This window comes from Panthera onca, chromosome F1 (genome assembly GCF_046562875.1).
Source record: "Panthera onca isolate mPanOnc1 chromosome F1, mPanOnc1 haplotype 2, whole genome shotgun sequence".
Lineage (NCBI taxonomy): Eukaryota > Metazoa > Chordata > Mammalia > Carnivora > Felidae > Panthera > Panthera onca.
The window spans coordinates 3602477-3722709 of record NC_138355.1 but is presented as its reverse complement, the minus strand read 5'-3'; the positions used below and the strand labels follow the sequence as shown (position 1 = coordinate 3722709).

The following is a 120233-nucleotide window of genomic DNA, read 5'->3' as shown; positions in this document are numbered from 1 at the left end:
GGGGGGTAGGCGCCACCACACCTCCTGGCTGGAATAAGTGCAGAGATGACATTAGCAGATGATTTGAGTTGGGAGAAAACTAGCAGGCAGCTCAGCCCCGCCCCCAATGCTGCTCTGTTAGCAACTAGCACAGAGGTGCGGTGCCAGCCTGGGGTTTACCCGCGTCCTGTTTTCTGGCCGGTTCACGCTGGTCCAGGCTGCACTTGCCACTCGAGGGAGGAAGGCTCATTTGCTTCTATGTTACAGAGCTTTGGGGATTTTATAAAATTTTGCAAGAAAAATAGTAACAGTAAAACCCCGGAGCCTGTTGCTGAATGAACAGATGCCTGCTTGCATTTTTCCTTTGCATTCATCTTAAATTAACTTATTCCCACACGCACCGCTCACAAAGCCCCCCCCCCCCCCCCCTCCGTTGCCGCTGCAATTCTGTGACGTGAGTGAGGTGGAAATCTGTGACGGAAGGGGCGTCTTTCGATGCCCTTTGGTGACTGATTTTGTTTATGAAGCAGAGCTGCTCATTAGCTCCCCCAGGCTGCCCAGGGAACGTGTCCCTTCATCCTCCACATAGCGTTCAGCTAAGGTGAGGGAGAAGCATGCTCGTTTTGGGAGCTGGTGGTGTTTCGTCCAGCCGTTTCTGGTCCACGTCCTTTCTTCGCCAGCGAACTCCACTGACGGCGTATTTATAACACAGTTTCAGAAATTAGGTAATTGCAGCTAGGATGTAACGGTTCATTATCAATCCCGACCAGACGGCGGTTTTATCCCCGGCATCCATCTGTTTTGCTCTCCTGGTCGCACCGTGCCTGGCCCGAGTGCACACGTTTATTTTCCACGTGCAGGGGACCCTCCCGGGGGGAGAGCCGCCGGCCTCACCCGTGGCATTTTGGGGCTGGCAGCCAGACCCGCGGGACCCTCTGGCAGGGAGGTGTTTTAGGGACAGCACTAAAGGGATGGTATGTGATTGGCAGGCGGCTCTGTGGAATTTAATACCCAGCGACACACGGCTGTCCTCAGCCCGGCGTCCCCCTGGCGGAACCTCCCGTTGTGCTGTTTGCAGTCTCTGACACTGCGTGCCTGTGGACAGCCCCGTGGGCTCTCACCCACCCCAGCTTAACATCCCCTTGCCACAGGGATCATAAAAAAATAACGTGTTTCTCGATTATGAATATTCATTGCAGAGAGCTTGGAAAATACAGATGTGTATAAAGAATAAAACGTCAACCCTCAATCCCAAGTAACACAGGTAACGTTTGGGCGTCTCTCCCTTTTTTTTCTACAAACGTGCATCCCTCTTGTGTATTAAAGACAAGGACCACGATGTGCACGCTGTTTTGTGTTTTGTCTTCTTAATCAACTGCATATGTGCAGAGTTGGCCCATAACCATTAACACTTAATGATTGGAAAATCTTCAAAGCCTGACTTTAATGGTTTTAGAGCGTTTTATCATAGGAATGGATCGCACTCGATCATCTTGGTTCAGGTGCCCCACGAACAGGTGCTCCTGAGAAAGTGCCGCGTGACCCACCGTCTGCAAGTAGGGGTCTCTGAGGTCGTGCATGAGGCCCCGGTAGGAGAGCGTCGGGGTGCACGCGCTTGCCACAGCTGCCGGCCGGAGCCGTGCTGTGTCTGCACGACAGTCCCAGTTTGCTGCCGCGCTCGGCCCTCCCGGCCTGGTCCGAGGCACCGGCCCGCGGGTCTCCGTGAAATAAAATGCGCAGCCTTTTTATGCCTACGCTGAGAACCTTCCTTCGTCCCTGCGCCCGAGACCACAGTGAGGCCGGCCTGTCGGTCCCGGCTCCCGAACGGACCGGTGCTGGCGCTCAGGAGACGCTGCGGATGTGAGTTCGTGAGCAACATAGTTGGTGCAGGGAAACCAGATGCCTGTGCTTCGTGGGCGCTAGAGTCCGTCATGGGAGAAGGCCGGTCCTTGGGCAGAGTGCGTCTCCTCCGTGGGGACGCCTCCCCCTGGGGCCTCATTCGCTCTGGAGTAGCGGCTCCCAGGGTCCCCCCTCCGTGCTCACGCCAGACCCACAGCAGGGACGAGGCTCCGCGCGGAGGAGACCTAGAGGCAGGAGGGGGCACATCCTGGATCCTTCTAAATTAAGTGTGATGTGCTTGGAGCCCTACCGGCCTGGCTGATGAGCAGTTCGGTCAGAAGTTCAGGAGTGTGTATGTGTCTGTCATGGGGGGGTGGGGCCGCTTCTTCTCCCGGTCCTTCCAGGGTCATCCGGTCCTGGGCGCCAGGCAGGGAGGGCGCTGGGTCATTAGGCCTTGGTGGCTGCCAGGCTGCCTCTCCAGCTGCCGGTTCTACGGCCAGCATCTGGAGCCCTGGTCCTCCGGGCGGCTCAGGGTCCCACCCCGCCCCCCCAGAGCACGCCAGGCCCGCCTCCCTGGCCCTGCAGCGGCCTCTGCCCCCCTGCTGCCCAGCGAGAAGCCCCAGGGACACAGGGAGCCGATGGCAAATAGATACACGGCGAGGAGCGCATGGCGGGGGAGGCCGGTGCACCCGCAGGCCGTGCCGTCATCTGTGAGGTGTCGGAGCACGTGTGCACCGTGCGTCCCCATGATTCTGATTCGCTTTGAAGCCCTGCTGGCCTGGCGCAGGAAGCTGCTCGGGGCCTCAGCCTGCCGGGCTCAGGTGGTTGGCAGAGGGCGTCGAGCATCAGGAGGAGGATGTTCCCACGTTTTATGGTCAGGAAAGAAGAGGAGAATGACAGGCTCTGCCCAAGTCGCTTGGAACAAATTGGTGTTGGCATCGTGACTTGGAGGAAACCCTCCATATTTAATGACCTGCCCGCCCTCCCCCCCCGGCCACGTGTTTCACTGGAGGTCAGCTTGGCAGCGGTCTGAGGCACAGGTGGGTCGGGTCAGGGTGCCCATCGTGGGGCACGTGGCATGGCCTCCCCGAACAGGCAGAGACCTGGGGGGGCGGTATCTGGGACCCCCTCATTCGGAGCTGTCCCAGTTTATGTAGTCGGTTAAACTTTTGGGTCTCACATTTCCCAGCTATTTTGGGTGACTTCTAAGATTCCTTCCAGCAGGAACCTTCTGTAATTTCTGCATGGCTGAGAAGTTGCAGCTGATACATACGTGTGTAGTATTTTATAGTTTTCAATGTATTTTTGTAAAGATCCGTTTGACTTAAATAAGCTTGTGAAGGAGATGTGCGACAGACGTGGCATGTAGCGCTCATTACTGCTACGTGCCCGGCCCTCTGTCGGACGAAGGGTCTGCTGACCTGGAGCCCAGCAGTGGGTCAGTGAGCAGCGTGGTGGCTTTGACCCACGAGACCGCTGACTCCCAGGGGACGGAGTGGAAACGTGGGCAGCTTTGCCGTGGAGACTCTGGTAGGCGGTGGCAGGCGAGACTTCCCTCCAGCTAATCGTCTTGAGCACAGAGAGATGAGCAAACTGAGACGGAGCCCCGAGCTCTTTGCTGCTTGACGAAGCGCGCGGTGGGGTTCACCTGCAGACCCGTCGGGGAGAACGTGGCCCCAAGTCAGCCAGCGCTGTGTTTCCGCCTTATTTCACAGTGTCTTGCCCTTCCTCGCTGTCCCCGAGCCCTGAAAAGTCTGGGCGGCCCTTGGGAATGTACACAGAGATTAGGAGCCTCACAGGTGACCCGGACCCCAGCTTGCCATGAGCCTTTGGCGGGGAAGGGGTGCCGACACGTGGTATTTCCAGAAGGACCGTGTGAGGCTAGGGCTGTTTATTAGCAGCTGGATTTTCATGAAGTGACTGTGACAGCCGATACCGCCAACTGTTGTATCAATCCCGCGGGGGGTGACGTGGATGAAACGAGGTCGTGTGTGCACTTTGGAAACTGAAGTCCTGAGCACGTGGAAAACGGCTTTAGTGTTGTCCTACAGCCATCGCTCACAGAAACGAAAGGACATTTGAAGTTTCAGAAACAAAAAGGGCCACAGGCACTTTGAGAATGTGTTCTAGAAATTTCTTGTTTTTCTAAACCTTGACTCGTCTCTTGGGCTTCCATCCGAGGGCTTGTGCTTCGGGGGGTCGTCACCAGTTTTTATGAGAAAGAGACTAGACATCCTGGAATTTACAAGTGGAGGGAGAGGCCGTCCGTGCACCTCACTTAGTGACAAGACCGAGCTGCCTGTCGGGGACACAGCTGGTCACACAGACAGCCTCCTTATGTTGGTCGGGACTCGCTTTAGAAAAGAGTCACGTTTGTAACTTACTGATCAGTTTCACAATGTTTCCACGTCTTTGTCAGACGTCGTCAGGTAATAATCCTGGGTTTACGGCAACTACAGCATTTCCGTGCCCCATCTCCTGTCGCAGAGAGAGACCCTCAGAGTCTTCTGGGGGTGGTTTTCTGTGTTGCTTTATTTCAAACGTTTAAAGGCTTATTCTGTTTTGCCATGTTGTAATATCGCAGCCTGGGATAATCGTGTCATGTTGTTGGGCGAGCATTTGTGGAGCGGTATTGAGACTGGGGTGGAAACCACATTATGAGTTAGTACCGTTATCCGTTTCATTGGAGCTGAAACCGAGAGAATGAGTTTAAGAATAATTGGGTAATCAAAGTGAATTAAATCAAGAGGGGGAAAATGTCAGTCTGGCATCAAACGGGGAAGCGCTACACTTCCACATCTGTGGCCTTTATGCATTTTAATCAAGTCTAAATTATGCTATTAAGACTTATTTTTGCTGCATTTCCTTGCTCAGACGCAGCAGACTTTGTATTCATCTCTGGATGATTCTGGAAACATTGACGCATTCCCACGATTTCCAGGGAAGAGCCACCTGACGTGGTGGCCACCCAGCTGCTCGGAGCTGCCGTTAGGTTCCCACCGGGTGTGGGGTGCAGGCCGTGGCCCCAATGTGGGTGGGTGCTGTGTGGACGTCATTGCGTGGCCCCAGGAAAGTCGGCGTCGGTGGGGTCTGCTTGATGTCACTCCGCTGTAACAATAGCGTGTGGGCCGTTGGGACGCAGACACCGGGCCACAGCAACGTGCCGGGTCTTGCTTTCTGGCATCTTCGCTGTGTTTCCTGGGGTGCGCTGGGGGTGGGCGGGGATCCTGCCTCTCCAGTGAGAAATCTGTTTAGCCTAATTAGTAATGGTTTTTTCCGGATACCTCTTAAATCTGTAAAGTGATAACATGCTGAATTATGGAGTGACACAGCCCCACATTCACAAACACAATTAACTTAGAAGCCTTTGGTTTGCTTTGTTGAATTGTTGGTTGTGTGTCGTGTCTGAAAATTTGTCTTAAACCTGTTCGTTTGCTCTGAGTGCTTTCTCCGTGTTTTCTGTGTGGTTTTGGTTGGACTCTCAGGTCCCCAGGAATGTGGCTGTCCTTGTGCCACAAGGGGGAGGGGACAGCGCTGGGCAGAGGGGACAGCACCGGACGGGCCTCCCCAGGAACCGGCTGCTGGCTCCAGAACAGAGGTCAGTGCGCAGAGCGCCGGCCACAGCTCTCCCCTCCAGGCTCGGCTCCTAATTTACAGAAGTCAGAGTCTGCCTGTTTAAGGCTCACCCGTTGGGCCAAGGGCAGGACTGTCGTGCTTATGCCCAACAGTCATTTGCAAAGACTCTTAATCCTAGAGCATCATAGGAAACAATCTTGAATATTTTTGGAAATTAAGGTGGTTCTAGGAAATCAGGAGGTTACCATTTTATGAAGCTCTATGTTTTTGTTCTTTAGGGAACTGGTTGAATATTAACGTAACAGCTTACCTTCACTTATTATGCACTTGCCGTGTGCTAGTCATTGCTTTATGTCTATGCCTCATCTAAATTACACAATAGCCCTAGAAGTAGGCACTTATAATAGCCACGTTACATATGAAGAAACACAGAGAGGTTAGGTAACTTGGCCAAGATCACACAGCTAGAAAATGGCAAAGTCAGGATTCAAAGCACACAGTCTCACCCCACGACCTGTGCCCTTAGGCATCAACTATGTCATTTGAAGCAACTGTATGTTTTCAATAGAATGACAGGGCAGGGTGTATTTAGAGCAGTGTTTTTTAAACCTGTTTGACTGTGAACCGCTGAAACAGATGTATTTTACATTGCAGACTAACAGCTAATGAAACCACATGAAACGGTCCTCCCGTTTACCCTGTGAGAGCCACTCTGACTTTTCCTTTCTATTTCATTTCCAAAAAGTGCCCGTTGTGACCCTTCAAATAGGTCTCGTCATACCGTAAGGCCACAACATGCAGCTCAACCGCTTCTGACAGTCCTGGATGTCAGCTCACTCTTCAGGGGGCCTGGGCTCGGTGGTTTGTGGAGTGAATTTCTCCCAGTGCCCAGCGCTGTGCGATGCTTCAGCATATAAATAGATTATAGCAATCCCCTTTTCTCCTTCTTCCCTTTTCTTTTTAAAAACAAAGAGCTGAAATGCCATCAAAACACGGAGATTGTTTCGACTGGAACAGAGAGGGTCAAGAACCACTTAATGACGATCTTGTGAGGGAAATGCGGGTCACGAATCAACTTTTATAAAGCGAATTACGTTTTCCCGTAGACTTTAATTGTAACTGTGACAGTGTTAGGTTGCCATTTCTACCGAGTTCTGACTCTGAGACCTCCTCTAAGTCCTGCGAGGGCCTTCCGTGGCCCACCCTGGCTTCTGCAGGGGAGGGCGGGCCTGGGACGGGCCGGCCTCCTCCCTCCCGGTGAGCGGAGGCATCCGTGGCCGCCGGGGGCCACCTTGCCTGGTCCTTCCAGCCTTTCCCGGCACGTGTCCGGCGGCCCCCGGACTGTCTGTCGTCGGGGCCGGGATCCTGTGCGTGTTCGAGCCCGACCTCGCCCAGGACAGGCCGCCAGGATGTGAAGACGACGTCCGGGTGGCTGTGCCAGGCGGCTCCGCGTCATCGACCTGGAGCGCTGTGTGCGCGGACGCTGGTGTCGGGGGTTGGTCCGTCTGCCGGCCGGTTTTGCTTCGTGTCGTCTCTTCTGTGTTGCTCTTCTGTTGCTGCACAGACACCACCAGTTCCTGTGCTTCCGGGATCCGACAGGCCGTCGGTCCGCGCGCTCGCTCAGGAGGTGAGCTAAGGGGCGCCCGGGGGGCGGCTCAGGTCGTGAGCTCACGGGTGTGAGGTGGAGCCGGGCGACAGGCTCGGCGCTGACAGCGCAGCCTTCCTGGGACTCCGTCTCCCTGTCTCTCTGCCGCTTCCCGCTCGCTCGCCCGCTCCCTCCCTCCCTCTCCCTCTCAAGTAAATAAAAATAAACTAAAAAGGTAAGCGAAGGTCACTCTGAGGGCAAAGGATCTCGGAGGCGGCAGAGCTCCAGGGGCGGAAGGCGCGGTGAGCAGGCGGTCAGACGGGCCTCGCCGCGGTCTCAGGGCCCGCCTGGCTTCTGGCTCCACGGGCCGGGCCACCCAACCTCCAGGGTCTTCAGAGGAGGACGGGGTGGAGGTTTTCCCTTCTGGTGAAGAGGCGTTCGTTCTCCTGTGAGATGCTCTCAGAGAAACCCTGTCCGCAGAGAAAGCGGATTCGGCCCAGGCGAAGCCGGGTCTGTTCAGACCGACGGAGGAACGTCCTCGTGGTGTGGAGAGGGACTCCCGGGGCCCGCGACCTTCCCGCCTTTACCCTCGTCTCTGAGGACAAGTGTCCCGTGCTGTCCAGGGCCAGTTCCGCCTCAGGAGCCGCTCGCCGGGCCCCGGCCGCGGCCTCCCCGGGAGAAGGCTTCGGCGCCCGAGTGCGCCACCCGCCACGCCGTGGTCAGTGGGAGCTCGGTGACCGGCTCGCCGGGGTCCGGGTGTTGTGGGTGACGCATCTCGCCCGCACCGTGCACCGGGACGTGTCAGTGCTGTGGGACCACGAGGGTTGTGTCCCACGGAGGCACTAACAGTTCACCACTGCTGTTTGCTCTGTCCTGTCCGGACAGCTGTGGAGACCCAAACACGTTCACGAACGTCCTTTCCCTCAAAGACTTTGCAGAGTCGTGAAGACGTGAGCCGGGAGAGGCCCCGTGGGCGGCCGTGGGGGTGGCTGGCGTGGAAGGGGGTGTGGGGGGGTGCATGGGGGCCGGGATCCCGAGCCCGGGTGTGGTTCCAGCCTCTGCCCCCAGCCCAGCATCCCCCCCCCCCCACCCCAGACACCAGGGCTCTGACCCCGACCCCTGGGGGGTCTCATGCCCACCAGTGACACTGACGGGGGTGCTGGGGGCTGGGCTCGGTGCCGCTCTGGATTCAACTGCAAACGTGCAGGCGCATCTGTTTAAACTTCGGCGGGGACGCCCTTTCCTCGCTGGCCCCAGATCCTCTCACTAAGCGAATGCATAAAAAATCAATTTTTGTGTCTGTGTTCTGTATCTTCCTGCAAAGACTCACACAGCAGTTTACAGAGGGATAGAGCCGGCCCCGGTTCTAAATTGATTTGGCTGCATTGGATACAGTCCTCCTTCCTCCAGCATGACTTTTCAGTTATGATAAAGCCCAAAGATTGCTTTTCACGCCTCTTTTGGTTTTAGGGTTCTTTCTGGACTTCTTAGGGTGCTCACGGCTAAACTGCCTGGTGTGTTGACTCCAAAGTAGCCGGACGGGAAGTCAGGACCCCCGTGAACCCGGGGTTTTGATGCATGTCTTTGTATGTGAAGGACCCTCGGGGCCTGCTGCTAACTTGCGGCTGGAAGAAAAGGGAAGGAGGAGATCTTTCCTCCTGTTCCCCCGAGGGCCAGGGCACCAAGTACAGAGCTTTCTGGACGTTTCCTGGGGCCACAGCGCTGGGCAGGGACATCAGTGCCAGTGGAGGGGACGCCGGACCGGGGGCTGTCACAGGCCGGGACTGCCCACCAGGCTGCTTCCTGGGACTCGGCTCTGGAGAGAAACAATGTCCCCTGGGACGAGGGGTCGACTGGCTCTCCTGTCATTCACGTCCTTAAAGTGTCCGAGTCCTTTAGGAAGATGGCACGAGCCTGGGACCCCGGGAGGGAACGGGGCCAGGAGGAGAGGGCTCTCCCTACTCCCCCCCTGCTCTCTCACACACGTGCGTGCACGCACACATGCGCACTCACGCACACATGCACACACTCTATAAGGAACTGGTTCACGCGGGTGTGCGGGCTGGGAGGTTCAAGATCTACCTGGCAACCTGGTCACCCAGTGGGGGCCGATGGCGTGAGCTCTGGTCTGAGGATGAGTCTGACGGCGGGAGGAGGTCAACGCGCCAGCCTGACGATGTCTGGCAGAGAGACTTCTCTCTTACTCAACCTTTTGTTCTATTCGGGCCGTCAGTAGATTAGATGAGGCCCACCCACGTCAGGGAGGGCCGTCCGCTGTACTCAGTCTACCCACTCACGTGGTGATCTCATCCAGAGGACCGTGTGACCAGATGTCTGGGTGCCGTGGCCCGGTCACGTTGACCCATAAGGTGGACCGTCACACGGACTGTCCCTTGTGCGTACACGCCGTGTTCTGAATTGGATTTAGGAGGAATGGCCAGGAGGTACTACCTCCCAGGGCTTGTTAAAAAGGAAAGTACCCTTTTCTGTCTTTCCCCCAAAAGAAACATATCAGAAATCACCCGGGAGCTCTCTCCTCCCGCCTAAGCTGTGGCCGCTCACTTGCAAAGCATCCGCAGGATTTGGAGTCCGGACGGCAGGCTGCCAGGACCCTCCGGGCAGGCCCCCCAGTCCCCAGTGGGTGTGCGTCCGGTGGGCTGACCCCCACGTTGCAGAGGACGGCTCTGTGGAGAAGCAGCCCTGGCTGGGGACCGACCCGCCGGGGGTACTTTGGAAAGTGGCGTCTCGAGCTCTGGCAGGCCGTGAGAGGCGACCGTCTGGCTCGGTGGGGTCAGTGGTCCGGATGAAGAATGGTCTCTTACGCCATCCCGTCCTCCGACCTCGGTCCCTTCACCTGTTCTCACTCCCTCCTCTGTGTCGGCGGCTGGGCCCGTCCAGCGGCGTCCTGATCCTCAGACCGTTGGAAACGGAGCGACACAGCGGCTGGTCCCTGGGAGGCAGCGGACAGGGCGGCGGTTTTTGAAGGGAAGGATTAGTAAGGAGAGCACAGAACCGGGCCCGTGAGGAAACTGCGTCCTCGCAGCATGGTTCTCTCGTTAATTACGAGAGCAGGAGTCCTTCTGACGGATCACGGATGCTCAGCTCTCCCCTGGGGGATCTGTCCTTTTCTCAGAGACAGCGGCTTCCTGGCTGGGGCAGGGAGGTGTGCCGGGCCGAGGGGTCAGTGCCTATGACGGGCAGTCGGTGTGGCTCCCTGGTTAGTGGGTGTGAGGGAAGCATGTGGCTCAGCCACATCCCCGCCCGCTCTGGCCCTACACTGCAGAGGCACGAAGGGGGAGGTGTGTGCAGGTGCAGGTGGGAGGAAGGTCATCAGGAAGTAAGGAACCCCGTCCACGCGGGTTGGGAGAAAGGAGGGGCCGGGAGGGTGTTAGGAGAGAAGGGGTCTGTGCTGGGGGAGAGCCCTTCACGCCCACCTCACCCGCGGAATACCTCTTCCAGCCATCCATCCATCATCCATCCATCCATCCATCATTCACCCGCCCATCACCCATCCATCTCCCCTCCCTCCCTCCCTCTCTCCCTCCTCCATTAGCAGCACCTGTGGAATGCCCCTTACTACACAACATGCCGGGGGCTGAGGAGGTGAAGAATAAGACACAGCCTCCCCTCCCCGCCCCCCCCACCGACCCAGAAGTTCACAGCGCAGCGGGGGAGGACGTGAGGTAGACCACAACGCTGCCAGGGTGAGGAGGACTCTAGGAGAGGTGGGCACAGGTTCCCTGATGGGAAGAGAGGCTCCTGGTCAGACTCTGAAGGCGGAGGGATGGTTCCCGGGGAGGCACCCCTGAAGCCAGTCCTGGAGGGTGGACACGTTTTGGGGACCATCCTTCCCTCAGTGGGTTTTCCGGGAGGCCCCCTTCCTGCCTCAGTGGAAGATGAGCCCCCCTCCCCCCCACAGGGCTGGACCCCCTCCCCTGCGCCTCCCCGTCCCTCATCTGTGGACTTTCTTTCTCCCTGCTGCGTGGAGACAGGCTCAGATCTCTTTGATTTTAAGATCTTCATACAATAATAGGAAAGCCCCTCCCGTGACCCTAATGCTTCAGCCGCGGGATGACCCGGGATGGCTTCAGCCGCGTTCTGCCGTGTACACTGAGTGCCTTGGAGGACAAGCCCGGGCTGTCTGCACCCTTCCAGCAGTCCCTTCCTTTCTGCAGTCCCTTCCAGCCTGGCCGCGCCCCCGTGCCCGGTGTGTCTCCTGCCCTTGCCCAGCCGCCTGCCTGCCTTCCTGTGTCCTCCTGGCCTTCGTGGGTGCCGCTGTCTCAGCCGTGTGCCACGTGGCTTCCTCTCACCGTCTGTTCCCAGGAGGCCACCCAGCTGTGCTTCCAGCTGCCGTCTGTGCGCAGACATGCGGCTCAGACTTGCTCCTCCGGCTGGTCACCCCCACCTTGCCTGGGTGTCTCCAGACCCAGACTCCCCGCACCCCCCTTTGGCCCCAGGTGGTTTTCACCGCGTCCCGTCCCCCTGCATGCAGGCTCAGCGCCAGAACCTGGGGCCATCCTAGATGCCTCCCTTAACTCGTTCCCCTCACCCCTGCTGCCATCCCTTCCGTCCCTGAATTTGCGCTTCTGCGTCCGTAGTATCTCCTGCGGCCTCTCTGCGCCACTCCTGCCTCTTCTGGCCTGTCATTTCTCGCCACGACTGCTGCAGTAGCTTGAGACTCCACATGCCTCAATTGCTGGCCCTCCCAGGAGCTGGACTGGCTGCCTCAGAGCCATTTGGAGAGCCTTCCAGAAGCACAGGCCTTTGCCCCCCACCCTGAGAGCACCGGGACCAATGAGTCTGCCTTTCACAAACTGTCCCTGGATCCTGACATAACCTGGTACCTGGGAGTTATTTCTGATGGTCTTCCTGCCTCCTGCCTAGTCTGTGCAAGTCTGTCCTCTGCCTGGGTGAGGAGAAGTCATTCGGAGACACGCGTCTGGTCCCCGTTATTCCTTTGTTCAAGCTCTCAGTCCCTGGGGTTAATATCCAAAGTATATGAGGAACTCACATAACACCAAAAAAAAAAAAAAAAAAAAAAAACAAAACAACAACAAAAACCCAAACAATCCAATTAAAAAATGAGCAGAGGACATGAACAGACATTTCTCCAAAGAAGACATCCAGATGACCAACAGATGGATGAAAAGATGCTCAACATCACTCATCCTCAGGGAAATGCAAGTCAAGCCTCGATGAGCTGCCGCCTCACACCTGTCAGAATGGCTCAAATCAACAACGCAAGAAACAACAGGTGTCGGCGAGGATGTGGAGAAAGGGGACCCCTTGTGCACTGGTGGTGGGAATGCAAACTGGTGCAGCCACTCTGGAGAGCAGTGTGGATGGAGGTGCCTCAAGAAATTAAAAATAGAAATGCCATGTAATCCAGTAACTCTACTACTAAGGATTCACCCATAGAAGATGAAAACACTAATGCAGAAGGACACTCGCACCCTCGTGTTTATTGCAGGGTTATTTACGATCGTCAAGCTACAAACAGCCCCAGTGTCCACTGACCGATGAATGGACAAAGAAGTGGTATACACACAACGGAATATTACGCAGCCACAAAAAGAATGAAATCTTGCCATTTGTGACAACATAAATGGACCTTGAGGGTGTTATGCTCAGTGAAATAAATCACAAAGAGAAACAAATATTCTAGGATTTCGTGGAATCTAAAACACAAATGGTCCAGAGCACACATGTGGTTGCCGGCGGAGAGGGGTGCAGGGAGCAGCGCGGGGAGAGCGGGTCCGGGGAGAACAGTCACAGCACTGTGAGTGCTGTCACAGTGATGTGTGGTGAAGATGTGTGGTGACGACGGCAGCTCCGCTCATGTGACCACAGCCTCACGTGCACACTGCGGGCTCACCGTGTTGTGCACCCAACACTAATGTGACCTCGTGTGCCAGCTGCAGCTAACAGCACAGGACTCCGTTCCTGCCGTGACACCCCGCTGCCCCCCGCCCCCCCCTCCCTCGGCAACCAAGCCCTGGGCTCCCTCAGCTGTCCTCTCTGCCTCCTGCCCCGCCCCTGGCTCCACCTCCCGCCCCGCCCCTTCTGGCTCCACGTCCCGCCACGCCCCCTGCTCCAGCTCCGCCTCCCACTCCGGCTCTGCCTTCTGGCTCCGCCTTCCCTTCCCTCCACCCCACCCCCTGCACCTCGGCTCTGGCTCCTCCCCCTTGGCCCGCCCCTGGCTCCGCCTCCCACTCCAGCTCTTCCTTCCAGCTCCGCCCCCTGCTCTGGCTCCTCCTCCTCCCGCCGCTCCCAGCTCCACCTCCCACCCCGCCCCACAACCCTGCCTCTCACCACCTGCCTGCCTTCCGGATTCAGCCTCCTGCTCCGCTCCTGACTCCGCCCCCAACTCCACCTCCCATTGTGGCTCCGCCTCCCGCCCCGCCCTTGGCTCCCGCTCTGCCTCCTGCTCTCTGCTTCCTTCTTGCGCCGAAGGTCCCCCTGGACAGGACACCCCCACCCCACAGCGACCCAGAGGCCCATCCCCCCTGGCTGGCGGGCAGCTGCTCACCAGGCCCTCGCCTGCCCCTTGCCACCCCTCCCTGGCCGCCTGGGGCTGTTGGACTGCAGGCAGTCGACCTGAGCAATACTTTGAGGCGACCGACTGTGTGCTTTCCTTCCAAGTGAAGACAGGACCCCATCATTTAAGGACACTGTGCTGCCCTCCCTGCGGGCACCTGCCAGGTTTCCCCTCTGCTCTGACACCTGCACAGGCTCTCCCTCCAGCTATAACGTCTGCAGACCCCCGGACACCCGCCCACTGCCTCCTCGCTTGAGCCGGCCCTCCAGGGTCACCTCAGTATGCTTCCCTTCCCCAACACGGTTCATTCATTCTTCAAACGTCTGGGTAGCTCTTTCTGTGCAGGACCGGGATGGACTGTGGGCCGCAAACATGAAGGGCTCACAGCTCAGCACGGACCGTGCTGTTCCCCACACTGTTCCCTGCAGGGCTGGTCTCATGGGTTAGGAAGCCACCAGGACCTCGGGGAGCCTCCAGGAGGCCTGGCACAAGGGAAGGAGCAAAGGGCAAGGGGCGGGGAGGGGAAGGGGCGTTCACTGCTCAGGCCAACCCTGCCAGGACGCCATCCCGGCCTCCCCGACAGCGTTGTTCTGTCCCTGGAGTGTCGTCAGTATGTCCTGCAGGGCCTGGCTCAGGTTCCACCACCTCCTTCCTGTCTTTGTTCTGTGGCTTCAGCTCCTCCAGCCTCCACAAAGGGTGGGGTCGGTCACGAGGACTCCCGCCAGCACCGTCCCGAGTCACAGAGAGGGCTTCTATTCTCGTCTCTCGTGCTGTGTAGCCGCGTGGCCACGGCGTGTGGAATGACAGTGTCTGTCCCTGACGTGGGCAGGCCCTCGGCGTCCGGGGGATGCATTCAGAGGCACCTTTTCTTCTCTCTGTCAATGTAGGGTTCGATGGCCTTCAGGCGTGCACGGACCCAGGCGTCCCCGAGAACGGCTTCAGGACGCCCAGCGGAGGGCTGTTCCCTGAGAGCTCTGTCACCCAGTTTCACTGTGAAGACGGGTTCAAGCTGAAGGGCTCCACAAAGAGACTGTGCGTGCGACACCCTAACGGCACCCTCGGCTGGATCCCCAGCGATAAGCCCATCTGTGCGCGAGAAGGTAAAGTGCGCACCCTGCCCGCCCCGTCCGGGCAGGCCGATACCCCGGGCCGCGCCATCCGGCCCAGCCTGCATGCGGATGGGAAGGCGGTGTGGCCAGGGCTGGGGCCCGGGATGAATTCGCCCCCGTGGCAGGAGGGACCGTGTTCCTCCTCTGCCCCAGTTCCAACCCCACTCGTCACCGTTTTCGTCCGTGTGAGCGAGCGGCTGGGAGAATGTTAGAGCCGCTCACTGTGCGCAGCGTCAGTCCATACGGAGACGCACGTTTTGGACATGAGCCACGTAAGGAGGGAGTACCGCAGGGCCAGCCGACCTGGCGGGCGTTTGTTTCTGGCAAGTATCCTGCTTGAGACGCGGCAGTCACTTACCGTTCGCGCCAGCCCACGCCTGCTGGTCGAAACGGCTTTGCTTGTAGGTGCGTAAGGTCCGGAAGGGAGCCCTGGGTGCAGCTGGTTGGGGAGGCGCGATGCAGTTTGTGTGTCTGAGGCCGGCAGAGCCTGGGTCTCTCGGTTCAGTGTCTGTCGTTGATTTTGGTTTAGCACGGAGCTGTCACCGCGGCATGCGGGCTGTTACTCTGAAGGAGCCGAGATCCTTCTTGTGAAGGTCTCTCCGTAGCTGACTTGGGGAGGCCTTGACGGGGCACCGGCTCAGCCCTCCTGGGGACTGCGGCCTGCCCCCAGAGTTCGCCCTGCCCTGGCTTTGAATTTCAAGGTTTTTTGTTTTTGTTTTTGTTTTTTTAAAGAGAAAAAATTAGCGCAAAGAATTAGGGTGAAATAAGTCAGAGAAAGACGAATACCGCGTGATTTCACCTTCGTGTGGATTCTAAAGAGCAAACCTGACGAATAAATGGAACAGAAGAGAAACAGACCCCCCGACAGAGAGAATCCCAAGCAGGCTCTGAACCCTGAGATCATGACCTGAGCCAAGACGAGGAGTTGGACGCCTCCTTGAGCCACCCAGGCACCCTGTACATTCAGATTTTCTACTCCCGTGCAGCCCGTGCAGGCTATGGTTTCCATAAGGTTCTACTGATTAAAAGTGTGTTTGGTTTGCAAATCCTGACTTTCCTGCCAAAATCTGTGCCCTACGGTCTCAGTGTTTAAAATCTGGACAAGCTCAGGAACATCTGAGGGCAAAGAGGACACGTGGGCTTCGTGGTTATTGCCCGGAGATGGGGAGATCTTTCTGTATTTCAGTCCTGGGGGAAAAAAAAAAGATGGCCCCTTTCCAGGCCTCCATAAGCACGTAGTCTGTAGTAATTCTAGAAAGGGAAGGAGCGTCTGCTGTGGACAGCCCCAGGTGTACGGGGAGGGCCGTGCTCCTGGGGTGCCCCGGGGACCGCCAGCCTTTCCTTCCACAGCCGAAAATAAGACCATCCTTTCCACAGAGGGTCCAGACATCGTGTTGTGCTCTCAGGATCGGTTCAGAGAGTTCGGAAGAACAGAAACCACCTTTCTAAGTAGCAGCCGTTTCTCAATAATAATGGTAACCTTGGGCTTTGGGAGACGTGTGGGAAGGGGTGTCCTGTGCTGCTGCGACGGCGGAGACGTGCGTCGCTGTTCGTGGACCGCGGGGGCGGGGGCACCGTGGGTGTCCCACAGAGGCGAGAACGCGGAACCGTTCTCCGCTGAGGTGTGCGTGGCCTCCCGCCCTGGCCAGGACTGTGCCGTGCGGATGCCGGGCTGCTGAATTCCTCGGTTCCCTCCGTCCGGGCGTCAAGGTGCTGAATTTCGGGCGGTAGTAGTAACAGGGGTCAGTCACTGCGTTCAGATAAGCCCTCAACGCTGGGAAGCACTTTCGAGGGGGCAGCCTCCCCGGTTAGGAAGGTGAGGCTCAGAGAGGTTCGCTGGCTTTGTCCCGGTCACATAGCAGACGTGCAGGCAGCAGGCTTGGAGCCGCGGGTTTTCCCCTGTGAGGTCGTGTCACGGAGGCCACTCCCAAGGACGCGTGGTTACTACAGGTGGCGGTGTTGGCGCTCAGGGCGGAGGGACTCAGAGGAACGTGGGGCCCAAACCCCGCTTCTGATCTGGTTTTTGTCGGACCCAAAGAGAAACCGAGAGCCTTCCCGGAGTTAAATGGCGATTTAGGGACAGACCTGGTCCAGCCCCTGGTCTTGTCGCTGTCACCTGGACCCCTCCCGGGCTGTCACGCTGGTGGCCAGTCCTGCCTGAGATGCGGATTTTTGAAAAGTAGGTTTAGATGCAGGAAAATGCGTTGTTATCCTGCTACAAGCGCCCTACAGAAGCGAGGTGGCACCTCCCTGGCTCGCCCGGATGCCCGCTGACTCTTCACCGCGCTCCACCTCAGCCCCGATTCCAGTCTTAATCGTTCCCTCCAAGAAAACGACCGAGTTTCAGGTTTGGACTCATGGGACTGATCACGTAGGCGGTGGAGTTTTACGGCACTGAGACCTTCCACCCTACAGATGCAGAGACGTCCTCTCCAGGCTGGTTCCGAGAGACCGGAGCCCCCACGGCCCGAAGCAGAGCTGAGGACGGTCACTGTTCAGGGAGCAGGGGAGGCGGCGGTGTGGTGGAGGGGACTGAAAACACACCCCACGGGTGCAGGGCGGTGATGTGGGAAGTCCAGAGCCCAGGGGACAGGGTGAGAGCCACCGTTGGGCCTCTGCTCAGGTCTGCTGGGGGACACCTGCCCGCGGGTAAACAGCCCTCGCCCAGTTCTCACTGGGGGTGAAGGCTGACTTTGCCTGAAGCCACCTGACGAACACTTACTGGACTCGTGTCAAACCAGGACGCGGAGAGGCCGTCCCTCCCCTGACAGGGGCAGGGTCAGTGTTGTGACTCAGACGACGGTTTGCACACGTAAGGAAGGGGTGTGTTTAGAAGATCAGTACCCAAATGAGACTACAATAAGAGTAATTCGAATCTACTTAGGTTATGAGAAAATAGCACATGGGGGCTGGGGGGGCGGGGGGGATCCACCTGTGTCTTGCCCAAGCGGACGTGCCACCGGTATTCGTGGAAACAACGGCCGGGCAGAGTCCTCTCAGCGCCCTGGCATTGTTACACCGGCTGTGCGGTTTTCAGATGGAGAATGGCCCACAGGTCCCGGCTGGGGGAGCCCAGGTTACCAGGCCGCGATCTACAGCCTTCTGCCCAGGCCCCCCCTCCCTTAGGACCCTCATCCGGGAGGGCGTTTGGGACGTTCACGAGAGTCAGACGGCAGCTTGTAGCTTCGGGTGGATGCAGCTCTTTGTTCAGACAAGCTGGTCCTCTTGCAAAACCACAACCTTCTCTTTTCTGCCTGCGGCTTCTCTGCTGGAGGCTTTGGAGGCAGACGGACCCGTGCGTGTTTACGCAGCGGGGTTTAGATGCTAAAGGAGCTGTGATCTGCGTGCGGCCAGACACGGTTCTCTTGTCCCCATAGCGGCTCCGTGGATGGTCACGGTCACGCCGATGTCGGTCTCAGGCAGACGCACAGCGAGCAAACCAGATGGGCGTCCGGCAAATGAGGCGTCACAGGTCTCAGACAGGTTCACACGGGGCTCGTCCCGAGCAGGCGCCCAGACCGCACCTCTGGGGCGCCTTCCTGACAAGGGTGCAGCCATCGGAGGCGCTGTGACCCGGACCGTGGGGGGGACCCTGCCTGTGGCCGGCCGGGTGGTTCCTTCTGCCCCAGGAGGAGCGGGGGTGCGTGGGGGACAAAGGGTTGTTCGAGCTGCACGTGCACGTGCCCCGAAAGTGCCGCCCCTGTCCGGAGACCCCCAGGGCCTTTCTGGCCATGAGTACGACTCCTGGAATGGCCAGGGGGGAGGGGAGCCTCATGGCCCTTGTAGGCGGGAGGCCGGGGCCCACGCTCTGCATACTGGCCGGGCTCCCGATGCGCTTTGTCTGCTCGTCTGCGGGGCCCCCGCAGCCTTAGGCCATCTGGGTAAGGTTTGCATCCCTCAGGTGGGCGTTTGCTGAGAGTACTCACGCTGAGCAGCTTCGGGTTTCTGGGTCTTTGTGTGGCTTTTCCTGACATTTCGGCTCTAGGTGCATTTGGCTGAAGCCATTCGGACTCATTCACCCCCTGGAAAGCACGTGTAAACCCTCCCGTTTTTCCTATTGGCTTGGTGCGCTTTTTATCAGCACCCGGAACCTGCCCCACGCCCGTCACTCAGGTGCACACACCCGGCCACCCCCAGTGCACACCTGGGCGTCTGCGTGTTACCTGTGCATCTGGGCGTCTGCCCCTCACCTGGGCATCTTCGTGTTACCTGGACGTCTGCTCGCTACCTGTTACCTGGGCGTCTGCACCTTACCTGGGTGCCTGCTCGTTACCTGGACGTCTGCGCGTTACCTGGGCGTCCCTTCCCCACCAAGAGCGCTGTGTTTTAAGGAGGGTCGACGTGTGCACTGGGGACCGTGCACTGCCTCCTGAGGTTCCCACCTAGCCCCACGAAGCAGGTGTTACGACCTTACTTTCCAGACGAGAAAGTGCAGGTGAGAGGGGCCTCCCAGGAAGCGAGTCCAAGAGCGGGATTCAGATCCAGGCGTTGCCCCCGAGATGATGACCTCCAGGGGAGGGGGGAGTGGGTGACATGTGTCCTCCTGACCCCAGACCCACGCCCCTTGGGGGAGGCGTCGTGTCTGTTCGTTCAGGCCCCTGGTTCCCAAAGTGTGTGCCGTGGGCTCCTCGTCTCAAGAACTTGCTGAGAATACATCTTCAGGCCTCCGGACTTGGAAGGTGAGGAGTGAGAGCAGCTCTCTGCATATTTTTTTAAGCTCCTGAAAACAGCTTGAGGCCCACACATGCCGGGACGTGCCAGAGTGTTTTCCCGGGGGGAGGACACGACGTTCTCTGGTGTGAGGCAGATCCTGGGAGATGAACTCGTACGGTCAGAGAGCGCCTGTGCCGGCACTGGGACTGGGACCAGCGTCCGGACTCCTCGTTCAGTGCTCTTCCTGCAGAGCCCCCAGGGAGCCTGAGAAAGAGCGGGGTCTGGAACGTCCTCCAGGAGGCTGTCAGTTGTTCTGGGTGGCGAAGATGGGAGCTCACGGGGCTGAATCCCACTTGCCACCAGCATTTTCCACCTCCACTGTCTTCATCTTCTGGTTGTGGCCGACGTGGCCTGGAGCACGGGTCTCCACGTGTCCCCTCCCCGCAGACCGAATGGGGGACAGGCCATCCCTGCAGCAAGCACTATGTGTAAGTTCTTGCTAAGGGGCTTTGACGCCTGGGGCCTGACCGGGGCTCCTGTAAAAGACAAAGGGTTTGGTACAAGGTTCTCCGAGCCTCCCAGGGGCAAGTGCAGAGTGCGTTTACGTAGTGTCGTCATGTTAGGAATTTTAAGTGAGCAGATGCGGCCTCACTCGTGGCCAGTGAGGGTGGTGGGTAAGCCCCGTGCCCTTGAACGCAGGGGCACAGCCGTTGTTCAACAGCAGCGCGTCCCGCTCCTTCTGGGTCACCTTCTGCGGTCACCCCTGGGTCAGGGCGAATGTCCCCCGGCTCCAGGGGCTCCACCAAGACAGAGACGCTCTAAGAATGCTTATTTACAGTCCTTTTCTCCACGTGTGTATCTTCCATCACCGGAAATGTCTCGTTGCTTTGGGCGTGGGCATCCGACAGCAGCTGTGTCCACAGGGACGGGCACCTGCTTGTCCCCGGGTTGCTGCGTCCTCACTGCCGTCTCCTCAGGCGGGAAAGCAGAGTGGTGCACGTCCCCGCCCCCGGGACCCCCATCCCCGTCCCCATCCCATCCCTGGACCCCCGTCCCCGCCCCCAGGACCCCCATCCCCAGGAGCACTGTCCCTTCTCATTTGTGCTGTCCCCATCCCCCCCCTCCCCTCCCCCGTCTCTTGTGGCTTCAGTGCGAGTTTGGTTTACTTTCTTAAAAAGATTTCAACTTAACGTGGTCACGACGTGAGAGCAAAAACAAATCCAGAGCAAGTAAGGTCACGGTGGGGAGACACAGAGGGGATGAGTGACCTAAATGACCGTTATCATCCCTACAGGGTGACGGCTGGACACCACAGACAGGTTCGCTCAGCGGCACAGCCCTACCAGCTGCCCGAAGTGTCCCCGTGTCCCGGGGGCGCCGGGGTCCCGCCCGGTCTGAGCAAGGGCCGTGGAGGTGGGCTTGTGGGAGTGTCAGTGTCCCTCTGCTCACGCAGAGGACCCCGGTCAGACCGAGTGCAAAGGGCGCATGATTGTCAGGAGCCCCCAGCACCAGGCAGATGGTGTGGATTCCCCAGAAAGCAGGTTTTCCCGGGCTCGAAGGTGAAACCACCCAGATTAGGTTGGCTGCTTGTGAAGAATGGAGTGCTTCCCACCCGCGTCCTTCCACACCCACCGCAGGGGGACTGATTCTCCTGGCGCCAGGGCTGGGCCACGCCCATAGTCCCACCCGAGCCCATGTGTGCTGGGGACCCACCTGGGCCTCCGGCGCGGAGCCCACGCGGGGAGGCTGTGCTGATGCCGCCTTCGCCGGGGTTCACGGCACTGCCCCGGGGGCGTGCGGGGAGCGCCTCTGCCCCGCGCGGTGCCCCAGGCGTCTGGACTCGGCAGGTTCTCAGGAGACACTCCAGGCGCAGCCGGTGGGTAGAGGGTATGGGGACCATCTGCTTTCACGTCCCTGCGAGCTCAGCTCTGGGAAACAGGTGTTTTCTGTCACCTCCTCGTCGCTGAGAGTGAAGGCGACATTCCAGAAGGTGGGAAGAGACGTCAAGTTCCTTCACCCGTGAAACGGTTGAGACCGTTGATCGAGAGAAAAGTAGGTCTGTGTTCTGGGCGGGGCAGCCTCTGCCTTCGGGAGATGGTGAGGGTTCATGGGTTTGGAAATCTAGGTGCCACCCTAGTCAGTCGTCCCCAAGTTCTGCCAGCACTCCCTGCTTGCCCGGCCGGAGGCCCCAGTTCAGCTGGGGGGACTCACTCCCAGTGAACTTCTCATTCTCTCTGGATTGCGTAGCTGTTTGTGTAAACTCATAGAACATAACCTCTACAGGAAAGCGCACGAAACCCCACAGCCCACAGAATTAGCACACAGTGGACAGCCCCCCGGCCCCCCCAGGCTGCCCCTCTCCTGGGTCAGGAGCTCGTGTCCTGGTTATCACTCCGCCCAGGCGTGCGCATTCCCAGACACGGCACCACTTCGATTTACCTTTGCCTTATTTTTGAATTCGTATACGTGGAATTCTACATTAGGTATTTTACGTTAGACTTTTCTACTTGGTTGTGAAGTTACGCTGTTTTCCGTGCAGCTGTGGTTGGTACATTTGCAGGGTGTTCTGTTACAAATAGACCAGAACTTGAACATTCTGATGTTGATGGGCCTTCAGGATTTTTCTCACTGGGTCTGTTACAAATAAGTGGCCCGCCCTTATCCGTGGAGGACGTGTTCCAAGACCCCAATGGACCCCTGAAACTGTGGATGGTACCAAACGCTGTGTCACTGTTTTTTCCTACACATACACACCTACGATGAAGTGTAACGTGTAAATTAGATACAGGTGGAGATAAACATAGTAATTAATTATAAAATGGAATAATTATGCGGGGTGCCTGGGTGGCTCAGTCGGTTGAGCGTCCGACTTTGGCTCAGGTCACGATCTCGCGGTCCGTGAGTTCGAGCCCCGTGTCGGGCTCTGTGCGGACGGCTCAGGGCCTGGGGCCTGCTTCCGATTCTGTGCCTCCCTCTCTCTCTGCCCCTCCCCTGCTCACCCTCTGTCTCTCTCTGTCTCAAAAATAAATAAACGTTTAAAAAAATAGAATAATTATAATACCACACCATAATAACAGTATGTGAACGTGGTCTCTGTCTCTAAACGTCTTGCTGTCCTGCCTTCACCTTCTTCTGTGAGGACAGTGACGATGAGATGCCCACGTGGGGAGACCACGTGACGTGAGCGACACGGGCAGGTGGCGCAGCGTGTGGTCAGTGGAGGACCATCTGCTTGCCGACGTGGACACCAAGGGGAGCGCCGCCGTGCTGCTGCGAATGCTCTTGACCTCACCTCTGGCGCCTGTTCCCCGGCTGTCCCGTGGCGGTGGTGTGGTGTGGACGGTGCCCGTTTCTCCCCACAGTGTCGTGTGACAACGTGCGTGAATGCTAACACCAGGGAAGCTCACCTGAGCCTCGGTGCCCAGTGTTGTCCCTGGGGCTCGGCCACGCAGGCTTGGTTGACCACTCACGGGGCTCGGCCTCCAGCTCCCCAGAGGCCGAGTGGATCCACAGGGACGCAGGCTCCCCAGCCTCAGTCACACCGTCAGCACAGAGCGTCTGCTGTGGCCTAGAGGCTCCCGGTGGACACGCTCGGCTCAGGGAGGGCACTAGGGAGGTCATGACCCAGGACCCGAGGGCAAAGACCGAGCCTCTCTTTGGGTCGGGTAATCCCTCGGTGTGCGGGCCACAGCCGTGCTTCAGAAGCTCTGGGAGCTGCACGTCGCACGAAGCCAACCCCAGATCCCCGCCCTGATCTGCAAGGTGCCGTGTGGTCTGGCCTGTCTGTGGTTCAGACACGCCGACACCCGGCTGGTCCCTGTGCCCAAAACCTCCGTCTCCCGGATCCGCACAACTGAGTCCTTCTTGCCGCTGGGCTGTACTTAACAGATGTCCTCTCCTCAGGGCGCCCGTCCTGTCTTCCCAAATCCGGGGGGCCCTTGGTCAGTGTCCGTGTGACCTTGGCACCTGCTCGTCAGAGCCACCATCGTGCCCGTCGCGCTCTAGCTCACACATCTGCTCGTTTGTTAGCGGTCGCTCTGCACACGGCTGCCACGAGGTGCTGTTCCCGACCGTCTCTCTGTGCCCAGCACCCGGAGCGGGACTCAGCAGCCCGCTGCTGAGTGCGTGAGCGAGCCAGCGAATGGGACAGATGGGCGAGTAAATAAACGGTACAGATGCCGGTGTAAACAAACCCAGAGCCCTGCACAGCAGGACTCCCAGAGGCTGTGCTGCGCGGCCGTGAACGGGGGATCTCGAGTGCGTGCTACCAACTCAGTTCCCGGAAGCACTTTTTGGCGAGCACTGGTGTCTGAAGTTGGCGTTTTAGGGAATCAAATCAGTTTTCACACGGAACCAACACTTAAAAAGGGAGTAAGTCTAGCGTGTGGTGCGCATTCTTAAGACTTTTTTCCTTTTCTGCTCCGTTCTTTAGGACCCCCGTGTGCTAACTTCTTTAGGACCAGTTAATCTGTTCTTCGGTATAAATGCAAAACACCGCCTGAATATCCCCTCCTTCATCTGCTGACGGTATTAAATCCTTTGCCCCAAAGCAGGACTCACTCTCGGTGATGGCAGGCGGGTGAAGTTGATTTCTGGGAGGGAAGCCTTTGATAATCTCTTGGTTACGTCCCCGAAGTGTCCATTTGAGCGCTGTCTACGGAGGGTTTGATCGTTGACCCCATTCTGCACGACGGAATCAATACTGATGGACCTGTGTTCACAGTCCTTGGCAGTGGTGTTTTTATAGCGGCTTTTAAAAATCCTTGCTGCCTGCTGGATGCATTTGTGCTATAGAAAACCTGTGCTTTTTCCATTTGAAACCAGCACTGATGAAGATTACATTATTTTCAGACACTAAAGATCCTGGCTCATCTGTTTCCACAGAAATACTGTCCGTAGCCATTTACAGGTACCGTTGGCTGGTTGGGGCACACGCACTTCTTCAGCGGGGACGCTGGGCACCAGACGCCGTGGGTAAAAATTCAGGATGGCTCTGTGTGCCATTCGCTCCTGTCGAGGTGTGGTTTAGGGTTTATTACAGCTTGTCTGTTTCACTTCTGTTCTTTGTCCCAGCACAGCCCTGCTTACGGGAGCTCAGATTGCAGCCTCCAGCCCTCCGGTCAGTGGGCGCCCCGTCCCCCAGCAGTCGGTCCTCCACCGCGCCCCGTGGTGACCCCTCTCTGAACAGAGGCTGGGAGGCTGTGGTTCCCTGTGACCTGTGTGTCACATGCCCTGTCTGTGCCCCGGCCCCTGCCTGTGGACACGGGCCTGTAGTTGGGAGTTCAGAGCCCTCTGTGTTACCGACCACCTCGCCGAGAAACCGTGAGGCTCCTTCCCTGGTCGGCCAGTGTCCCCATGCCCTCGGTGCCCGTGGACTTGACTCCCTGCAGCTGGCTGCCTGCTGAGCACAAATTCCAAGTCGGTCGTGGAAATGGCTGTTCCGTCACGTAGATTCCTGCCGCGGGGTCGATTTACGGCGAGGTTTTATAGGCGGGTGCCTTGATGAATGTGTTTGTATCTGCTGTGAATGATTCCTGCATCGTGATACTGAAGACTGATGCACGTTTTCCATTAAGAAGGCACCAGTGGTCTGACTGCGTGACGCCGGCCCGGGTTCTTCCGGCACTGATTCCGGGGGGACTCGGCTGTTCTGGTGGGAGACTGTTGGTTAAACGTGAGCAGCTGAAGCCCGTTGCCACCATCCAAAGTTCAAAGCCAAGAGGTCAGATTGGAGGCAGGACAGCGTTTCCAGCCAGATGGCCTCTGCTGAGATCCCCAGGCCCAGGGAAGGCCTGGTGGGCGGGACCCCGGGGGCTTCACGGTCCTGTTTCCCAGGGCGTTTCTTCTCTGCCAGACGTGTGGGGAGTCTAGAAGAGCAGAGTGGACGTGGGAGGAAGCCGGTGGCACAGTCCCTGCTCTCGAGAGGAGGGCAGAGCCGGCTGGCGAGCCTTGACTTTGGCGGCCGTCCCTCGGAACCCCGGGCCCTCGAACCCCCGTCTCTGGGAGCCCCCGGCCCTCGGAGCCTCTGGCCCTTCTCGGCCAAGGCTCTCCGGCGCTGACCTTCTGCGGTCAGATTCCCGGTGCTCCCTGTGCACCCAGCCCCACACCAAAGCTCTGGGCCGCCTTCCGCCGCCTCGGGCCTCAGAGCTGACAGTTCGGAGCTTCGCGGGCCCGGAAGGTCCGGGTTTCTGTTGACGCTGTTCCAGCCGTGTGGGGGTCCAATAAGAACCGTCATAACAAATTCCGAAGCTTGGAGCGCAACCCCCCGTAAGGCAGGGCCTCCTGACTCTTGACAGTGGGATAAACCTCTCGCTCGGGCGCGTGTGAGTCGGAGGCACGGCCGGCTGGCGGCTGTGCGCTGAGCTGGGAGGAGACGGCGCTGGAGGCCCAGGGTTAGACGTCACTCGCTTTATTTTATCTCTTGATCATCTGCTGTGTGCACTCCTTGTTCCTCGGGCCCTCGTTCGGGCGGCCCGTCCCCTCCCGACCTCCGCACCGCTCCAGCTGCCCCCTTGGGAGGCAGTGCTGGCGGCCGCACGTGCGGGGAAGGTCGGTGGGAAGTCCTGGCAGGTGCAGTCCTGCCTCGGCCCCTCTTTTCCACCAGGCGTATCTTCTGTGCCCCACAGGCCGAGGCTGCGGGCCGTGGGGGGGGACCACCACGTGGGCGGCGGCGTGAACCCCCAACTCTTGTGTTTCTTCACTCATTTCCACAATCACCGAGAGCTCACTGTGTGGTATCGGGTGTCACAGGCAGGAGATGAAGTTGCTTTCGTGGCCGGATCCCCCTTCCTATGTCCCTCCCCGTGTCCCTCTCGTGTCCCTCCCCCTGCCCCTCCCGTGTCCCTCCCGTGCCCCTCCCTGCGTCCCTCCCTGTGTCCTCCCTGTGTCCCACCCTGTGTCCCTCTCATGCCCTCCCGTGTCCCTCCCTGTGTCCTCTCCCGTGTCCCTCCTGTGTCTCTGAGAAGCAGGCTGTGCCGCTCGCGGGCACACCTGAGCCCCGAGTGGAGCCTGAGGCCGGGTCTGGGAAGAGGAGTGAAGCTGGGAGCCACGAGCGGTGTGAGTCGGGTTGATAACATGTCCTGTTCACGCAATTGCAGATTGCCGCGTCCCTCAGGTGGAAGATGCTGAGATCCGTAACAAGACCTACAGACAGGGAGATAAGCTGATCGTCACCTGTCACGACGGGTTCAAGATCCGTTACCCCGACCTTCACAACATGGTTTCGCTGTGTCGCGATGATGGGACTTGGGACAATCTGCCCCTCTGTCAAGGTGGGTGCAGAACACGTGTCCCTAACAGGTCGCGGGGACTGCGCTCGGCCCGCGCCCCCTGCACTGGGATCGGAGTCCCCGCACCCTCCCTGCAAAAGCATTCGCGGAAATACCTCATTGTTCAGGAGATAAGAGGCTGGCGGCCGGGCATGAGCTCAGTGACGAATTACTGCATATTCAATGAAAACAGTATTTACACTCATTTCAGTGGTGGTGAGAACACACTTATGGCTAATCTCACAGAGGCCTCTGTAAGATTACAGAGGATCTTCATAATGCGATCCCTTTTTATAATGCACAAGGATCAGAAAAATAATCAAATTCAGATTTATCCAAACCGCACAGTGAGTATTCCTTGCACTTTTAAAATTGGGCCGACGTCGACCCTGTTTGTGAAAATAAGTCCCCCCATTCACATCAGTTCTGATTTTATTTTTTGACATGTGACCTGGACCGAGGGCCCAAGAGGCCCACGCATAATTCATCATTTGAGGGGAGGGCGGGCCGGGTCCGGTGACGGCCAACGTGGGCCCCACGCGTGGGAGTCCGGCTGGCAGGCTCTGACGCTCTGCGAGCCGTGGTTGCAGATAAGTGGTTTCCTTCCGTGGGGGCTGGAGTCGGGGCCCCTCAGGAGAACGTGGGCGCAGGACTGGAGGACGGGGGACACGCACCCCACCACACGGCAGGGCTCTCCGCGGAAACTCCCCTCACCCCGCGGCTGCTCCCCCGCTTTCTAGAGGTTCCCTTTCACACCACGTGAGGACCACGTGCCCCTTCACCAGCTCTTTCGGTCGCGGTTACTTTTTTTAAATGCCCAATGGCAGGGCCCTTGTCAGGGGCTCAGGTGCGGCTCTCCCCGTGCTCGCCCAGCCCCTCCGTCCACCGCCCCACACTCAGGTCTCAGCGCGGCAGGAGGGAGCAGGCCCACCGGGCTGGAGACTGCTGCTTCATCAGTCAGCCCTGCAGGCCAGCCTCATTCCTCCAGTGGCCTGGTCTGCACCCACCGGCCCTCCACTGGAGCCCCCGCCTGTGCCTCCCCCTCAGCGGGACCCCTCCTCTCCCCTCCCCTCCACTGGAGCCCCCGCCTGTGCCCCCCCCCCCCATGGGACCCCTGCCCGCCCCTCTCCTCCACTGGAGCCCCCGCCTGTGCCCCCCCCCAATGGGACCCCTGCCCTCCCCTCTCCTCCACTGGAGCCCCTGCCTGTGCCTCCCCCCAATGGGACCCCTGCCCTCCCCTCTCCTCCACTGGAGCCCCCGCCTGTGCCCCCCCATGGGACCCCTCCTCTCCCCTCCCCTCCACTGGAGCCCCCGCCTGTGCCCCCCCATGGGACCCCTGCCCTCCCCTCCCCTCCACTGGAGCCCCCGCCTGTGCCCCGCCCATGGGACCCCTGCCCTCCCCTCCCCTCCACTGGAGCCCCCGCCTGTGCCCCCCCCCCAATGGGACCCCTGCCCTCCCCTCTCCTCCACTGGAGCCCCCGCCTGTGCCCCCCCGCAATAGGACCCCTGCCCTCTCCTCCCCTCCACTGGAGCCCCCGCCTGTGCCTCCCCATGGGACCCCTCCTCTCCCCTCCCCTCCACTGGAGCCCCTGCCTGTGCCCCCCCATGGGACCCCTGCCCTCCCCTCCCCTCCACTGGAGCCCCTGCCTGTGCCTCCCCCCAATGGGACCCCTTCTCTCCCCTCCCCTCCACTGGAGCCCCCGCCTGTGCCCCCCCGCAATAGGACCCCTGCCCTCTCCTCCCCTCCACTGGAGCCCCCGCCTGTGCCTCCCCATGGGACCCCTCCTCTCCCCTCCCCTCCACTGGAGCCCCTGCCTGTGCCCCCCCATGGGACCCCTGCCCTCCCCTCTCCTCCACTGGAGCCCCCACCTGTGCCCCCCCCATGGGACCCCTGCCCTCCCCTCCCCTCCACTGGAGCCCCTGCCTGTGCCTCCCCCCAATGGGACCCCTTCTCTCCCCTCCCCTCCACTGGAGCCCCCGCCTGTGCCCCCCCCATGGGACCCCTGCCCTCCCCTCTCCTCCACTGGAGCCCCCGCCTGTGCCCCCCCCAATGGGACCCCTGCCCTCCCCTCCCCTCCACTGGAGCCCCCGCCTGTGCCTCCCCCCCAATGGGACCCCTTCTCTCCCCTCCCCTCCACTGGAGCCCCCGCCTGTGCCCCCCCCAATGGGACCCCTGCCCTCCCCTCCCCTCCCCTCCACTGGGGCCCTATCTGTGCCCTGCCTGAGGCAGCCTGACTCCTCAGAGCCCTGGGGGGAATATAATTGGCCCTTAGAATGACATAACCCTGAGGCTTTCACTGTAGAACCGGGGGCCTGAAGCCCAAGGAGGAGCCACTCTATTATCTAGAGGTGCAGGTAGGAATCACATTACTGACTCAAAGTCTGGTTTCTACTGCTGTGTTTAGGACGGGACGGCCTGTCCCTAGGCACACAGCGTCTCTTTTTTTCTTTGATTTACTGCTTGAGTCATAACCCCTTCTGTCTGCTTTTGGGCAGTCAGGGAGCCCTGTCCCAAGGCCCCTTTTCCGGGGGAACTTTGGGTATTGGAGAGCAGCACATGATGCCCGCTGTGGGCCGTGGGCCACCTGGTTGCTCCTTGGGGGAAGCCAGCTTACCTGTGTGGGCGGCTCAGAACTGCACTCTTCCCCGGCAGGAGGCGAGGGTCCCCTGTGTCAGCGCCTCTGAACTTGCTCGGTTCTGATGCATCACGTGTTCGTGCCAATACCCGTGTTCTGTTTTCTCAGTTACTGATTCCGTTCGTTCCTGACCCCCAGCCCCACCCTGCCCCCGATATTTCACTTTCGTTACGAACACCGTCCACGTTCAGCTCCGTCGTTAAATCATCGAAGGCCGTGGAGAGGCGATGTGGCTGCGTCTCAGATACGGTCCACCCCGAGTGTTGGCTGGTGCGGGGGGTGGTCTCTTGGGTCCGCAGATCTCTGTGGCTCCGGCACACGGCCGTGTGGGGTCTGCCCAGAGTCCGCGTCTCCCGAAGTTCTGCACGCTGGGGGGCCTCTCTGGCCGCACCCTGGTCTCACCCTCGTACACGGACGTCGCCTGCCGGTTTGCTGACCAGACAGTTTTCCGAAGACAAAGCCCTCTGATGCTTCCGATACGTAACACAGCCGCCTAAAAGGAAGGCCCGGTCACCTGCTGCGGGGGGTGTGATGTAATTTGTACTCGGTGATTGGAAGGGAAAGGAGGGATTTCCATTATACGTTATTTATTTCACACACAGTTAGTTCTCCCCAGGAAGAGCACGGCTCGGCAGGGCCATTATTCCCGCCAGTGGAACCACTGAAGGCAGTAAGAGACCCCATGGTTGCAGTGGATGCCACACCGGGTGGGTCTGTGTGCTGGGAATGCCCCACTGGGCTGCACAGATCCCACTGGAAGCGTCCCCTGGGCTGCACGGGCTCCTGTGTCAGTGCTGGACCCAGCCCCGCTTGCACTCGGAAAGCACACGGAACTGGGCCTCCGAGAGGGCCCCACAGCTGCACCAGCACCCGGAGCCTTAGTGTCCGTCCTCGGGCTCCACACAGGCCCGAACCAGAGGGCTCAGGGGAGGACCCAGCAGTCTGCTCTGCGACGCCCTCTGTCCAGGTCACTCTCAAGGCTGAGAGCCACGGGGTCCCTTACCCGCTGCACATAAAACACAGCTGGGTCTTTGGGCGGAACCACACCGGGTCAGGCGGGCATCCACTCTGTAATCCGCACGGCAGCAGGGGGTTTGCGTGATAGCCTTCTCGAACGCCCCAGACCACCCCCAACCCCACCCCCCGACCGTTGAAACAGTCAGGGTGTTGGTCCCTCCGCGGTGGTTCTCAGCCCGGCGGCACATTCAACTTACTTGGAGAGTGTCCAGGCTGCCTGTGGACCCGGGGCACGGGACCGGGCGTTGGTGTTTAGCAAAAGTTCCTCGGGTGATTCTCAGGTGCAGTCAGGGCTACGACCACCGGCCAGGGCCCCGCAGCTGTGCACCCGCCGTGTGCAGCTGTAAAACCTAACATCCGAGTCACGAATGGGATAGTGGAGCAGATGAAGGGGTGTGGCCAAGGCGCTCAGTCCCCAGAGGCCGGGTCACGCTTCCAGCGAGTGAATCCACCGGGGCGGGGGCGGATCTGAAGGTGCACAGAGGCGATCGAGCCAGACTGTCCCCTTCTGTCCCCTCGCAGGCTGCCTGAGACCTCTCTCCTCCTCTAACGGCTACATGAACATCTCCGAGTTCCAGACCTCCTTCCCCGTGGGGACCGTCATCTCCTATCACTGCTTTCCTGGCTTTAAGCTGGAGGGGTCGGAGTATCTCGAATGCTTGCACAACCTCATCTGGTCGTCCAGCCCGCCCCGGTGCCTCGCTCTGGAAGGTAACGTGCCTCCCTGTTTCCCTGGATCTTGGGTCATTGAAGCGGACGTGTCGCTAGGAGAGCTGAGCGTTACGGTCACAGTATTCTGTTTCCTGAGCACACGGGGCCCGAGCTGAGGCAGCGAGCCTGGCCATCGGCCAAGAAGCAGGACTTAGAACCGTCGTAAAACCGGCTCCCCTCCCCTGCCCGTCCTAGGCTTAAAGGGAATAAAAGAGAAAAGTTTCAAGCATCAAAGGTTAAACTGCAAAATATTGCAGAATTAAATGAAATGTCTTCAAAAATTAATTTTCTCTGCACTAAATGAAAACAGATTGTATTACGGCATCGTTAATCTCACCCCTCATTTTATCGTTGTGTCAATGTTTCTTCCTATTTCCGAGCAGTTTATGGCTTAGCTGTAAATGCTTTGCTGGGAGCACACACGCTTGGAAGCCTGAAACCAAGAGCTCCTTCCTCCGTGGTCTCCCTAAACGTCTGTGATGATTCTGGAGTGTGGTTCACGAAGAGGCACTGATCAGTGAGGGGACGGGGCGCCCAGTGACAGGATCAGGCCCGTGTCTGGCGGGTAGAGCCGTACAGACTTCCGCCAGGAAAGGTGGGCATGCTGGCTCGGCCCTGGCTTTAATGCGGGTCTTGAAATTATGATCAAACAAACACCAGTTTTCTTCTGGGCGTCTGAGCCCGGTGGGGAGAAGAAAACGAGAGCTGTCCACAGCTCGTGTGGCCTCTCGTGGGAAGCAAGACACGACAACATGGTGTTCTCTCCAGGCTGTGCGTGCGGTGCGGGAAGAGGCTGTGGGTTCCGGAAAGCGCCTCCCCCGGGGATTTGGACTTGGAGTAGGGGGGGGGATGGAGCGTCGGCAGGGAGGGGGGAAGAGGGGCTGCCGGACCACCAGCGGCAGCGGTGTCCTCAGAGCCCAACCCCCACTGCCCACCCATCCCAAATCCCCCGGGGTCAGCCTCCAGGGGACATGTCAGAAGAGATGTGGGTGCACAGTTAAATCTGAGTTTTGGATAAACAGCAAATGATTTCTTAAAAAAATGTTTTTAATGTGTATTTATTTTTGAGAAAGAGAGAGAAAGACAGAGCAGAGCAGGGGAGTAGCAGAGAGAGAGGGAGACAAGAATCCAAAGCAGCCTCCAGGCTCTGAGCTGTCAGCACAGAGCCCAACCTGGGGCTCCAACCCATGAACCGTGAGATCCTGACTGAGCTGAAGTCGGACGCTCCACTGACTGAGCCCCCCAGGCGCCCCAACAGCAAACTATTTCTTACTGTGAACGTGCCCTGAACGTTGCATGGGACTTAACTCATGGTGGAAAATTACTTTGTTAAATTTGAAGTTGATATAACCGAGTGTGCGGTGTTCTCACTCGTTAAACCGGCGACCCTAACCTCAGGGTGGGGCGTCCTGTGTCCCTCCCCCCCATCTGGACCGCAGGCTGAGGTGAGCCTGGGTCCAGGAGAGGGGACTCTGAGGTCCGGAAGCGTCTCCCTGCGCAGACAACCAGAAACAGAGACTCGGTGGAGGGAGTCGTTGGCGGGATCCCGTCAGTTCAAAATGCCGGTTTTCACACCTCTTCAAGTCGGTCGCGTTCTGATCAGCTCCGTTTTGAGACTTTGAACGCTTGTTTTTGTGGAGCCTGGAGAACACGGTGTGAACAGGTACGGCAAACTTGGAGGTCTGAACGGGGAGGTGGGCCGCGGCCCCCGCCAGCGAGGGCCGTAGCCCAGGGGGCCGCCTGCGTCGCAAATGCCGAGTCCTTCCTAGAGTTTTGTTGTGTGCGTTTAGGTCACCTTTATTCCCCCGCACGGTGCCGTAAAACACCTGCCAGACCCAGGTGCGGGACCTTGCACTGCTAACCAGCTGGAGACCCCAAAGCCACGATCCTGGACCCAGAGCCACGGTGCAGCCTGAAGGCTTTTTGTCTCAAGACTTGATAGAAACGGGGCTGAATTAAACGATGGGTCAAAGTAACAAGTGCGACTTTACGACAGGTTATCCAGCGGGGCCCTGGCGTCGGTGTTTCTTCAGCTCCGCCGGGATCGTGTGCCATGTTGGTGGGGGGCAGGACCCTATTTGTACAACATAGTCACTGGGCGTGCGTGGTCGGTGAACCGTCCTGAAGGGCTCTGCCCCTTGCACGTGCCACTGTTTCCCCCTCAGTGTCCATCTTTCCGAGCTCACAATCTGATTTTTCTTGATGGCCCAGTGGAGATCTGTGCACGGTGCTGGGGAAGCAGGAAGCTCTCAGGGGCTTCTAAAAATGGGGCAATCTGGCCCCCGAGTGCCCGGGTCTGGACGGCTGTGCCGTGGTGCTTTCCGGGCTCACCGTGACCGCCAGCCCATTGGCTGTCCGTGTGCCTGTCCTGTAGCTCCCCCAGCCCCGGCTTTTCCAAACCTGCTAAGGGCCAGGAGAAGGGGTCACACAGAGGGCCAGGAGGCAGGTGGCACACTGAGCAAGGGAGGGCACCGCCATCAGACCCGCCGGGCGGGCTCCCGTCCTGGGTCTCCCCCTTCATCGCTTTGCCCCAGGGTGGGTCACTTGGCTTGTCCGTCCCCATTTCCGCACCTGCCAAATGGGGCAGATGGTTATGTTCCTCCCGAGACCGCGAGGCTCCACGTGGTAACGGGTTCGGAGTCGGTGAGTGGTCCTCCAAGTGGCCGCCGTTATCACTGTGCTCAGAATTTAGATACGTAGGCCGGTCTGGACATGGCTGTGCGAACAGAGTACCGAGCTTTTCTGCTCGTACATTGTGACTGTTCTCGCTGCTCTGGTGTTTGCAGATAAGACGAATCCCAGATGACAGAAACCCTGAACCACAGCAATTTGCATTAATTTTGAGAGCTTACTGTGTTGGACACAGTAACACAGTGTTGGACACAGTAACTCAGTCTTCCTAGTGAGACAGGTGCTGTTTTAACCCACTTCACTGATGGGCAGACCCAGGCTTGTAAAGTTCCAGAAACTCACCAGTTCATACCACCAGTAAGTGGGCGAGCTGGGACTCAGACATGGGTCTCTGTCACCTCAGAGCTCCTGTTCCTAATCACCAGGGCACTTTATCCAATTAAATTGATTGCTTTACGTCCAACAGGGAAACAACGGGATGTTTTTATAGCCATTTTGTAAAGAGTGAAAAAATTTTGAAAAAACACATAGGAAGGGACTCCTATGTTATTGTTCGTCCTGTGGGAATCCTAGCTGCAGGGCACGTGAGGCCAGATGGAGGCCGCTCGCTGTTGTCCCCAGGGCCCGCCGTCTCCCCGTCACGGTGGAGAGCCCACCAGGGTAGTGTCTCCTGTCACAGACCAGGTATGACACCTTGAAGGACAACCTGACCTGTCCAGACCCTCCACCGCTGGGTCCTGGTTCTTCTGCCACATGGTGCCTCTTGGCCTCACTCAGCTGGAGGGCACCTGGTGAGGTCAGGCTTCTCCAGCTCCGATGGCCGCCCCAAGGTGTCCGTGACCCCAGGATGGATGCCTGGCCTCATGAGGGGCTCACATTTTGGAAGGAGAAGCTCCGGCAGCTTCGCTGAAGGCCCAGGTCATGTGTCCAAGGTCAGGACACTTGCCACACTGAGAGCGGAAGGTCCTGGAGCACGCGTTCCCTGTAGCTGCGCCGGGGGCGGGGGACAAAGCACCTGAAATCATAGTCTTGAACCACAACGTCGCTCCATCGTTGAAAAATAGACGCGAGGCTTTAAAACGAAGGTTATAATAAAGGACAATGAACGACACTATATGATGATACAGGTGTCAATCCACCAAGAAGGTACAGCATTTATAAATACATATGTACCCAACGTAGGAGCCCCTGAATAGTTAAAGCAAATATAAGCAGACCTACAAGAAGAAATTTATAGCAATACAATGATACCAGGGGACTTTAACACCCGCTTACATCAATGGACAGATCATCACGCAGAAAATCAATCAGGAAACATCAACCTCAAATGACACATTATACCAGATGGGCTTAACAGACGTATACACAGTACTCCACCCCAAACCAGCAGAATACACATTCTTCTCAAGTACACGTGGAACTCTGTGTCCGGGACACATCACGTGTTAAGCCACAAAGCAAGTCGTAATAAACGCAAGAAGACTGACATCCTATCAGGTATCTTTTCTGACCACAATGGTATAAAACTAGAAATCAATTACAAGAAGAAAAACTGGGAAAACAAATACGTGGAGATTAAATAACATGTTACTGAACGAGTGCTGGGTCATAGAAGAAATCAAAGGAGAAGTAAAAAAAAAATACGTAGACACAAATGAAAAAAAGAAATGTGACATAATGAAATCTACAGGATACAGCAACAATGGTTCTAAGGGAAAAGTTCATAACCATACAAGCCTACCTCAAGACACCAGAGAAATCTCAAATAAACAATTTACACCTAAAGGAACTGGAAGAAGAACCAGCAAAGCCCAAAGTTAACAGAAAGAAGGATATAATAAAGATCAGGAAGGAAATAAGTGAAATAGAGACTCAAATGATAATAGAAAGATCAATGAAACTAAGAGCTAGTTTTTCGAAAAAATAAACAAAATTGACAAACTTTTAGCCGGATTCACCAGTAAAAAGGAGAAAGGCCTCAAATAAAATCAGAAATGAAAGAGGAGAAGTTACAGCCAACAACACACAAATACAGAGGATAAAAGGGACTACTAGAACAATTCTATACCAACAAAAGTGGACAACATAGAAAAAAATGGATAAATTCCTAGAAACTTATGATCTTCCCAGACTGAATCATGAAGAAAATCTGAATAGACTGATTACTAGTAAGAAGATTGAGTCAGTGATCAAAAACCTCCCAAGAAACCAAAGTCCAGTACCAGTTAGTTTCAGTGGTGAATTCTACCAAACATCCAAAGATTTAATGGCAATCCTTCTCAAACTCTTCCAAAACACTGAAGAGGAGAAAATGCTTCCAAAGTCATTTTACAAGGCCAGCATTACCCTGATACTAAAACCAGATAATGACAACACAAGAAAATTATAAGCCAGTATCCCCGATGAACAGTCATGTAAAAATCATCAACAAGGTATTAGCAAAATGAATTGAACAATGTATTTAGAAGATCACATACAGTGATCAAGTGGGGTTTATTCCAGGGATGCAAGAGTGGTCAACATTTGTAAGTCAGTCATCGTGATACGCCACATTAACAAAACAGAAGGTAAAAATCACGCGGTCATGTCAATAGATGCAGGAAAAGCATTTGTCAATATTCAACATCCTTTTATGATAAAAACTCTCCACAAAGTATGTGTAGAAGGAATGTACCTCAAGGTAATGAAAGTCATAATATGACAAACTCAAAGCTAATATACTCAACAATGAAAAGCTGAAAACTTTTCCTCTAACGTCAGGGACAAGACAAGGATGCCCCTTCTCCCTCTTTTATTCAACATAGTACTGGAAGTGCTAGTCAGAGCAATTAGGCAAGGAAAAAAAATAAAGGCACATAAAGAAAAAGTAAAACTGCTACTATGTGTAGATGACATGATACTATATATAGAAAACTCGGAAGACTCCACCAAAAAACTGTTAGAATAAATGAACTTAGTAGAAGTTGCTGGACACAACATTAATATACAAATATCTGCTGCATTTCTATACACGAATAGCAAACCGTCAGAGAAATCAAGAAAACAGTGTCATTTACAATCACATCAGAAAGAATCAAATAGGATGAGAGGGTGATCTGGCTATGACATTTGTCACCCGTTGATCACCAAGGTTGATTTGGCTGGCTGGGCAGGTGTCCCCTTCCTCCCTCAGCTCTCCACACACGTCCCTCCCGAAGCTGCACACTTAGTAGAAGCGGACGACCTTCCCTAATAGAGGAGGACGGTCAAAGGCATACAAGTGGCTGTGTTCACCTCCTAGGACCTCCAAACAAGCTCTCAAAGTCCATTTGTGGGAGAGTGTAGGGCAGTCAAGCTTCCAAGACTCAACACATTCAAGTGAGGCGCTGCATGCGGCGGTCTGCCTTTCTGTAAAATTAAGAAATGAAAGAAGAGTAAAATACTAACCAAGGAGGTGAAAAATCTAACCAAGGAGGTGAAAGACTGGTACACTGAAAACTGTAAGACTTTGATGAAAGAAACTGAAGGTGACACGAACAAATGGAAAGACATTCCACACTCATGGGTTAGAAGAACAGATTTGTTACAGTGTCCGTGCTAGCCAAGGCGATCTACGGATTCAAAGCTGTCAAAATTCCAATGGTGTTTCTTCACAGAAATAGAACAAATCATCCTAAAATTTGTGTGGAACCACAAAGGACCCTAGAGAGCCAAAACAGTCTTGAGAAAGAAGAGTAAAGCCAAAGGTATCACACTCCCTGATTTCAAACACTATTACAAAGCTATAGCAGTTAGAGCAGTGTGGTCCTGGCACAAAAATAGACATGTAGATGGATAGAACAGAATAGAGATCCCAGAAATAAACCCACAATTCTATGGTCAATTACCTTACGACAAAGAAGGCAAGAAGACACGATGGGGAAAAGAAAATCTCTTCAACAAATGGCGCTGGGAGAACCTGACAGCTACATGCAAAAGAATGAAACTGGACCACTTTCTTACATCATATACAAAAATAAACTCAACGTAGATTAAAGACCTGAGTGTGAGGTCTGAAACCATAAAAATCCTAGAAGAAAACATAGGTGGTAAGCTCCTTGACATCTGCCTCAGTGAGGTTTTCTTGGCCCTGACTCCAAAGATAAAGGAAGCCAAAGCAAAACTAAGCAGGCGGGATTACATCAAAATAAAATGCTGCCATGAAGGAAACCACTGAGAAAATGAAGAGGTAGCCTACTGAATGGGAGAAGATGTTTGCTAATCATATGACCGATGAGAGGTTAATATCCAAAATATATAAAGAACTCATGCAACTCAATAACAACAAACACCCCCAAACCATTGAGTTAAAAATGGGTAAAAGATCTGAACAGATATTTTCCCAAAGAAGACATCCAGATGGCAAACAGACCCATGAGAAGATGCTCAACGTCACTTCTCATCAGGGAAATACAAATCAAAACCATGATGAGATGTCGCCTCACACCTGTCAGGATGGCCAGAATCAACAACACAAGAAACAACAGGTGTCGGCGAGGATGCGGAGAGAGGGGAACCCTCGTGGCACTGTTGGTGGGAATGCAAACTGGTGCAGCCACCATGGAGAACAGTACGGAGTTTCCTCAAAAAAATTAGAAATAGATCTACCCTATGACCCAGCAATTCCACTTCTGGGTATTTACCCAAGGAACACAAGAACACTAATTCAGAGGGATACATGCACCCGTGTTTACTGGAACATTATTTACAGTAGCCAAGAAACAGAAACAACCTAATTGTCCATCAGTAGATGAATGGGTAAGAAAGATGTGGTTTTTATACACAATGGAATATTACTCAGCCATAAAATCAGCAATCAGACCTTGCCATTTGCAATGGCAGGGACGAGTTTTATGTTAAAATGTCAGACAAATACTGCATGGTTTCACTTTCGTGTGGTGGAATCTGAAAAACAAAACAAAACCCAGACTCCTAGATTGAGAGAACATATTTGGTGGTTGGTAGGGGTGGGGTGGGTGCAATGGGGGGAGGGGTCAGGAAATACAAACTCCCAGTTATAAACAGCGTGGGGAATATACCCAGCGATGTTGTATTAACGGTGTGTGGTGACACGGGTCACCAGACTTGCTGCGGTGGCCATTTCGCTGTGTTTACAAATGTCAAATCAGTGTGTTGCACAGGTAATGTAATACTGTGTGTCACTGGGACCTCGGTGAGGAAGAAGAAGGCGGTGGGGAGCAGGGGCATCCAGAAAGGTGGGGAGCCTGGCCCCGGGGGTCGTGCCTGTGTTTGTTTTTCCCAAACAGGGACTAAATCACCCCAGGATCCGTGGGCACGAAGGTGCCATTTGCGGTGACTCGGGCCGTGGCTTCGCCAGTGCAGAGCTTTTCAACAGGTGCCGGGCTGGCATTTCCCCCGCGGAACAAGCAAAGCCGACCCCATTAGCAGCTGAACGTGGGAAAGTTTGTTTCTAAATCCGACCAGTCTCACCACTCAAATTGCCCAAAGTAATTTTTTCCCTTCTGCTCACTTGAGAGCGCACAGGCTCAGGGATGCAGGCTTAACCCACGGTTTCAGCCTCAAATTACAGGAACGCAGCACTCGATTTCCTGAGAACCTGCCAGCGCCCAGGGGTCCGCTCAGGTCCACGTCCTTCTGCAAGAGAAAGAGCAAAAAATAAGAACCTGAAAAACCCTGTTTGGCCAAATGTGAAATAACTGGAAAGGTTCCAGTTTAGGAGCAAAACCGAGAGCCAGTGTGGATGTGAAGGTCTGGCTGCGGTGGAGCGGAGTCAGGACCTGGGGGGGTCCCAGAGCCCCCAGTGCGATTTCCCTGCAGGAACCTGGGCCTCCCGCAGCGGCACCGCCGAGGCTACCCAGTGCCGGGAACAGCAGACACGCAGCAGGGAGTGTGGGCTCCTCCATGCGACCCGCCGGAGCCCCTCGGGGTCCAGGATGCACCCAAGGGCGCCTACCCCGTGCCAGCGCCGTCCGTCTTAAAGAAGGAGCACTGGAGCACCCCAGGAGTCGTTGTGAAGAAGGGTGCCGTGCGCTCTCTGGGCTGTGAGGTCATGTGTCGCTGGGTCCGCCCCAAACCAGGCGGGACCCTCCGTGTCACCAGACCAGCCAGCCAGGGGAGGGGCGTCTCCACGGCCTTCCTGCCCTGGGTCCCCGGAAAGACACTGAAGAATCGGATCCCTGGGTTAACCGGAAACTCTCCTGCACTGGATTCTAAGTAACTTGGCGGGACCGAGCCCCCAGTGGGATTTCCTGGAGCTGAGTTTGGACCATCCGTCTGGAATTCCTTAGACACCCGCCTCCCTTTCTGCCCCTCCCCACGCCCCCCTGCGCCTCCTTGGCAGAAATGAAGCAGTAGCGACCGGTTGCCTGGGTGTGTCTGCGCCTGGGAGGGCGTGCCAGCCCCTAGGTCTGCACCCGCACCCACCCCCTCCCTGCCTCTCTGTGCCCCCTCCTCACCCACGCTCTCCAACAGGGAGAACGCAGACTTGGCCTTCCTACAAGCAGCGTGGGGACGACACGGTGAACAGCCACCTGCGGAACCTCCCTTTGATTCATTCCACGGGCCTGGACACCGCCCCACGCACCCCCCCCCCCCCCCCCGGAGGCGCCTCACCCTGACGAGTGCCATGAGTGTCACGATACATGTGCTGCCATCCGGCAGATGAGGAAACTGAGGCTCGGATGGCGTGTACCCTCTCCCAAGGTTGCCTGCTCCCGGGGTGGGGGGTGAGCCCGCAGCTCTTCCTGGCTCCCGGGGCCCAGCACACCTGCTGGAAGCCAGGGTCTGGGTTCTAAGTCTGGCTCCGTGGGTCCGTCTTTTCGATGCGGGTCCCCCACTCCTCCCAGAGCCACATCCCCGACTCTGCTCCTGCCCAGAACGCTCTGCTCCCAGAGAGGCTGCAGAGGGGAGGGGGCACGAGGAGAGGCCCCCGCAACCGCCCGCAGGACCCAGGGCCCCATCCCCGCGGAGGGAGCCGTGGCTGCACAGGGTGGTCCTGCACCAGGCACCTCCTGTAGCCTCGGAACGGCTCTGGGCCCTGCCGCTCACCCTTTGTGGAAGGAGTAGGCCCTGTGGGGCGGCCGGAGCTCCCCTGGCGGTGCCCCTTCTGTGGCTCATGCCGGCTTCTCTGCCCCCTGGTGCTCGGGGCACCGGGTTTTCTGTCACGTGTCACATACGACGTACTACGTACGACGTTCTCTTATCGAGGAGGGAGGACACGCTCCGTGATCGGACAACGTTGTTGAGGAGGGAGGACACGCTCTGTGATGGGCCCGAGCCGCGCTGCAAATGCAGGGGGGCAACGTGGGCGTTTCTTCCTATTCCCTCCTTCCCGGGCCGGACATGCACCTGCCTGCGGTGGGAAGAGCAGTGACCAGCTGGCCACCCGCACCCACCGGACCCCCCACCTCGGCCGGGCCTGGGCTCCCAAGCCCCCTGCAGACGTGCGTCCGACCCTGCTGCTCAGGGTTCAGTATGAGATTGAATCAGCAGAACACGAAGAGCAACGAATGCCCTCTTCCTAACTCGGTGTAGCCCTGGGGCTCCTATTCAGGGAAGACGGGAGGGAGGCTCTCTGTTTATCCGCCTGCACCCTCCCTCCCTAATGTACCGGGGCCAGGACTACCTGGTCAGAGGGCCCTGAACCCCTGCCCGGAGGCCTGGAGGCCCGAAGGCCCAGAGGCGGGCTCCCCGAGGAGCAGGGAGGCTGGAGCTAGCTGTTCCTGAACTCCCACCAACACTCTGTTTTACGTGTTTACATCCTGTGTTTCCACCGGAGGGTGAGCGTGTCAGCGTGAAGCATGAAAGCCGTTCCTGTAGCTCTGCCTCTGAGGACCTTGAGACCGGGGAGAGAAATGACCTGCGGGTCACATGCAAACTCCCGCCTCCTCAGGCCCCCAGCCTTCTGGTCTGCGCGAAACGGCTAATTTCGAGCCCTAGTGAGGAGCCCAGCTAAGATTAGATCTTATTCTCGGAAGCGAGACAGTCGTCAGTGCTCTGTGAGGACAAGCGTGTGTCCTGGCCTGGGCCCCGCCCTCTCCCGTGTCAGTGACGTTGGCCGGGAGCCCCTGGGAAACCGCGCAGAGGCGGCTTGGGGCCGAGAACGCGCTCTGCCCCCCGCGGGTGCGCGCCTGGCTGTGAGCTCTGCTGGCGCCGCCTATACGTGACCCGGCGGGGTTGGTGTTAGTCGGGGCAGACTTCCTAATGCGTTGTTCACGCGCGAGGGAAGGCGACCCCTCACCATCCCCACGCAGGGCTCCGCGTCGCCGCGGCAGGATCGCAGGAACACCGGCATCTCCCGCCATCGCTGCGCTCACGTGTCTCCGCCTCTCGCGGCAATTTTGCCACCGTCGCCTTCCCCCCCCCCCCCCATCTCGCGTGCTCAAGAGCTGGCTGTGCTCTGGCATCGAGAAACTTCATCCTTCTAATCCTTTTTTTTCCTGTATGGAATCCAGAAACACCGATCTTTCATTTCTGTCCCCAGAAACCAAAAGGCCTTGCTCCTGTCTCTTGAGCAGAAAGGGGCCCTCGGGCCCCCTGCTGCTACTTCACTGGCTGGTGGCTGCGAGCTTCCTCGTCCTGTCCAAGTCCCTGTTGGCGGCTGGAGCCCTCGCAGCCCTGTCTGGGCGCCTTGCTGCCTGTTCCCTCCGTGGACACACGTGGCCATCAGCCGCCCGGGCTTCCTTGGTTCCCCACCCCTTTCAAATGGAGGGATTTCCACCAACGGCAGAGGGACTGGCGGAGGATGGGAGCTGGCCAGCTCTGGACTGGTTTCTCCCACCAAGTCAGGGAACGAGGGCCACCCCCCCCCCGCCCCTGCAGACTCCCCTCCAGAGAGGGGGTCCCCTAGACTCCAGCCCTGCGCCCCTCGGCCCTACCCGCAGGCATCCTGGCCCCAGGGCGGCGGCACCGGGTGTGGTGGGCCTGGGGCCCTGGGGCCGCGCGCTGTCACTCACGTCTGCATGGGAAGTGGTCAGATGCAGGGCTCGGGACGAGGGTGAGTCCCGGGTCGGCCGCGCTGTGGGTCTGATGAAGCCCGTGTGAGGCTGTGAGCGGAGGCCAGCTCTCTGCAGCAAGGCCACGTGTCCACAGCGGGAAACCCACATACATGCGTCCCCCGGGGCTCACTCTTCTGAGCTGGCCTGACCCCCACCCCTTCCAGGACACCGGAGATCTCGCGACCCAGGCCTGGTGTGTTGTTAGGATGTGAGTGGGGACCAGTCTCTCTCTTTCGCCGTCCGTGGCTCTCACCAACGGCGTCTTGCTCTGCCCTCCAGCCTCCTCTTGGTTTTGAAAAGCTCAGGGATGAGCCAGCCAAGGTTTTCATCTTGTGTTCAGGTGTTGGTCACTGAAGGGATGTGGAACTGAGCGGTAGCACAGTGGTGGCCCGTGGTTTGAGCCACGAGCTCGTGCCTCGGGAGCAACTTTGTCGTGCTCGGAAAATAGGTGGCCGGGACAAGTGGGAAAATCCCACTGTTTGTCCCTAAACTCCACAGTATCCTCTCCGTCGCTACTCCGGGCAGAATTTCTGTCTTTCCTTCCTCTCTGGGGAGTCAGGCGACTTGTACTCCATGGTCATATAGCCTCTTGCAGTCAGTCAGGTGCACCACAGACAGGGACAGGTCCCTCGGGTCAGTCCCGGCCTCTTCCAGGCGGGACGTCACCGGGAGCGTTCAGCGGGGTGGCTTGGGGTCGCTCTTCCCCAGCTCCGGCCCCCACCCCCGCCTGTCTTCACAGGTGGTCTCCAGAATTGCCTCTTTCCCAGGAACTAGACATTTGCGTGACAGGCAGGTAAGCCTTGCACACGTTTCCACGCCTGTTATGGTGTCTTGAATTCTTCATTTTGGAGAACCTGAAACCATGATTCCTGTGTTCCTAACCATTTCCTCTCTCGGTGCAGGAGGAAGCATTTTTGTTGTTCTTGGTTTTGTTTTTACAAAGAGATGAATTGTGCCTGGATTTCCATCAGAGTGACAGCTCCCCTTCTGTGGCCCCTGAAAACACCGCAGGGCTCGGCCTGTGCCGGCCAGCTCGTTCTGATGGCTGGAACCGAACGCGGTTCCCAACGTCTCTTCCGCTCGCGGGAAGGGATGTGACAGGTGCAGGTGTCGGGAAGGTAGGACCATCGCCCCAATTGTAGCTGAGAAGGCGGTTAAATCGGAACGTGGATCTTAAACTAGTCCCCCGTGCAGGTGGTCACGAGTGAGCGTTTGTCCGTCTGTGTTTTCATACCGGGAGTGGAACTGGGAAGCAAGGTGCATGGTAGATAGCCCGGCAGCCGGGAATTCTGTGGAGTTCTGTAGGCCGCCGGGGCGAGGGGCATGAGTGGGATCTCAGTCCACCTCCACCTGGCATTTCGGGACCCCGGCCCTTTGGTTAACCGCGGGCGACCCTGTACCGTCCCCAGCCTGGCTGTGTGGGCACCGCCCGGAGAGGCATGACGGTGATGTCCGCCAGGGCTCCCAGGGCTCAGGTCTGTGTCACTGTCCCCCTGCCCGCTGTGGCCTGTCTCAGCCTGCCCACAGGGACGCTCGTGGCTGGTTGACTGTCCCTGTGAGGAATCTCGGGGTCCGGCTGACCCAGGAAACCCTCTGGGTCCGGTGGGCTGCTTCGCCAGGGACCCGGGGGCTCAGCCTCGCCTCCAGGCTTGTGTCCTGGCCCGGAGCCGCTGTCTACAAGGTACCGTATACAGGGTGAATTACAACAGCAGGATCAGATTTTCTCGCCGTTCTGGGGGCTGGAAGCCCAGGACCCAAGGGTCCACGGGGCCATTTTCCTTCTGCGGTCCTTCCTTGCCTGGTCTGGCTTCCAGGGAGGCCGCCGCGTCCCTTGCTCATTGTCACACGTGGCTGTGTCCCCTCTGTGCCTCTCCTGCAGGGACGCCAGCCCCGTGGATTAAGGGCCGACTCCCCAGCCGCAGGACCTCGTCTCAACTTGATTTCACCTGCCGCACACTCAGTTTCCGAGTGAGGTCATGTTCACAGGTAGCCGGCATTAGGACTTCAGTGTCACAGTCCGGCCCACACCCCAAGCTCTCCCCTTGGCTGAGGAAGAGGCAGACGCCCTCGGCCTTCCCTCCGCCTGCTTCTGATTTGGAAGGGCTCACTCTCCTTAAGGCATCCCGGCCCCGGCTGGCCAGCCTCCTCTAGACTCTGTCCATAGCCCTGTCCCAGGCTAGTGTCCCCTCTGGCCAGCGCACAGCACCCACCATGCCCCCTGAGCCCAGGGGGCTCCCCGCCTCCTGTCCCTCTGCCTCCTTCAACCTCCGACCTGCCCGCACACAGCCCAGCAGATAGGTCACTGCTTGTACGTCTGCCCTGGGGTGGTCTGCACCCCGCTTCCCCACTCAGTCAAGATCCCACTGAGAACTCGGGAGGGAGTGTGGCTTCAGGGTGGCCTCACTTAAGGTCAGACCCCAGCCGGGCAGTTTATTCGCTGGGTGACCTTGGGCAAGTGACTTCGCCCCTCTGAGCTGGATTCCCTTACTTGCACGGGGACCCCTGCTTTGCAAAGTGGTTGTTAGGGTCAGGTGTGCAGCGCGTGGGTGGCCCCCACGGTGGTGCCCCGTGGGCTGTGGCTGTAATCGCCTCCCTGCCCGCAGCGTAGCTGAGCATGACCGTGACTGCTCATCAGGGTTGGGGGCCTCATCCCTCATTTGGAGAAGCCTGCACAGGGTTACGGCTTCTGTTTCACAAGCCACGGGAACCTAGGCTCAGAACCAGGCCATGTAAATGCCGTGCATCTGCTGAGCGGGATTCGAACCCAGGAGAGAGTGCTTTGCACTTCGTAGAGCTGCTGTGGGGTCACCCGGGGACCCCCGGCAGTCATGCCCTCTCAGCCCCCGTCTTGCGCTCTGCTCATCTGCCCGCCTCCCAGCCTCCCCTTTCTTCTTTCCTCACACCCGCAGCTTCTAAGCCCGTTCTCAGATTGGTTCACGGAACAGCAGTTTGTTTTTCCAGAACACCAGGAAACGCTGTGCAAACCTTAGAAGCGGTCTTGTTGGCGGAAAACGTGGCTGTTTACTTTCTGTGTGTGACGTAGAGCCATGCCCAGTGTGTGCACACGTGCACGTGCTCACACACATGCACACTCTCGCACATGCGCTCACACAAGCACATGGACACACATGCTCACACAAGCACACTCACACACGCTTGCACACGTGCCCGCACACTTGGCACACGCACGCACTTGCACATGTGCTCACACAAGCACGTGCACGCACACACGCTCACACATGTGCACACACGCTCACACACAGGCATGCGCACAGCTTGGCACGGAGCACGACCGTTACTTCCCGCTGTCACAAACGGACTGTTCAGCACCTACTTCTCAGCCGCCAGCATTTGCTCACAGACGAGAGTCGGGGAGCACCAGAAACCCAAGGCGAAACTGATGGGAGAGAACCTTGAAGTCAGAAATTCGGTACACGGGCTCTGTCCCTGCAGCGCTGTGTCCAGAGTGTGGAAGCAGAATTAAGACGTGCGGTGATGCCGCGGAGCCTCGGACGCAGGCGGGACCCGGTGGCGGGAGAGAGACGTGGAGAGAGCCCGCTCCCGCGCTCCCAGACCCCTGGGCTTCCTGCGCAAACACTGTGACACGCCGTCTCTTTTTTTGTCTCGCGCCTCTGATTTCTTCCCCTCTCAAAACACTAAGATGCGCCGATTCCAGCAGGAAGCCCGACCGGAGGGCGGTGAATTCTCCTTCGGAAGAGGCTCCCCGACACGAGGACGCTGACGCACACTCGTCTCCTGCTTTGCTCCTGCCCCGCGGTGACGGAGGCCGTGCCCTACTTGGCCGTCAGCGCCCAGCCGCTGCGAAGAGGGACGAGCAGCCTCGTCAGAGCCCGAGACCCCTGCCCGGCCGTGCCTGCCGCGGGGGCTGTGGGAGGGCGGCTGTGCTCTCGGGCTACCCCGTGGCTTCTCCGTGTCTGCAGGCCCGGCCCGCCTGACTCCTGCTGTGGAGCCGTGTTTCTGTGCCCCGAATCTGCACGCTGTCGTCCGATGCATCCCGTGTCCCTTGAGGGACGCCCCGACCGGGCGGCTCCGAGGTGCGGAGCAGACCAGGGCCCCCCTTGGGGAGCCGGGCAGGATTGATCCTAACGCTGATCTGTCCACACATCTCTGAGCACAGAGACACCAGGATCCCTCCGGCCTCATCGTCCTTTGCTTCCTGAACTGGACACATTTATCGGCCTTCCGTGTTGTTACCGCGAGCAAAAGTGGAAAATCTAATGTGCCGGGTAACGTTGATTGATTTTCCCTGAGCTAAAAGCAAAGTTTTGGGCATCACCTTGGAAACAGCTGTGACTTTGGCCTAGAGGGGCTTTGTCCCTCTTCCTGGAATCATTACCCAGGCTCGGACCTGACTGGGGACACCTGGTGCCCTGGCCATTTTAATTATTAGCAGCCAGCAGGCCCGCTGACGGCAGAGGCTCGGGGACTGTGTACTTGTGCAGAGCGAGGCCCGTGCCCCCGGCTCCTCTGGGAGCCGCTCAGACAACACGCCGGGTCGTCTGGAGACGAGGGGCCCTCGTCGATCCGCAGAGCCGCCGGCCGTCCTCTCTGTCCCCTGCAGCCCAGGAGCCAGCCTTCCCTCGCGTCACCACACTCGGCCCGGGGTGGCGCTTCCCGGACTGTCTGACTCACGCGGGAGTTCTGCGCGAACGAAGGCTCGCCTCAGGAGGTCTGGGCTGGCGCTGACACGTGCATTTCTGAGACTCGCGGCTGAGCCCAAAGCTGACGGTCGGGGACTGCGGGTCGAAAGCAAGGGCCTGGTGGAAGGTACCACCGGCTTCTCACACCGGCTCCCCGGACGTTGTGAGCTGGCGACCTGGCAGGGAGGCCTTTGCCCCGCATGCTGTCGCAGCCACTGAGGCCGTGCCCTCAACTGGACCCCCCGTTAGACTCACCTGGGGCCCCGAAGACCTCGCCGTGCCCAGGACCCACCCGGAACAGCCAGGCGGCCAGGGTTGGGGAGCCGCTGACGTACGTCCCCGAGACACTGTCGAGACGCGGCACTGGCACCGGGGCGGGTGGGCGCTGCTGTGACAGGCGCCCAGAAACGTATCGTGGCTCAAGAGGATAGCAGCTCGTCTCCACGCAGCGGTGTTTGTGTGCGTGGGCCAGCCGGCGTTCTTCTGCACCTGTCACTCGGGGGCCGTGGGGGTTCTGCCGTCCTCGGGGTGCGGCTCCTGGGACCCCCGGGGGTCGTCTCTGTCGTGGTCGGCCTGAGACCCGGAGCGTTCTGGGCGTCAGCCGGGACGCGGCGTCCGTCACTTCAGCTCACGGTCTGCTGACTGGAACTCAGGGGGACGAGGGACCCGGGTGCAGGGCGGCTCTGAGCCTGGGACAGAGTCAGCGGGTGGTCCGGGTGCACAGACGGGGGCCAGCTCTTCCCTCCCAAAGGACAGGCACCGGAACCCGACCGGTCACAGCCCTGGGGATTCCCGACACGGCGCCCCACAGAGAGTTGGGAGCGTTCTTGAGGCGCAGGCTGTTCGTGGACTCCTTTTCCTCTGTCGCACGTGGAGAAACGTGTCAGTGGCTGAGGACAGAGGCCAGTTAGGTTCTCATCGCAGCCACCGTCCCCGACGTGGCCTCCCCCTCACTCGGCTGCAGGGACTCAGCCTCGGCCACCGGCCTGGACTCAGCTCTGCTGCGTTCCCGCCCTGCCCCCACCTCCTCCCTTGCTGGGCTCCCTGCCACATAGGGGACGGCGTCAGAGCCCCGGTCGAGGCATCTCCGCGGCTCCGGCAGTCCTCTCCGACCATCGTGTGCTCCCAGCCCCTCCCCTCCTCAGCTCACTCCTAACCGGCCTCCCTTCTGCCCAAGTCACTGAGGTTTTCTGTGGCCAAATCGAGTGTCCCTTCTCTGCTCCTGCCTTTCTCGCCTGCTAGGAACCACCCCTCCTCCTGAAAGCCATCTGCCCGGCCGCTCTTGTGCCCTGACTGATCCGAGTGTCTGGACTGGGCCCCTCCTCTTTTCTGTCTACCTTCCCTCCACAGGTGAGTTCCCCCCACCCTGTGGTTCCGAATTTTCTCTCTGTGCTCATGACTCTGGAGTCCCAGGCAAGCGCCGGACGCCCTCCACGGCTACTGCATCCAACGTGGAGATGCCCCCAGGCTCAGCGGTGCCGCCCCGACCCGAACCAGCAAACCAACAAGAACCCTTCCTGGGAGGAGCCCCACCGTCTGCTCAGATGCCAGCATCCGGAATCTGGGAGACACTCTCAGCCCCCAAACGCCACCCTCACCAGCCCTGTTGGAGAAACAGACTCAAGTCTGTCCCATAATCTGTTCCTTGCTGTCACTGCCCCTGTACTGGGCCAGGCCACCCGCCCCCCAAAGATAGTCTCACGTAGCAGCATCCGTGCCTTCCCCCCGACGGCGTCCAGCACACCCGGGCTGTGCCCCCCACGGCATCCAGCGTACCCGGATTGTGCCCCCCTGCCCCACCGCCCTGCACCGGAAGATATGGTGGTTTGTTTGGTGTTTGTCTTCTAATACGTTACAGACCAATAATTGTATAATGGTAAAACTGGATTCTAGAAAAAAACCAAAAAGACAAAGACATAGAAGTCCCACCTTAGATTATTAGACACAACAGTACTAAAATTGCGTTTTAATAGATAGAAATGGAGAACACTCATGGATGTTGCAGCAAGGTCAAATTGAAGGTCGGATTGCTACAAAAGTTTCCAACTGGCTACGCTGGATTTCTCTGTTTGGCGGGGGACTCGCCCCACACGGCCGGTGCGCCAGCATCAGCGTGGACCCGCTGTGAGCCAGGCGGCTCTGGGCTCGGTTAAGTGCCACACCGCCCCCGTGGGGACCGTCCCCGAACTGCTCGCCTGCCACTGCCCTCACCCAGGCCCCCCATCCCCGCACTGTCAGCACCTCTCCTCTGGGCTCCTTCGTGGCACCGAGACTGTGCCAGGGACAGCGGTGGTGGTGGTGGTGTGGGACTCCCGCCTTGAAGCTGTCTGTTCTGTAGCTGATGGGCACTCGTCCCCGCCCTCTGACTGCCTGTGTGCCCTGTTGGAGGTGCTGCAGGGCCTGCCCGTGATTTGGGGGAGCAAGAGGGAGCACCTCGTTTCTGCCCTCTGCCAGGAGACAACACCCGAGTCTCCGTTTCCAGTAGTGAGTTGAATCTGTAGATGGGGCGGGGTTGAGGGCCCAGGTGAGGGAGCCGTGCAGTCAGGGTTCCAGAGAGAACCAGAGCCAGTAGTGTGCATGTGTATACACTCTTCTGTGTGTATGTCCACGTGATCATGTTTATATGTGTCCTACACACAATCACACGCCCAGGTAATTCTGTATGTTTAAAATCACAGTGTATATGTCATGGTGTGTATGTGTACAGACTCACAGCATATCATATATGAACATGATCACAGTGCGTGTGCACATACCGTATATATAATTACAATGTATATACGTCACACTGTGTGTGTATAATAACCACAGTATATATGTATATACTATGTATATATACATAACCACAATGTATATGTTATACCGTGTGTGTGTGTGTGTGTGTGTGTGTGTGTGTGTGTGTGTGTGTAAACATAATCAGTATATATATACACACTCTGTATATACATAGTCACTGCATATATCTATGCCAGTGGTGTGATATATACATACTATATATGTATATACACACACACACGCACATATGTATATATATATATATACATATACACAATCACAGTGAATACATACATAATGTATCTACATATTTCATTACAGTGTGTGTGTATATATATATATATATATGCTATGTAAACATGTAATCACAGTACGTATGCCATGCTATATGTATATGTAATATATACAGTGTGTGTGTATATGTACTTATATGTGTATGTGTATATATATTTATATATATATAAGTGTGTATACGTACACCGTGTATATATGTAGTCACTGTGTAAATGTATACTATATATATACATATACACACAATCACAGTGCATATAATATTCTCTATATACATATTTCATCACAGTTTATATGTGCTGTATACACATGTAATCACAGTGTGTGTATACTATATACACATAATCACAGGGCATATACTCTGTGTGTACATAATCACAGTGTACATACAGGTACTCTGTGTGTGTGCGCGTGCGTGCTCATGGAGGCTGGAAGGCCCGGGATGTGCAGCGTGCCGTCTCTGAGCTGGAGGTCCGGGAGAGCCAGCAGTGTGACTCAGCCCGAGTCAGGAGGGCCGAGCACCAGTGCTGGGGTCCCAGGAAGTAGGAGAGGAGAGTCCCAGCTTGTGCAAAGCGAGAGTCTCGCCTCTCCTCTGCGTTTCTGCTGTGTCGGGTCCTCGGCAGACTGGATGGTGCCCACCACAGGGGGAAGTGCCATCTGCCCCGTCTGTGACTCAAATGCTCGACAGGAGACACCCTCGCGGACGGGCCAGAAGTGACGGTTAACCAGCGGTCTGGGCGCCCGCAGCCCAGTCAAGGTGACCCGTAAGTGTCGCCATCACAGGGTCCCTGCGTCACCCACACCAGGGGCTGGGACCACGTGGACCTGCCCTCCTGATGGGGTCGGGCCACACACAGCCTGTCCTGTTCCTTTCTTGTCCCTGGCTCCCCACCGGCACTGACCCGGTTAACGCCGTCCCGCTGGAGCCTGCCTCTTCCATGGTCCTAGCCCACGGTCCATGGCCTCACCTGCTCTCTGGGGGTCCTCTGTGTCTCCATCGTGGGGTGCACAGCGGCTGTTCTCTGGCCCGTCCCGTGGGGGGAAGCCAGCTGGCCTGGCCTGCATGTTTTAAGCCTCCCCCCAGCCCCCATTCCTGAATCCCCCACAAGGGCCAGCACACATCTTACTGTTTATAAAAAAAAACAACATCTGTGCCCGGAGTTTCCAGCGCCTTCCGCCCCTCGGGAGGCGGGGTGCCTGGCACTTCACCCACCTCATGTGTGAGTGTGTGTGAGTGCGTGTGTGTGCCCGAGGGTGGCACTGATGCTTCCTTCTGTGGAGTGCGGACAGGGCTTAACAGCCACGTGAATAGTCATCGTCTACTTACTTGTCCTCGTCTTTAGTCAGCCCGGGAGGACGGGGACCAGCGTAGTGCCAGGTTCCAGTGCCGATTCAAAACACGTCTGTTAAATGAATTAAGAAATGGGTGAAAGATGGGGCGCCTGGGGAGCTCGGTTGGTTGAGCGTCCGACTCTTGATTTCAGCTCAGCTCATGATCTCACGGTTCATGGGATTGAGCCCCGCGTCCGGCTCCTTGCTGACTGTGTGAGCCTCTCTCTCCCCCTCTCCCTCCCTCCCTTTCTCTCTCTCTCTCTCTCTCTGTCCCTGCTCTGCTCGCTCTTTCTCTCTCTAAAAAGAGGGTGAAAGAACACGGTCAGTACATGAGACGAGAGGTGGGAAGGCCCTTCCAGAAGGCCTGAGATGTGGCCTGTCCGGGGTAATCAGTCCCATGTCTCTGTGCCAGAGCGGGCACCGTGTGCTGAGCATGCAAAACAGGAAGACAGGTGAGAAATCACTTTTGCCACTTAGATATGCATCAGGCTTTCTTTCCAGCTTCATTTTGCTTCGGGCAGTAGGATGAGCTGGGCCTCCCTGAGCCCAGACGGTGGGCAAGGGGCCTAGGCGCACGGAAGGACAGGGGAGAGGCCGTCTGAGATGTGCCTGCCCGTTGGCAAATGACAGTGTCCCACACGCCAGCAGGAGACAGCCTGTGCGTCCACTTCTAGCACCCCAAACACAAGCAGCATTTGCTGCCCGACCCTGGGGCCCGTCCAGCCGCCCCCCGCCCCCTCCCCCCCCCCCCCACGTAGTGAGCAGCCTGCACAGGAGCAGCCGGGGGTCCCCACGAGATGCTCAGAGGCCGGAGAGTTAGGAGCCCAGACTCGGGTGTGCGGGGTGAGGCTCCGTGGCCCCGTCACGACCGAGGGAGGCCGGTCAGCTGTGTTGTAGGGAAGCCCCATCTATGGAGAGGCTGGTGTGGTCTGCCTCCCACAAGAAGCCAGCCAGGATTGCCGAGCCAAGGTCCATCAGGCATGTGAGCATCGCAGACCCCACGGAGCAGGACAACCTCCGCGTCCAGGGGGCTCCTCCCTGGAGGAGGAACAGAGAGAGTCCGCTGTGGGCTCACCCCCCACGAGGCGGGGTCAGTGGGAGGATGCTTCTCGCCAGGGCCCAGGGTGGACCGTGAGGAATTTGGGGGACCCCGGGCCCTGGCAAATGCTTTCCTCCCCCCACACTGTGGAAGAGAGCGCCCCGCGCCCTGGAAGACCCAACAGAGCAGCACCCGTACCCGATTCGGGCCCTTTAGCCCGCGGCTCGTGGCCACCCTGCAGTGAGGGAGGCTTCCCCGAGCTCAGCCCAGACAGACCACCTGCCTCCAGGCCCCCAGGCACCTGCCAGCTGCCTGGAGGGGGCCGGTCCTGGGCCAGGACTGCAGGTGAGGGAAGGGGAGACCCAAGGGGTGATTCTAGGGGCGTTGGAAGCGCGGGGGACTTGGGGTTTTTCCAGGCCCTGGGCGATGCTGCTGGTGGGCCCGGGCAGAGTCTGGGGAGGTCTCTCGGGCAGGTGAGAGGCCGCGGAGCGGCTGTGTGAGACCCAGCAAGGGGCCTGATTTCTCCTGGCTTCTTCTCTGACGGGACCGAAGGGTGTGTGTCCGGGCCCCTCGAGGCCCCCGTCTATCCGACACTGGACAGCAGCCACCCCGTGTCCCATACGGAGGGGCCCCCCTGCACCAGCCCCTTGGCAACCTTTTGGGGGTTTTCCACCCAGAAAAGTAGGGTCTGTGTGTGTTTTCGTCCTCCGCCTCGCTCGGGAGGGGGCCGTTGTCACAGCTCAGCTTGGAGCGGCTGTGCTGCTGGAGCTCAGTCCCGGCCTCTGCCACCCAGCGCGGGCGCGGCTGCGTCTCTGTGGCAGATGTCGGCCCCGGGCCACACGCCATGTCCACACCGAACCCCGCATTTGCATCTGGCGCCTGTTGCCCTGGGAGCTGCACACGCGGGAAGTGCAGGAGGTGCATGGTGGGAAGGGGCAGAGGGCGTTGCTTTAAGCGGACTGGGAACGTGGCCTCTGCGTTTCTGTGTTTCCCAGAGCGGCACCGGCTGGCCCGGGCCCTCTTCACTGAGGCCCCTAAAATGCACGCAGGTGTCAGTGTCGACGTGGTGGAGAAGCTTCGATAAAACTACGATCACGCCTGAACTTCCTCTTCCGCGGGACCAGAAACGCTTGAGGGTTTCCCCTGGGAGGGGGACGGGCCTTCCAGCTCCTTGTGAAGGTTTGCAAGGTTGCTTCACTCCGACTGTGGACACTCATCACGAGCAGTGCCACAGGCCGTGGGAGAGGAGCCAGGGGCCGTGGGAGGGGAGGGGGACAGAGGGGAAGCAGAGAGCAGGTGGGGCTCCTGTGTCTTTGCGCCCGTCTCCCACTCCCCTTCCTCAGCCCACAGGAGACGAGCTCTCGTGAATAGTGCGCCTTGCAGACATTTGGTTGGTAGAGATCTTACTGCTAAGCAGGAAGGAGCCGTGACCCTGTGTCATACGGCAGGGCACAGATCAGTGATGCAGGGCACAGAGCGGTGACAAGGAGACAGAGCGGTGACACAGGGCACAGAGCGGTGACACAGGACACGGAGTGGTGACACGGGACAAAGCAGTGACAGGACACGGAGCAGTGACAAGGGGACAGGGATTACGGGCCGGTCCTGGCTGAGTCCCAGCACACCCTCAGGACCCCAAGGCCCACAGAAGCCCCGACTGGACCTAGTATTTTCTGAGTTGTAAGAGACGTTGAGGAAACCCGCGTCCAGGGGTCTGTTCCCGCCGCCCGCGGGCTTTCCCGGGCTCGTTTTGTGTCGTGTGGACGCGGCAGCTGCCGGTGTCAGAGTCACAACCACGAGCGGAGTTTCGCCTGTGTGGGGCCTCCGGTGAGGGGTGCCATCTGTCTGTGTAGATCTGTCTGTCCCTCCGGGAGGGGTGCAGGGGAGGGGGCCGCGGACTCTGTCCAGGCTCCGAGAGGGGCCGGGGGTGGGCGCCCCCCGAGCCCCGAGGGCTCCCACGTTGTTATTGGAAAGCCGCTTGCCGGGATCGTGATTATGGTCTCTGTCGTCATCTCTCGCAAGTGGAAGACCACCCCACCCTGGCTGCTAGCAGGACACGAGGTGGGCGGTCCCCTCCCAGCAAAGCCGATGGTGGGCCAGGCTCAGTCAGTAGAAACACCACGAGATGTGCAGATAAACGTCCCCACTTCGTGGCTCGTGTGTCTCACCAGCGGCAGCGGCAGCCACGGGATCGAAGTCTCTGCAGTGGGTGGTTTCCATGTGGCATCGAGTAGATGCGGCCTTGACATGCGCGTGTGGGGTCCTGGCTGCGCGGGGTGGCAGGGATAGTCAGGGCTGTAGCACACCTTTGTGTTCTGTGGCTCCCACCCCCACAAGGCCCTGAAGTCAGGGAGAGCGTCCCCCAGGGCCCGGGAGTCAGGGAGAGCGTCCCCCAGGGCACGGGAGTCAGGGAGAGCGTCCCCCAGGGCACGGGAGTCAGGGAGAGCGTCCCCCAGGGCACGGGAGTCAGGGAGAGCGTCCCCCAGGGCACGGGAGTCAGGGAGAGCGTCCCCCAGGGCACGGGAGTCAGGGAGAGCGTCCCCCAGGGCACGGGAGTCAGGGAGAGCGTCCCCCAGGGCCCGGGAGTCAGGGAGAGCGTCCCCCAGGGCCCGGGAGTCAGGGAGAGCGTCCCCCAGGGCACGGGAGTCAGGGAGAGCGTCCCCCAGTGTTCGGATGGCGAAACCCCAGAAGGGAAACAGCCCCGCACTCTGGCTCATCAGCACAGAGTGGGGGTCGCGTGCAGATCTGGGGCATCCGAGCCCTGCCCCTCTGTTCCGTGCGGCCCCCCCAATTCCCTCCTAGATGATTGATCGTCCGGCGTCCAGTTATATGGGACCGTTTGCCACAGGGTCGATGCCACAGTGCGACCGGTCCCTTGTCCTTCAGGGCAAGTGAGGGGGTGCTGCTGAGACGCATTCGTTCGCTGGGCCTTGGAAACGTCCCGGTAGTTTCCCGATCCCTGTGGCTCTGGGACTGACACGGAGCCTGTGCTGTCCTGTGTGCCCCTGAGCGCAGAAAGGGCCTTCTGCACTGCAGGACTGAGGGGGCTCCGGGGTGGTGGAGGGGGACCCAGGCAGCTGCCTGAGTGGGCAGAGGTCACCGTCAGACATGGACACCTCCCCCCCACCCCCCACCCCCGCTGCCAGTGACCTCTGCCATCCCGCTGGTGCACACAGCATCGTTCAGCCTGGGGAAGGCTGGAGTCCCACCGGCCCCTACCCCGCCACGTCCCCAAGTGTCACTGGGGTCTCTGGCTTCAGACGCTCAGGTCCTGGCCTTCCTGGCCGTCCACCTACGTTCTGTCGGAACAGCCCTCGGACTCTCCCGTTTCACAGGTGAGGACACTGAGGCCCAGAGGCGAGAAGCAGCCGGCCGGGGTCACTCGGCTGGCCGGGCGCCGGGCCCGAGCTCAGACCGGGGCTGGCCGCTGCCGGAGAGTCTGAGCTCTGAGCTCCCGTTCCCCATCCACGAGGAGCCCACAGGACCCCACAGCGGTGTTCGCAGGGCCGGAGGAGTGAGCGTAGAGGGCCTCTCGCCCCCCTCTCCCCACCTCGGGACACTGTGCGCGGTGGCCCCTCTTGCGCTCACGTGGCCCGCGTGTGCGGGGTCTGCGCCGGCGGTGCTGGGCTCCCCCACGTGCGGCCGTGAGCTGCCTTGGTAGTTTGTGCCTGGACTGTGTGCAGCGACCGGTTACGGGGCACCAGTGGTTCTGTCCAGAGAGGAAACTGAAAATGCCTTTTTTCTTCCCCTGAAATCAAAGAGTATTAGGGTCAGAAAAACCAAATCACAGTGGGTGGGGTAGGCTTCCATTTTGCAGGGGAGAACAGCAGGGCCTGGAGAGGCCGTGTGGCGTGCGTGAGGTCACAGCGTTCGGTGGCCCCCCTGTGCCCGCCGTGCTCCCCTGCCAGGCGCCTGCCCCGGGCAGAAACAGGCTTGGGGTGGTGGCTCCCGTCGGTAGAGTGTTTCTCTGTAAGTATCTTAATTGCAGGTACTGGGTTGTTGGGTGCGTTATAACACTCGCGGTCAGTACTGTGTGATAAAGAGACCCGCTGCCGCATAGGATGAAGGTGTCTTTGACGAGGTTCTCACGGCCCCTGCGGCCCGCGCGTGCCCAGGACGCGGCAGGGGCTCCCACACGTGCCCAGGACGTGGCAGGGGCTCCCGTGGGGCGCAGGACGCGGCAGGGGCTCCCACACATGCCCAGGACGTGGCAGGGGCTCCCGCGGGGCCCAGGACGCGGCAGGGGCTCCCACACGTGCCCAGGACGTGGCAGGGGCTCCCACACGTGCCCAGGGCGTGGCAGGGGCTCCCGCGGGGCCCAGGACGCGGCAGGGGCTCCTACACGTGCCCAGGACGTGGCAGGGGCTCCCACACGTGCCCAGGGCGCGGCAGGGGCTCCGCGGGCCCCAGGCGCCATCCCTGAGCCAGTCTTGAAGCTGTTTTTCTCCCTGGCTGCCCCAGTGTGTCCGCTGCCTCCCACCGTGAGTCACGGTGATTTCGTCTGCCACCCGCGGCCTTGTGAGCGCTACAACCACGGGACCGTGGTAGAGTTCTACTGCGACCCCGGCTACAGCCTCACCAGCGACTACAAGTACATCACCTGCCAGTACGGGGAGTGGTTCCCCTCCTACCAGGTTTACTGCATCAAGTCAGGTGAGCAGCGTGAGGTCACAGCCCCCTCCCTGCCCCGGCGTGAGGGACACACGTGATGCGGAAACCCCTCGCCGGGGCCCCAGATGCTTCCCCGCCCCGGGGCAGGGCAGTCCTCTGCGCACGGGGTCTCCCCCAGCCCCGTCCCTCCCTCTGAGGAGGCCCCCGGCCCTCGGGCGCCAGCCCGGCCTTTCTCTTCCAATTGATGCATGTAGAACACAGAAGGTGTAATTGTAGGTAAGACCTGCGCCCACTTGGAAAACCGCAGGCCGTTTGCAAACCTGGGGGCCTCCTAGTTACTAGCAAGATGCTAGCAAACCCACCACCGGTCCCAGGAGCCCAGGGTAGTGACCACAATCTCGGTCTCTCGCACATCTGGTCCCACCCACTCGCCCTGGGGTTTCCTGCCAGAGCACCTGTCCCCTGGCCGCTGTATGTGGGGAAGCGCTTATTGACCTGGGACATCTGGTGACCCTTGGATGGGAACCCGTTACACGGGGAGGGGGCGGCCCCAAGGGAGGATGATGGGCGCACACGGGGGGGGCCTGGGCCCCAGGGATGGGGACTCCCCTGGAAGGGCTGCTCCTGCCTTCTCCTGGCAGACGTGTTGACGGTCAGAGGTGGATGAGAGGCCGCGGAGGACACATCCCTTTACCCCCCGTCCCTTTCTTCAGCACGGCCGACAGTCCCAGCCCACCCCCCTGCCCCGGGTGCCCAGGGAGAGTGACCCCTGTTCTCTGCCAGAGAAGCAGGTGCGTTTCTCACTGCGCACCAGGCTGTCCGCCCTCCGTACCTGCCGGCAGCCGCACAGAGGCCGCACTGGGGATGGACTTTGGGGTGCGGGGGGGGGGTCTGACCTGGGGCAGCACCAACCTGCCTGCGGATCCCCCCCAGGTCAGATCCATCCAACAAACACACTCGTGCCCGCTCAGCCTCTGGCGCCGCTCTGTTCTCTCCCCGCAGAGCAAACGTGGCCCAGCACTCACGAGACCCTCCTGACCACGTGGAAGGTCGTGGCGTTCACGGCGACCAGCGTGCTGCTGGTGCTGCTGCTCGTCATCCTGGCCAGGATGTTCCAGACCAAGTTCAAGGCCCATTTCCCCGTCAGGTCAGTGCCGTGGCCTTCGAGCAGCCAGGAGAAGGTGGTGGGAGCACTGGGTCAGGCCTGGCAGATGGGCTCACAGGTTGGGGGGGTGTCTGGGGTCAGAGCACCGAGCTGGGCAGGGCTCAACTCTTCCCACCCCCCACCCCCACACCATGTCCTCGTGTGCCCCTGGCGGATGGCTCTGGACGGGCGCAGGAGGGGGAAGGGGGTGTCTGCGTTCGGAGCACGGAGCTGGGCAGGGCTCAACTCCTTCCTCCCCACCGTGTCCTCGTGCGCCCCTGGTGGACGGCTCCGGGCGGGCGCAGGGGATGTGGAGATGGACCCACAGAGTCGGGGCTGTGGCCGTGCAGGGCCCCCGGGGCCCGTTGCCATCACCCCTGGGCGGAACTAAGTAGGAGATGCAGGCAAAGGTGTGAGACCCAGCAGAGGTTCCAAACCAACGTGCCAGGGAAGCCTCCGGAAGCAGACAGGGCTCTGGACGGGGTGTGGGGGGTTGGGAAGGACCCGCTGGCCCTCCCCTGGCCGGTGCACACACGGGCTCACACTGGCGCCCCCACCCTCGTGGCGGTCATCCCAGAAGAGGAGCTTGCTGGGAACACGGTGCCCCGGCCTCTCCGACAAACTAGGCGTGACCCTTGACCCCTGCTGCTGGCTGACCACCGTTCCCGGAGGGAGGCGTTGCTGATGTTGTCGGGGGACGAGTTTGTGACCTTCAGGAAACAGAGGCCAGATCACCGGCCAGGCCTCCCCGACACCAGCCGCCTCACCCGGAGGGATCTCGAGTGTCCTCAGGCTTGCGTACCCGTGTCGGTCCCTTTGGGACCCCGTGCTTCCAGAAGAAGCTTTGTCTTCACCCGCAGGGCCGGTGTGGCCCCCAGACTTGTGCGCGCCTTCCCGGAAAGGCGGCTTGACAGCGGGGGAGGCTCCTGGAATGAATCCCTTCCCCCTCTTGCCTCCAGGAAGGTCCAGTCTCTCAAGCTCCTGGCCAGGTGAGGACTGAGGGAGGCCGTGGAGCTGCTTGGTCGGCCCTCAGGCCCCCAGGCCGGCCCCGTGTCGCTGAGCCATGTACCTGCCCCAGCCACACCCCTGCTGAGATGCCGGCACCTTCTGTGCTCTGTGGCCTCGGTCCTCACATCTGACTTACTAATCGAGGGCCTGGGATCTATCGTGAGCAGTCCTAGCACCTACAGAAGACTGAAGGTTGCAGAGGGGGGCTGACCCACACGTGATTTGTGGCACGTTGGGTGCCTGGGGCCATTTCCCCACGTCTGCTTGGGAGAGAAGCTTCCAGAACATCCACTGCACGAGGAGTTTTTAAAACGTGCCCCGAACTCTTTCACGTGGTGTTTTTCTACCCTCGAGTATTCTCAGTCAGCCACACAGACAACACCTTTCTCGGGACAAGCCCACAGTGGACTTTTCTCGGGCCACGCGGGGGCGGGGAACACCAGAGAGCGAGGGGCTCGATGGCAGCACGTGGGGGCCGAGCCGCGGCCCGGAGTCGGCGGGTGAGACCAGAGGACGGACGGGCACAGGCTGGGGGTGGGGACATGCAGCCTCTCGCGGGGGGAGCGGGGAGCGTTCCTGGCCAGCTCGCCTTCCCTCCCTGCCCGCCTCCCTCCGTCTCCGGGATTGTGCCCCTCCACCCAGAGCCCACATCCACACGTGGCATTTCCCGGGGTTTTGGAGCCGGGCCGCGGCAGTCAGCGCTCAGGTCTGCCCGCCGGCTGGGTCCTCCCCTCTGGACATTTATCCTCCGGCTGCGTCACTCAGCGCCAGGGCCCAGCGGGGAACTAGGAAGCCGAGTCAACCAGCCACTCGGGCCCTCTGGGGGACAGACGCAGCGCGGTGGTCAGACCCCCGTCAGGGCGACGGGCCGCACAGGGGCGAGGCCCACAGAGACAGCGGCCACCCTTGGCGGCTGCTGGGTGGGGGGTGGAGGGGCCGCGTAATGACTAAGGTGGCCAAGTGGGTTTTCCCTTTTCTACCTTGATGGGAATTGGTGACTTTCACGCTGGAGCGGAAACAAAAACGGAGTCTAAGCTCAGGGTCTAACGTTTCCTCGCGCACTGAGGGCCCCTGGTTTCCCGTTGGCTCCTGGAGCTCCTCCATTTCCAGAGGGCTTCCTGAGCGACCCTGAGGAGGCACAGCGGGATGGGCCACGTAGTCCCCTGCTCAGGGCCGGAGGATGGGGAGGAGGAAGCCTGAGGGGCCAGCGGGCCCCAGACAAAGGGGGACGCTGCTGTCCCAGTGTGGCCGTGGCCCTCAGTGCCACCATCTGCCAGACGGGGCCCCGGAAGAGGCTCAACGCGGGCTCCGCTGCCATCACGAGCCTTGGGGGGCCTTCAGTCCTGGGGGGGCCTCGGTCTTGGGGGGTTCTCGGTTTTGGGGGGCCTCTGCTACACAGGGGGGACTCAGTCCTGGGGGGGCTCCGCTGCACAGGGTGGGGGTCCTCAGTCTTGGGGGGCCTCCGCTGCACAGGGTGGGGGTCCTCAGTCTTGGGGGTCCTCAGTCTTGGGGGGCCTCCGCTGCACAGGGTGGGGGTCCTCGGTCTTGGGGGGGGCCTTCGCTGCACAGGGTGGGGGTCCTCGGTCTTGGGGGGCCTCCGCTGCACAGGGTGGGGGTCTTCGGTCTTGGGGGGCCTTCACTGCACGGGGGGGGTCCTCAGTCTTGGGGGGCCTCCGCTGCACAGGGTGGGCGTCCTCGGTCTTGGGGGGCCTTCACTGCACGGGGGGGTCCTCAGTCTTGGGAGGCCTCCGCTGCACAGGGTGGGGGTCCTCGGTCTTGGGGGGCCTTCACTGCACGGGGGGGTCCTCAGTCTTGGGGGGCCTCCGCTGCACAGGGTGGGGGTCCTCGGTCTTGGGGGGCCTCCACTGCACAGGGTGGGGGGCCTCGGTCTTGGGGGTCCTCTGCTGCACAGGGTGGGCGTCCTCGGTCTTGGGGGGCCTCCGCTGCACAGGGTGGGGGGCCTCCATCCTGGGGGGTGCTGGGGGCCTCCGTCCTGGGGGCACGCCACTCTGACCTGTCGGCGCCACTCTCCTCGGCACAGGGGGCCTCCCCGGAGCTCCAGCAGCGACCCGGACTTCGTGGTGGTGGACGGGGTTCCCGTCATGCTTCCGTCCTATGATGAGGCCGTGAGCGGCAGCTTGAGGGCCTCAGGCCCTGGGTACTTGGGCTCCGTGGGCCCAGGCTGCCCCTTGCCTGTGGACGACCAGAGCCCCCCGGCATACCCCGGCTCAGGGGACACGGACACGGGCCCAGGGGGCTCAGAGCCCTGTGACGGCGTCTCAGGCTCCTCCGAGCCGCTCCAGAGTCTGTATTCACCTTCCGCGTGCCCGGGGGGCCCCCGCCCCGACAGTGCTGACACGGGGGCCGGCTCGGCACGGGAGACGGCGTCCAGCAGCCCAGGCATCGACATCGCCGACGGTGAGTGTCCGCCCCGCGCCCGCCCCTGGCCTCTCCTGCGGCTCATTGTTCTCCCTGCGTGAGGCCTGGAGCGAGGCCGTCCTCTCCCACGTGATGGGTGCAGGTTTCAGGAGGCTCCAAGCCGTCAGAGCAGGAAGCCCGCGGTGGACGTTCGTGGTTTCATGGCGTCCGGGCGAGCCAGGGAGCTCTCTGCCCGCTCCGTCCGCTAGGCAGGGCTTGGAAGAGCTTGGTGCCAGGGTCAGCACGCACACACGCACGCACACGGGAGACCAGGGCGCCTGTGGGGCAGCCCCGAGAAGCCGTGGCACGCAGGCCTCTTGCCGGGACGAAGAAACGGGCACGCGCGCCCAGCACAAGGAAAGGCCGGTGTAGCTCCCGGAGAAGTGGGGGCAACCAGGGTCTCCCGAGGGACGCACAGCACCGTGGGGCACGCGAGGGCCCCAGTCCGGGCGTGTGGTGGCCGTGATGGCCGAGGTGGCCCAGAGACGGGCCTCCTTCCTGCCCGCCCACTGCCTCTGCACAGCATCTCGCCCTCTGGCGGGTCTGACCGCTAGGACACGGGGTTAAGGTCTCAGCACTTTATTTTTCGTGAGCTGGTGTGAGATTTTCCAGCAAAGACGCTGTAATGAGTGCTTTATGTGGTCAGTTTACGTGGAACTTGGCATTTTCTTCTGACACCAGGAATTACAGATACCTTGTTAACAAAGTTTTTGTTCCCAGATCCCTGCAGCTAAGCTGGTAATGGCTCTCCTTTTACAGAGATCCCTCTGATGGAAGAAGATGCCTGACCAGCAGAGATCCGACCATCTTCCTGCTCCTCGGGGATGTAAACTGTGCGCCCTGGGGTGAGGCCTCAGGGGGACAGAGCTCCGGGGCGCTGGGGGGTTCCAGCTTTGGGGGCCGTGACTCACATCATCCATCGCGGACTCGACTCTGCGGCTGGTAGGCTGGCGGCGGTTTTCACGACAGTGGAGGGTAGCAGGGGGCCCGGGCGGTCCTGGAGAAGGTGTCCAATGTGTCCCTGCTGCGGAGCAATCCCGTGACTTGTGCTGTGGGCGCTGCCTGCCTCCTCTGTCAGCATGTCCCTCACCGGTTCGCCCCGAGGTCTGCCGTGCTCGACGCAGGCTCCGTCTGGGGGCTGTGCTTCCCGCGGGAGGCCCCTGGGGAAGGCTCCCGGGGGGGTTGGGGCGACCTCCTTGGCCGGACACTGTACTCAGAGCGGGCGCAGCAGTCCCAGCAAGGGAGGAAGGAAAAGACGAGGGCGGACTCTGCTTTCGGAAGCCTGTCCAGAAGCGGAGTTTCTGCCCTCCGGGCCGTCCTTTGGCGAGGTGTGACGAGCGTCTGTCCACGGACTGGCGCGCAGACGGTGCATCGGGTGAGTCTGGTGACTTTGGGGATGGCCGGATGTGCTCAGACGCGGGGCCTGGCAGGGAACGTTACAAGGTAACGTTGCGTTCAGCGGTTTAAGGATTCGCGTGACCATGTGTCTCAAGAGCCGCGAGCCCCCTCATTACCCGTTACAGCGTCGCCCCCAACAGCCATACAGTTTATTTTCCAAAACAGAGATTTTCTGTACACGTGTTCTTCCTCCAAATAAAGTATGAATGAAGTTGGAGTTTTTCTTTCTATTTTGTCTGCAAAGCAGGCGGGCCGCCCAGCCCACACGGCTGTCCCCTCCCTCCAGGGGCCTGCGGCCGCCCACCTACCTGTGCACCTGCTGTGCGGGCCTCCCCCGGGCCCGTTGGGTGCTGTTCCTAAGAAACTGATGGATGAAAAAGTCTCCCAAGTCCTGAAATGTCTCTTCAAATACATGTTCATCTGTGGACTTGGTTTCTTTCTTCCTCTGGGCTTTAGACAAATAGAAACAAAACTCTGATCCATAAAATTGCTACGTGTTTGGAGCGGAGAGAGCTGGGAGCTTGGTCAAATCCTGGTTTATCCGGACGCAGACTGAGTAAAAATTAAAAACAAAGTGACAGTTTGAAGTGTGACTTTAATATCAGGGTGGGGCCGGGCGGGCAGGGGAGGATCAGTGACCTCAGGGTCGGGGCTGAGGGCGGCGGCTGGGAGGGGCCCGAGAGTCCCCCGGGACAGCGAGCGCTGGGCGTGTGGGGAGCAGTGTTACTCACTAGACCTTGTTCGGCACAACTTTGTAGCACGAGCCTCAGGGGAAGGAGCTGAATTTTCATCAGTGTTTCTGCTTAAATGCCACCTGGCCTGCCAAGAGGCAGGGGGCAGGGGCGGCTGAGGGGCCGCTGAGGATCCAGCGTGGGCCGCCTCCTCCGGGCAGCCATCCCAGGAGCCCGGTCAGGCCAGGTGCTCCCCAGGTGTTCCCCAGGCCTGCACCTGTCCTCCCTCCCAGGCCCCAAGCGGAGAGCATGTTAGAGACCTCTGGCTAAGTGCATCCTTTCCTGCAGGACAGCTGGGAAGGGCCCCGGAAAGTGTTCTCCCTCCCAAAGTAGAGAGCGGCCCTCTCACCGGTGAGCCACGTGCAGGGGTGCCGCTCCAGCCCTGCACCTGGGAGGCCGGTCCCGCAGGTGCCACGGACACCCAGGTGTTAGCGGCAGCAGTGTTCTCAGCATCTCGGCCTCTTGGAAGGAGGTGCTGCTTCTCCGCATTAGAGTCTAAACGAGTCCCCTGGACCCCCTCGGTCCCTCTGGTTTCTGGTCACGTCAGCGCCTCACCCACAAATGCTCTTCCCCATGATTGTTTCTGTAGTGAGCCTGTGTGGCAGAAAAGGATGCTCGTGATGGCCCCAGCACGTCTCAATCCCGTCCTCTCTCTGTTCGAAGGTCCCGGCAGCCCCTCTGGGTCCTGGTGCTGCCCTGGGCAGTGGTCGGCAGTCAGGCCAGTGCCCTGAGGCGCTTCAGAGCCCTTTCCACCTCCCTGCCCCAGTCCCGGTAGCTGCACGAGACCGCAGGCCCAGGAGGAGTCCAAGGCTCTCGGGCCACAGGCTTCTGCTGGGTCCAGATGCACCTCCTATCCCTGTGCCTCCCCTCTCCGTGCCCCAGGGCCTGGTGCCTGGTGTCCCTGAGGGGACAGCGCAGTGACACGGGAGAGCACGGCTTTGCCACAGCCACCACCTGGCCTCAGATCCTGCCTCCGCCACTAACGGGCTGTGTGTTTGGACGAGGGGTTGCGCCTGGAGCGTCCGTCTCCTCATGGAGAAATGAGAGCCGGCCCCCTTGGCCTTCCTCGCTGGCCTGTGGTGGGCAGGATAGCAAACGCAGACACACACGCAGCGCCCAGTAGGCGTTGACAAACGGTGGCTGTTCTCCCCTGGGGCCGAGCGTGTGCGAGGGGTCGTGTGATTTCCGGGCACCTTCCACCTGCCTTGGGCCCCTGCCGCCCGGGGGGGTGCTTGCTGGAGGCCGCCCCCAGCAGATTGGTGGGAGCGTGAGGTCCATTCCCCTGGCCTCTCCCCTCCCTGAGCTCTCTGTGCAGAGAAACGTGTCCCGTCCTCTGAACGTTCCAGAAGCTTCTGCTCACGGAGGGCAGGACAACCTCAGGAGTCTCCCGGGGACTCCGAAGAACCCAGATCAGCTACACAGCAGCCCTGCTTCCCTAATTTTATAGCCTGTCTTGGATTGAAAGCATAAAAGTTAATGCCCGTACGTTCCTGGGTGATAAAGGGGAGAGACCTCACAATAAAGAGGCCTGGTCTGACAGACAGAACAGGGCCCTGGAGAGAACGGTCCGTTGTCGGGGAGGGTGGGTCCCGGTCACAGTGGCCTTGAAATCATAAAACTCGACTTAGAGTGAGCGGCATCAGCACAGCAACGTTTAACAGCTGTGGCCAGCAGGGCACCGTCTCCACACTGGGCGAGGAATCAGCCCCTGGGTACCTTCGACGCACAGTTTTTAGGGCCAGAGGCGTGGCCCAGCCACCTTCGCAGGAGCCGTGGACCTGCCCGGCTGAGAGGCGCATCGGTGCATCCAGAGCTGGTGGGAACCCTGGTCCCTGGTTCTCCAGGCCGTGGGATAAACCTACACACCTGGGATATGGGCCGGAGCCCGAGCGGATGAGTACTCGGGGAGCACCTTCTGTGGGCCAGGCCCCGTGGGAGCTCTCTGGGCCGGGCCGGTGCAGAGGGGCTGATAAACGGGCAGCCTCAGACCAGGATACACAGGACACCCAGCCAGGCCTAGGCGCTCGGGGAGACTGCGGCCGCACGCTGGGGGTGGGTGGCAGTCCCCAGGACGGGGGGAGCAGGTTTGTGGCAGAGGGGTGCTGGGGGCCCGGAGGCCAGGAGTTCGGGGCCTGGCGAGGGGAGGGAGGGCGGGCAGGCAGAGGTGTGACTGGCAGCACAGCTGGGCCAGGCCACGAGCCGGGTGCCCCTCGAGGACGACAGTGGCTCCTCAGGGCCTGGAAACCGGGAAGAGGCTGGATGAGACGGGAGCACCGGGTCTGAGAGGTCCGTGTGGAGTTTGCGGAGCCCGGCCCTGGACCCCTGCTTCTCTCCCTGTCAGCGCCTGTCCCCTGCACACACGGGCTCCGCCAGGAGCATCTACACTGAGCAGCTCTGAGCCACTGCCTTGGGAGCAGGTGCGGGGCGGGGGGCACTCTGGGCCAGAACAAGCCTCTCCCGGGGCTGCAGCCGGCCCAGACCAATGACCAGGTAGGTTCTTCACAATCGGGGAGCGTTTCCTGTCCCGTGACGCGTGTGGGGGGAGAGGGGAGGAAGCCGCGGTGTCAGGCGCACGGCAGCCCTGCTCCCTGGTTAGGCTCGTGTGCACGGACCTTTCTAGTTTCTCAACAGACTGTATTCTTCAGAACAGCATGAGTTATGGGAGAATCGAGCGGAAAGTACGGAGCCCCACACCCCTCCTCCCGTTATTTCCACCCGGAGTTTGCTTGTGACCATGGATGAGCCCACGTTGACGCGTTGTAGGCCCCCCCACATCTGAAACTTTCTTGAGCCGAAGTGGCAACAGTCGAAGAGTGTCCCCTGCTTTCCAAAAGTTCGCGTTCGGCCGCTTGGCTTTCACGAAGGACCTGCTCCTGCCGTTTCGCTAACTGAAGGGGATCCAAAGGGGGTTTTGCTTTTATGAAAAAAGCGGTTGGTGCTAATGCAGAGCGTGAGCTTCCAGAAAGCGGGGATTCCCGGATTATTACCTGGAGTGCTGGGCTTACTGTTGGAGACGCGCATTCCCCGGGTGTGGACAACGGTACGGTGAGGTGACGGCATCACACAGAGTGCTCACCTGCTCGTCCCTCGTCCCCTCCAACCCGTGGCTGCCACTGACCTTTTACTGTCCCGTGGCTTTGCTTCTGGGACAGTCACCTGGCTGGAGTCACACGGGATGTGGCCTTTCACTCAGCAGCAAGCACGAAAGTCTGTGCTTCCACAAGAGAGGGCCCACGTGCACAACTAGAAACTTGAAAAGACTTCACGCACTTCTTGGCTCTTGGGGCCGGAGAACGCGAGAGGCCAGCTAGGCTGTGACCAGGATCGCCTCCCCGGCCACCCGAACCCAGCCGGGGATGGAACATCCCACGGGCTCTCTCAACATCCCATTTGGGGTCTGACAGACTCCGTGTCCCAAGCGTGGAGGACAGATGGGCGCCTGCGGGCACAGTGGGGTCGTCTCCTGCACGCACACGCCAGCAGCTGCCTTTCCCCACGGCAGGGGGACTCCCGGCACCAAACGGGACCCCGTCCTCTGCTAGCGTCCCCGCAGCTGTAGAGTCTGGAGAACGTCAGGCCCGGTTCTGGAGGTACTGAGTGAGTCCGTGTAGACGGGCTGGGCCCGGCCTGGCGTGGACGTCCAGGAATGTGTCGGCCGTGGGCCTCGTCACTGAACTCAGCCAGCTCCGGGCTGTTGGCTTCCTCCCCGAGATCCGGGACGGGAGGCTGCTTGTTTTCCCCCCAGCACGTCATGGTGAGTCCTCTGTGGTCACTGAGCCCCTCCCGTTCACCCCGAGATCCCCGCCCCTCCCCCAAACCCTCCAAAGGGCAAAGCCACAGAAAAGAATGAAGTGAGTCCGGCCTGACTTGTTCTTTGTTGTCTTAAGAACTTACCGGTTTGTGTCTCCCACCACTAGGAGTGCAGGGCTCACGGGCCATCTGTTCAGTAGCTGAGCCGGGTGCTCGGGGGAGCCCAGCGCTCCGCCCCTACGCGCACAGGCCACACCCCCTTCTCCACTTTGGCCGTGCGCTCCGTCCCGCGGTCCTCGAGGACCCTAGCTGCACGTAGCAATGTCAGCTTCGGGTTTTCCGGGGCCAGTCGCTCACAGGAGGCAACAGGAACGCGGGCGTTCGGCCTCACGTCCCTCATCGGTCAGGGGACGCTGTGAATGGCACCTGCCTCCCAGTGTCTTGTCAGGACCGAATCCAGTGACGGCACAGCGCCTGGCCCGGAGTAGACGCTCCAACGTGGTGGCTGCACTTGGTCAAGCATCCTTCCTCCTCCGTGCTCCCAACGAGCTGAGAAATGCACCCTTTCTCCTGGTTTCCTGTCCCCCTGGTTTCCTGCTCCCCTCTGGTATCCTGTCCCTCCTGGTCTCCTGTCCCCCTCGGTATCCTGCTCCCCCCGGTCTCCTGTCCCTCCCCCCCCCCCGGTCTCCTATCCCCCCCAGTCTCCTGTCCCCCCTAGCCTCCTGTCCCCCCACCCCCGGTCTCCTGTCCCTCCTGGTCTCCTGTTCCCCTCAGTATCCTGCTCCCCCCTGGTCTCCTGTCCCTCCCCAGTCTCCTGTTCCCCCTGTCTCCTGTTCCCCCTGTCTCCTGTCTCCCCTGGTCTCCTGTCCTCCCCATCTCCTGTCCCCCCGGTCTCCTGTCCCCCCGGTCTCCTGTTCCCCTCGGTCTCTTGTCCTCCCTGTCTCCTGTCCCCCCAGTCTCCTGTCCCCCCCCAGTCTCCTGTCCCCCCTGTCTCCTGTCCCCCCCGTCTCCCGTCCCCCCAGTCTCCTGTCCCCCCTGGTCTCCTGTCCACCCCCGGTCTCCTGTTCTCCCTTGGTCTCCTGTCCCCCCTGAACCAAATACCCGGGACAGCAGTGTGGCCCTGACACCCGCCCTCCAGCTTTTACAGAAACTAGAGATCCTCTGAGGTCGGTGAAGCCACAGCACCTGCCCTGCGGGGTCCAGCATCCTGGCCTTTCGGGTTCCCCTCGGTCCCGGCCCCTGCCTGTTCTGCACCTGCACCTACCACGGTGAAGGCCGCCAGCCCCTCTCGACCCTGAACTTACTAACAGGAAGACAGGATTTTGCAAACAGTCTCACTGCTTGAGAGCTCGGACCAGAGGCATCACTGCGGGGAGCCCTCGAGGAGCCCTCGGGGGTCACACGGGGCACCTAGCGGGTGGCCTCAGCCGGGAGTCTTGCACCCCAGGGGATGTTTGGCAGCGTCCAGAGACCTCCTGGGGTGTCACCGCTGTGGGGCGGGGGCACCACTCGCATCCGGGGCGGGGGGAGGCCAGGGATGCCGCCAACACCTACATGCACGGGACGGGGCCCTCGCACGGAGTCGCCCCAAATGCCAGCAGTGCCCAGGCGAGAAACCCTGGTTTGGAGACGTTCCGTGACGCCACGGGGCCCACCAAGCTGACCCAGGCGAGCTCCGACTCGCCACTCCTGCTCTGGGCATCGGGGCCGTCCGCGCCCAGACGCCTGCCGTCATCTGAGGAGTGGGGAGCCTCCCTGGGAATATTTAAATGCATAACGTAAACTAAGCCGGTGAATTGTGTGGGAGCACAATCATCGAAACATTTTTAGAACTAACGTATAACAGCTTCGTGTTTCTCTGGGTCAGCAGTTAAATAACGAGGCGTAAGGGCAGGTGTCTTCGCGACCATAACGCAAAGCAGCGGAGGGCTGTGTGAACAATATTCTGAGATTTCTGTAAACGCTGTAACGTGATGTGAGAATCTCTGTATTTCTTTGGTGACACGGCCACAGGCTCGGCTATAACGTGGCTCGAGGCCCAGGCGGTGAGCGGGGAAGCACCAGATTCGGCGAGAGGTTAGAAAGAATGGGGCGGAGCCCGTGATGCTGCCCTCCGACTGGGATTAAAGCCCGAGACAGGTGTGAGCTCGAGATCTGGAGAGGCTCCCAGGGGGTCTTGTGAGCCCCAGAGAAGCCCTGTGGTCAAGTGAAGAAAGCACAAGGTTTGAAACAAGAAAACCTGAATTTATAATCCCGGCGCCGGGTGGGGGGTGGGGGTGCACTCAGAGAGTTGGGGGGCTGGCACTGCCGGGCTGAGGCCACAGACGCAGCGCTGGGGGCGTCCCCGCGTGTGGGGCGCCGAGGCCGGGTCTGTGAGGGCTCGGCGGTTACCCTGCCCTGTGCTGGCGGCTCTGCCCCGCGAGGAGCTTCCCGGCCCCGTGCTGGCCCTTCACAGCCCCGCCATCTGGGTGGGAATGAGGACACCCAGGTTCTGTCCCTCCTCGGCCACTTACCCCCAGGAGGCCTGCACCCAGCTGCTCTTCTCTGGGTCCTTGGGTGGGTCCAGATCAGAAGGACGGCTTCTTGCCCAGCGTCCCTTTGGGAGCTCCTTCTAAGATGCAAACAAAACAACCCCCTCCCCCCCCCCCAAGGAGTCCCATCTCCCGGGACAAAGGCCATCCTCTGGGGACTCATGGGTCCCCGTCTATGTCCTTGCCGGCCCCTCAATGGCACGGGCCCCTGGGCTCCTGCCTCAGGAAGGAATGCCCTCAGCACAGCACCCCATTGTCCTCTGGTTGGGAGGCATCGGGAGCCTTGCACCCCAGAACCCTTCCTGGACCAGCCCCTCCTGCCCCTTGGCTGACCCTGTCCTCTTAGCCCCCCTCACGGACGTCCCCATCTTCAGGCCAGTGCCCATCCTGCTGCACGAGGGGGACCCGGGGCCCAGCCTCCCTGCTGTGGGCTCTCGTGCCCCCGGGGCTCCCCCCGATGCCCCAGATCCAAGCCAAATTCCCCGGTGGGGAGCACCTGCCTGTTGGGGACACAGACGATTTTAAATGGTGTGTGGACGGCCGTCTCCAGATGTTTAGGGCTTCGTGCAGCCTTCCACGTGTATAATAAAAACGCGTTCTCCGCAATTCCTGTAAAAGAGCCATTTGCTGCCCGCAGGGGGAGGAGGGGCCAGCACAGTGAGCTGACGTCCTGACCCCGCCAGGCCAGCCCTTAGTCCGAGCCCAAAGCCCCGGAAGACGTGGGGTCACGGGGACGCTGCCCCAGGCAGGCCTGCTCGTCAGGTGCGGGCCGGTCGGAACCCCACCCCCCACCCCGGAATCCGCATTACAGGGGCTGAGCCTCTGTCTGGCTCTGGGCCCCGGGGAGGCCCAGGAACACAGTCCAACAGGCTCCGCCCCCCGGGCCGGCTGGGTGGGGGAGGGGGTGGGGGGAGCCAGCGCTGGAAGCCAATGGGGCGGGACGGGTGCCCAGCAGAGACACCCCCAGGCGTCCGGGTCAGACAAGTGTCGGCGTCCTCCAAGGAGCAGAAGCTCCTGGCCGGTGGCAGGAACGCACCCCCCCCCCTTCCCCCCCCCCCCCGGTTCCCAGCCTCACACCCTCCGGGGCTCGGGCACCCGTGGATCAGGACACGGCCCGTCTCCTCCACACGCCAACGGGGCCCTCCCCGCCAGACCCAGCTCTGGCCCCTCCCCTCACCCCGCAGCTCCCAGACCCTCGTGTCTTGGGCCCTCGAACCCCCTCCTGGGCCCAAGGGCATAACGCGTGCCCCTCCCCCTCCACTGGGCTGACTCCCGTCTTTAAACGTCTTTAAATGTCACCAGAGGTCTTCCTGTCCTCTGTGGCCGAGCCCCCTCCCCTGCAGAGACCTCTCCCAGCTTCCCGCCCTGCCGGCCCCCGCTCCGGACCCTGGACTGGCAGTTCTGCCTCCGTCCCAGCTGTGCCCTGGCGCCAGCCCTGGGTCTCCCACCTGGCGACGGTGGACGCTGTCTGAGCACGTGATGCTGGGAACTGCTCTTGTGGCCCGCGTCCGTCTGCACCGCCGCAGTGTTTGGGGACCGACTCTGGTTTCTGTCAGCAAGTCAGACATGCCCAAGGTCAGCCTGTCCCCCCCCAGAAGGGGCCGTGTCCCCGCCCCGGAGTGGGAAGCCTGCACGCTGTGATCCGAGGACCCCAGCGCCCGCGTGACTCGGACCCAAACAGCTGAGCGTCTCCGGTCGTCCCCTGACAGACAGCGGGTGTTGGGCCGGGGGCACCCGGCAGGCCCCCTCCTCACCGGCTTTCTCAGGAGCTCGGAGGGTGGCGTTCCCGCTCCCAGGGCCTTGTAGACCCCAGGCAGAGACGGAAGACGTGCTCTCTCCCGGGAAGTCCCCTGACGCCCGTGGCGTCCTTCGCGTTCGTCCGTGTGGCAGCGAGTGGCAGAAATTCCTCTGTGAGCCACGTAATCCCCTGTCGCCTGTTTGCACCACACTGTGTTTATCCATCATCCGTCAACGCACGCGGCTGCTGTGACGGGTGCTGCTGTGGGGGCAGGGTGGGGGGGGACGGGCATCACCCCCGAGGTGGGACTGGGCAGGGTGTGGGCAGCGCCCCCGAGGTGGGACTGGGCAGGGTGCGGGCAGCGCCCCCGAGGTGGGACTGGGCAGGGTGCGGGCAGCGCCCCTGAGGGGACGCCCGAAGGGACGCTGTGTCGTCCGACTGCGGTTTCAATTCCACGAGGAACGGGCACACTGGTTTCCACGGCAGGGCAGGAAGGCCTGAAGGCCCCGTGGGACTGCAGGGCCACGAATGCCCTGAAGCCTCATGGGTCGTGCCGGCCCATCATCTGCCCCCTGTTGTGTCTGGTGCTTTCTGGCCGCACAGCGACTGACCTGGGCTCACAGATGCCAGCTCGCGAGCGCCAGCCCGGCACTGGCTCTCCGTTTGCCCTCCCCGCCAGCCTGTGCGCAGCACGTGCCTCCTCGGCCCGAAACAAGGCTTGTTTGCCGGTGGTCGGTGCGGGCAGGTGACGCCAGGACGCGGGAACGGCGGCTTGGGAAGAACGAAGCAGAAGAGAGACTGAGCAGAGGTGACACGTGGGTTTGTTCTGGAGATGTCACCGCTGGAGCGCCGGGAGCTCAGTCCCACTGCCTGGGAGTCCCCACCCCCACCCCCCGTGTTGGCCTCCGTCGCCGCGGGTCCAGCGTGGCCCCAGGGCTGATGCCCTTGCTCGTGGAGGTTGTGTGAGCTCCTGGCGGTTCCTACCGGAGACGGGGGACGCGACGAGGCAGGTGCCGACGGTACCGGCCTCAGCAGCGGCCGGAGGAGCAGGCAGGTCCCAGGAGTGGAGGCTGACGCAGGGTCAGCTGTGTGCCCAAGGTCACCCCGCTGGCCTACAGCAAGCAGGGCTCAGAGCCCCAGTGCAGACCCCCCACCCGCGACGCGCACCCGCCCAGAGCACACAGAGCACGCGCCACGGAAGCCCCCGGCCGGGGAAGCCAAGACCTCTGGGCTCTGGCATCAGACCGACACACTGAGTTCAGGTCGTGGCCCTGCCCTCGCCGCAGTGCGACCTTCAGCGGGCCACGTACACACTGTCGTCCCCAGGAGCCAAATTTGGGAAGCGGTCCGGCCGCCTGTCAAGAGGAGGGCGGGACGTCCACATAGTGGGGGCTCCTCAGCCCTGAAAAGGAAGGAACTACTCCTCCTACAACATCATTCATTCCACGTGCACGAATCTTGAAAACGTGCTCGGGGGAAGGAGCCTTAAATGCACGACTCCACTTAGAAGTTCCAGGACGGGCGAAACTAACCTTCGGTGGAGAAGCCGGACAGGGGTTCCTCCGGGGGTGGGGGTGGCAGGTTCGACCGAGGACGGGCAGCAGGAACGTTCCGGGCTGGTGGCAATGTCCTCCCGCTTCATGGGGGTTTGGCTTACACCGCTGTTCTCCTTTTGCAAAACTCGATTTCATTGTAAGTACATTTACCTCAAAAGAAAAATCTGCAAACCCCCCTCACCTCTAGTGTTGAATCGCGGGGATGTGCTGATGCTCACAGGGTTCAAACCCCGTCCTGGTGGGGCCCCTGGAGAGCAGCCCTCTCCTCGCCTCCCCCCCACCCCACCTCAGCTCTGTCGCCACTTTGTCGGAGTCTGTTCATCAGATCTTGTCCCCGAGTGTCCTCTCCCAGGTGTCCGCGGAGTTGAGGGAACCATCGGAACCAGAGCCCCACTGCCTTGCAGGAAGGAGGATGAGGGCCACCCCCAGCCGGGCCCCTCACCCCTGAGCTGGGCACAGAGGCGGTTGTGGTCCCCCCCCTGCCCCGGGAGATGACGCGGACAGAATTTCGGGGCTTGGCCGGAGCGCTCAGCGGCAGGAGCCGAGGCCCCAACTATGATCAGCCCTGAGCTCCGTGGCTCCGAATGCTGACGGTGTCTTCACTGTCCCCTCTGGACGTTCTGAGGGTCGGCCGGGCTCAGCTGGACGGCTTTCACAGTCACATGGTGGCCTCCCCCCTCTCCCGGCCGCCGGCTGCGACCTCAGGGGGCTGCACGAGCAGAACCCACCCGCTACGTGAGTAGTAGTGAGTAGGCCGTGAGCCGCCGTGGGACCCGCAGGAGCCCGTGCAGCACATCGTTCTTGTCAAACGTGGCCAGAGACCCCGTGTGGTTTTGTTGTGTCGGGAATGGGAACCGCGTGTGTGCCCGCCTACCTGGCTAAATTCTACGATTTTACTAAAATCTAATACACCGTGTAGGCACGCTCACAGTCGTCTGTGCATAAAGAGATTTTTCTCTTCTCTTCCACAGTTACTGTCCCGGGCTCACTTTCCTGTCTCCCAGGATCCGTTAATGCCTCCGGCCCCGCGTCGATCCGTGGCAGGCCCTGGGTCCTGTTCCCGAATTAATAGAAATGACTCCAGCACTTTTCCATTTAGTAAAATGTTTGATCTGGGGTTTTAGCAACGAGTCTTTATCATGTTTAAGTAGTTTCTATCCACGCTCAACAACTTCTTAGGGGAGAAAATAATCCGAACCTGTCAAGTTCATGATAGAAGCACCAAATATCTATGAAACTGGGTCCGTAAGTTGTGAGCGTAAATCATATTTCCGTTTTCTCTGCACCAGTATGAAACTCATACATTTTTTGTGGTTAGGAAATTTAAAACGACAGAAAACCGTGTTTTGGAAATCCCACTCCCGCTGCCTCCCAGGGGACCTCCGCACCTGCGGTCGCCAGCCCACGGGGCCCAGCAGCCAAAAGAGAACATGGTGAATTCACCTTACCGAAGCCAGCGTAGGCTCTCCAGGCAGGAGAGCCAGGGGCCCAAAGGTGCCATGGCACTAGGGCAGGGGCTGTTTTCCTTCCCTGCTTGCCTGGGTCTCAGGACAGAGTGAGGGTGGTCTCTGACTGTGGTCGGGGACCCAGTGTGGTCCTCGGACAGAGCGGGGATGGTCTCTGACTGTGGTCGGGGGCCTGCACCACGCCGGAGCTGGGACTGCCCCAACCCCCTCCCTGCCCATTGCTCTGACAATCTTGTTTCATTCATTCCGAGATCTTCTGGGTTCTTGGCATGACAAGTGATTCTTGATCGAAACCTGAACGTTTTTTAATTGTTAGACCCTGAATCTTAAAACCCTGTGTTTTAGCTGGAGGGGCAGAGGGAAGGTGGTCCTGCCAGGGGACGTAGGAGTCAAGGCCTCCCCCCGACCCCGAGGGAAGGGCTCCTCGTTATGGGGGGGGGGGGGCGGTGAGAACGGACACCCAGAGTTCTGTGTGCTCTCTCTTTGCACTTCGGCGGGACCGGCTGCAGTGATGAAAGTCTCGGTCTGACACCATTTCAGCAGGGCTGGTGGGGCCTCTGCCCTCCTATGCTCCCCACGACCCCTTTGCTGGGTCGAGGTGGACCCACGGCCTTTTCTGAGTGTTCGGAGGAGAAGGATTCTTGTCCAAGGGCTCTGTCCTGCTGGGCTGCGTCTTCCCCCATCCTTTGCCCAGAGAGAGGCTCTCCTGGGGGTTTGCTGTGTGCACCTGTTGCTTTTCTGTCAATCCAGGCCTGGGATACTGGACAGATGCGAATCAGAGTCCCGGGAGCCTCCCCGCCACGTGCCCAGGCCCCAGAACCTTCCAGAACCTTCTCTTGCGTGTTCATATAAACTGTCCAGAGTTTCTTGTTGTCCTTGGAAGGAGAAGAAGCAAAGGGTATATCTGTTCCGTCTCCCCAGAAACAGAAGCACACACGCACACGCTCATGCGCACACACACTCACGCACACACATGTGTTCACATGCACACATGCACATACATGCTGACGCACATGCTGGTGCACACACGCACACACACGCTCACGCATGCACACGCTCACTCACACGCTCTTGGTGTACACACATTCACACACATGCATACACACGCTCACGCGGTCACATGCACACATAGCTCACGCACACACACTCATGCACATGCACACACACGTTCACGCTCGCGCACACACAGCACTCATTCAGTACTTTAGCAGAACCTTTAGGCACCTATTTAAACCCCACCAAACTCTGCCACACATCTCGCGTTCTCACCTCCCAGACGCATATATGCGGGGCCAGGCCGGGCTACCAGCTGCAGGGACCCACAGACATGCTGGTGCTTGGATACCTGGCATCTGACCACGTCTTGCCTGCTGGGTCTCTGAAAGGGAAACCACGTAGCTAACGGTCTCTATTTGTCTAACATTCCCGGGAAACACATTCACGCAGGGCATTAACCTGCAGGAAAGAATCGCTACGCTGCCCTCGCCGAAGGGTAATCTACATCGGCATGCACCGTGCAGAAACAGGACCGACTCTAAGTCGCAATTTGCACTTTCTCCTCGCAAAGCTGTACATCGGGGGATGTTAAAGTTCTCCGTGTGGGGAGAGCTCTCACTTCACGTTACATGAAAGCACTCTGGCTGGATCTGGGCAGCTCAGGCAGGTGTCGAGGGGTGGGAAGCACGTTCTCTGGAAAAGCTGTGCTCCTTTAACGACGGGCTCCCGGTGTGAGGGAGAGCTGGGCTGGTCACCGTGTCTGTCCCTGTACGGGAATCCCAGGGCTTCGGAGGAAACGTGCATCTGCAGAGGGGCCGTGGGGAACACGCACGTTAGTAAAACCTTTCCCCCGGCCAGCGGGGGAGAATGTAAGGTAAATATTTGCACAAGCGAGAGAAGGCGCTGGGTCAGATGACACAGACCAAGCGTGGCTTCAGAACCATCCAGAGCAAGAAGCTGCACTCAGCGGGAGTCCAAGTGATAGAAGGGACCCGGCGCTGGGTGTGTCTTACCCACGTGGCTGCCGTGGCCAGGGGGCAAGACGATTCGTTTGGGAGCTCAACTCACATGATGCCACTTGGCACAGTCACTTCTCTCTTGGAGAAGCCTGCCCGGGCTGCAGACTCCTTCTACTCCATCCCGATGCGGCCCCTCTTCTTGAGGAAGAGGGGTGTGCACGTGGGGGGAGCCTGCGTGCTGGGGACGGACGCCCTCGAGCCGAATGTGTGCACAGGGAACCTTCGTACCTACGTGTCTCTCTTTGCCTCACGGTGAGTCTTGTGCTGCAGCGTCTCAGGCGTCCGGCGTCCTCTGGGACCCGGCTGCATGAGCTGGGGCGGCCTGAGAGTCACCTACAGCCTGGTCTAGTCCGCTTGGTGTCCCCCAGTTCTGGAGGCTGGACGCCCCAGATCGCCCGGTCTCAGGCAGAGCCACTTCCTGGCTTTCAGACGGCTGCCCCTCCCCGTGCCCCCCCCGGCGGGCAGGGAGCTCTCTGCGTCTCTTCCTCTTCTTACAAAGCCACAAATCCCTCACGAGGACCTACCTCCGCGACCCCATCTACTCCTGGACACCTCCCCAGGCCCGTGTCCGTGCACCATCGCGCTGGAGGTGAGGGCTTCAGCATGTGGAGGACGGAGCTATTCACCAAGCGTCTCCCATCCGTCCAGCTCAGCCCTGGTCTCCGTGGCCCCGAGATGCACTGCCGGCCCACTGAGCTGCCAGAGCCCCCCATACGCTTCTCTGCATTAAGACAAAGTCCTTGTGGAAAACCCACCTGCCTGAGCGAGAGCCCCCCACCTTCCCGCCTTCCTGCCGGTGAGGCCGTCCCTACGCTGGCCATTTTGAGAACAATGCCCCTGTCTGGGGACTGGGGCCTTGGTCCTGCCGCCGCCTCGGCTTCGCTGATGCCCCACTCTGTCCACGCTTCTCCCCTGGTCTTGGGGCTTCCTTGAGAGCATCCGGGATGCCCTTGGATGGGAACACTGGTCTCTTCCACTTTCCAATTTCTTGTTTCTCAAATCCTGAACACACGGCGTTCAGCGGCTTGAGGTTTAGCTCCGGGGATGTGGGCTGTGTGACCTCGGACGGGCTCCTTTCTGTCCCCGCCTCATGATTTTCACTCCCCTCCTCGTTAGGAGGTGTAAGGTCAGCACCTGCAAAGGCAGGTGAACGTGCAAAGCTTAGCCGGTGCCCGGGCGCTGACAATTACCATGATTACAATTTTGGAAAACAAGGTTTGGATGCCAGGCATTGACCCCTACAGCCTTGTGTGACACGAAGGGCCCGGAACGTCACCACAGGGACATCTGTGGCTAAGGTCCTGGGAACCGGAGGACCCACCGTGGGGGCAGGAGGGGTAGGAGGGGCAGGGGGAGCCGGGCCAGTGAGCAGTCAATCTGGGTTTTGACCCTCGTCCCATCCCGTGGCCATGGGCAAGTTTCTGCCCACTTTGCACCTGTGTTTCCTCAGCCGTAAGACGGGGATGATGATTTCCAGCTAAGGACAATTTGATAAGGTTTAGAGGCCACGCATCTAAGATGTGCAGCACCTGCCGGGCCTGGGGGGGTGGGGCGCTCCGTGCTTTATCTCTACCTCGACCCTCACCTGCTCCGTCAGTGATAATCCTCTGTGGGAAGGGGTGAGGGGAGAGGGGCAAAAGCAGGGACGAGGTCTCGTTCCCCCAATAGCCCACGGCAGCTCCGGGGACCTTCGTGATCTTGACCTCACCCTGGAAGGCCTCGAGGAGGTGAGAGGGGTCAGCCCATGTGAAGAGGGGCAGGGGCGGGAGGTAACGGGATTGCCTGAGGCCACGTCCTGAGAGGCCCCTCCTTGCTCTTGTGTCCCTCCCAGCTCGGTCACCTCACAGCGATGCACGGGGGTCAGAGGACACGGGGGTCAGAGGACACGGGGTCAGAGGACACGGCCTTGAGCCAGGGAATACATTTACTGCTTAATGACCCATAATTTTTAGTAAAGGAAGAAGGGAACACAGCAGAATCGAATAGAAAGTTTGCACATAGTAAGAGGAGGAGCCGTGTCATCTGCGTGCTTACGAGCATGGGTGCAAGCGGTGTGTTTAGACGGGTCACCGTCACGGAGGTTTGAAAAACACTTCATGGGGCGCCTGGGCGGCTCAGTCGGTTAAGCGTCCGACTTCAGCTCAGGTCACGATCTCGCGGTCCGTGAGTTCGAGCCCCGCGTCGGGCTCTGGGCTGACGGCTCGGAGCCTGGAGCCTGCTTCCGATTCTGTGTCTCCCTCTCTCTCTGCCCCTCCCCCGTTCATGCTCTGTCTCTCTCTGTCTCAAAAATAAATAAACGTTAAAAAAAAATTTAAAAAAAAAAAAAGAAAAGAAAACCACTTCATTGCATCCCGCAGTCTATACTGACGGCTGACCGCTCTGTAAGAGCAGACACACTTTCCCAACCACCCCACTTATTCTCTGTTGGGAACCGGCCCGTTCTGGAGCGACAGTAAATCCTTCCAGATCTGCGGCCACCTCCCTCCAGCTCTGAAACCTCTTCGGCCTCCGGCCTCACGGGCGAGTCCAAGTTCCCGCTGGCTCTACCCACCAGTGCTGTCCTCCGGCCCCTCCCCTGCGCGTGCCTCTCCCCTCCAGGCCGGGCTTCCTTCCCTCCCTGCCGTCTCAGCACAGCGTTTCCTGTGCAGGAGCCCCTGGCCTGGTCACGTGCCCCCGGGCATTTGCCGAATGGCTGCATTTAAAAACCGCAGTCCTGAGCTCAGTGCTGTGACCACCCTTGGGCAGCTGGTTCCTTCTTCCGTCACTGAACACCCTTTGCACCACAACGTGTGCCCCTTTCGCAACCAGTTTGCCAAACCGCCAAGTCGGGGCGGGGGGACGCTCCCCAAGAGCCCGCCCCCGCCGCGCCTGGGGGCCCCCAGGGTCGCCCTCGCCTCAGACGGTCTGGCTGCGGATCTCGGGGTCCCCGCGACCGTCCTCGGGCTCAGTGGTCTGCTGGCATAGCCCACAGAAGCGAGAAACGCCCGCACTCAGAACTCCATCTGTGTGATGCCAGATTAGAGCCAGCGGAAGTTTCCACCCAAGGCGCCGGAGGGCCTCGGGGCGTTCGGACGTGAGGTCTCGGCGTCCTCGGGGATGTGTTACCCTCTGGCATCAGTGTGTAGCAAATGCACAGAGCACTGCCGATGAGGGAGCGAAACGCAGCCGAGGGCCCGGCGCAGGCTAGCACCCCACCCCCTGCCCCCAGGCAGGGTGTGTGTGCCGTTCCTCGGGCCCTCCGGCTGCCCGAGGACTGGGGACACGACAGAAGACGCGTGGTTAATGATAGACTCTCCCTCCGTTTACGCATCTCAGTAAATTACAAGGCAAAGGCGGTCTCATCAACGGCTTCATCCCTACAAACCTGTAGACTCAGTTTCCCGGAGCCCCCACATCATCCTCCCCGGAGGCTCACGCAAGCTTCCGTGTCAGGACGTCTTCCCGGGCCTTGACCGCATAGCATACAGTCCGCGTGGCTGACCTTTGGCCTGCGCCCCCTCCCCGAGGCTGGAGCGGATGCTGGGGGCCCCAGACATCCACCGCAGATCGCACTGTGGCTCCGGGGCGGCCAAGCCCCCGGGCAGACGAAAGCAGTCCTACGCGGCAGGACGGCTCTTCTCTTTGCCACCCGCCCACCAAGGGACACTTGGGGTGCCGCCGGTCTCGGGCTTGGGGAACCGCGGCCCACGGCCCAGGTGCGTCCGGAAGCGCGGGGCCGAGCAAAAGAGGCGCGTACTCGGGATTCCGCGCACAGGAAGCTACAGAAAAGGCGCGTCTCACCTACGGTGGTGGAGGGGAGGCCCGGCGCGCCTTACTGTGGGGGGATGACGCCTCGATAAGGCCGAGCTTGAAACACCCCACCCCGAATGCACACCGGCGCAGCCGCTCTGGAGAACGGGCTGGAGGTTCCTGAGGACGACGGTCAGAAAAGAAGTACCCACGGCCCAGCAACCGCACTGCTAGGGTTCATCCAGAGGTGCGAACGTGCTGATTCGGAGGGGCCCGCGCACCCCAATGTTGAGGCGGCACTGTGGGCCATAGCCAAAGCACCAAAAGAGCCCAAGTGCCCGTCGACTGACGAACAGAAAAAGAGACGTGGTTTGCGTGCCCTGGAATATTCGACGTCCTGCCGTTTGCCACAACGTGGACGGGACTGGAGGGCATTATGTTCAGTGAAGTCGGTCAGAGAAAGACAGATATCGTGTGATTTCACTCATAGGTGGAATCTGAGAAACTTAGATGAACACAGGGGAAGGGAAGGAAAAATAAGCTGAAAACCGGGAGAGGGAGAGGGAGGCAAACCACAGGAGATTCTTAAATACAGAGAACAAACTGGGGGTTGATGGGGATGTGGCGGGGGGGGGGGGGGGGGGGTGGGAAAGTGGGGGATGGGCATGAGGAGGGCGCTTGCTGGGACGAGCACTGGGTGCTGTAGGTAAGAGACGAGTCACTGGGTTCCACTCCTGAAGCCGAGACTACCTGTAGGTTAGCCAACCCGACAAGAAATTATTCAAATAACTAACTAAAGTAGATGAAACACCCCACGCACCAAGCCCTCGCTCCGGGCCCGCCATTTTGCTAAGTAAGCTCTTTCCGGCATGAACGCTCTTATGCTCAGATGTCACTGCTAGATGTCACTGTTACCGGTGGCTCCGAGAGAGCCCTGGGTCCCGCTGGGAACGGACACCATCTGAGTTCGAAGCGAGGCCCCTTTCGCGCTCACAGCACCCGTGCTCTGCTCCGCTGGCCTCTGGCATCGTCCGTCCCAGGGATAGCCCGACAGTGCTTTCTTAGTCACCTCCACGTGTGCCTCCGGGGCGCGCGCGGATCAGGCGTGGAGGCCGGGGTCTCAGGGCGCGTGGGTCTTCAGCCGTCCAAGATCATGCCCCACTTCCCCAAGCGCCCCCGGCCGTTCGCATTTCCGCTGGCGACATGGGCGTATTTGGGTCACTGCGCAGTAACACTGACACTTGTTATTGTCAGACTCTTTATTGTGGCTCCGTGCATGTGGAGTATGTGATGTGTCAGGGTTCTGATTGGCGTTTCTCAGAACGCTAAGGACGTTTGGCACCTTTTCGCTCATTTGTTTATTGGTTGTCTTCGACTTCCTCTCTTTGAGCAACCGCCTGGGTCTTTCCTCTGTCTTCCTCTTTTCTTACCGATCGTGTGACTTCTTCGTACGACCTGGATTCTTGCTCCAAATCGCAAACGTCTTCCCCAGTTTTTCTTTCTTGCCTTTTCGCTCTTTAAATGGTCACTTTGGATGAGCAGAGGTATTTGATCATAACTAAATTTAAGTCTTTTCCGTTACAAACTCCTATCCTTTCCTGGGCCTTGGCCTCCCCTGTCGGTGTCCAGACTCCGTTCTTCACCCCTGTCCCGAGCTGTCGCCTCTGTCCTGATGCCTCCCGACCGGTCTCCTCTCCAGGCAGGTGTCTTGTATGTGGATGTACGGGTTCGGCTGTCTGCTGGGTGACGCCCCCTGCACGTCCCACAGGCCGCACACACCAGTGTACCCCGAACTGACCTCAGCCTCCCCTCCAAGTCCGCCCTCTGCTGGGACCCCGTGTTTCCTCATTCCGCGGCTGGCATACCGCCCATCACAGAGCCCGGGTGGAATTGCATTGACAGCTCTTTCCTCGGCAAGGACCGTGTTTTTCGGATCCTACAACCTGAGCCTTGCCCCCGTCTGTCTTCTGGCACCAGAGTGTGAGTTCTACGAGGTGGCGACCTTGTGCAGGTTGCTTGTTATCATGATACCCAGTACAGGGTCACGGTTAAGGATCCTCGAGCCCAATTACCTAGTTCCAACCTGTCTCTGTCACTGACTAGCTGTGTAAGCGCCTGGGAGTAACGTAACCTCCTCTCCTTGAGTTTCCTCGTTTGTAGAAGGGGATGACGACGGTCCTGACTCACAGGCCGTGTGACGATTAGATCAGTCCGCACGGGCCTGGTGCTGGGAACAGAGCAGAACACCTGGTGAGCGCTGATAAAGGTCGGCGTGGTTAGGGTCCTGCCACCTGCCTGGTGCTTGCCGCATGAAAGCACAGTGACACTCATTAGCTAAAATGAATGAATGTCACTGCTCTAATTTGCAATCGTTATCTTTGCTTGGACCATCGCAGGAGCCTCCTGACTGAGCACCTGTCCCTCACCCATTCACTCCACGCGTTGCTGTCAGGGGTAACTGTGATGTGCAGACTGGGGTGGGCTGTCCCTCATCACCTGCCCCATCTGGGGGGTCTCCAGGGCCCACCGGCCGACAGAGCACCATCCACACTCCTGCGGGCGTGGGCTCCTGCGCCCTGATTCCTGCCCCCACCACACACAACGTGCATTCCATTCACACAACCAGGCAGTTTTCCAAATGAGCCACCTCCCTTCTGTCCCCAGTACCTCTGCTGTTCCCCAGCCCAGAGCCAGCGCCCTCCCCTCTGCTGTCTTGCCTGAATGGAAGGCCCTCCCCTGCCCTGTTGCTGCCCTGCCCACTCTGCCCTCCCCACAGCCACTCTGCCCGGCTGACAAGGTTGCCTCTATTTTCTTAGTTGCCGCAAGGACGTCAGACCCTGGATGCAGGGACTTGCACTTCATCAAATTTATACCCATCTGTGTCCACGTGCACCTTCCCTGCTGGGCTCTGAGTTGTCCCTGGAAGTCAGCTCAGGATTTGTATTCCTGGAGGAAGCACTGGGTCTGTAGTGGAAGCTTAATACAGCTGCTGAATGGAGGGTGAGGGTTTTTAAGAACATTATTTATTTTGAGAGAGAGGGAGCATGAATGGAGGAGGGGCAGAGAGAGAGAGAGACAGAGAGAGAGAGAGAGAGGATCCCAAGCAGGCTCAGTGCAGACCCCCATGTGGGCCATGAAACATGAAATCATGACCGTGGGCTTGCGGGGGCAAGGAGCCCTGCATGGGGGGAATCCGGGGGTGGAGGTCCGGGGAGCAAGGAGCCCTGCCTGGGGGTGTGGGGGTGGGGGTCCGAGGTGGGGGTCTGGGGATAAGGAGCCCTGCACCGGGGGTGGGGATTGGGGGTCCGAGGTGGGGGTCTGGGGGTAAGGAACCCTGCACGGGGGGGGGGGGGGGGTTGGGGGTCCAGGGGCACAGGCCCCTCTTTGCTGGCTCGGCTGTGCCTCTGGACAGTTACTCCAGGTCTCCTCTGCATGGCGTGGGGAGGAGGGGCCGCGCTGGCCTGGATGACCCCAAGGACAGTCGGGGGCGGCCCCTTCCCCTCGGATCCAGTCCAGGGCGCCCCAAGCACTGAGCAACCGCGTCCCAGTCACCCGCCCCGAAGCGCACAGGTGTCCCTACATGTTTCCTCGTCCCTGCAGCCGCAGGGTCTCGGGGGCGAGTGTGGGGGGGCCCCCCCGAGGTTGGAACAGGAGGTCGTACCACTGGTCACAGAGCTTAAAGAGATGACCCGAGCCTCGGGGCGGGGCCTGTCGGGGGGCGGGGCTAGAAGGTGGGCGGGGCCTGTTCTGTGAACTAGGACCGGCGGGGGCAGCGTCTGGCAGGTGGGCGGGGCCCGGACGGAGAGCGGCTGGGCAGGTGGGCGGTGCGTGGGTGGAGGGCGGGGCGTGTGAGTGGGGCGGGGCCTGCCCGGGACACGTGGGCGGGGCTTGATCTGGCAGGTGGGAGGGGCCCGGGAGGGGCCAGGCGTGGAGGGTGGAGGGAGGAGCATGCGGGCGGGGGCCTCGCGGGGCGGGGCCATGTGGGCGGGGTACTGGGAGGGACTGGACCCGGGCGGAGGAGCGGGTGGAGAAGTGCGCGGAGCTGCGGGAGGCGCGGGGAGCCCTTCCCGGAGGTAAGCGCCCCGCCGCCGACGAGGACCCCTGTCCCACCCCGGGCTGCTGGCGCGGTCGGGCGCCACCCCCCGGGGGCGTCCCGGGTGGCTTCCGGCTCTGCTCCCCGGACGGGGACTGGGCGCGTGGCCGGCTGGTGCCCTGGGGGCGGGACACGGGGAAGCCGGGGCGCCCCCACCTTTGGAGAGCTGTCGCTTTCTCACTTTCGCTTTCGTCCCCACCTGGGAGGGGGCACGTGGCCTCCCGGCCCTGGAAAAGGGGGCCCCCCCCGAACACCGGCACCCGGCGCACCCGGCGCAGACCCGGCGGAGGCGGCACGGTTTACCCCGCCGGCCTTCACGTCGTAAACAATCCGCCTGTGAAGACGCGGGCGCAGAGGCAGGGCGCCTGGAAAACCGCCGCCGGCACAGCCTCGCAGGGCGGTGTGGCTCATCTCGGGGTGAGGGGTGCGCGGCCGCAGGAAGCCAGGCTGCCGGGACCATGGCGAGGGGCTTGCTCCTTCCCGTGGGTCAGCTCTGAGCGCACCTGCCCCGCGCCAGGTGACCCGTGAACGGCACCCTAGACACTGTTCCTGGGCAAGGACGCAATAATCCATAGGACGCCCTGTGTGGAGGTCGGGTGGTGTCACAGGGTCACTGGCTTGTTTCACAGTGCCCTGGGGACGTCACCCTCAGTGGTCCTTCCACCCTAAGTGGTGTCACTGGGTCACCCACTTGGCGGCTCGCTCTGAGAGAAGCAGAAACTGATTGCATGTTCTGAATGCAAAACTGACCCTGCTCGTTTTTGGCTTTGTCTTCTCGGAAGACTTCTCGGGAAGTTGTGTCCAGCCTCACAGAGACCTCCTTTGTCGGTTTGCCTGCCAGTTTGCTGACTGTTGAAATCAGAATAGGCCTGTTGGGGTGCTTCTGCTTGCTCACAGACTCAGCACAAAACCCCGGGATGTGCAGTGACTGGGTCCGGATGTGTGTTTCACTCTTAGTTTTGTGGACAGCCCGCAGATCCAGACCTCCGTACGGCCTCCTGTTAGGGTGATTCCCACTGCTGGCTTGGCATCCCAACCCCTGTGAGCTCTGCTCTGTGGGACCTGCTCGTGTGAGGCATTGTCCCTGCTCCTCAGAGGCTCCCAGGTTCAGGTGGAAAGACAAAACCAGCATCTGGGAAACGAGAGCAGTTAAGTGTGAAGTCCTGTGCTATCACCTGCTAGTTCAAAGGTGACAGCCAGCGTGGGCTGGTAAAGACGGGGCTTTGGGGAGTCACCGGTCGTCCTCTGGATTTAGAAACGGCAGCCAGAGACTGGGACAGGCAGGTGGAAGGAGGTCCGAGGGTAATACTAAGACTTAGAATACGTAATGGCGCTCACTGCCCACCAGCTGTGATCCAGACCCCCCTGTCGCAGACTTTGACTCTGGAGTTCTCGCTTGTCCAGCAAGAGAGCAGATGCAGCGTTGAATACGAGAGGCTAATGTCCGGGAGGAGACAAGAGCCCCGAACAGGGGCTTCCTCTCCGCATTTATTGGGCTTTCAAGATCTTACACACAGGGTGAGTGTGAAGAAAACAAGATCTTACACACATGAACGTGGAGAGAACAATCAGACAGTAATCATTAACTTGTGTGTGTAAGAAGCAAAGGGTCTGGGGGGGGGGGGGGCGGGTGAGTGGATTTTGTGATCAAAGTACAATAGTATATTGGCTCCAGAAGGAAAGTAATTTCCTGCAGGTGAAATAACGTTTCTCACAGTCCCAGTACAATATCCCGCCAGCTAACGTCAGGCGATTTTACCCCGCAGGGGTGGCGTTCTGCCCGAAGCTTTTTTCTAACCCATTTATGTGAGTAAAACCTATTTCCCCACAACCCCCCACCTCCCTCTCCAGCTCTGGCCACTCTCTTCATGCTCCCTGACGCACTGACCTCCCCGACACACTGACCTTCCAGAAGGTTCTTACCGAGCCTATTTTGCATGCCTCACTCTCCTTACACTCGCTCTCCTGCCCAGAATGCCCTGTTGGGGAGTCCTCTACATCTTTTAAGAAGCATCTCAAATGGCCCCTCTTCTGATGGGTTCCTCAAGGGCAGAGTTGGGGAGCCCGTCATCTGCCCTCCGTTGCTCCTGCCCACTGCTTGCTCCCTCCTCCGTTGGAGCTCTTGTCCCCTGCAGTGCCCGCTGGGGGGAGGGGTCTTTGTCCGACTCGCTGGGGACCCTCTGAGCCAGCGCTAGTGTCTGGCACATAGCAGGCATTTGGTACATGATCCTTGGTTGCACATACAGGGCACAGGAAGCACCTCAGCCACCTGGTGCGGAAGGTGTGGGCTAAGCGTTATTACTGGGAACCTGAGACTGGATACCTCTGGTGGAGCCAAAGCCCAGCGGCCTTGAGGGGCTAGTGTTAGGTGGTGGCAGTCCTCAAGGCCCTCGACAGCCCCCTCTGCCCCCGGGATGGCAGGCGCGTCCTTCTTGGCTGCAGAATACCCTCTCCATCCTCGCCCCCACCAGCGCCCACAGGCTCACACTTGGACCTTCTGAGTGACTCCACCTGCGGGGGCTCCAGGCCCGGGCTCCCTCCTGTCCCTTGAACATGGTGCCTGGGTGCCTCTGCCGGGACTGCCCCCCCCCCACCACGGTTCACCGCTCCTGTGACTTAGGTGCCAGCGTCTATACCCCTAGTTAGAGGTGCCCTTGGGCTGGGGGTGCGTCCTCCTCTGCCTCGAGGCACCACGTATGGTCCTGTAACGACATCAGCCCCTGCCCTCCGTGGCTGCCTTCAGGCTCGGGACGTTAGCTCCCTGAAGGCAGAGATTGGGTTTGTCTTGGTGAAGCCCCAGCGGCTAACACTCTCCCTGGGAGACCGTGCCCAGGAAGCATGTGCCAGACAGAAGACTGACCAGGGCGGTGGGAATGTAAAAGGAGGGACAACTCTAGAGACATCTGGGAAAGAGGAGCTGGGACTTGGTGCTCAGTCCCAGGAGGAGAGTCTCCCAGAAGGCTGGCTCACCACCTGCCAGGCAGGTGTCAGGAGAGGGGGGCCCTGGCCCCAGGAGACGCCCACGTCCGTGCTTCTCCCTCTCTCAGGGCTGGAGAGAGATCCTGGGGGCACGAGTGGTGGGGACAGTCCAACTCGTGAAACGTGACCTGCAAGCCAGGGGTGGGGGGAAGGAAAAGGAACGGGGAAAACAAGAGGACGAGGGAGGAGGCATTTCAGGAAGACATAGGAGCAAAGCTGTCAGTGCTACAAGAGAAAACGGGGAGATTCAGATAAGAATAGGTGAGGAGGGGAGCTCAGGACGGGGCCCCAGAAGGAGGCCACGGGGCCAACCGAGCCCAGGCAGCGGGCGCCCCTTGTACTTCCTGTCTGAGGAATTTGGCCATCGGCAAAGAGTGGCCCCGTGAAGAGATTGTGTCTGTTTCATAAGAGATCTGATCCCTGTTTGGGAAACCGAAGCAAGCTATTTCCGGGTACATTCTGGCCACGTACCTGGCCGCCGGGTCACACTCACATGTGCACATTCAGAGACGGGACAAGGGGAATTCAGCTCATCAAGGATGCCCCCACGGTGGCCCCAGGATTCCCCTCTCCCAGCCCGGGGCTTTGGCCGTGGTCTTGGACGTTCCCGCCCACAGCAAGTTGGCCTCTGGCCCCGGCGCCCCACCCAGGATGGAGCAGGGGTGTGGGGCTGCTGGCCCAGGGCGGTTTCCACCCTCAGGAACCTCCCTGGGGCCCGGTCCCCAGTCGCCAGCACGAGGCAGGAACATGTGCTTGCAGCCCCGGCCGCCCCCGCTCCCAAGTCCCTGGTGCCGCGAGTGAACTCTTCCTCCTCCACCCCTGGGAGACGCAGGACTCCCCCCTCCCAGCCTGACTCCCTCCCTCACCTCCCACCCAGGGCGGCTCTGCCGGCTGCCGAGTGGGCTTGGTTTCATCGGCCCAGGGGGGGTTTCTCTTTTTGCTTTCCTTAGCTCAGCCCAGAGTACAACCCTCCCCGGGATGGTTCTCTGGTGCTTGTAATCTCTCTTCTCATTTCCATCATGTTCATAGTTTAATAAGGATTTTCTTCACTGTGCCTCCGCCGCCCCCCACTGCTTCCATTTGCATCACAATCCAGGTTGTCATAACTTCCTGGAGAGGCGAAGGCGGCTCTTCGGGGGGCTCGGGGCTCTGGCACCTGGCTGTTGCCCCTCTCTCCGGGCCATCAGCTCGCAGGCTTGGCCGAGGTGCGGTCGGGGAGGCTGTCAGAGCCTCGAGGTTAATTTTCTGAGAATATTGGTGCCGCCTGAAGCTGAAATCAGGCAGAGATATTCAGTCCGTGGAGAGCTCCCTTTTCTGGAGGATTTTAAGCGTGTGGTGCGTGTTGTTAGTGTTTAATCATCACCCAAGTGAAATTATTTTTTTCCAGTCAGATGTTTTAAAACGGTGCGAAAGAATTTATAATAAACAGAAGAGAAACCATTCTTTTGGGTTTTTGACACACTGGCTTCTTCAGAATATCAGTTCCTCTGGATGCTGGTGTGGTCGGGTGGGGGGGGGGGACCACCACAGGAAGATATTAAGGGCAATCCGGCAAGATTTTCCCTAACTTCCAGGAGTGCTGAAAAGGGAAGCTCCTGAGGCCACACCATGCTGGGAAATCCCCTGTCCCTCTCAGTGTTCCCCTTTGGTGGCTCCTAAAGGGAGTGCATCCCTGGAGAGGTGCGCCTGGACTAACGATGTCTGTGTCCTTAAGCAACAAGAACCATCAGAGGGTGGCGCGTGAGGAACCGATCACTCTGGATCAGGCACCGGAGTGTCCCCCCTTGTGTGTGTGTAGAGGGCCCCACTGGTGCTCAGAGAGGCTGGTCATCCATTCAACTGGGAACGAGGACTCGAATTCAGCTGCAGACTTAGTCCTCATTTTGATCCCATCCTCCCCCCCCCCCCCCAAACAAAACGGTGTGCGGGGCAAAACAGATGCAGAGCTCAGAGCGAGCAGAGCATCGGGGAGGGGGGTGGATGATGCCAGCGGCGGCCCTGGCGAGCCCTCACCCCGGGCCCTGCGCTCACCCCGCGGCCGCGTCCCGACCCGCCCTCGGCCGCCCCCTGCCGGTCGGCGGCAGAAGCGCCTGCCCTGGAACCGGGAAGGCCCTCGCACCTGTTTCCTCAGCTGCGCAGCGAGGGAACCCACGTGTCGTGTCCAGCCCCGGCCTCGGGACCCTCAGCTGATCCCCGTTGGCAACCATCTGGTGCTTCACCCGCCAGGGTCGAGAAGAGTTGGGGTGAGCGTATTAACGTGGCCCCTTCCCAGAAGTGACCGGGCAGCACCTACCCAACCTTCATCCCAGGAGAACAGGCAGCCTGAGCAGTGAGTGTGGACAGATGGCGGGTCTCGGGGCCTTGCCACTCAGCTGTGAGGGTCACCTGGAGGCTTGTGGAGAGCCAGAGTGTCAGGTCCCCGCCCGCCTGCTGACCAGATTGCGTTTTAGCGGCACCCGCAGGTGGTCCCGGATGCCTCCGAGGGGCTGGGCCCTGTGCAGTATACTCCATTCTGAGTTTTTGGAAAAGATCAAAATGACGACTAAGTCTGCAGCTGGATTCAAGTCCTAGCGCCCAGCTGGAGGGGTGCACGACCCTGAACACTTCCTCCGCCTGTAGGACCCCTCATCCTAGATCTGAGACCTAACGATTCCTAGCCAGTGTCCCCTGACTCGGGCCTCATTTAGCCAGCGAGCTGCTCCGAAGGTCAAACTCTGATGGCGAACTTGGCCATCTGCCATAGAGCAGACAGTGCTGGTCCTCAACCCTGGGCGGAAGCCTTCGTCACCGAATGACCATGGCAAAGTCACGTGAAAAGGGACTTAGGTCCGGGGAGACGCTCCCTCCCCACAGCGATTTGAAGAAAAATGCGCCGGATCGTGAAAGTGTGGACTTTCCCTCTCCGGAGTCCCAACGAAGAAAGCTCCCCATCTGACTGGCCCAGATACTGGGCCTCTGAACCAGAGGCTGGGCCTAGACTTCTCAAGACCCTGCGGCTCTGATGGCCCTCGTGCCTTGATTTGCAAAATGGTCTCGATCTTTTCTAGTTGAAATTCTGCTCAGTAGGACACACGCCTAAAGCTTCAAATTCTTCTGCAAAGAAAACTGCCATATGGCATAGAAAAACATGTGCATCACAGTTTCTGTTTCTCCCCCTTAATTAGCTTTTCTCCTTTAAGAAAACAAAAGCCCTTTATCTTGACTCACCAGATCAACACTGACCACCTTCGTCATTGTGATGAATCTCCTAGAGTCTCAGGAACGGGAGCCCTGGACCAGCCGGGGAGTGGGGGTCTGTGCCCCCAGAATAAGGACGTGTTAGGAGCTCCCCGTGTTAGAACTAGGAGGTGAGTCTGATGAAAATAAGCCTTCGGAATATTAGTGGGGATAATATTACTGGGGTGTTAAACTGTGCTACCTCAGGAGTACTGCACAAATAAAAACAGGGTCTCCGCCCTCAAGAGACGTGCAGTCTAGGGGGAAAGTGTTTAATAAAAACGCTGTCTGGGAGGTGTGGACAGAATATCAGGGTGAGATAAAATGTGCCCCGGGGGCATGAGGACTGCCGGCCTCCGAGGTGGCCTCTGAAGGGTGAGCTGGATATACAGACAGAAGCATCCCACCCCCCGGGGTCCAGCCTAAGGAGGGAAATTGGGTGGAGGCCAAGTTCTGAGCAGGTGGCCTCCCTCTGGAGCACAGGCCCAGACTGCAGGTGCGGTCGGGAGGGGGGGTTGGCTTGGGATCCCCTCTGTCACACGAGAAGGTCAGCCATTCCAGGGTAGACTACGGTCTACAGTGGACGGCCCAGAAGTCCTGTTCCCTTCGTGGGCGGAAGGAGCCAGTGAAGTCTTCTGATCAGAGGTGTGCTTTCGGGCTCCCTGGGGTAGCTGGATGAGGGGTGCATGTGTCTGTGGGGGACCGGCTGGGAGGTCAGGGGGCAGGGGCAGGGGGGACATGACCGGCAGGGGGGCAGTGCCCTGGGGTGAACCTTGCAGAATTGGCCACCAACTGCGTTGAGGTCACACCGGTGGGGGTCTGTGGGTCCAGGACGGTGGATGGGGGGGAGGGGCTGTGGACGGGGGAGGGGGCTGTGAGTCCAGGAAGGGGGAGGGGGGGGAGGGGCTGTGGGTCCAGGACGGTGGACTGGGCAGGACAGGGAGAGGGGCTGTGGGGGAGGGGGGGGGTGGAGGGGGGGGTTAGGGGGCTGTGGGTCCAGGACCATGGTTGGGGGGAGGGGCCTATAGGTCCAGGACGGTGGACGGGGTGGGAGGGGCTGTGGGTCCAGGACGGTGGACTGGGGGGGTGCGGGGGGGGGGGGGGGGGGGGAGCGGCTGTGGACGGGGGGAGGGGGCTGTGGGTCCAGGACGGTGGACGGGGGAGGGGCTGTGGGTCCAGGACGGTGGACGGGGGAGGGGCTGTGGGTTCAGGACGGTGGACTGGGGGGAGGGGCTGTGGGTCCAGAATGGTGGACGGGGGGAGGGGCTGTGGGTTCAGGACGGTGGACGGGGTGGGAGGGGCTGTGGGTCCAGGACGGTGGACTGGGGGGGTGCGGGGGGGGGGGGGGAGCGGCTGTGGACGGGGGGAGGGGGCTGTGGGTCCAGGACGGTGGACTGGGGGGAGGGGCTGTGGGTTCAGGATGGTGGACGGGGGAGGGGCTGTGGGTCCAGGACGGTGGACTGGGGGGAGGGGCTGTGGGTTCAGGATGGTGGACGGGGGAGGGGCTGTGGGTCCAGGATGGTGGACGGGGGAGGGGCTGTGGGTCCAGGACGGTGGACTGGGGGGAGGGGCTGTGGGTCCAGGACGGTGGACTGGGCAGGACGGGGAGAGGGGCTGTGGACGGGGAGGGGGGGGGGGGGGGGGGGGGGGTGGAGGGGGGGGTTAGGGGGCTGTGGGTCCAGGACCATGGTTGGGGGGAGGGGCCTATAGGTCCAGGACGGTGGACGGGGTGGGAGGGGCTGTGGGTCCAGGACGGTGGACGGGGGGGGGGTGCGGGGGGGGGGGGGGGGGGGGGGGGAGCGGCTGTGGACGGGGGGAGGGGGCTGTGGGTCCAGGACGGTGGACGGGGGAGGGGCTGTGGGTCCAGGACGGTGGACTGGGGGGAGGGGCTGTGGGTTCAGGACGGTGGACGGGGGAGGGGCTGTGGGTCCAGGACGGTGGACTGGGGGGAGGGGCTGTGGGTTCAGGATGGTGGACGGGGGAGGGGCTGTGGGTCCAGGATGGTGGACGGGGGAGGGGCTGTGGGTCCAGGACGGTGGACTGGGGGGAGGGGCTGTGGGTTCAGGATGGTGGACGGGGGAGGGGCTGTGGGTCCAGGACGGTGGACTGGGGGGAGGGGCTGTGGGTTCAGGATGGTGGACGGGGGAGGGGCTGTGGGTTCAGGATGGTGGACGGGGGAGGGGCTGTGGGTCCAGAATGGTGGACGGGGGGAGGGGCTGTGGGTCCAGGACGGTGGACTGGGGGGGCTGGGGGGAGGGGGCTGTGGGTCCAGGATGGTGGACTGGGGGGGTGCGGGGGGGGGGGGGAGCGGCTGTGGACGGGGGGAGGGGGCTGTGGGTCCAGGACGGTGGACTTGGGGGAGGGGCTGTGGGTTCAGGATGGTGGACTGGGAGGGTGTGGGGGTGAGGGGCTGTGGATGGGGGGGGGGGGGGGGGCTGTGTGTCCAGGACGGTGGATGGTCTCCAGGTTCTGAGGTTGGATCGGGCCTGAAGCAGCTTCACAGCCTGGTTCTCGCTGCTCCACCCGCTGCCCGACACCAGTGCGAGTTCCTGTTTTCTTCACCCCTCGTGGGCTCCCGGCTCCCGTTCCGGACGCGCCGCGTGGTGTCTTCCTGACGGCTCTCGGCTCCGCTGTCCCGGGGCCCCCCGCTCGGAGGTCCGCTTCAGTCCTGCCTTGCTGTACGTCGTAGGAAAGCCGGCCTGCATGGTATCTTGGTCATGCCACATGAGCCCGGATAATTTTGCGTCAATTCTGTTTGTCCAGGGGCCCTGCCCCCCGCACTGCCTCTGTCATCTCCTCTGTCACCCGTTGCTGCAAATCCAGGGTCGAGCGGCCGGTCTGGCGGGTACACCGTGGGGCGGTGAGGGGTTGTCTGCAAAAAGACAAAAGTGAAACTAGAAAGCTCAGCTCCGCTGTTCTGAGCTACGCACCTCTGCAGGGATTTCTGTCTGTTACGTAAGAGGAGAAATCATTCTGATGGTTGAATCAATCAGCAGCTTGGGGACCAGGTGGCATCTTCCCGGCAAATACGGTGGTTCCGTATCGGCACGCGTGTATCTTACAGTCACCGCAAATCCTCACTTGTGAACCAGAGTTTCTCTTCTGTTCTAGAACAGAGGTTGGACTGCAAAGCTGAAAGTATTTGCCGTCAGGCCCTTCGCGCTCTGAGCCGCGTCCCGGGCTGTCTGTGAAGCCGCGGGTTGGAAGGAGCGGAGTTTGGAAGGTCAGTGAACCCTCTGAAATGGTGCAAAATTGGGTTTGTGATGCGTACGTGCGTTTTGGGAGGGCAAAACCAGAGCTATCGGAGTTTCAGAGGGGTCTGTCTGTGACCTCACGACACTTAAGAACGACTGTAGAGTGTGGTGCTCGTCTGGCCAGGGAGGCTGGACCTCATCTGTCCCTGTCCCCTCCCGCTGGGAGATGGGAAGAAGGTCACAGAGAACCCAGAGTGCGGTCGTCCCCCTACCATGTGTCTCCCCCGCCCTCGGCTCTCCTCCTGAAGCACATCTGAGAATCTGCTGCCTGAGAGCAACAGACCTCCTTCCCCCAGCGTCTGTGTGGGCCCGGGGTGAACCCAGGGCTCAGAGTTAGGGCCCTGCGGGGACGGCCTCCCGTCCCGTCCATGCAGGTGCCGGCTGGTTGTGTCAGCAGCAGGATGGCAGGGACAGCATTGTTGCTGAGCTGTCCCTTTTGAGGTGGGCGGGGCTGGGGCTCACCTCTGGGGCTTCCCAGGAGCCTGATGCCCACATGTGCCCCAACTGGTTTGTTTTCTTTCTGATAATTCTCCCCTGCATCTGTCCCATCTTCCAGGACAAGGGCCTCCCCACCGTGTGCATGGGTCTGATCATCGGGGGCGGGGGGGGGGGCGGGCAACCACTCGCTATGTGGGTGGAAAAAATAGGATTCAAAGAATATCTGGCTTTAATCATCTCAGAGCTTGTGGTGAATGTGGGGAGAAGAGGCTATGGCCACAGTGCTTAGAAAAGCATCCTTGTGGGGCGCCTGGGGGGCTCCATTGGTTAAGTGTCTGACTTCGGCTCAGGTCATGATCTCACGGTTCTTGGGTTCGAGCCCCACGTCGCTCTCTGTGCTGACAGCTCGGAACCCGGAGCCTGCTTTGGATTCTGTGTCTCCCTCTCTCTCTGCCCCTCCCCTGCTTGTGCACGCGCGCGCTCTCTCTCTCTCTCTCTCTCTCCCTCTCTCTCTCAAGAATAGATTTTAAAAAACATTAAAGTTTTTTTTTTAAAAAAGAAAAGCATCCTTGTTTAAAATTTTTTTTCATTTTATTTATTTTAGAGAGAGAGTGGGAGGGGGGAGGGACAGAGAGAGAGAGAGACAGAGTCCCAAGCAGGCTCCACACTGCCAGCACAGAGCCCGTCGTGGGGCTTGAACCCACGAACCCTGGGATCATGACCACATGAGCCCCCAGGGGCCCCAGAAGAGCACCCATTTTATAACAAATGTTTAAATGACGGCTTTTCCATTTTGAAGTTGAAGCATAGGTATAATCTAATCTATAAACACGACGTTAAAGAAATCAATATAACGCCCTGACAGGAATATAACGAGGAAAGGAAAGGGGACGTAAGTGATGAGGAACTAATATGTCCTCACGCTAGAAGGCAAAGTGAGTTATTTTGACTCTCACACTCACTTATAAGGAATAAGTTTGGATTTAAGAGAAGAAAATATTCAACAGACATTTCTTAAAGTTTTATTACCTTTGACATTTAGAAATGAGGGCCACATAAACGGGGTCACACGCACCGTCCCCAGGAAGTCCACCCAGATGGCACGGATCATGGCTCCCATGGAGACCCAGGTCACTAGGAAGAGATTTTCCGGAATGGTGACTAACTCCTTGTTTGCAGCTGCGAACTGAGCAGGGTATGATCTTCCCTAGATTTGTCAGATCCCGTGTCTGGAAAATTCAGAATAGAAACAGTGCCAGGAATACTTTGTGGGGGTGGCTCAGTCAGTTAAGCGTCCAACTCTTGATTTTGTTACGGAACCAGGCTGGGACGCTGGCGGAAAACCCAAGTGGCACTCAGAGATCTTGGTGGACTGGAGATTTATTTAACACCGGCGGGCTCAGAGGAGACCGTTTCTCCAAAGATCTGAGCGCCAGATGTAAGTGTAGAGGGTAATTTATCGTCATCAGCTTCCATATCTGGGGGGGGGGGGGGGGCGTGGGTTTCGCAAGCCGCAGCGAAGAAAGAAAGAAGAACCCGGAGGAGGGTCTCTAAGCTAGAGACCAGAGTTTGTTTTAGCCCCATCGGCCATCTTTGGCATTCTTTATTCACCTCTCCAGCTTCTCCAACAATTTAGGCTCAGGTCATGATCCTGGGGTCGTGGGATCGAGCCCCACATCAGGCTCTGTGCTGACAGAGCAGAGCCTGCTTGGGACTCTCTCTCTCTCTGTGCCCCTCCTCTAATTGAGCTCTCTCTTCTCTCTCTCTCTCAAAATAAATAAATAAACTTTAAAAGGAAATACTTTGTTGGCCTGCAGAAGAGAGTCAGGGTCTGAGGTCACTTTGAGACGGTTTCAGCCTCCAGGGACGCCCCGCGGGTCATCGTCCCTGGAGCTGAGCAGCTCCGCCTGTGCAGGACCAGGTGCGTGTGGCCTGCCTGCTTCCCAGGGCGCGTCGTGGCCCGGACACCTGCACGCTCACAGGACGCTCCCGCAGAGACAGCTTCCCCATCGGGAGCCACTGTTCCGCACGGGAAGTCTCACCCAGGGTGATGGTTTCTGCCTCAGCAGAGACCAAGTTCCCCAAACAGATCAGTGTTGTTCCCTTGTTGGCAGCGATACTCGTTCAACCTCGCATTTCTTCTTCTTAGCAGCGGGCATCCTTCCATCCTCGCTGTGCTGATGGAGAATATGGCCTCGTAAGGGAGGGAGACGGCAGATAAGTCAGCCAGTGTTTGCGCCAGATAATTAAGGGCTTGTGATTGTTGCCTTGCAAGGAATAAACAAGGTGTGTTTGAGCGAGTTGGGGGCAGGGGAGTTACCGCATATAGTGTGGGGGAGGCTCTCTGAGGAAGTGTCCATGTGAGGAGCAGAGAGAAAAGCGTTCCTGCACAGGATGCAGCATGTGCCAAGGCCCTGAGGTTGGAAAGAGTTTGGAGAGGCAGCCAGGAGCGCCGTGCTGGCACTCCCGGTCACCCGGGACTGGTGCTGACTGCTCCTCCCTCCGCACATACGGGCCTGTCCTTTTCCCTCCTGCCTTCAGGCCTCTGCTTCGGCATGATGTCAACAGAGAGGGCTTTCCTGACCACTGTCCAAGTAGCAACCAACACCCAGCCCTGGCGGTCCCTGTCTCCATTTTTCCTTCTTTTGTTGGGTGTCCCCCCTCCGCTGCTTCCCTGCACCAGCACGTGAGCCCATGAGGACAGTCATGGCTTGTGAGTTCGTCTTCTCTCCCGTGTCCCGAAAGGTGCCCAGCACCTAGTGGACACTCCCCACATACTTGCCGAGGAAGTTGTTGGGGAGACAGAGCTGGAGCACAGAAGTCCTTGTGGCCGTCGTCCCCAGGGCTCTGTGCAGGGAGGGGACAGCAGAGTCCCCAGGCCGCCAGGAGGGCGACCCACCCTGGAAGGTGTGGGGGACATGCGGCTGCCGCCTCAGGCCTTGGGCAGCAATGGTGAAAAATGATCAGATTGGGTCAACATTATCGCCGACGACTTCCCAGTGATTATTAAATGCCCGGTTTTGATGCTTGGGGTCAACTCGGAGTCGATGCCTCCTTGTGATTTGCTCTAATCTGTGTGTCACAGCCTCGGGTTTCCATGGAAACCAGCCCCCACACGGAGCAAAACACCAGCAGAGCCACGGACTAAGGCTTACGGCAGGTGCCTCCTTCTCCCCCCTCCCCCTGCCCCACCCCTCCTTCTCCCCCCTCCCCATCCCTCCTTCTCCTCTCCCCCCCACCCTTCCTTCTCCCCTCCCCCCCGCTCCTCCTCCCCTCCCCCCTTGCCCCTCCTTCCCCCTCCCCCTCCCCCTTCTTCTCTCCTCCCACTTTCCCACCCCTCCTTTCCCCCCCACCCCACCCCTCCCTTTCCCCCCTCCCCTCCCCTCTCCCTGTCCCTCCTCCTGGCCCCTGAGCCGCATCAGTCTCTCCTTACTTCTGATGTTACAGTGAGAGCCCGTTGAATGGGCCGCGGGCACCAGACGCGGGGGCTCCGAGGGCCGATCCCCCCGCGTTTCCTCAGACCCCACAGCCCCGCACTGGGAACACCAGCCAGACGCAGCTGTGCCGCCGAGCATCCACACAGCCCTGCGGGCCGGCTGGCAGGGGCGCCCGGTTCGTCCGCATTAGACCCATCCTGTGATGCTTTGTGGACAGTGGCATAAAGTACCCCTGCTTGTGTGCTGAGGCAGCCCGGCTGTGGACGGAGGACTGAGGAGCCGGCTGGCTGGGAACGGGCCCAGGGGACGTGCAGACATGTCTCTACCTGCAGCTTTCTCCCACTGCCTGCGCAGACCTTGAGTAAGCGACTGCGTGAACTAATGAACCGTTACTGCAAAGACCATGTTTCTGAAGGACTTGGAATAGTGCTTACCTTGCAGGCCCACCCCCCCACAGCCGCACCCACAAAGGGTCTCGGCAGCAGGCAGGTCGTGCGGGAGCCCCCATGTCCCAGGGGCCCGCGCACCATGCCTGGAGCTCGGTCGGCTGTGTCTTCATTTTCCCGTCTTCTCCGCGGGATCATGGGAGACCCCCTTGACCTTGTCTTCGGAGTAGTGCTCGTGGCCAGTCCTGTGCTGGCGATTTCTTCCTGCTCCTCAGACGGTCGGCTAGCCTTGTACCGATTCTGCAACCTCACCCAGGTGCCCTGGGTGCCTGGCACCACGGAGATCCTCCTGCTAAGCTTCAACTACATCGAGACTGTCACTGCCTCCTCATTTCCCTTCCTGGAGCAGCTGGGGCTGCTGGAGCTCGGGACTCAGTATACCCCCTTGCGTATTGACAGAGAGGCCTTCCGAAACCTGCCCAATCTTAGAGTCTTGGACCTGGGCGGGAGCCACATGCATTTCCTGCATCTCGACGCTTTCCAGGGGCTGCCCCACCTGCTTGAACTTCGACTCTTCTTCTGTGCTCTCTCCGATGCCGTGTTAAGAGACGGTTATTTCCGAAATCTGGAGTCTTTGACTCGCCTGGACCTGTCCAAAAATCAGATTCGTAGCCTTCACCTTCATCCTTCATTCCGGGAGTTGAATTCCTTGAAGTCTATCGATTTTTCCCTCAACCAGATACCCATCGTATGTGAACAGGAGCTCAAGCCCCTCCAAGGGAAGACGCTCTCCTTCTTAAGCCTCGCCACCAATGGCTTGTACAACAGGGTCCCCATGGACTGGGCCAAGTGTATGAACCCGTTCAGAGACATGGTGCTGGAAACCCTGGATGTTTCTCACAACGGCTGGACCGTGGACGTCACGGGGAACTTCAGCAGGGCCATCAATGGGAGCCAGACCTCCTCTCTGGTTCTCGCCTACCACATCATGGGGGCTGGGTTTGGCTTCCGTAACATCCGGGACCCTGACCGGAGCACATTTGCCGGCCTGGCCAGGAGCTCAGTGGCACGTCTGGATCTTTCACACGGCTTTATATTCTCTCTGAACTTTCGGCTCTTTGAGTCTCTCAGGCACTTGAAGGTCCTGAACCTCGCCCACAACAAGATAAACAAGATTGCAGGGGAAGCGTTTTATGGACTCGACAGCCTGCAGGTTCTCAACATGTCACATAACCTTCTGGGCGAGCTTTATAATTCTGATTTCGGTGGACTGCCTGAGGTAGCCTATATTGACCTTCAAAACAACCACATTGGGATCATTCAGGACCAGACGTTCAAATCCCTGAAGACATTACAGACCTTGGATCTCCGCGATAATGCCCTTAAAACCATTTCTTTCATCCCGAGCATCCCTACTATCTTCTTGGGCAGCAATAAACTGGTGACCTTGCCGAACGTAAGGCTTACCGCCAACTTCATCCACTTGTCAGAGAACAGGCTAGAAGACCTGGACAGTCTCTACTTCCTTCTCCGGGTCCCTCACCTCCAGATCCTCATTCTGAATCAAAACCGCCTTTCTTCTTGCAACCCAGCTCATGCCCCAGCGGGGAGCCTCAGCCTGGAGAAGCTTTTCCTTGGAGGAAATATGTTGCAGCTGGCCTGGGAAACCGGCTTCTGCTGGGATGTTTTTAAGGGGCTCTCCCAGCTCCAGGTCCTGTATCTAAATAACAACTACCTGAATTCCCTTCCGCCAGGAGTATTTAGCGACCTGACCGCACTGAGGGGTCTCAGCCTCAGCTCCAACAGGCTGACCGTTCTTTCTCCCGGAGACTTGCCTGCGAATTTGGAAGTCCTGGACGTGTCCAGAAACCAGCTCCTGTCCCCCGACCCCGATCTGTTTGCGGGCCTCAGTGCCGTGGACATAACGTACAACAAGTTCATCTGTGAGTGTGAACTCCGTCCCTTCATCAGCTGGCTCAACCAGACCAACGTCACTGTGCTTGGGTCTCATGCAGACGTCCTCTGCATGTACCCCGCCTCGCTTGCTGGGACCTCCCTCTCCTCTGTGTCCATGGAGGGTTGTGACGAAGAGGAAGTCTTAAAGTCCCTGAAGTTGTCCCTTTTCGTTTTATCCAGTGTTACCGTGACTCTGTTCCTCACGGCCGTCCTCACGGTCGCCAAGTTCCGGGGGCTTTGTTTCCTCTGCTACAAGGCAGCCTGCAGACTGCTGTCCACGGACCACGCCAAGGGCAGCGGGTCAGACGTGTACAAATACGACGCGTATCTGTGCTTCAGCAACAAGGACTTTGAGTGGGTGCAAAACGCTTTGCTCAAGCACCTAGATGCTCAGTACAGCGACCAAAACAGATTCAACCTGTGCTTCGAGGAGAGAGACTTTGTCCCGGGGCAAGACCACATCGCCAACATCCAGGACGCCGTGTGGGGCAGCAGGAAGGTGGTCTGTCTCGTGAGCAGGCACTTCCTCCGAGACGGCTGGTGCCTCGAAGCCTTCAGTTACGCCCAGAGCCGCTGTGTGTCTGACCTCGACGGTGCCCTCATCCTGGTGGTCGTGGGCTCCCTGTCCCAGTACCAGCTGATGAAGCATCAGTCTCTCAGGGGATTCGTGCGGAAGCGGCAGTATTTGAGGTGGCCCGAAGACGTCCAGGATGTCGACTGGTTTCTTAATAAACTCTCTCAGCACCTTCTAAAGAAAGAAAAGGGAACGAAGAGAGACGGCGACATTCAGCTGCAGACCGTAGTGAGCGTCTCCTCATCCGCTAATCCCAAGCCACAGACAGCTCTGCATCTGCGCTAAGCTACCGTTTGGGGTCCTTTCTCGTAGCTTGTCTTTCCTACTAGGAGCACGACGGGCTGTTGGTTTTCGTGCCAACACGATGCCCGGTCTCCCTGACCCCACTATGGAGGGGAGTACTGTTTTCTCCCGTTGTGCCGACCACAGGGCGTGCCCCGGTCGCGGGACGGGCACCGGGAGACCCTTCCCCAGCACTCAGGCCGTCCCTGCAGAACAACACTAAATGAGCACACGGACGAAGAGGCGGGTTTCCTCCGCCTCGTGGGAAGAGTGCCTTTGCTGGGTACGGGTCACGCCTCATCTCCGGGTAGGGGTGACCCCGAGGAGGCCGGGACGAGAATCGCTAGATGTCTTGGGGCCATACCACACTTCCTGTTCTGACCCTCGAGGTCTCACCTCTGTGGGCCGTGAACGTTCTTTCTCAGCCTTATTTCCTCCAACTCATCAGCCGTTCGGCGGCTGCAGGGAGAGCAAGGCCCACATCCTGGTCTGAGTCCTGATTCTGCTCCCGTGGGCTGTGTGACCCAGAGTGCCTGATGTGCCCTCTCTGGGCCTGGTCTCTCGTCCGTGGGCATGCTCGTATCTACCAAGGATGTCAGGCTTCTCAAACCTTTCCTTGGTCGCCCTGTCGGCCACAGGGACGCACACTCGGGGGCACCTTTGCTGGCAGTCGAAACTTCCTTGAGATTGTATTTTTTTACCTCAAAAGAAATCTATATACATTTTGCATTCTGTCTTTTTCCATGTTGATTTTATTTTTTTTTATTAAAAAAAATTTTTTTTTTAATGTTTTTATTTATTTTTGTGACAGAAAGAGACAGAGCATGAGCACGGGAGGGGCAGAGAGAGAGGGAGACACAGAATCAGAAGCAGGCTCCAGGCTCTGAGCTGTCAGCACAGAGCCTGATGCGGAGCTCGAACCCACAGACTGTGAGATCATGACCTGAGCCGAAGTCGGATGCTTAACCGACTGAGCCACCCAGGCGCCCCATCCATGTTGATTTTAATACAGGAACGTTTTTCTGCGAAGGTGTAAAGAAAACCAGGGAAAGTGTGCCAAAGTCACCCTGGGGTTTCGCACACCTCCTCCCCCAAATCCAGGGGCCCCTAGGCCTGGGCTCGGCGCTCACCCTCCTGTCTCTGTGCCCCTGCCCTGACTCCTCCAGAACACACATCCCACAGTCCACCTCTTCCTTCTGGAATGTTCTCCCAGCCCCCTGGTGGGCCTCCCTTTTGTGCAAACTCTTGGCACCTCACCTGTTCTTCTAAGACCAGCACTTTCTACTTTCTCCGAGAGCTGGGAGCCTGTCAGCTGCTCCCCACTCTGACTGCAGGCTCCAGGGGGGACCTTTCTTCTGTGTCCCACCCCCCCCCCAGCCGGCACAGACCACATACGGTGTCAGGAAGGAATTCCTTCTCTCCGTCCTCATCCCAATCTGCCTGGTGAATCTCCTAGCACAACTGCCCGTTCCTTGTAAGCTGACACATTTGTGTCACTGATACGTAGCACTGTGCTGTGCCTGGACTGTGGGCCCCGAGGGCAGGGACCTTGTGTCATTCATCATGGTCTCCTAAGCCCCTGCGGTGCCTGGCCCATAGTACGTGCCGAATGAAGGCCCGGTGGGCCGGCATCCCTGGTGTCCATGTTGGCTCCTGGGGGAGGGGAGGTCTGCCAGAGCAGGTGCTGAGTGGGGGCGGGGGGTTTCCAGCCTGAGGCTCATTTCAGACCCTGCAGCATGGCTGGGGCCCCTGGGGGTGGGGGTGGGGGGACAGTCAGCCTCAGTGAGCAGCCTGGGGTTGGGCTAGAATGACGGGATGGAGAGGTTGGTCGGAGGGATGGGGCGATGGGAGGGATGAGGGGTGGGAAGATGGGAAGGAAGACAGGGTGAGAAGCCTCTCTTGACCCAGGACTAGGAAATGCAGTGAAACAGGCATCACGGTGAGACGTTGCTGCCGTGACAGTCCCCACCAGGGATCCAGAAGACGGTCAAAGGCCGGCGTCTCGGGACAGTCTTCCTGCCCCACGGGCTCACTGCAGGAACGTGGCTGCACGGCCCTGACCCTGTCCCTCATCTGGACGGCCCATAGCAACAGGCTGGCTGGGCGGGGCGCTCCCTTGTCCTGGGGCAGCGCTGCCCCAGGTGCCCCCTTGCTTTGGGTGCCTGTCACCATGACTATTTCCAGGCCAGACCCAGGCCCGTAGAAAGACAAAGCAAGTGTATTTGTAGGGACGGTAGGTTGGGTACAGACAGCATCGGATGTGAGGGCGTCCATCCCACCTCTTCTAATCTTTGTGCTCAAAACACAAACAGCAGTAATTCTCCTGATGAAACACATTCAAAAGCACCTTTGGGCATTTCTGTCAGTTTATGGGGGACCCATTTACATCAGATGTCCTGGCGGCCTTGAACCCACAGGCCACTCTAATTTATTCCTGAATTTCTCTTTTCTGACAAAGACCCGAAACTTTCTTATATGCCCCTCATTCACCTTCCCTCCCATCAGCAGAGCCAACACTTGGAATTCTGTTCGCGGCCAGTGTCCCAAGTCTCGCTTCGTGAGGCCGGCGGGACGTGGGCGCTGGGCTCCTTGCCGGGCCAGGACATCCTGCTTCCCGAATCGCCGACCATGGAGGGTCCCCGGGGTCCGTCCCAGGTGGGAGGGGCCACAGCCAGTCTCAGAATGGTGACACCTTGCTGTTTTCAAGACTATTCTGGAAAATCCAGGACATTGTTGGGGGCAGCTGAGACTTGGAAGGGAATCCCACTCATCACTCCCAATACACCTGACTTTGGAAGTTCCCTCCCAACCACGTGAATCTGCAACGAACGACATTCACATAGTCCTGACATAACACGAAATAGACGTGGCGGAACGTTTGGAATTACGGAAGAACACAGTGGGGAGAAAGGAGAGGCGGGTAGGACGGGTAAGCGCCCGTCGCTGCCAATGGGTACAAAGTGTCCCAAGGTCAGATCAAGAAGGAGCATTCTGACGTGTGTTGACAGATCTGGAGGTGCCGGAAGGAAGAACTCGACACATTAACGGTGCTTGTCTGTGGGGGTTCCTCTGGATTCTTCCACTGGGGGTGTCGAGAGGAGCTGGGAAACCGGCTTTTTTTTTTTTTTAATTTTTTTTTTCAACGTTTTTTATTTATTTTTGGGACAGAGAGAGACAGAGCATGAATGGGGGAGGGGCAGAGAGAGAGGGAGACACAGAATCGGAAACAGGCTCCAGGCTCCGAGCCATCAGCCCAGAGCCTGACGCGGGGCTCGAACTCACAGACCGCGAGATCGTGACCTGGCTGAAGTCGGACGCTTAACCGACTGCGCCACCCAGGCGCCCCGGGAAACCGGCTTTAAAACCTACCTGAGGGCGTCGGAGAGCCACACTGAGGACCACAGGAGGGAGACCACATTTACGTTACGACCGATTATAATCTAACGCAGATGGGAATGAGTAATCAATACACGTACATAAAATGGAATCTAAGTTCTGTCTTTGGCAGAAGACAGAGAAAATAGAATTAACTGGAATTTTAAGATTAAGCCACCCATGCAGAAAAACAACATCATTTCAGCAGACCAGCATACATGGGAAATGGTGCATATAATGTTTTGCTCAATTTTATCTTTCTTAAAATTAAAGAAACTTTTCATCTGTTTCACTTAGCAATTAAAGACTTTATTTCTCCGTGGCCACAGTCACGTCCACTTAGGTAGACCTTTTGAGAAATTAGACATTTTTATTTTATGGACAGACCGTGGAAGGAATTTGCTACACTCTCTCGGCAGCATGGTCTGGGCGAGCAGGACAAGGAGGCTTTGTTCCTGACTTCGGGACCTGATCCAACCGGCTGGAAATGGTGTTTCTTTTCCAGCCGGACACCTCCCCTCCCCTCCCCGGGAAGGTCGCCTCCCTGAGACGTGATAAGACTTCATGACATCATGTCTCATTGGGGCCCAGCCCACCCCCCCCACCAGGAAGCAGGTGTCCCGGCAGAGTCGGCCTGCTGCCCTGACCTGTGTCCGATGCTCAGCGGCCTTTCGGGCCTGATACTTGAGGCTGCTTTCGTGGTTTTTCCAGTGACCTTGGCCGTGGCCGGCTCTGGCTCTTCCCTGCTGCTACAGGGCCAGCGTCCTCCAGGCCCACAGGTCAGACCTGGGGAGATTTGCCAAAAGAAGTCACTGGTGTTTGTGTGCTGGTCCGTGCAAAAACAAAGACCCTTTCAGAGAGGGGACCAGGAGTCAGCACCGGTGCCTCTAAAGAAGGTGTCAGAGAGGAGGGAGCTGGTGTCGGGGGTCACTGGCTGGTGCAGGCACGGCCCCCAGGTGAGCCCAAGGCGGAGGTGGCCACACAGCGCCTCCTGCTCGGGGAGCGGGCGAGTCCTCTCTAGCCGTGTGGTCCAGCTGCTTGGAGCGCCGGGTCTGGGTCGTTGTTCTTGTGGATTCCAACCCCCCACCCCAATTAAAGGTGTGTGGAAGCAAGTAGCATGGTCCCGGCACAAAATGGTCCTGGCTGTGCGTCACCGCCGGGCGGTAGGTACTCGGAGAGGGAGCCACGTGGCACAGGCTGGCCACCAGCTTTCCAGGACTGCCGCTGTCCCTCGACTCTGGGGTAAAACCGGCCCCTTGTTGGTGTGCCTGGGTGGCCCAGGTGGTTAAGTGTCTGACTTCGGCTCAGGTCACAATCTCACGGTCCGTGGGTTCGAGCCCCGCGTCGGGCTCTGTGCTGACAGCTCGGAGCCTGGAGCCTGTTTCTGATTCTGTGTTTCCCTCTCTCTCTGCCCCTCCCCCACTTGCACTCTGTGTGTGTGTGTCTCTTTCTCTCAAAATATAACTCTCTCAAAAATAAACTTAAAAATTTTTTTTTTGAAACTGGTCCCTTGGGAGGTCTCGGCCATGCCCCTGGGAATCGGAGAAGGAAATCTGTGAGCTGTTCTCTTTCTAACACGTAAGCAGGTCCTCGGCACACACCTGGATGGACCCGGGGAACGTCTTCCGCGGTCAGGACGTAGAGCCCCTCCCCCTCATCACCCTGAAAGGGTGCCCGCCCACCCCGCCCCTGCCCCAGCTTGGGGGCCACTGGTTCCCGTGCACACGGATGCTCCTGTTCTAGCTTCTAGAGCCTCGCACAAATGGAATCACTCAGCTGACCTGCGTCCGGCTTCTTTCACTTACAGCTCGTTGTTCAGACTCCTCGAGCTCCTCCTGCGGGCTCGTCCAGCACGGTCCATGGACTCGCCACCGTTTATTTATCCCGTCTCCTGTCGGGGCCCGTTGTCACCGAGAGAACCGGGCTGTTTCCGGAATGGCGACCACGGCTGTCACGGTGTGAGGCTCCCGCCGCCCGCACCGGGTGGTCAGCCTTTCCACAGGGCGTGACTCGGCATCCCGGCCTTTTCCACCTGCGTGTCCCCCCTGGCCCTGGTGTTGGACACCTTCCCCCGTGCGGGTTACCCGTTCACCTGCGTTCTGTCACCCGGGGTCTGTCCACGCCTTCTTGCGCCCATCCTAAGCGCGTGGCTTCCTACAAGTGTTCTCTGTGCGGCGGTCATACACGCGTGTGAGTGGCTCGTGTCTGTCCCAGGTGACAGCTGGCCTCCTGGTTTTGTTCGCAGTGTCTCCAACGAGCAGAGGCTTTTTGTGTTGATGAAGCCAATCTCCCAATTCACGTTACGTCTGGCGCCCTTGTGGCCTGAGAAACGTTCTCCTGCCCCGAGGTCAGAGGCTGTTCCTCTTTATTTTTGTCTAGAGGCGTTCTCGTCTTCTGTTTATATCTGTGGTTCCCCACAGCACTCCCGGGCGCCACGCAGGGCCCTGACGCGTCGTCCCTTTTCTCCCAAGAGCCCGGACCTCCGGGAGCCACGGTCCGGGGCTGCAGTAAAGGCCACTCCGCTGAGCACCTGGGCTGCGTCTGCCCACAGGAGTTTCTTTCCTCCTGAGGCTACGGGCACCGGCCTCCTCCCGGGCACAGGCGTGAGCAGACAGGCCCCGGCCCTGGCCCCAGTCACCGCACCACTGTCCCCTCTCCCACCCAGAGAGGGCCAGCACGCCGCTCAGCTCTTAGTGGTCCACTCCCGGCTCTTGGGACTCTGCTTCTCCGTCGCCGTTGAAACGCCCGTCGGGTCCCCCCTGGGGGTGCTCTCTGTGTGGGACTCGCCTTGTCCTTTGCTCCCGCCAGCAACATTGTCGCGGCCACCCGGGGACACCGGGGAGGCCGGGGCCGGCGGGTGGACCTGAGGGCTTCTCTGCAGCTCGGAGGAGACAGGACCGTGAGTTCCGGAGGCTGTAGGTTGGATGGCGTCTCGTGACTCAGGCCCCACGCCAGAACCTCAGAGCGTGACCTCACTTGGGGGCAGGGTTCTTGCAGATGGGGTTACGGGACTCGTCCCTTGTCTGCGGGGGTGCGTCCACGCGGCCCAGCGGACGCCTGAACCTGATGTGACTGCCTGTCTCTGTAGACGCGCCCGCGGAAAGGCCTCACATAGGAGTTAGGCATTAACAGCAGTAACTGCTAGTGACGGAGGCCAGCCGCGGGTGTAGGTGCCGTGACACAGCGCTGGCCCAGCCCGTCAGCGCAAGCGTCACCTGGGCCAGGGCTCACCGGATGACAGGTGCGGAGTGGGACTCCGAAGGGGATCCCGTGGTCAGGGTGACGCGGCACCGGGACCGGGTGGGCGCTGGTCCAGCACCGGTAAGGGGGCTTCGGACACAGACACGCCTGCGGGCAGAGGCCTCGGCATCGCGCCCGAGGCTGGGGAGATACTGACACGGATCGTCCCGGCCTGGGAGGGACCCGAGTCACTGCCACCACCGTGCTGTGGCGTCCAGCCTCCGGACCGAGGCCACAAAAGCGTGCGGTGGAAGCCGCCCAGTTTGACAGCGGCCCGAGGGAGCCGGTACGCAGAGGCCGGGGAGGCGCAGGGTGGCCGGGCGCGGGCGGTCCTGGCTGGCCCGCCGGCCGACAGCCGGGCTTGCTCGTGGTGGGACGAGACTGGACGCTTCCCCCGACCCCCCAGCCCGCGGTTCCCTCCCGTCGCCGAGCGCCAGTCTGGCCGGAACACACGGCCTTGGTCCGGGCGCTGCCGGCGGCCTGGGGGGCGGACGAGGTCCCTGGGCGGTGGCCGCGGGCTGTGAGGGGCCCTCATGGGGCGGTGGCCAAGCCTGACCCCGGGGCGTGGTGTCCACCGGGCCTGAACCGTATCTGGGGGGACGGAGGGAGGTGACACGGTTCCCACGTGTGGCACCGCCCGCCACACCGGGCACTTTCTCAGAACTGACGGCACGTGGCCCGTGGCACGTGGCGCGGGTGGAATTCCGCAACAGGCGAGGCGGTCAAAGCCGTGCCAGGAGGACGGGGCTGGTTGTGAATCCCTGTTCGGGCCCATCACTTTGGGGCAAATCCGTGAACTCCGCTGCGCTCCCTCGGCTGTCGACAGCGCGGAGCGCAGGGTTCGCGTTGTCCGTGCCGGACGGGGAAGCATCCGGAGACGGTCCGTCCCGGGCACAGCGGGGCCCCCTTCCCGAGCACACAGCCCCCTTGGGACTGTCGGGAGCCGGCCCTCAGCCCAGGGGGTCAGTAACAGAACCCTGAGCCACTCGTGCTCGCGCCCCTGGTCCACAACTTAAAATGCGTTTCTCTTTGCTTTCAAAGCGGATGCTATTTCCCTCCGTTTTAGAACTTTCCGCGTGTGTGAGGGCTGATTTCTGCGTGTGTATTTTGTCTTCCAGTAAAAGCAGCGGCATTTCGATGGCGTGCTCAGCCGTGGTGCTTCACCGCCACATCACAGACTCCGGTGAGGCCCCCGGTAGGTCCACGAGTGAGATCGGAGGTGTCCGCTCTGTGTCGCGGCCCGCCCTGGGGGGAGGTCGGCGACGGGGCTGACGGGGAGGAGGACGCGACCACCGGATGGCGCTGGCGAGGAACAGGCCGGCTGGGGTGGTGCTTGGACAGGTTCCTGGGAGGGAAAGTCCTGGATCAGCGGACCCTCCCTGACGCTGGCTGGGGGCCCCCACCCGGAGGGGTAGAGGGGCTTCCTGTCTAGGTCTGGTCTCAGCAGCCAGCTCCGAGGGGCAGCAGCGGTGGGGTCCCTCGTGGCCCTGGGGTCTGTCGTACCGATGGCCAGCGGCTGTTGGGTGCGGTCTTGTGCGATGGGCTTTGCAAAGCAGGCAGGCTCCCGTGGTGTATTTGTGTGCGTGTGTGTGAGCTACATTCAGGCAGTCGTATGCGTAAAGACTGACGGTGCTGCAGGCTGGGTGTACCCCACACACAGCTCAGCCCTAAAGAAAACAGCAGGCGGGTGCCCGGGGGGCTCAGTCGGCCAAGCATCCGGCGCCTGATTTCAGCTCAGGTCATGATCTCAGGGTTCGTGGGATCGAGCCCCATTTTCAGCTGAGATTCTCTCTCTCTCCCTCTGTCCCTCTCCCCTGCTCTTGCTCTCTGTCTAAAAAAAGAAAAGAAAAGAAAAGAAAAGAAAAGAAAAGAAAAGAGAAAGACACTAGGAGGCGGGGTGTAGGACCTCCTTGCCCGGCCTCCCCGGATCGCTCACGGTCTCCACCACAAGAGCCCCCGTGGCTGCCCGGTGACGCCCCCAAACTGCAGCCCCGCTGGCTCAGATCTCCCTTCTCGTCAAAGCCCGCGCGCCGTGGCCGTGAGCCTCCCCGGAGCCCTGCGGTCATCCGGGGCCCCCCCTCTCCACGACGCTTCTTAGGTAAGAGCAGTTTCTCGCGAGCGGACCCGCCACAATCCCAGCTCACAAGGGACCCGCTGAGTGCGTGGATTTGTCATTATCTCGGTGAAGCCAGATGACAGCGTGCTTGGCCACCGGACCGTCTTTCCCAACGAATTTCTGAGCCGGTTGTAAACACAAAAGTGAAATAACGCCACCGTGTCTAAGATGCCGTTCGCCGCCCTCTACTCGACAGGCCGCTGAGACATCTTTAGCACTTGCCACGGGAGTGGTGACGATCGTGCAAGCATCCTGGCTGTTCAACGTTACACGAAAACAGAACGCGGGAGTCAAGCCGCTGCCTTGTGACGCATCGCCACACCGCGTGGTCTGCTCCCGCATCCCGGGGCTCCATCCAGTTCCTCTTCTGGGCAACGCTCACAGTGTCTCAGGGCCCAGGCGCCCCCCACCCCCCAGGAGGGGGTCCCTGGTCTCACAGGTACCAGGAGACCCGGTGCTTGATTCACGAGAGCAGACAGCCCCGGGCCCTGGTACTTCACGCCCGGCCGGGCTCGGCGTGTCTCAGCTGCTGGGGCTGCAGGACGTGGCGGGGGCGAGGGCCAGGAGGTGGACCCCGGGCTGGAGGGACTGCCGCCTGCCCCTGATGTCCCTCCGCCCTTCTGAGCGCCTGGTGGAGACCCCGGGTATAAAAGACTGACTGGCAAGGAAGACCAAGCACACGCTATAGACGGGCAGCCCTCACGCGCAGGGAAAGGGAGTCACTCCCGAGGGCGCACGGAGTTCGGGCCTCACCCTTTGGGAGATGGGGGTGCAGGTTCAGGGGGGGTAAGCGATTTGGAGGAAGATGAATGAGCCCTGTGATCTGTGACAAGCCTGTGGCGTGACACCTGTCCCCTCCTGTGGGGGGTGCTCCCTGGTGGGTGAGGCGCCCGGGGTCTGTGAAGCCTGCGGTCCCCTCGGGGGATCTGTCCCCAGGCGGACAAGGGATGTTCGGAGGAGCCTTGCCCTGCATCCGCTGGCTCTCGGGTCCCCACACCTCAAAGGAGCGAGTCGGCCAAAGTGGCGTAAGTGGGGTGTCCTGCGCCCTTCGCCCCTTGGTTGGGGTCACACCCTCCCAAGCCGTCATCGCCATCATCATCAGGCTCCATCCGTGCTGCCTCCTAACGATCTCTGACCCTACTGCCCACTGTCCCCACCGTCCCCGCCGTCCCTGCCGTCCCCACCATCCCTGCCGTCCCCAGTGTCCCCGCTGTCCCCACCGTCCCCGCTGTCCCTGCCGTCCCCACCATCCCTGCCGTCCCCAGTGTCCCCACTGTCCCCACAGTCCCTGCTGTCCCTGCCGTCTCTGCTGTCCTCACTGTCCCCACCATCCCTGCCTGGTTCACTCACCTGGATCACTCGGTGGCTCTCAGCCCTGCTCCCACAACTCAGCCACCTGCAGGACTTTGCAAAAGCCCCACGCCAGGCCCTGTCCCAGCACCTACTTCAGGACCCCTGCAGGTAGGAGCCGGCTTCTTCTTCTGCACGTCCCCCGGGGGCTGTGGGGTGAGGGCCGCCGCTCTCACCTGCTGTCCTCAGCCTGGGCTGGACAGTGGGATCCCCTGGGAGCTTCTGGAAGTCCCGTGGCCACACTGCAGAGCACGTGCTCTGGGAGCCCTAGAAGGGGCCCCAGGCCTCGGTCCTTGTCAGCCCCCTGGGACACCCAGCATGCCCCGGGCACTGTGCCGGGCGCCCCTCTGTCCTCCTCACTCCTCCGCACAGCAGCCCAGGACCTTCCAGCCACAGACCCCATCCTGTCTCCCTCCAGCTTAAAATTCCTAGATGGGACCTCACTGCGTTTAGGGTAGACCTCAGCATTCGTGCCTGGGCTTCTACGGCTGTTCCTGCGATGTAACAGGCGTCCTGGAAGGGGGTCTCCTGCGCCTGAGCGCCCTGGGCCCTGAAGATGCACCAGGTGGTGGGCGGGGGGGGGGGGGGCAGGGGAGGATCAGGGGGGCGCGGTGGGGGCATCGGAGACAAAGAGAGCAGGGTAGCCACCTGCAGAGCCTCTGGGGAACCCGCACGGGACCCAGGAGGGCGTCCCCTTCCCTGGGATGCTTGTCCACTGCCGCACAGTGGTCTCCCCACCCCCGTGCCCACACACGCCTGAGAGCAGGGCTCCTGCAGCCTGTCTGTCTCATCTCTGCTCGCGGGTCAGCACGGGCCTGTCTGGGACCCACGAGAGATGTGTGTCAGGGACAGAAAGAGGGGCGGGGGTGCAGGCCGGAGCACAGAGGTGAATGTGCGTCCGGGACTGCGGAGGGGGGCGGGTGCAGGAGAAACGGTCATGACCTTGGATTTGTCCTAAGAACAAAGGGACATCACTGAAGGGTTTTAAGCCAGAGGGCCCAGGGTCAGATCAGTACTTTGAAGAAATACTCCCGTTGCAGTGAAGACGGTGGGTTTGAAAAACACAACCTGAGGGCAGACGATTTTAGTTAATAGGCTTTTTAAAATGTTTAATTATATTTTTAGGCACTCCGGCAGAAAGAGATGGGGGCAAAGAAGATGAGGCCCCCGCAAGTGCGACCCCACAGTTCTGACCTGGGCTGGGGCTCGGGGCGGGGTGGGGGGGGCGAGCCAAACCGCTGTGGGCCTCAGTGCTCCCATCTGTGAAACTGGGACGATACCCGTGCCCAGCTCACAGGGTTTGTGACAATTCAGTGAGATGGCTCCTACAAGGGGCTTGTCTCCACACCTGCTACACGGTAGGCACTCACGACATGTCGGCCGTTAGTACTTCAAAGCAAAGGGGCTACAGCGGGGGTCAGTGAGAAGCTGGCAGGCTGGGGTGAGTGGATTGGAGGTGGAGCCGGGGAAGCCTTGACTTTCTCACGGGAACGCTGGACTCTCTTCTGTCAAGGCTCAAGAGGGCTGTTAGAGGGTCCAGGGAGAGACTTGAAGTTGACCCACAGGAGAGGAAGGGGTCCAGGACGTCCCCAGGGTTCATTGATCACACAGTGAAGAGTAGGAGGCGGGTAAGATGACACCTTAAAGTCAAAGGCCCTGAGCCAGAAGGGCTGAGGGGGTAGCTTCTGGAGATTTGGAAAGAGACTCAGCTGGAGATACTGCTTTGGGCATCATCAATACCACGGGAGGAGTTGAGGCAAAGAATGGAAGAGTGTGGAGAATGAGGGTCAAGGACAGAGATGTGGAAAACACGAATATTTAAGTGGCCAGTAGAAGAAGAGAGGTCCTGGAGAAAGGACACCAGGAGGAGGGACCAGGGAGGCAGGGATGGACCAGGACAGAGCAGGAGCACAGAAGCCAGGAGACTGGCTCCAAAAGTAGAAATAGATCAGACAACCCTGTGGCCGGTGAACGGGTGGATGGATGGCTGGGCGGATAGAAAGATGGGTGGGTAGATGGTTGGGTAGGTGGTGGAAGGAAGGAAGGAAGGAAGGAAGGAAGGAAGGAAGGGTGGGTGGAAGGACGAATGCGTAGATGGTTGGGTAGGTGGTGGAAGGAAGGATGGATGGATGGGTGGATGGACACAGAGATGGTCATTGTCAAAAACTATGTGGCAATCCCACGAAAAGGGGGCTAGCGTTGGCTACGTGGAGGTCACTGATGCCCTCAGAGCGGTGTCGGGACCCAGATGGCGGTTTTTTTGGGAAATGACTAGTGCCAGAGAGTGCAGACAGCAAGTGGAGACTGCTCGGCTATGGAGGGCAGAAAAGACAGGTGTTTAGGGGGGGCATGTGGTGCAGGTTTTGGTTCTGCTGAAACATAGAGGAGCCTTGAGGGTGTTGATGTGCCCGTGGGGCACCTAGTAGGGAGGGGAGAGCAGAGGCCCAGGGAGAAAGGGGGGCTGCCCGGTGGGGTGGGTAAGAAAGCAGGCGCAGACTGATCTGGGAGCAAATGCACGGTGCGGGGAGGAGGGCGGGACACGCCTAGCTGTCCCGAGGCCGCCGGACGCTCCCGAGCTCAGAAGAAACTCAGTCTTTCCGGAGCTCGCTGCTTCCCTGTGGCAGAAAGAGCATTCGGGCGGTTTCACCTGGACGCCTCTCTCCCCACGCCGTTCAGCACACAGATGTGCTCCTGGCCCCACCGGCTCCTCGCTTCCGGTGTCTTCGGGAAACTTTCTTCATAAGCGTCTTCAAAGAATACAGTGCGTGCACGCGAGCGCAGCCTGATCTCGTTTAAAGCCTCGGTCGGGAAAACTGAGCCGTGTGGACGCGTAACGGAAAGAAACGTTCGCTTCTTAACGTGGGGGGAACCGTCGGCGGCGTGACGGGCGCCGCCGACACGGAGGAGTTCTTTCTCCCGCCAGCTCCGTCCTCGCTCGCTGCGCTTAACTCCCATGGAAAAACTTGCGCTGCACACTCCCGGTCGGTCTTGACGCGAATCTTCTGGGGGGGACAGTGAGCTGAACTTGCTGCAGCGTGACTGACGGGATGTGGGAACACACGCTCCCCCCTTTAAAAGAGAGGGAGGAAGAAACGCTGGCCTAGTCTCACACTCTCACGGCTCGCCATCGGCGGAGCCGTGAAGCCCCAGCTTGGCGAGGCCCGGGCTGACGTCTTGGAAGAGGCGAGCCCCGCTGGCTCAAAGGGGACTGGCGACGGACATCACAAGGGTTTAAAACCCTGCCTCGGAGCCTGCAGAGGCAACGTTTCCTCCCCGGAATTCACGCAGACCCACACTGTGGGATCCCCACTAAAAAGCTTCGGGGACGTTGCCAACTGCCATCTCTTTTCACTGAAAACAAGCCTGAAAAGAGGAAGGAAACGCGGAAAAGAAAGCAGCGTTTATGGCCCCGCAGCGCGATGGCAAAGTGAGACACCCCTGAGCTGCCCTCAGTGACGCGAGCCCCCGCGGACACCTTAGCCGGCTCTGGAGACCAGGGCAAGGGCGTTTCTGGACGGAGGTGGGCGTCTTAAGCCTGCGTCTGAAGGCGCGAACAGGGACATCCCGGGCCGGGGAGCCTGCGTGTCAAGCCCACGGAAGGAGTGAGGGCGCCCGCGGATGTGGGCCCCAGAAACTCACCTGGAAGTTCAAACAGCCCATCCCCCATCGAAGAACGGCTCCGCTCTGGCCCAGGGCACAGTGTGATGACAGCAACTTGGGGTGAGGGGTTGCGGAGCCCTCCCCTGGTGCCTGGGGTCTGGCCTCAGCTACCCCTGGGCCGGGAAGGACCAGCAAGGCCGGGCACGTGGGATCTTGAGAGGGGGCGTCTTCCGAGGACCCTGGGTGTCCCCGCGAAACTGAGGAAGGGCCAGGTGTGGTCACAGTCCCCGCCTGCGCGCCCTGGGCACACGGTGTGTGGATGCCACTGGGCGGGGCCGACGCAAGGGACCGCAAGGGGCCGGGCCTCCGGAAGCGGCTTCGAGCGCCTGCTGTGTGAGGTACAGGGATTAAGTGCCAAGGAATGGGGCAGAGGAGCCGGGAGCCAGGCTGCCGGGCGCTAGGGGAGGCCGCCTGCCAGCTGCTCACCGCCCGCCGGGTCCTCGCAAGGCCGTCCGTGCAGGTGCGTGCCCTCGAGGGAAGTGGGCGACCCCGTGACACCGATCTAACCCCAGCCTCCAGGCGAGCCAGGGAATCCTCACAGGTTCCCCGGGAGACGGAGAGGAACAGCGGAATCCGCCCCCAGCCCCATGTGGCCCCCAGCTCGCGGGTCAGGGTCTCTGTACCCCGAATGGCGGTTCGTCCTGCCCCGTCCCCCACCCCCCCCCCATCTGCACATTGCTCCTCAAGCTTCCAGCATCTTCCGCCAAGAACGCCCGCTCCCTCCGGCTCTGGGATTCCAGACCCAACAGGGAAAAGCCCAGCAGCTGCATCTTGTTGGGGGCTCACCTGTGTCCCCAGCAAAATCTCCATGTCCCTGCTCCTCGTGTGACCTTGGCTGGTGTCCCTGTGAGGGGACGTGTGCAGACACACACGCGTGCAGGGGGTGTCGTGGGAGGGGACACCGCGAGTGGGCGGCCACACGGCGGCCCCGAGACAGGCCTGGAACACCATCGGGCAGCCTCTGGAGGACCCCCCCCACCCCAGCCCCCCCCGGATCCCACACCTCCCGCCTCCGCTCTGCGGGACACGAACCTCTGCCGTGCTGGCGGCTGCCCCAGAGCCCTGGCCGCCACCGCGCAGAGGGGACCCGCCAAGTGAGGGCCCCGAGACAGATATCGTGGGGGAGGCTGGGCCTGGAATCTAGGGGTGAATCCTGCTACGGAGCTCGCTGCCCCTGTGTCCCACCCTCTCCTGGACCAGGGGCCCTGTGTCGCTCCCCCGGGGCCCCCTCCCTGGACCAGGGCCCCCGTGTCGCTCCCCCGGGGCCCCCTCCCGCTGGAGACGCTGCCCGGCCTCATCCTCTGGGTGCTGCAGAGGGGACGCAACGCACTGGAGGGCGGTGGCCAGGATAGAGCCCGTCTGCACGGCTGGCTCCTCACCTGCCGAGGCCCAGACCTTGGGGTCCGCACAGACCCCGCCTCCCAGGAGCCGTGTCCGCCCTGCCCCGTGGTGACCGAGGCCACCCCGGTCTACAGGGCTGACCCCGCAGGAGCCGCGGCTGCCCCCCTCACCGCCCCCAGGTGGCGCTGCAGGACCTCCGCCCCGGGGAAACCAGGTTCCACAGCTTCCCTCCTGTGCCCCCAGGGCATCTCAGGTCCCGCCTCGAGGACACAGAGTGCCATCAGGTCTTGTCCGCACGGGCGCCTCCTCCAGGAGCCAAATAATGCACACGCAAGACATGCCACACTCACTCCGTGTGCACACACACATCCACTGTTAACCCGGTGCCCGAGGTCGGGTTCCGCCTGCCAGCCCCCGGTCCTCAGTGGTGACCAGCGATTGTCCCCCCAAATGAGGACTGCTGGGACTCGCACAGCGATAAGTGTCAGCGACTGGGGCTCTGCCGCGGATGGAGAGTCAAGGTGTCCATCACCCTTGGCCGCGGGGACTCGTCCTGCGCGCCTCCCCCCCGCGCCCCCGGCAGGGACAATCTAGCTGCTGCCTGACGCAGGTGGGGACAGGAGCCCTTAGAGGCCGGCTGCGGCGTGGCTGAGAAGCCCATTCTGCATCCTCACATCCACGTGAGAGCCGCCTCTGCGACCTCCGGGAGTGCACCCCCGTGAGGCTCCTAATGCTCCCCCCCGTGGGCGGGGTGACCCGGACGTGAGGGGCAGGGCGGCCCGGCAGCTTCTGGGGCACAGTGCCCGCCACCCTCGTGCCTCCAAGTCGCCGGAGGGCGGAGGGCTGGGCTCCGTGGGCTGCACCGCCACGTGGAGGAGCAGACGTGTCCCCCCTCCCGGGGCAGGGCCTGGTGGCCCTTGATGGGGTGTACCCGGTCCCCTAAACGCCCACACCTGCCCCCTGCTCTCTCCTTCCCCCGGCTCGGGGCTCGCCTGGGCCAACCTGGAGCCAAAGCGACTGTGCCGGTACCAGACCTTGAAAGAGGTTTCCACTCTGCCTATGGGGATGCCCCCCCCCGACTCTGCAGCATCTGGGGATTCTGGCCCCCCCACTCAGCAGATCTGGGGACGCTGGCCCCCCCGCTCAGCGGCATATGGGGACACTGGCCCCCCCGCTCAGCGGCATCTGGGGACGCTGGCCCCCCCGCTCAGCGGCATCTGGGGACTCTGGCCCCCCCGCTCAGCGGCATCTGGGGACGCTGGCCCCCCCGCTCAGCGGCATCTGGGGACTCTGGCCCCCGCCGCAAGCGGCATCTGGGGACTCTGGCCCCCCCGCAAGCGGCATCTGGGGACGCTGGCCCCCCCACTCAGCAGCATCTGGGGACGCTGGCCCCCCCGCTCAGCAGCATCTGGGGACACTGGCCCCCACTGACTCTGCAACGTCTCTGCCCCAAGTGGTGAGGGTCCAGACAGAGGCCTCCACTCCACCCTTGCTGGCCACCACAACCCAGTCCCCGTCCTTGTCCTGCTGTCCCCCCCGTCTCCCAGCCCGGTCCCCATCCCACCCCACCGCAGCCGCCCAGCCCTGATGGAGAATCAGGAGCAGGGGGGCATCCGAGTGAGCTCACAGACCGGCCTTGATGGATGGAGCCCAGGCTTCCTGCCGGTCTCGTGAATACCCTGCCTGCTCCCCTCGGCCCCGTACAGCTTTGCTGTGGGGCTGGCATTTTGGGGGTCTTCTGGAGGGAGAAACGGGCATCTGGCAGCAGCCGGCACAGCCCGATGGGGACACGACTGTGTGGGTCCTGTCTGCACAGTGAGGCAGCTGCAGACATTACCTCATTTCCCCGCACGGGTCTCAGGTCTCCAGTCCCGGGGAAAGTGACTCCTACCCTCCCTGTCCTCCCTGCCCCCCTCCCCCCGCCGCTGCCTGTGAGGACCCGGGAGGGCAGATGGGCGCCCGTGTGCTGATGAGGGAAAGTGAGGCTCCCTGGACCCTGCCCCCTGGAGCCAGATCCTGCTGCTGGGGAGGGGGGGGGGCGGCCGTCAGGGCTGAGAGACTCTGGGACCCACTTCTCCCTGCACCCTGGCCTTTGTGTTCTGCTTAGCTCTGTATCCACATGGTCCTCCCCGCCCTGTGTCCCTGGTCCTTCCTGCCCTGTGTCCCTGGTCCTCCTCACCCTGTGTCCCTCGTCTTCCCCGCCCTGTGTCCCTTGGTCCTCCCCACCCTAGTCCTTCCTGCCCTGTGTCTCTCATCCTCCTCACCCTGTGTCCCTCCTCCTCCCTGCCCGGTCCTTGGTCCTCCCCACCCTAGTCCTCCCACCCTGTGTCCCTGGCCCTTCTTGCCCTGTGTCCCTGGCCCTCCCCACCCTAGTCCTTCCTGCCCTGTGTCCCTGGTCCTTCCTGCCCTGTGTCCCTGATCCTCCCTGCCCTGTGTTCCTAGTCCTCCCCACCCTAGTCCTCCATGCCCTGTGTCTCTGGTCCTCCTCACCCTAGTCCTCCCTGCCCTGTGTCCGTGGTCCTCCCCACCCTACTTCTCCCTGCCCTGTGTCCGTCCTCCCTGCCCTGTGTCCTTGGTCCTCCCCGCCCTGTGTCCGTGGTCCTCCCCACCCTAGTCCTCCCTGCCATGTGTCCCTCGTCCTCCCTGCCCCGTGTCCGTCCTTCCCACTCTGTGTCCTTGGTCCTCCCCACCCTAGTCCTTCCCGCTCTGTGTCCCTGGTCCTTCCTGCCCTACGCACGTGGTGTTCCTCAGGACACAGACTCAGGGCCCCTCCCGTGGGGGAAGGTTTTGCACAATAGTCGCTCCGCAAGTGAGAAGTTAAATGAAATACGAGTTACTTTCGTGAACTGCAGATGTGGGGAAGGGTCTTGACCTCCCAGGAAGCCAGAAGGTGGGTGCCGGGCTGGAGGCCTTGTTCCCGCCAGCCCCTCGCCCGTGACCGTGGCGGGCAGACACCGCGCAAGGCCCGAGTGCGGACAGAGGCCGTGAAGCGCCGGGACTGTGACCGCCCCCCACCCCCTGCCCCCCGCCGGCGGCGCTGGGCGCTCGGGGTCCGTGTGTCGGTGCGAAGGGCCCGTGCCGCGAGATGGAAGGGAGGGGCTCCTGGGAGGGGGCCCGTCGGGCTGCAGAGGTGTCCACTTCCCGCCCGCGGGGGACGTGCTCCCTTTCTCAGGGGCTTTTATGGGGCTTTCCCTCTCGTCTTCAAGAGGGCAAAGCAGCCGGGAGACAGGAGGAGGGGGAGGGATGAGGGGAGCCCCGCCAGCCAACCGCTTCTGACAGCCGCCCGTCTCCACGTAGGGAGGCTGACTTTCCCGTTCGGACATCACATCAGGTAAGAGGAAGTCGAGACTCAAGGAACGATAATAGTCGCGCGCGCCCCGCTGTGGGCGGCTGGGGCTCCGGGAAGACTTGGCCAGGGAGGGGATCCCTTGGGGACGCCGGTGGGCCGAGGGGACCTGCAGGGCTGGGGGGGGGGCAGTGCTCCCAGCCCCCGCCAGCTGGCGGGCCTTGGGCTCAGCGTCCTTGACGCTAAGAGGGAGGGAGCACCCAGCTCGCAGGTGCACGTGGCCCATCAGGCCCCAGCCCGGAACACTTGAGTCACTTTGAAGAGACAGAGGCTGAAGGTGCCAGCGTCACTTAATCCTGAGAAGACAGTGGTTGCATCACCAAGGGACAAGGGACAGGAGAAGGGATTTCACGGGGCGATGTGCAGGTGGCCCGGCTCGATCTCCTCGTGAGCTGACGGTCCCCCCCCCCCCGGCGAAACCCTCGCCTCAGGTCTGCCTGGCACGGTGCCCGTCCTCAG

At 60.0% G+C, this 120233-nt stretch overlaps 2 protein-coding genes and 2 long non-coding RNA genes across 15 annotated transcripts; 2 read left to right on the top strand and 2 right to left on the bottom strand.

Moving 5' to 3' along the window:
• Positions 1-14349: 14349 nt before the first annotated feature.
• On the top strand, positions 14350-63432 carry SUSD4 (sushi domain containing 4). Its single transcript, XM_081791810.1, has 7 exons — positions 14350-14617; positions 26377-26550; positions 30723-30911; positions 57098-57289; positions 58250-58394; positions 61441-61817; positions 62577-63432. The coding sequence occupies exons 1-7, from the start codon at positions 14365-14367 to the stop codon at positions 62603-62605; spliced, it is 1359 nt and encodes a 452-aa protein (XP_081647936.1). The 5' UTR covers positions 14350-14364; the 3' UTR covers positions 62606-63432.
• A 358-nt stretch (positions 63433-63790) lies between these two features.
• Positions 63791-67910, bottom strand: LOC144614895 (uncharacterized). The gene is made up of 2 exons (XR_013553182.2): positions 67065-67910; positions 63791-65398 (listed from the first exon to the last, which is right to left on the bottom strand). It is a non-coding gene; the product is annotated as an uncharacterized LOC144614895 (long non-coding RNA).
• Positions 67911-74625: 6715 nt separating this feature from the next.
• Positions 74626-78130, bottom strand: LOC132676428 (uncharacterized). 2 transcript variants are annotated; one of them, XR_009609022.3, is made up of 3 exons: positions 77231-78130; positions 76257-76787; positions 74626-75862 (listed from the first exon to the last, which is right to left on the bottom strand). It is a non-coding gene; the product is annotated as an uncharacterized LOC132676428 (long non-coding RNA). The 2 variants fall into 2 exon arrangements; XR_013553104.2 differs by having other exon boundaries at positions 77235-78130.
• Positions 78131-84719: 6589 nt separating this feature from the next.
• TLR5 (toll like receptor 5) lies at positions 84720-109156 on the top strand. Of its 11 annotated transcripts, none has more exons than XM_081791803.1 (7): positions 84735-91150; positions 94131-94242; positions 95754-96162; positions 96507-96632; positions 96864-97305; positions 97797-97871; positions 98159-109156. In XM_081791803.1, the coding sequence occupies exon 7, from the start codon at positions 98530-98532 to the stop codon at positions 101347-101349; it is 2820 nt and encodes a 939-aa protein (XP_081647929.1). In that variant the 5' UTR covers positions 84735-91150; positions 94131-94242; positions 95754-96162; positions 96507-96632; positions 96864-97305; positions 97797-97871; positions 98159-98529; the 3' UTR covers positions 101350-109156. The 11 variants fall into 11 exon arrangements, with proteins under 11 accessions (XP_081647932.1, XP_081647929.1, XP_081647928.1 ...); XM_081791802.1 differs by having other exon boundaries at positions 96861-97305; XM_081791804.1 differs by having other exon boundaries at positions 96507-96997; positions 97253-97305.
• The last annotated feature ends 11077 nt before the right edge of the window (positions 109157-120233 follow it).

What these genes read in the sequence shown, in the direction of transcription:
- TLR5 (XM_081791806.1), top strand. Translation starts at nt 98,530, where the DNA reads ATGAACCGTTACTGCAAAGACCATGTTTCTGAAGGACTTGGAATAGTG.
- SUSD4 (XM_081791810.1), top strand. Translation starts at nt 14,365, where the DNA reads ATGCATTCAGAGGCACCTTTTCTTCTCTCTGTCAATGTAGGGTTCGAT. An exon ending in GCCCATCTGTGCGCGAGAAG is followed by an intron (nt 14,618 to 26,376) that starts GTAAAGTGCGCA and finishes ACGCAATTGCAG; the next exon opens with ATTGCCGCGTCCCTCAGGTG. An exon ending in CCGGTGCCTCGCTCTGGAAG is followed by an intron (nt 30,912 to 57,097) that starts GTAACGTGCCTC and finishes TGGCTGCCCCAG; the next exon opens with TGTGTCCGCTGCCTCCCACC.